Source organism: Orbicella faveolata, unplaced genomic scaffold (genome assembly GCF_042242905.1).
Source record: "Orbicella faveolata isolate gen_17 unplaced genomic scaffold, um_ofav_v1 contig_24, whole genome shotgun sequence".
Classification (NCBI taxonomy): Eukaryota; Metazoa; Cnidaria; class Anthozoa; order Scleractinia; family Merulinidae; genus Orbicella; species Orbicella faveolata.
Genome location: NW_028301552.1, coordinates 30,104,656 through 30,248,834, shown reverse-complemented (window position 1 = coordinate 30,248,834; position 144,179 = coordinate 30,104,656). Strand labels below are relative to the sequence as shown.

Genomic DNA, 144,179 nt, shown 5'->3' with positions numbered 1-144,179 from the left:
CGTAATGCCCACGGCCCGATTACGGGCCTGCAAAGACAGAGCAAACTGCCATATAATAAACATCTTATTAACCACGAACGTTCGGTCTTTACGGACAAATTTCAAACTTCGACCTTGCCATATTGTCCGGTCAATTAGTCTTTGAAAGCCACAGGCGGACGCTGTTGTAACATAATTATTTTAATCATGTAACGTGCGCTGTGATTGGAATACGATCATGACGGCACCACTTTTCATTTTAAAATAGCACTGGAAAAAGGCTACATCGTGTAAACATGGACTGATTCAATTTGTAAAATCCCGCATTCACTGTGCAAACAGGACAGCAACAGGGGTTTGTATACCATTTACCCAAAAATGTCGGATATTTCGTTCAGAATGTAAGTGGCAAGACGTACAATTTTGGCGCGGCCGACCGGAAAGTTTTCGAAATAAACGGAACGTCTTGAAAGGTAGCCCAGGATTTCCAACCGAAAAATGCGAATGGAAATGTGTCTACCATTTGCAATATATTTTTTACAATAACTGTCTAATTTCTCGCGCGCTGATTGGCTCATTTTTATCATCAATAAGAGTACAGACGGATAAAATTTTAATTTATGCAAGCTTTCAAGTTCAAATTTAAGCTGTCAAACTGTCAACTTTTTAACCAATGAGATTCTATGGACTTTTTTTAAGTAGCCAATCAAAAAGCGAGAAAAGCTATTGACAATGTTCGCGTCATTTTGAATAAAATTCACCTATATCTGTTTACGGCATGTTTACGCGTCTTTTCCCCTCATTTATTCCCGGCATTTGACCAGCTTGGGGTTCTGTTATTGTAAAAAACAAATTGACATCAGTTTTTTATGCGTCTGTCCTCTTACTGATGATAAATTTCTTCATAACATTGTCAAAGTTTACTGCGGAACTACTCGCCCGCGGCTCGTGTTCCATAGCCACTTTGACAATGTTATGCCGCAATTTATCATCAATAAGAGGACAGACACATGAAAAACTGACGTCACTTTGCTAACCTCATCACCATCTTGGAATTATGATCAGGTCGAACTCGCCCTATTCTCCTTCGAAAAATTGAACGTTTTTGACTAAATGGTAAATGGACAATCTGAACGGAATTTACTAAAATGGATCTTTGCTTACCATTTGTACAAACAGTTGACGAACCAGGTTCTGCGTGTAAATGGTAAACAACCTAGGGTAAACCTTTAATACCCAGGAGTGATGAAAATTCAATTTCTCGTTACAATACCAACACATTATCAAGCAGGACGGTGGCGAGAATACATAAAATCATCAACTTAAAGATATTGTCTTGATGCACAACGACATTCACAAAACTAAAATTGAAAGAACTGTATGACTATGAGTAAGAAGAATTAACGTTTTAATCTTACGACCGAAAGGCAAACGCTGCAACACGAATACAAAGAAACTAGAAATTGAAAAATTTATTAAATTCTCAACGACAAAATCAGGATTTCTTCCACACCAGCTGCAGAGGAAGTACGCGACATAATATACCCTTTAACAGCTTTTCTTCCACCGCACTGACGATAAAACATTCTTTCTCTCTCCCTTTACGCGGTCTTTCTTAATGTACACATTAAAAATATTCTCACGATTAAAAAAAAAAAAAATTCTGTACAATTTCTTTACACGGAAGCTTCGGCGGCCACATGGACTTACTTCTACATTATATTTGTATTGCTACATCTTGATCTAATAAAAGCTGGAAAAAGAGAAATAAATAATTCACCAGCGAAGCCTCTACGTACACTGTGAACACCCTATTTGCCGGTTTTTCTGTTTGCCGGCTTCACTTTCTATACTAGCTACAAAATGGCAAAGTCTGATACAGAAATGCACTAATACATGTGCCTATAAAGCAATTTCAAAATGGCCATTTGCCTGATTTAAATAGACTGCCAGCAGTCTCGCCTTTTGCTCTAACATCTGCGCGCGGGGCCGGTGGGAGGGGAGAGAACGCCAAAAAAAACAATGATAAATATCAGTGAACGGGCACCAACTACTCGCTGCTCTTGGAAATCGTGCTCGTTCGTTCGGTTTTTACATTCTTCCGTGGATTTTAGAGCAAAAAGAGAGGCTGTGTAGATTCAAGCTGAGGATTGACGAATCAGAATGTGCCCCAGGTTCAGATGGAAAAGCTGCTAAGCAGAACACGTGTCACTATGACCTCATGTAAGCATCACAGACTGGTTAAATTATAAACAATTATTACAACGCGGTGATCACTGGCCGGTACTTTTGCGCAGAACCAAGCTTGGGAAGTGCAAATTTCAGAGAATTTCAATTTAGCAAGGTATTGGCGGGATTGAAAACGTCTAAAAACGATTTTCTAAGTTAATTTCAATCTGAAATACTACATATCTAGAAGACTACTATCTTAAACGTATGTCAACCGTGGGCGTCCCGATATAAACAGACTAGGCGTTTCACCGCGCCTTTCAATAACACGTGCATTCTGTTTAATCAACGATTCCGTGTTTCTCTACCATTGACCATCTCATCGGGCCTCTCAGGGAACAGAAGTTTACTTCTACGGGTTAAAATTTCACGCCAGTGGGATGTGATTGGTAGATTTCGACCCATTTTCGTTGGTTGTCGTCGTAATAATGGAGAGCTTAAGCAACGACGACGACGACGGCTACGACGGCAACGACGACGCCGAGGACGACGCCTAGACAGAAACGAATTTCTATTATACTTTCGAATTGCGCAATTGTCTAGATCTATTTAGTGCGCCTACTCCTAAATATGCAATGACAGCGACCGTCGTCGTTCGCGTTCCTCAGACTTCGCAGAACTTGGTCATTTTATATTCTTGTTTTGCAGAGGACGGCTAAAACATGTACAGACTTTTAACGCACGTGAGAAGCCATTGTTCTTATTAAACCTTTTGTTTGGTGACGTTCTCGTTGGCGTGGTCGTCGTGGTATGCTTAAGCCCACTAATGATTGGCGGCGGCCAAAAACGTAACTTTTAGTAAGGTTTTGAACTTCAGAGTTCGCGTGTCATTAAAAGCCGCAGTAGTATATACACTACAAAACCCACTTTCAAGTAGTAACCATGGTTGTCAAGGAGATGATTATTGTGTAGCGTCACAAGCTGTTGCTGCGCAACGTCATGTATCTTTCAATACGCACCAAGCTAACTCACGCTACTTTAATTTATAACTATAGTGCATCAATTCCCTTTACTTTACGACGACTTTCCATAAAACGACGCCTGTTCATTCGTCTGTAGTATTGACAATCTTTTGACCCCATCAAGGATTAGATCGCCACTTGTCCGCGGCCTCTCGCCGCGCATCGGGTAAGATTTGATTACGGACCCCTCCCAGGACATTGGACGTAGCCTCTGTAGCCAGGATAAGGGGCTGGACCACGGTGGCGGGGACCTGACGCAGGACACCTCCCACAGCCCCTGTCACGCCCTTCTGTTCGTGTTCATCTTTAGCGACTTGAACAATGTTTGTAGCTGTCTGACCCAGTCCCTGAAAAATAAACGTGAAAAGAGTAGGTTGGTAGCTTGGCTGCTGGTTACACAGTTGATGTATTTTATTAGTTGTATATGTATAGGACTTAAGGTCATTCCCCAGTATTGCACTGCGCATCCCTACTGCGCATAATTTCACGCGTGATTAGCGCGCGCGCATTAAAAAAATGATGGCTTTTTCTTTACAGCTGGACCTCGCCATAGAGGTAAATCGTCATTTTCTCGCAAACGAGTATGGTGACCTATCATTTTTTTTTTTCTGTTGTTTTGAATTGAGTAATAAATTTCTCTGTGTAAAATAAATGTGGACCAATTCTCAATGTTGAACAAAAAGCAATCGTCGGAAACGTGAATTTAGCAAGCAATCGTGACTACAATCATAATGCTATTACAAGGATTTATATGGGTGTAAACAGGGTGCTGTTGTTCCTAAACTAACATGGGGACCCTCATTTTTATTTCAAAATTTAAGTTCCTATAATATAAAAAATCAATAGGCAAAGTTTCACAAAAATCTCAGTGCAGGTTCAATTTCAGTGGAATGACCTTAATCAACTGGATAATGTTTTGGACTCTGAATAACTGGGGCGAGGAGGTAGGTATTTAATTTTAGAGCTCCAAGTCGAACAAGGGCCATTTACAAAACATATTTCTACAGTTTTCGATTCTTTTCAGGAATCAAAATTCGAGATTTCTAGTTCGTTTTAAGATTTCTTCAATTCCAGTGAAGCAAACAAGCAAGGTGGCTCTCAATGTCTATCCTTTTTTTTTGGTTGCCCTCCTCTCAAGAGAAAATAAGAGAAAAAAAGAAAAGGAGAAAAAGCAAACAAAGAAACAAGCAGACAAACAGTTAAAAAAAGGCTAGCTGAGGAAGAAAATACCAAAGAAAGCAAAACAAGCTTGTCTGACCTCTCTAAAGACTTGGTACGCATTAGAAACACCTTCACGCAAGTCAAACGGCTGCTGTGCCAAGCGATTCTGACCGCGTTTGACTGGGGAGTCTGGACTCACTACATCATAGGCTGTTTCTGCCGCAGCCTACAGTCAAAACATGAGAGTCAAGTTAGTCAGATACTCACTACACAGCAAACGAGGACAAAAAAGTTATTAACGAAGACATTTACCATGCACCATTAACTAATAGGTCCTTTTCACCACAATCTTCGTTCCTGGGAGACTCGCATCGACAAATTAGCGCAATACAGTATCCACAATGTTTACAAAATCCTTATCGTACAATTCGTAAAGTAATGAGGTAGTTATTTCGTCTTTTAGCAGTCTTATTTATACTGGAAGCACAATGACATCTTATCGCTAACTACCAAATCGTTAACTACCAAAAGTCTAGCTGTCGTGTCATTGGTTACTTCCAAAGGGTATCGTTACCTTTAGGAATTGCCAGAGTTAGGGGGTCCCAAAACTGTCTAACGTTCGCACAGTCGCTACTTGCAGTGCGCACTATGTTCGTTAGGAATTCTGTCACATAACTGAAGCTAAGGCATGCAATGGAGATATCATGCGGATGCACAACCCACGTGACCAGTCATTTCACAACGTGTGGATCGTCGAGGATGTCGAAGGCGTTTTCCATTCGACCAAAACGTTTGGTTTGGATTGCTCGAAATTTTCAGAGGTGAATAAAACAGCATTTTTCGGAACTTGTGAACACAAAGACTACCTCGCGAAGTATACCCAAACTTTCAAAAATTTCATGCCGGGAATTTTCCTTCGATCCGATTTTTCTCGTTGAATTTTCGGAATTTTCGGTTGGATGGCTCGCCCGTCAGAAACATTTCCACCGTTTCGAAAGTTGAGATTTTACGGCCAAATGGAAAGTACAGTGGGCCTTTTTTACGACTATAGGAATTTTATGGTACCACTTGAGTCCCAACATATCGCAAGGAACGCTTAAAATACGCATAAGGTAACAATTTCTAAGTAGTCCAGCGATCGTTAATTCTTTAATTACAATAATGCCACTGAAGAACTAATCTGGCAGTGGTGCATATCAGCAGTTAGCTAGGACATTTCCTACAACTACAAAAATTGGATAAGCAAACTACACAGTTAACTATTACGATAATAAAGACACGAGTAAATGATAAGGTCATACAGATTGTTCCTGTCAGATAACACGAACATTACCTCTTACCTGTATCAACTGTACAACTCTGTTGGTGAGTTCAAGGAAGGCCATGGCCGATGAAGTGGTGAATGAGTTGGCACCCCTCTGGAGCCCCCTCATGACACGCCCATCCCGCCGATACTGGTCTATAGGCAGCCACACTAGGTCCACGAGTCCCTGGAACAACTGTAGAAACGAGTGCACGGGTCCGACCCCTCCTAGTATCCTGGACAGCTGTGTGCCTCTGATGTCCGCCAGCCATTCGGACAGAGCGTAGCTTATGACCCTGTCTATTCCAAGTAAGCCGCTACGACAGCACAGACGCTTTAGACGAAGCTCGGAGCAGTTGAGCTGGGCAAGACCGATTAGTAGACCAGCAAGGGTTCCCTAGAGCAAAGAGATTCCTCATCAACAGGAAAAGAAACGATCATACAGTTGAACCGATAGTAACTGACTGAAGGGCAAATACAAGGGAAATGGTTCGTAATAACAGAGAATTCGAAATGACCGAGTTTTAATTAGCGCGATCCAACTGTACATCCTCTGGTTGGCGCCAATTGAATATAGATATATACCGGTGTTGTAAAGATATTTTTTTTATTATTGTGTGGGATATCTGAGGTATGCCACACTATTGTCATCGGCTTGTGTCCGTTAATGCAAATGAGGTGTCCCACACATGTACCCTATAGGTACCTATTTTTATTAATGGTAACAGCATTAGTCAAAGAATCCCGAGGTTCGGGCTTAAGCCTTGGTTAGGGCAATCATACTGCATTCTTAAATCTGCTATTACTATCCCCATCCAGGAAATGGAAACCAGCGAAAAACTTAAACAACTTGTAAAAACATTCTAGAAGGCATAAACAGCTATAGACTTGCAGCTATAACTAATGAGCGCTGGTATATGGACGCGCTACTTCAGTGTACCTGTCGCTCTCTCTGAATGTTGAGCTGCAGACAACGCACTATTTTACCTGTTCCATGTCGACTCTCTTGCCATGATAGTCCAGCCTAATGGGAACCTCGGGAGCGAATATAAAGGACCTGAAAAACGTGGGCGCTGGTTGAGGAGTATCTGCCTCGGACTCACTGGCCGAGTTCACCAGGGTCTCCTCAGCGTCAGATAACTCTGTTAACCAATCAGAAGCTGGCGGCGGTTTAACGGGACTGGAATCCACTGAGCTTGATCCTAAGAAACAAAATAACACGAAAACAGTAAAACAAATCACTTCTTTTTTTAGGGTCAAAATATAATAAACGGGCGTGGTGACCATTCTCAGAGTAAAGCAAAACATCGCGCAAAATACAGCGCCTGAATGACAATTTCAGCAAAGTTAGTCTTCTGCTACATTAAAAGTCTTTAAATAGAAGCAAAATACTGGCGAAGGATGTGATTTATCATTTTCAAAGAAGTCTAAAGCTGAGGGCAGCTGCATTTTCCATGAACCATGTACCATATATTCGACATTGTATTTCTCGCGGAATTTGACTCGGTCTGCAGGCAGTTGCATATACAATAAGCCTGGGCTGGTGTACCTTTGGGGTTTTTAGCAGCTTCGCCCATGATCTCCGAAAAGAAATTCCTCAAGAAAAACAAGGCATCCTAGAGAGAACAAACAAAAGGAAAGGAAAAAGAAAAGTCATTCAACCACCAAGTACATGGGTAGTAGCAAATTGTCGTAATTCGTCAATTTGACGTATGGAAAAGTTCCTTATTAAGTTTTCGATACTACTAGTGATTGGACTGGATACTACTTGCGCGCTAATTTCAAATTGCAACATTGTTGCGCACAACAAGTTCCACACATTTGGCTTCATCCAAAATCTTGCAACACGATGCAACTGGGTGGCCAAACGTAAGAAACATGTTGTGCACACCAAAGCTGCAATACTCTGCGTCGAAATGTAACATGTGTTTGACCGGGCCTTTATACACGTTCCCATTGCGCGTTTCTGCAACGGCAGTTGAGATCGCTTATTCAATAACAAGACTGATAACAGATAAAGAACTACTGCACCCAAACGTTTTCTCACTCTATTATGATATCGGTGTCAGTAATACGATGATCGGTGGAGAAGAATACCCTGGTAATAATAATAGTGGAAAGATAACCGTAAACCCTAATCACACTAAGGCATGCAAGGGGCTTCGTATCTCAGCACCGATAATGAGCTTGGGGCCTCAGCATGACTGCTGTCCTTCTGGAACAATTCCTTATCTCTAGAATGATTTGTTGAGGGTCCAACATTGGTTTGTCGGGATACGGGATGAGAATGAAAATAGAGCGAGATGTGGCATGGCAGAAATTTTAACTATGTTAATGGCGGGATGCGGGCTAAAAATACTTCGGCGGGACCGGGATTTACTCATTTTGACAGGCAGGATGCGGGATAGTTTTAAAATTGACGGCGGAATGCGGGACGAGAAACAGAAAATCACAGGTATCAGATGTCACGCGGAAAACTGCTACTCTAACAAGGCGAGATCGGGATAAACATTCTGACTGGGGCGGGATGGCGGGTTGATCCAAAAACAGTGGCGGGAAGCGGGATTAAAAAGGCTGATGATGGACCCTCTGTCGTTGATTCGTCTGATAGAGAAGGTGAACATCAATGCGATAAGAGAATCGCCAGACATTACCTGATCAACATTGAGCCTCAGTGGCTGTATGGACACTCTCAGATTACACTCCTGTGCTGTAAGACCAGGATCAGGCCGAATGTACAACATCTTGAGCAGGACCTGATAAAAGATTTTAATTATGTGCAAAGCCCCTTTACCCAAACGTCCTTTTAAGTAACTAGTCACGGAAAGACCGAACGGGGTATGCTGAAAGGACGTCTTGGCAATGGCGAGAAATCGCTAAGAAAAATAGATTTTGTTGTACTCCCCAGCTAAAATTTCTTCGGCAGTTTCACTAAAAAAAAGGTAAATATTGATGACAGAAAATGTACGGTAAAATGCCTGTACAGACGTGAATTTCTATCGTTTACTTGCTCTACGGGAAGAGCCAATTCGTGATTAAAACAAGATCATCTTTTTATAAAAACTCAAACAATGTTGGGAGATAGCCTTCGTTGGAGAAAGACTTTGACCTCAATTAAGATTAAATATGAAACTGAAAAAATATCAACAAGAAAAACGTCTTTGAAAAGAAATGGGTGCTCATTCCGATATAATTAACTATGCCCATCTTATTATTTATAACACTGCTTTTTTATTTTAATATGAATGTATCATTAAAATTGTTGCTCACTGCCATAACATGACTGTAAGTAGCATCAATAATCGTATTTTTTTGTAAGTAGTGTAAGAATTGCATCGTAAGTTAAATAAGTAATCGTATCGTGTTGTTTTGTAGAGTACGTTATGCAAATTGTATTATTATAAGTAGCACCTGTAATTGTATTGCTTAGTAAGTAGTGTAAGCAGTGCGTAAGTAATTAAATTGAAAGTAACTGAATTGTGTAAGTAGACGTATCAGTAGTGTAAGTAGGGTGAATCACAATTAAAGTTATTAAAAAAAAAAAAAAAAACAGACTTTGAGCCAGATCTCATGGCATTTACGTTCTTTTCCCCCAACCTCTTCTCGCCGCTAAATACATACAACTCTACAGAGGGCCCTTACCATGTTAGCATGGGACTGTTTTGGACAGGCTTCGGACGTGTACTGGTACAAGAACTTGTTTATCTGTGAATGTGCTAAGCGGTCCCTTATCTCTATATCCTGTACGAGCACCACCAGCCGCGACGCCTGCTCCGTGTGTTCTGAGTACTGCTCATACTGTAGACGAATCTGAAGAAAGCACGAAAAAATCAAACACTATGTTTTACACTGAATTGAAACTCCCTTTGATTCTCTAGCCTCTGAAACGACGTTTCGCGTGTATGAAGTCCACTTTCTCTAGCTTGACCATGATTCGTCGGCACGGTCTCTGCGATGCTACAATAAAATCCCCTCAGTCACGTATCCTCCCAAAGTAACACGCTAGGCAATCTGAACATCATCAGGTTATGTTTCGTCCGGCAGTTTGCTTGTTGAGAACTATCCTTTCTAAATTGACTTTTAGATAATTTTTCAGAAGAAACTTAACGCTCAGTCTACCCCCGTGGGACCAAAAGCATCCCTCCTACCTGCAGTGACAGCCGTTCTTTGGGAAGTCACGCAACAATTCTCCACACATAACGGTCGTTAGCGGAGAGGACAGTTGCATGACAAACAACGGCTGCGACGCAGGAAATCAAATGCTACTCACCTTGTTCAAGTGAAACTCCATCAGTACATGGTTATTCCTGTTAGGTCCGCCGCTATGTTTTTTCACGGCGTTAGTTGATGTTGCAGTTTTTTTACTGAACAGTACAGTGGGCCTTTTAACAAAAGAACTCTCAACAGGCTCGCCTTTTTCATCCAGTGCAAAGCTTATTCTGCCAAGAACAGAAAAAAAGTGATAGTTATTTTCGCTCATGGAGACTTCATTATTTTCCGTCTCCACACTGTTTACGAACAAACGTTGAAGTTCTACGCGTGAAAATCCTTAACAGACCAATCTCTCTCTAACTTACTTTTTCTTTTGGTCACGTGACGATGAGCCACCAAAATCCTTCCCACCAAACAAGTGCCAGACTACAGACATCTCCTTCAATGTGTAGCAGAACACCGCTGGCGGAAAATGACTAGGGGCGCCAAGTTGATCACTTGGACCAATCTGCGAAGAGAACATATAAACAATGAGTTCTCACTTACACTGAGGACATTTCATGATATCATGTAAGGTATTGGTACATTAGGTCGACAAAATACCGGCAGCAATGCTGGGCGACTTTTACGTTACCGCATCATTGATTCACTGCTGACGTCGCTCATCATTGCCGCGATAATGCATGTTGATCATTAATGCTTCCAGTATTTCTCGAACACATCACTTGCACTTAAGAAAAACATGGCAAAAAATGAAAATGGTTGAAAGTATGACCAAACACTAGTGGACTTAACAGTCGATTCTTCACACATGGCCAACTAACCTTGTGAGCAGGGTCACGACAGTAAGGCTTCAGTAAGGCCGTTGTAAAGAGATTCAACGGTATTTCAAAACATACTGCAGCTAGCTAGCGGATATAAAAACAGGTATACGGGACTGTTTCTTTATTTGTTGAAGAACACATCTCCCCATAAAAAGCAAAAGGAGAGAATGTAGGATGAGGTTTACTCGGAAAACATTGTTTCCCCGTTATAAATTTCTGTAGTTCATGCATGTAATTGTCCTGGCCAACTGTCGTGGGAAGGAAAAAGTGATTAATTCTCAATTTCTCCAATTCCCCATAATTCACTGTCCGCCCCACATTTTGCATAAATTATTGTTGTGAAATGCTCTTGGGAATATGCAGACCTCCAAGAGCATTTTTTTCGGGGCGGGGGGGGGGGGGGGAGGGGGGAAAAAGAGTGAGTTACGGGGAATGGGAAAATAGAGAATAGAGAGGGAAGAAGTATAAGAGGTTTAAGATTACTGTACCAACTTTATAACTACTTACTGGAACGGTAAAATGATTCTCGACAATGTTGACTTGTTCATCTGTGAGGCATTTGATGATTACTTCATGGCTCAAACCCTCGGGTTCTTTATCGGGATGTTCCAGGATACAAAAATCGTCATCACTGTCCTCTTCGTCAGACTCCCCCGGATTTGCCAACTCCACGCCTGTATCTTCAGGGGGGAAATGCTCCTCTACTGGACTAGCCAACTCATCGTCAGGGAACAGGAACAGATCTCTTCTCGGTGATCTGGACAGTTGAGGGTTCAAATCTCCTCTGACGTTCTGTGATTTATTAAAACAACGTTAATCTTTGCAATGGACGTGAAGAAACGTCGTAACGGAGAGCGCGAAACTGAAGAGGACATTACGCTTGTAGCTATTCTTCTATGCAACTCGTCTCGAAACGAAAATTATGGAGATGAGAAACAGAAAGAAAGTGGCTTCAGTTTTCATAATAATGAAGACATCTGTTCCCGTGCGTAAATTTACCTTGCAATTTACTTCGCAAAGGCTTGTTGCACGGTAAATTGCACAAGAAATCGCTCAGCCTAACAGCACATAGTACCTTATCGTGAGAGGGCCCTTCCATAGAGTGCGTATCTACCATGGCCTCTGTCATGATACTGCTCAGCTCACCCTCATCTACGGACCCCTGCTTGAGCGGTGGATCAGCTGGACAGCGGCTAGGAGTCTAAACCGTACACAAGGGACAAAATGAAAGAGAATCGATATATCCCACATTCATAACAAATTAACACTAAGTCACTAAGGTAAACTTTAGGAAGTAGGGGTGAAGTAGAACAGATTGTTTGAAATAAATGAGGGGCACGCAAATCTAACGACTCAAAAAATATCGTTTCTAAGCCTTCAACAGGACTCAACCCTCAAACTCTTCCAGACCCCGTTTGGATGCTATGGCAGACTCCAGCCAGTACTGGCCCTCTCTCATTCACGCGACGTTACGGGAGTGGGTCCCTCTCTGCCGACAGCGTAGCGTTGCGTGAGAGAGACCAGCCAAAACTAGACTATGACAGACTCGAGTAGTGTAACAAGGTCTGTTAACTGCCAAACCAAAGAAATAAAGTGAGAAATGTTATATCAGAACCTATGAGTCTCACAAAGCTCAATAGTCGCAGCTTCCAACCGGTCTCTGAAACGCTGTGGGTTGATCATGACTCCCATTGGGGGCTCAGGAATATTTCTTTTGAAGTAATTCTACTTGTATCCACTTCTTCATTTCTCAGTCAATTTCAGCCAAGTTAACATTCTACTTATCATTATGAACAGATTCTGTGTTGCCAAATTAACGAATTTCTTGAGCACTACTCTTCGTGATGCTGCTTTGCTTAAGATAAGCACAAGGTATTTGGCTCTTTCAGCAAATTCACGTCAAATCTGTTGAATTTTCTGCCCGTACTGATCTGCCTGCCATGTTTGCACTTTTCGTATTTCATAATTACTCTAGAAAGTTCAACAAAATCGCTTTTTTTGGAGGAAGTATTGAGGAAAACTGGTTAGAAATACTCTTTTAACTTCCAAGACTCGACCCAAGCTCCCTAGATGTTGTCTCGGCTGTAGGACCTCACAATCTTACACTCAAAGGAAACGGAAAATATCAATGGTACTTCCCAGACGTAGTAAACATTTTCTCTAGAAAGTCAATTACCTTCATTTAAATACCAAAGTAATGTTAGCTCTGCTAAAAAGTTAATTGTACTGTCTCCAGTTCCTCGATCTCATATGCACTAAACAGTTGAACTGTGAGTTACTTTACTCACCGAGGGTGCTTTTGTGGCAGCTGGTTCTTCCGGTTCGTAGCTAGGCACCAGATCCCCGTCTGCCGCAATGTACTGAATCAGCTGCAGCAGAGCGGAGCACGAGTCCGAACACGTCCTCACATTGACAGTGTTGTTAGACATGCGCAGTTCCACCTGGGGATGACCCTGAACAAAATAACAAACGGCACTATTGAAAAGTTTGGATGATGTGATTTCAAGGCCAAGCACTCTGTTACTTCAAAACCTCAACAAAACAATTTCTTCAATACTTCTGTAAAGAAAGTACACCGCTATCTTACGAAATAGCTATAACGTCAATTTACAAAAACATGCCAACTCTGAACCAACTAAAGAAGTTCAAGGAACCCAAAAAGATTGCTGATATGCATAGGTCGACGAGATTAATTTGAATTCCTATGTTAAAGTACAAACTAGACGTACCAACATAACTGAGATCTTGCAATCCGGTCTACAGCCAGTAGTCCTTTGAATTATGATTGACGGAGGCAAAAAGTGTAACAGTTGGTCCATTTTGTAACTCTAGAATTTCTTTGTTACTTAGAATTGGTCTTGTAACCTGCAGGTTCGTCATTGAAATTGGCGTTTAGACCTAGTTCGGTCCTTGCATTCTTCAAAAGTCTTCCAAAACCTACTTTTCTCTGATAATAACATCTCGTTTAGTCCTGGAAATGTCAATAGCTTAGGTTCGATCTATCCAAATTCTTACAAGACTCCGACCAAAAGTAGAGTTTTTTTTTCTAAGATTCCTCTGCCTTGATATTCCCTTTAAAAAAAACTTGATACAAAAAAAAAAAAAGATCAAAAACATCGAAATTTGGCTGAACGCCTCAATGACAGGTTAGAATCTTTTTTTGCGTTCGTAGAACGCAGTCTTAATGCAGACTTGAGTCGAGTTTCATGGGACGGTGGACCTTCGTCCGAAGTTGCGACACCGATTTGGCCGCCCCGCAGCAGGGGCGAAACAAATGACATCATCGCCAAACCATGTGCTGTACATTTCTTTCGAGTGCGGGTCTTTGTTTCGTTCAAGTGCGGGTTTTTGTGGACATTTACACTGTAATTTGGAAGCTGTAAGTATTCAATTGTGCTCTCAGCGTTGGATTTAGGTGAATTTAAACGCCTCGACGGTGGCATTTATCGAAATCTGATGGAATTGCCCTTGTTTAATTTATTTGTTTTAAAACGAACAAGACTTTGAAGCGCCTTGGCTTTCCGGATGTTCACTGTGGGAAAAGCTATACTTTGATTGCATTAGTTGATTATTTCCAGTCGCGACAGACACGTAGATAGCTCAGTCCTTATCCGGTTGAATATTGCTTGGAATCGGTGGAAAAGTACTCTGAAGGCAAGATCCATAAGAGTGAGCCTGAACCAAGGAACGGCAAATTATTTAAATACTGTCTACCTTACTCATCAGGGGAACATGATACGCGGATTAGTCGCACGAAGTTTGTTTACGCTGACGATAAACGAGCACACGATTGCAAATGTTTGCTTACATTTGTGCTTCCAGTTTAGAATAATGTATGTAAAATTTACTTTTACAAATTAGCTTTTACGTTCAAACATTACCAGTTAATTTTAGAATATTTAGCACGAAATTTGAAGGCTATAAATGTAAATATTTTCGTTCTATTAAACTTGTGAGTCTACGGAAACTTGCGCTGTCACGCAACGTGTCAACAAATGGAGGACTTTAACACTATGATAAATCTGTCTGTATAAAACCTCGGTTGTCGATGAAAAACGTTGATTTTAGCAATAGACAGAGGTTAAAAGTCAGCCAGTGAAATCATTTTATATATTTAATTAAGTGACGGCGTCGGACGCACTCTCATAATAATCTTTGATTACTTCTAGTTTTAATACATAGAAGTTGGGCCATCGTCACTCGTCCCTCATGAACACAAGAAGATTTTCACTGTGTACTATTTCTTCAAAGGACTCATTTACACGAGAAACGTCAACGGATTTCTGTTTTGGTGTTCTTACCTGTTCACTGCCATCACACGTGAAAAGGGACAGCTCAAACATCCCAAGATCTAAAACACATACATAATCTGGAAAGACATCAACACTTAAATCAGTTATCACGAATGAAAATAATTGAGTTGAACCAGCTAATACAACTTACTTCTGATATTTGCAGAACCACTGCATTTGTCCGAGAGATACAACGCCGCATCATCGATGATAAATCTGGCAAAGAACCAACCAAACAAATCAGTTTAGATGAAACTTCGTCAGTGAAATAACTAAAAATGTTTGAAGCAATTCACCTAAAACTAAACCAGCTGTACAGCATGCATCGGCTTGCAAATAAAAAAACAAACAAAAAACAAAAAAGAAAAAAGAAAGAAAGAAAGAAAGAAACTAGGTGTTTGGCAACATGATTCGGGTAGCCATTCAGAGTGGCCGGGTGACACGATCCGAGTGTTATTGTCATAATTATAGGAAAAGACCAGCCGCACAAGATGTTGTGGCTTTAATTGTAAAAGGAAAGTGCTAGTAATTGGCATTCTTGAAGCGAAGTCCCACTAAGAAATCCGAGCCACTCTGGAAAACTAAATATTGCCTTCCATTCCGGCTCAAGTTCTCCATAATGCAATCTACTTTCATTCTCATCATAGCCTCTTGCAGGCAAGTTGGGGCACAGAGCAAAAACGGCGAGAAAGAATAGGGGAAAGAATGCGATACCAGAAAGTCAAAGAACACGTTCCTTCACTCCTCGCATTAAGCCCCTCTTTCTTTACTCTCACCGTTTTTCGGCCGAGCTGCACCCCAATTAACTGAACGCCTGCAAGACGCTATTCTCTTCATCGTTAGTCATTCTCACTTCCTCAGTGTTTGCTGATATTTGCTGAGTACTTTTCTTCAAAATCAAACCATCACTGCTCAAGCCCCTGTGTTATAGGTAACACGTTTTGGCGCTAATACAGTGCACAGTCAGTGTTTATTGAACCTACCTCAGCAAAGAGACATTAGACTCAATCGTGATGTTACTTGACACACTGAACGTTCCCATGGTAACAAGAACACGTAAAGGAAGGTGGATTGGCCTGTGGGCAGAGAGTAACACGTTACTAACATTGACTGCACTGGCTCATGAGCTACAGAATACAGATGCACAAAACCAAATACCAGAATCATAAAATAATTAATGTAATATAAAAATTAAATTCTACTTGTGACCACTTCAGGATAAGTTAAAAGGAAACAGACTTGCCCCCACGCCCTTAATTCCTTCACCGAACGAGAAACGTCTACAGACTCGCCCCCTCCTTCATCCCCTACCCCCCTCGAAATAAAAAAAACACTGATCACGTAGCTCCATAGATCCATGTGGTGTCGCACTTTCGATTCCGGAATTTACGGAAACGAGGGCAACCTCGCAAGATACACACGAATTTTCGAAATTTTATAAACGTGAATTCCAGTTCCATGTGACTTTACTCCCCGAATTGAATGGTTCCATTTCTGAAAGTCAGCAATTCTCAGATTTTTCGGAAACTCTCCTAGAACATTTTCGTTCCATATGCCCTTGAAAGTTTCGGAATTTTTTGTCGAATGGAAAGCACCTCGAGTAACGAAAAAACAAACACGCTAGAAGAGTATCGAGTGTGGAAAAATTCCAATAACAAACCTATAGTCAATGGTTCCTTCCCACACATGTGTGTGGAATACTGTCACGACCGCTGGAGGACTGAAACCAAGAACCGGGTCATCCTTGACGTCAAAGAAATCTCCCACCTGCAAAAATAAATGCTGTTAGTGATGACCGATTTTAAAATAAATAAATAGTCACACGCATTTAACTAAGCGAGGTTTGGCAAAACGTATACTTTTAGTGATCCAGTGAGCACCAACTGCCTTGGAAAAATGCGCTTCTCTGAATGTTTCCCTCAGTCGATTGAGCCAACCACAGTTGAACAACAAGACCTTTCAAGGTACCATACTGGCGAGGCAAATTTTAGTTCCATCCTTGTGAACGGACAAACAAGAACCGCTAAGAGAGGCCTAGAAATTTAGTCATTCTACAAAGACTTGTCTAAAACGGTGTTAAAAACGGCCTCCAAGTTTCACTGAAAAATCACACAGCAAACACAACACTTGACTAAAGAAGCATTATATTGATACCTGAGTAAGCCACATCTGTCTAGAAGCAAGCATCCTGTGGCGAAGAGTGCTTCTGCGAAGTCCCAGCGAAAACAGAATTTCCTAAAAGAAAAATCAGGTAGCACCACATCACCTCAACAAACTGTTTTCGTATTCTCGGTATTGGACTGTCCAGAACTACTAGCTTGCAACTGAGACTAATCCGGGAACCTTCTCAAATGCAAATGACATTACTCTATGATATTCCCCCGCTTTAGCCTCCATTGCAAGCTAGTTCCAGTCAAATACCGAGAATGGCCTACCATTATGTAATTTGACCGCGCGTATTGACTCATATAAGCACATCCATCAGGGTGCAACAAACATTCCTCAAAGTCATGTAGCTACAAAGGCGATAAGACATTTTCTTTATCCTGATTCTGACTAGGGAAAAGCGCTCACTACATGAGCGAAGAGCACGAGAGAAAATGGCCGAGAAACGCTCGACTTATGTAAACTGCAGTACAACTTCACGTTAGTGCTAAGTACAAAGTACTAAGTAGTAATTCTCTGTTCAATTTGCACTTCGTACCTTACTATTTTTCGACGTATCCCCTGAAACTTTAATAGCAAAGGCAAACATCGGTTCACCGGTCTTCCCGTCAACTTGTCTTACACCCGGTTCAGTGTGGTAGAGGGTGGACTGGAGCTCGGCTCCACTGAAGGCGGACTCCATGGACACGTGGGCACCCTGTGGCACCACTGGCGCATGCTGGAAAGCGACTTTTTGAGATTGAAGGCACAGGTAGCTCAGATCCACTTGACTTTTGTAACAAGCTGCTATAAAGAATGTAATGTCATTGAACTCAGCTGCTATTTCTCCTAATACTTCTTCAGAACACGAGCTACAATCCCTGGAACTTCCACTTGGAGAGGAACTCTGAAAGAAAAGAAAACAGTCACCATAAAACCCTTCGAAAAATCTACAAAATTCAAGTTATAATCTTAAAGTATTTGTGAAATACAAATGAAATACGAAGGTGCTTTGATAATTTTGAGTTATCAATTTAAAACTAGTGCTATTCACACCCTGAAAACGCCTAATAGTGTTTCAGAAGCGTCACTAGGAGTTGCCATTGTTCATGTGAAAAACTACCACATAAGAACCTAATACATCCATCAAGGTTTCGTATGAATTCCGGGTACAGCAATTGCGAATGCAATGTTGGGCTGAAATTAGCACTGACACTAGCAACTGAGAAGTGTAGGATTAGCTCTGGATTAGTCTGGAGGGTTAGATTTCCTTTCGAGTATGAAGATAGGCCTTCCAAGGAGATGGGTGACCAAACAAAGAAGAGAAAAATTATTTGACCTCGATGTGATTCGAACCCGCGACCTTCGGATTAGATCGCCGATCGATGCTCTACCGACTGAGCTGCGAGGCCAGACGGACACAGGTCGTGGAGAATTTCAGTAGAAATTCGCGGTAAGGTAGAAAGGTTTGTAAAATATTTGCGCTTTTGCACTGGGTTTATGGTGAATTGCCGAATAACAAGGGAGAGCTTAAAACTAGTAAACGGTAAAAGGGTTCGCTTGCGATTGAGACCAATTCTCTATGGATCACTGGTGGTTCATCAAAGAACAGCTTCCTAGATCTGTCTCACCTCACTCACAGGAAAAACCGCTAGTCTGGCCTTGCCAACATTGAGCGTAAGTGTAAAGGATGTCTGGCCGTTAGGGTTGGACGTTGTTCGTTTGTACTTATTGTCCAATGATGTTAAATTACTGCTGCCTTCATCAGACGAGGATGCATCTACAAACAAAGAAAAGAGGAATGAATTACAACACTTGACAGTACGTTACATATTGGCGAAAAGGACAAAGAGGAACGCGTGTTATCAAAACGTAATGGAAAACACGAGAGAAAGCTTGGTTAAATTCCAACGTTTACGTAGACTGTTGATATTATGGATTTTGTGAAGTACAAAATTGCTGTCAAATAAGTATATACCTCAAAATAACAGTTCACTGAGGCAGAAACTACCGAGGTATATAAAACAAAACCAAAAAGGTACAACGATGGTTAACACTGGGAAAGATTGAGACAGATTACAAACGATAAACTAGAAGTGTTCACTACGGGATGTTGAAGTGTGGTTGATATAAGAAAAACAGAAAACATTTTCCGTGTTTCTATCGAGTTTCAAATGTCGCTCTCCCATTGGCTATCTTTTCTGTTGTTGATAGTGAGTAGCCTGGCAGCCAAGTGTTTCCTCACAAAGGGAATGGCTCGTTTATTTTGATTATCAAAATGTAAATTCTCCTTGCTCGCACCATCATTACGTCAACAGCTCGTGCTTGTATCGTTGTATGTTTCTTTCAGTCATATTTAGCTTTTACTGCATGCTTTCTAGATCTTGCGGGGTGTTCTCAACAAAAATAGTTATTTACCATCATCGTAGCTGCGTAGCCCTGATCTACACATGACAAAGCGATCCGGTCCTTGTGCCTGCATCATCTGACTGGCTAGGTCCAGCCCTGTGCCAATATTAAACCCAGCTGTGTCGGGCCGATCTGCTGGGGAGGGAGCCATAGGTTGCCATAGCAACAGGTCACTGGCCAGCCTGAAAAAAACGAAACGCGAAAACACTGTGTAAGCATTACAATGTATAACTGCATTACCTTAACAGAGTACTGAGTTCCTGATCCTATGCCAAGTCATGAAAAGCAATGGCATGGAAGGGAGGGGGGTGAACAACAGGTAATCAAATTGGTGTTTACACTACGTCCTCCGCTTCCGTTTGTACAGTGCAATTTCATCTCTTGAACCGGCGTATCCATGATAAAATTCTCCAATCTGATACAGTCCTCCGAGCGCCAGTCTGTCAGACAAATGGCGCGCGATTACGTTGTCGTCGCTACTCTTTCTAAAACTAATCAGAAATACTACTGACCATCGCTTAAAAATAATAATATAATAATAATAACAATAATAATAATAACAATAATAATAATAACAATAATAATAATAACAATAATAATAATAATAATTAATAATAAAATAATAATTAATAATAAAATAATAATAATATTTATACAGGGGACGATCTCACATAAAGTGGTTTTCAGAACGGTCCTGTGGAAAATATTATAAAGACGTAAAAGCTATACAAAACAATGCTACTTAAACGTAAAAGATACGATATAAATAAAATATGATAAAATTAAAGCATGCGTCCAAGTTTCTTTTTTATTATGAAAAGACTTACTAATCTCGAAATTAGTTCGTGCTGCGATTAATTAGTAATTGGGCCTTGTACTGTACAGTTGGAGAGTAATCGTGGACATAATTTCAAATCGGCCTCGCGCTACGTTAAAATTACTAGCCAGATTACACCCCGAATTGTTCTCTACTCGGTTCAGGTACTATTACGACCATCTCCGAGCCGGCCTAATAGCTCTATCAGGGCGCATGACAACGATCTGGTCCAGCCATACATGTAAATGTGTTTTGAAATCCACGAAAGACAAATTTCTTTTTTTTTTTTTCTTTTCGCCAGGAGCTGTAATTCCATGTACTTTGTAAAACTTTCATCTCTTCTCGATAGTCTACCCACCTGTTATAAATATTTTCAAAGACATCCTTCGTGTGCAGGTTGACATCTAGTCTTGGAAAGGTGCATTCGACATGTACTTTAGAGGATGCCACTGTGTCTTCTTGAAATTTGGTCATTTCCTCCTGACTTCCAGGCATTAAAAGCTGCAATCAAAAAGCTTATCCATTCAGCTCGATACTTCACTTGTTGCTGTTGTTGTTGTTTTTGATCTAACTGTATTAACATAGCTCAGCAACCCACATTGTAAATTAAGTTTAAATAAATACCATCATTGCCTAGCTTCGCCGATGTGCTCTGCCCATGTACATTGAAAACAAGACTGACTAACCTCTTCTGTCTCAAACATGACAGGTCTAGAGGAGAAAGGTGACGGTTCGGCCTTCATCACAGGGTAGGCATCCAGGGAACTGAGGGGCGAGTTATCTGACGAGGGAACTTCTTCTAAAGCCGAGAGAGGAGCGGATGGCTGCACTGTAATCACAATCCTTTAAACAAATAGCACTTGTTATGACCTATACCGGATAAATGAGGAGGGGCTTGAAACAAACCTTTCGAGAGAACAGTTATAGTTTTCAGTTAACTTTACAACAGCGAGCGGTGTGATATTTTCGCTGCGATGTTATCGCTTCAGGAGAAGTGCCGGTAGTTACAAATTCTAAAAAAAAAAAACAGTTTTCTCAGATCTGCTAGATGGACGTTGAACCGTAAGATTTATCTCCTACCCCTCATATCAAAATCATTTATCAGGTCTTAAAGGATTCGCAGGCGGTTTGAAGAGAGTGGAGGATTTAAATGAATACTGTAGCTACTGGTTTTACTTTTCAGGCCCATTTTCATCAAATTCATTCATTTCACAATATTAGCGAAGAATGAAAAGCGCTATGCTGCAGAGATGCTGATGCTGATGTTTGATGCCACCACTGCATAAAGCAAAAGTCACCTTCAACTACTGAATATAGACAATCATCAGGTCTTTATATTCAATTTCAGGTCATTATCAGGTCTTTATATCAGTTTAAGCATAAGCTCAGCAACTCAGTGTCCCGTGCTAGAAAATAATCAGACAGGCCATTTAAAGTGACACGATAACTGGCTCTTGTCTCAAATGGGTGAATTCAGAATGCCAGTAAGAAACAACCTTTAAAGGAGCTCGTCACGGTTTGTGCGTTTAGCCTAAATATTTCAAGTTCGCTGTTTGTAATCCATGTTAATCTTCACCATCTTTAATCATCCTGGTCCTTTATGGTTTATCATCATCTCTTTGGTGTTTTTCTATCTCACCAAACCATTATTTTCAGGTTTCCTTCAATTTAAAGGTAACTTTGCACTTTGCAGAAATTACTCAAAATACCGTGACTGAGATTTAAAGACGTGAAACACTCAAAGCATCCATATACATTTGTATTGCATGACAAGTTCTAACACCATTACCTTGGCCAGTCGAAGCCACCATTTCCTGTATCGTTCTCAGTTTGACTATGCGTGACATGAATAACAGGCATTTTATCACCGCTGGTATCTTCTTGGAAATAACCTGTAAAAACCATTCAGACTGAAACCTCTCCTTACCGCTAACACATCACTTTTGACGGTTTGTTTTAGTGTTAGCAAAAGGTAACAAAGTGTTACTAAGGCCCGGGTCAAACGCCGTACTTCACATGAGCCGAACCCAATGTGGCTCATGTGAAGTTTGGCGTTTGACCCAGTTAAGTTCGACTGATTTTATTTGGAGCGGCTGAGGCGTTCTTCGCGCCTGGCCAGCCGTAAATAACATGTGAATACCGATTTTGGGTCAAACACCGATCTTCACATGAGTCGAACCAAAACGCATAATCAAAGGTCTAAAGGCTACATTTTGACTTCACCTTGAAAAACCATTGACCAACAAGACCGCTTTTGTTATTTATTTGGTGTAGCAGTTCGGTTCGATTGAATTAAGTTCGACGTTTGACTCAAACAGGCGTTCTTCTGTTATTTGAGTCGACCCAAACTGTCATTAGGTTAGGCTCCTGTGACGTACGTACGGCGATCGACCCAGGCCTTACAACCCTTTAATGCCCTGTTGATACGAACAGACTCAAGATGGTTCCAAAGGGAAATTATTTATCGTGTTGCGCACGATAGTGTTATATTTTGAAAGCTAGCTTTACAGTCGTATTACAAAACCAGTTCTCTCGAACCTATCAACCGTTATAAACAATGATGAAATGTTTTACAATCATCTCTGTTAAAATGTTAAAATAATAGCATTCAGTCTTGAATTAAAATTGCATTTTTAAAACTTCAGGGAGCAACCATAACTGGCCCAAGGCTCATAAAACTGGTCATTTCTCTTGACGCAGCACTACCTGAGCTGGGGCACAGTGGAAGTTTATATTTTAAATATACAACTACTTGGAAAAAAAAAAAAAAGTTTTCGTCCATTCACTAGTTTGCTAATTTTAACGTAATACGAAAGGCATACCGTGAAATGACTGCGATTTCCAAAACTTCTCAGCAATTTCAAGGAACTAAGCCTGCTTGAAATGTGCAGTATCCAAGATACAAGAAATAAAGCACTTGCTTGTTCATTATCATAAATAAAAGACAAGACCAGTATCTTAACTACATTGTAAACTCTAAGTTTTCCATACCATGCAATTCTTTGAAGCCTAAATCGTAACGGCACGGAAGGTCTGATCCAGTAAGGGATGTGTTGAATTCTACAGCTGAAAAGTCAAATATTACGCACTCCTTTCTCAACGACTGTTTCCACCAGGGACGCCGATCCACAGCGGGCCGTAAGTCAGGAGTGGGAAATCTATAATGCCAGTGAAAACCTAAGTCAATTCCACCTCTTAAGAACATAACTTTTTCTGATAGATTTGTGCTGGCATCATGATGTAACTCCAGAGGTCTGTACTTATTTCACAAAAAAATTCGAAGTCAAAGAGGTATTTTCGCAAAATGCAATCATTCTAAAAATTACAAGAAAATTCAGAGAAGAATATTTTGGGGAGTTCCAGGCTTGAGCAAATTTTCACTTTTGAAAGATGGACCTCATTAGAAGACGGTACTTCAAGAACAACTTTCGATAGAGTCGTCTCTCTAACTCTACTAGCAAAACATTGTCATACCACTTCCTCGTTATGTCTGTTTTCTGGCTTGCCTAACCTTTTCAGAAGGACCATAAATTTGCAATAAAAAAGAATTATACGATTGAAAGAGTTGGAATTACCCAGTACTTAGTAATTTGATAGCTACAGGTTGTCTAAACGACCTAGACAAACCATACGGGTTAGGTCAACTGTTTCTCTCCCTCATTTGCGTAAACGTGAAAATATTTAAATTTTAAATATTTTCACGTTGTACGTGAAAAAAAATTAAAAATCCCCTAAATGAGAAGCAAATTTACGGAACCTACGTGTACCTGAAACCACCTAAAGCTGCGATTTGTCCCCTTAGTTCAGGTAAGGCGTCAAAATATCCAAGTCTTCTAAATTAATTAGATGCAATTTTCGAACCGTGTACAAAGCGAAATCAGTCTTCGTACGGTCGGTCAAACTGAGCGGATTGTCAACCGTAACAGTTTATCTATATAGGACTTGATTGTTCACCTTAAGACCAGAGTAAGAGAAGGGCAAGACAGGTGAATGTTAAAAGGCTGTTCCACTGTGGGAGTGTCTTCCATGGCTTGTGTAAACACAGCCTGTTGATTCTGTCAAAAGACAACACATTGTTAGAAGTTTGCAGAGCAGTCAGAGGAAGAAACTTCAGTGTTCAGAGTGAGGCCTGCAATTTTTTACCAGAAAGGTTGTGAATTAAGCAACTTGAAGCATCCTCATGGTACCATGTTGGTGATAACAATGACCTGACCACCAACACAAATCGTGACTATCACAATTCACGAGTTAAAATAACGAAACTAACTTCATTCTATGCAAAAACTGTATGTACTGCAAGACGGTAGCTTTTGATCATGGTTCCGTCAATTTGTAATGAGAATTTCAAAATCTTGACAATGAAAAAATTGTATTTCCCATCGCATTATTTAAACAAAGCTGGGTCTACAAGGATGGTCTAATATTATCATTCGAAAACTGAGCCACAAATGCTTCACCAGTTCCTCTACCCTTTGGTTCTGACCCCAGCACGCCAGAAAAAAAAAAATGAAAACGCAGCTTTCTTTCTACAGTTAGGCCTACCTTCCACATTAATTCGTCACAAAAACAGAGCTTTTTGAAAACGCTTCTCAAACCGGAGGAATTTGAAAACGCCGGCTTTGCGTTTTACACTAGACGGAAAACATTTCTCCGGTGTTAAGTGTGGACAGAAAACACTTAATGCGTTCTCAGAGTGAAAATGTAATTTTTGAATTTCTCCGGCATAGTGTGGACGAGACCTGAGAAATCAGCTGAATCCGTTATAAATCCGGGACATACAGTAACAAGTTTACCAATCTAAGGAAAGTTTAACTGCAGTGCTCTCTGAAGAGCTACAATGAGTTACAAAAGTGCTGAGATACTTCGCAGTAAATTTCTATTTTGGAGCCTCTCGCTAAAATGGTTGCAGTACAAATTGCCCCAAGAGCGTCTGCGTGAGAGGCTATTCATTGCCCGTTAACTCGCCTCTGTTTTATTTTGTACTTGTTTTGACACCTGCAGCGATGGACGTACCAGACTTTTAAACTGTTATTTTCCATGACTTTCCTTGACCAACAAATAAATTTCATGACTTTCCAGACCTTTCCAGGCCTAGAAAACGAAATTCTTGATTTCTATGACTTTCAACGTTTTCAATGACCCGTACGAACTTAGTATAAGATCTACAAATGTTCTAAAAGAGTCTCAACTACTCAGTTTTGTCACACATAGTAAACAACATGATTAATTTATTGCAAAAGTATCAAAAACATAAGAGTTCTAACAACATACCACTAATGATGGAGTGCACGATTTAAACATGCGGGACTGCATGTTTGACGGATGGTTCATAAACACAGGCTGTGGATCCAACAGTGCAGTCAACCTGTCCACTATTGACACATCTATTTCACAAAGCAAGCCACCAAGCTCCACGGACAACTCTGACTTGGGTAACACTACATTGCGACCTTGAACAACCCCCTGGAAAAGGGGAAAAACGTTAGAATTCTAATCTAAAAAAATAAAATAAAATAAAATTACTATTACTACAGGTATGCCTTCCAATACCTTCTGAAAGGTCAAGGGGAGTGGTAGAAGTTAACTCATTTATTTGGATTTCTGTCTACATGTGTATAATAGGGTAAAAGGGTGGCAAAGTCTGTATGCAAACTAAGTGGCCCATAAGGCCAGTGCTTATCCCGGTTTCTGTAGCAATTGAAGCGACTAGGAGTATTTCTACTCCCCCATGGATGGAATGCTAGTCCATCACAGGGTTCGCCCCAGCAATAAATTTCTTGGTACCCATTTACACACCTGCGCGGAGAGCGGTACTGTGAAGGTAGTGTCTTGCCCGAGAACACAACACAATGTCCTCGGTCGGTGCTTTAACAAGGACCAATCCAAAGGAGCACATTTTAACCATGAGGCTAACATAAAATAGGTCTTGCTACAAGGTTTTAAAAATACGGGAGTGAAATGCATTTACTTCAGTTGCATAAAACCAATAAAAAGAGCAAAAGAGGAAGATGATTACAGGAGAAGTTGTTCTTTGAGTGTTCCTGTGCTTGAGTCTGAGGCAAGGAAGGGAAGAGGTTGGATTAAATCCAAAATAAGGTGCTGCTTGACTATCACGTGAAAATAATTTCAGTAACTGAAAAAAAGAAAGAGAGAAAGATGAAATCAATTACTGTATAAGTTCATGTACACCATCAGCTGCACCGTTTTTCCCTCAAAATTCAACTAAAAATTTGGGGGTGCGGCTTTAATCTACGGAAACATCTGAGGTTGGAGTTCTCTAAGGCTTAACTAAGCCTTCATTTTTCTATGTTTTATAAGTTCAATGGCCTCTCCATCCTGTCCTACAGAAAATCCTCTCCTTTCTTATCATGTTTTCATGTCTTTTGTACATCTGATTCAAAATTAACACTGCAAAAAATAAAATATTAAAACGTATGCAAATTCAAACAATCTACCTGAAAACTTTACAAAAGAGTGTCCCAAACTTATAATGTATTTCTAATGTGTTGCCCAGTAAATCTTGAGAAATATTCATTTTTCAGGTCAAACTGCCTTTCTCCTGTTATTTTGATCATCTACTGTACTATGTTTCTACTATGTATTTAAACCCGATGGAATAATCAGCAGAGCTGGTGGGGTTGTGCATTTAGACTAAAAGCTGCATATGTACACGTTCCTGCATTATCATTATAACGACCCATTGTTATTTCAGCCTACTGTCAGAGTGTAAAAACAAAATTGTTCGGTTATGTCCAACATACCACTAATAGTGGAAAAATGTGAAAGGATACATGAAGTTGACAAGTACTGTACCTGAGTTACGGAGCATGGAGTTGGAGTGGGTGAAGAAGTTGATAATCGTTCAAATAAATATTCATTCAGCTCCAGTTTCCCTATTGACAATTCAATGTTTCCAGTCTGGTGTGAACTGCTGACTGTTCTCTCAAATTCAAATGAGATAGGGGCAGCCATACATCTGCAGATTCAAATGTCACAAACTTTAAAGATAAATTGTGAAAATACACGTAATATATACTTGAATCCTTGGGGGTGGGGGGCACCCCCCAAAGTTTTTCATGGGGGGTGTATGGCCCAAACTTTGAAACCCCTATCTTACTAGAGACCAAAATCTGTGATTGTCCATACCCTTTCTCAGACCCAAACCAAAAAATTGATACTCCATTTCAGACCATTAGAATTACCACACATGCATGATCAAAGCTAACGAGGAATGATTTCCATTTACATAAAAATTGGAGAGGAGCTACAAATTTTCCAGTAATGATGCAGAAAAAAATTAGTTGATAAATGTAAACAAGATACCCAGTGCCTGTGAAGCCAAAGTAAAAAATATACCCTATTTCAGCCCAAAGTGGTCAAAATTTACTCCTCTTTTCAGACCAAAACAGCACATGCCTATAGATAAAGATACATGACAGTTATAGGTATTGTAACACCCCCCACCCCACCCCCTCTCAAGGAACTTGAAAAAACCTAGTGCCTTGCCAACACAATGTACAGTAAGGACCAAACTTTTAAGGGCCTGACTCTGACCAAGATTCAAACAAATAACACCAAACCATGTGCATATTTAAACCACTGCACCATCCCCAGGTTCCTTCCATATCCTAGGTCATATTCAGTGCCATGTGCAATACAGCTTGAGTCCTTGTCAGCTACTGCTAGTAGCAGCCTCGATCGTGTTACTGGTGGCTAATTAAGGGACTGCACAAAGACACCTACCTGAGATGATCTGCACAACATGCCAAAGCAAACTTCTCTGCCATCCCTTCAAAGTCTTTTCCTCCAAATCCGTATGTACCAAGGCTAGAAAAGAACTTGTCTGCCATGAGAGACAACGGATGACTGTCACTGGAGTGGAAGTCTTGTATCTCTGATGATGGCGACAACACTGGATCAATGTGAAGCACTGTCATTGCCAAGCTGGTGAGCTTGATACTTATTTTTGTCACATCAGGGCATGGATCATCTAGGGCTGCTATTCCAGCAAGACCAGGATTTGCAGACGAGATACTGTGTCTAGAAACCGTGCTTTGAGGAGCATCTGCATGTATTAGTAGACAAAGGCAAAAGTTATTCAATCTGTGATTTCAAAATGAACAGCATGGTTGTTCTCCTTTACAATCAAGACAACTAAACATGTCATTCAAAAGTGCTTGTCATTTGCAACAAACTATAATAATATAGGAACATTCTATTAGCTAGACATGTCACCTGAATCTGATCATATTCAACTTTGTTAGTTTTCCTTACCAGTTCTCATGTCAGGAACTGATGACATGGATTGCTTTGCACTGACAAACACAGTATTCGCAGCTTCTGCTAGAGAGGTTCCTTGTGAAAAAAAACAAACAAACAAACAAACGAAGTTGTTGCAAGTTTGTTGTTTTTGCTTTGTTTTGATTTTGTTTTTGCATTTGTTTTCCTTGACACAGGGCCAAGGTCCATACAGGTAAAATGTGCAACGTGCCTAGGGCTTAAGGCAGAATATCCTCCCAAACCCAACCCCCAAACCCATCCCAAACCACCCCCACCTCCCCCACGTTTTCCCAAGTTGCCATCAATGATCATATAACTACAAATTTGTTGGTAATAATCCATTAAAAATAGGAGGGTCACAAGATGTAAAGGTTCAATGGGCAGTTCTGGATCTAAAACAGGTCTACAGAAATCAAATCCACCTTCAGTTTATAATAAGTGTTCTCATAATCATTACTTTAAAGCTAACCTGGTATCTGAACTTTCTGGCTCATAAATCGCTTATCACAGCCTATAGTGTTCATCAAGTTGTAGGGGGATGAATGCACACCCGCTAAAGTCCCCAAGGCAGAAAATTCTGGTGACTGCAGCAGATTTCCTGGGGATTTTACTACAAACATGTCAGCTGGTAAAACTGGTTCCTCAAGGGGAGGAAGCACATCATGGCTAGGCGACATGGAATAGAAGGTTTCCTCTCCTTCCTCCCCTAAGATGCTGTAATAATCGACACCTGAGGAGTCGTGGGACAGTGCATCGTTTGTTCCATAAGTAGAGTCAAAGTTGAAGTTCCATGAGTCTACCCGTTGCTGGCCTTGTTGATGTCTCTGGTCCTGCTGCCTGGCAGACATAAGCTGGTTCTGTAAGTCTTGTTCTATCTTTTGAAAGTCTTCTGGTTGCATGGGTTTGTTAACAGAGTGGCCTTTCCCTGTAGTTTGGCCAGAAACATCTAAAAGAGAAAGACAGGTCTACAATTGCTTACACGTGTTATAAAATTTTGTAGTTATTGAACTGGTACTTAACAGTTTGCACAGCAATGAGAGATTAGATGAAATGTTGAGTGTCTCTCAGGCCTACTACATGTATATCTGTCTGTCTGTCTTTCTATCTGTGTGCCTGTACATGTATAATGTACCTCTCTTTGTCTTCATTGTCTAGATCTGTTAGATGCAGTAATTAGTTATAGCTTTATAATATTATTTTGTGTCCTAAACATCTTTTTAAAAGCAAACCTGGTGATGAAAACCCACTGCAGAGTTCTACAAGCAGATGAACTTGTTTAGGTGACAAGAAAACATTTAGTGTTCCAAGAAAGCATTCAACATCCACCTAAAAGACATCAAATAATCATGTCAAGCAATCTAGTAAAAATTGACTATTTATGTGTAAATAAAGCTAATTCCTTATTCTCTGAAAAAAAAAGAAAAAAAAAGAATACGTGAATACATACATTGTACTATACATCTTTCAACCATTCCATAAATTACACTCTAAACCCATTTCAAAACCCAAGCAAGATTCAAACTAAAACGTAATTCCAGACCTTCTATTTGTAGTAGAAATCTCGAGCTCGTACATGTAAAATCTAATTTTTTTTTGCTGAAAAGCATAGGTTTGTACATGCAAGTCTACTTTATTAATGCATAGCTCTGAGAGTGGGAACATATTACACTAAACTCCACATTGTGATTGAATTGAATGCCTGAACAGGCAAAATTGCACTCTCTGGTCTGCCTGAAATTCCCCACTGTTTCCCATAAAAAAATGGTATTCAAGCCATATAAAACCCTTATTGGCCAAGCTTGTTCTGTCAAGATGATTGAGTATCGATCTTGCTATTTTTTTCTGTGTTAGGGAGAAAAAATTCAAAAAAAAAAAAAAGGTTAAAGCCAATATCTGGCCATCTTGACTTCATCTTGATCAAAAATCCAGAGTAATTTATTACATATGTTCACGTATACTGAGTCATTACAAAATAATACATGACAATTATTAAAAAAAAAAAAAACATTCAAAATCCCACCTTAGGTCCAGGAACAGCAACATTTTGTTTCAGCTTCAGTTTGATTTCAGAATGGCCAGCGAATGTTGCAATCTTGATTGGTGGTAAGAGACTTCCTGAGAGGGGGTGGGTGGGCAACTGTTCAGCTGATAATGAAAGCCCCTCAAGAGGACTGTGTGAGTGGTGAAGTGGCGGAGAGCATGAATCGCTACCTGGGGAAGGTGGGGGTGATTGAGGAAAATCTGGAGCTTGAGGCATAGTTCTGGATTCCTCTGGGAATTCGTCCAGGTGAACAGAAACTCCAAAGATTTTTAGGTTCTTGCAGGCACAGGCAGCAGGTTCATAAACACTCTTAGCTTTGTAGTGACTATCCCTCTCACCAAGTTCAGTAGATAAGTCTGAATAATCAATTCTATAAACAACAACAGACTTTATGAGTAAAAAAATCCTGTTTAGATTTGAAGTTTAGATTTGAATGTAGTGTATACTGTGTATGTTATGTTGGTTCACTGATGCCTCTCAAATTAAAGGGTTGCACTGATATTAACCTACATGTACCTTCTAATGTGTATCTGTAGTCCGATTCCTGTTATAGTGTCTTTTGGTAAATGTTCAAATCTAATAACTGTGTCTGTAAAGGAGAGCTTTACTCTTGCCAAAACTGTGAACATAAACAAAACTTTTCAATAAATAAGAATAACAGGATTATTAGCAAATTTGATCCACGAAAATGCCCTTACCCCTCCCATGGAGGGGCTTTTGGTTTGAACTCACCATCCCACTGGAAATTCAGACTTAGTTCATACAAAATGTACTTTCCTTTAAAAATTTTGGCCCCCTCCCCCTTGGAATAGCTGAACATTAACCCGCCTTGGGGTGGGTATGGATATTCTCTGGAATCACACAATCTAAAATTAATTGTTTTCAATTACAGCCAAGTGTTACATGTATGATGAGTTTAATGTGTTAATTGAGTTTGCTTCTGCCAATACTCACCTGATTCTATGGTTTGAGCAAAGGATTCTAGACCTTCAAAGGGCGGGGTAGCTTCTGCTTGTTCCTCTCCGCTGGACGGACCTTCTTTCAAGCATTCTTGAGCCAGTTGCATGCTTGTTGTCATCGCATTCCATATCATGGAATCAGTCATGCTTCCTCCTAAATAACATAAAATATTATGATTGCACTCTGAGATGTGATCAAACTCTGATATTATTATATTATTCATGAATTTCTAAAGGCCGAAATTTCAATCTTTTCTTGTCTAACAAAGAAGCTTGTTATGTTACGTACTCTTTCCACGTGGCTGGTTGTTCAGTCACAACGCTCTCAAAACGAGTCAAGTGAGACAATAACCAGGACAAGTCACAATTATTTGTGACCAGAATGGCACGTGAATGCACAGTTGGGGTTGATCTTAAGAAAATTAGTAGAAACTGAAGGAAAAAATGCATTTAAGTCCATAAAAGGAATTTTTACTTTACGTAGTTTTGAAAGAATCATTATCAAATTGCTTTAAATTATTTAGGGGGAAAAAGGAGCCAACTCCTCGGCCGTCAAAGCTTACAATGTATTGAAAGAACTGTAAATAACTATAGTGATAGTACCTGTGTCTACACGCTGTCTTGGTGTGATAGTAACTTCAAGACCTTGGATATCCAAACAACAGCTTTCGCTGAGAAGAGCTGTCCATGGAACAGACACTGAGATGCTGCCAATAAATCCATCAATGATCTCCACTGGAATGCCAGCATTGTCCAACATCTCATTCACTGACTGAAATCATTCATGGCACTTAAACTTATAAATTATTGTGATCACATAAACTACAGTACGGCAGGGATTTCATTAATGCTTTAATAAAACCCCCGATGTACATGTACAATGTATCGGCAGATTGGGAGGAAGGCCAGGAGACTCATGAACAGGTTGCAGCTGTGTCCCTCACCACCCCAATTACATGTATATATAAAGTTAATACTATCAACTTAAGTTAATTTCTGAGTTGAACATACTCATACTGATTCAAAAATTCACTGCACATCCATTTTCATCCTAATCTAACTCATTTTAATGTCTGTTCAGTTATAACTAATGATTACAGATGAAATCAAGTCTTTTCTTAAAATGTAAATAGTATTAACTCTTAAACTTTTTCATTTTACGGTACATTGTATCTTTTTCCATCACTGTCACCATATGTGGCTTCTATTATTATGTAATATATTTTTATGTAATATATACATATGTTATTATTTAAGGGAACATTACAGGGTTAACCTCATATTTCCTTTTCCAAATACATGTTTGTTTTGTATTTCTATTTTCCTTTCCACATCTAGAACAAACTTTTATTTATGTGGGTAAAATGTGGTAAGAACATCAACAACACAATCGGCTATTGCCTAATGTGTACCACTTGTTTGTTCTACCACATTTTGACATCATCTGTAATCAATTACTGATTTATACTTGTAAATGTCAATGTTACTTATTAGAAATAAGCTAGGCTAATGTTCAAGGCATCTGAGACTTCCTAAAAAATTTTAGTTTGGGACCACAGGAAGCGTCCAAAATTTCATAACATTTAGCAGAAGTTATTTCCATATATTACTTTGTAGTTTGAGCATGGGAAGTAGCTTCTGGCTGTAGTAGTGGGGTATCTACACGGTGAGAATGGACAGTATATGATTTGATCATTCTCCAGATTTATTCCACTCCAGAACTTATAACAGAGTTCTCCGTAAGCTCCGGCGACCGGCGAAATTTGCCGTCTAGTCGTCCTTGGCGTGCCAGCTACTCATAGTAAATAAATCATGAAAAAAAAATTATTTGTAGCAATGTGAGCCTATCCGTCTATAAAATTAAGCATAAACTGAAAACAATATGTCTAATTTTCTCAGCAAATACGTAGCGATTAAAAAAATACAACTCTTGTACAGTAGCTGTAAGATAAAAGAAATCTGAAATCATTCGGGCCTTGAGAATTGCCACCAAAAACGTGACATGGGCATTGAGCCGTGACAGCAGCACTGAAATATTTGACAGCCGGGGTTAAGTTAAAGCTCAGTTTTCCTCTGAAAATGAAGCGAAAAACCCAGCAATCGCTGTTCAGTTCCTGGGATAAATTGAAAAGAAAATAGAAATGGCACAAACGAAGGTCATAAGTGTAATTTAATTAGTTCTTTAAACACAATGACATGCAACCCAGTGCTTGGCTCGCACATGGAGGATTTTCGAGAGCAAATAACTGCAAAGATTTCTTTCAACAAAAGAAACAAACTTTGCAAGATCTTACACAGTCTTTAAACTCAGCAGCTGTAAGATGTTTGTGTAAATATTGAAAGTGAGATATAAAACAGGCGAGCTTATCGAGCAGAGACGCATGAATAAATACATGCACTATTTCAAGGCTTCATTATAAAGTGAAACATTTACAAAATATGCCAAGTTTAAGTTTCATTGTATTAATTTTATCACTTTTGAAAACATGAGCGAAAAACCCAAACTACCGCAAAGGCTCAAAACGTTGATGATGGTCCACACGCTTAATCAGACAAGATTCTGAGCTTAAATCCACGGGAAACTTCACCAAGTATTAGAGGCTTCCACTTGCAACGGTTACCAATCACAAGCTTCATCACGTTCAATGAATTCCATCCCTAGCACTGTGTTAAAGCCACTCAAAACTTGTCTTTTAACAAAATAAATGTCAAACCTCAATCTAGTGCCTTCAATGCCAGCAAAACTCTTTTCTCATTTGGCTTTCTCATCTGTTTTTACACATGTAGTGTAGTAGTGACACATGTCAATAATATTGGACTAGCCTAGCCAATCACGAGCTCTGTTCACTGGCGAATGGAGGTTTTTTAAAATCCAGGGGTTTGTCTGCAAGCGTTTCCTTCCTTCCACCCTCTCAACCCCCTCTTTCTTTTTTTTGGCTCTCGCCCCATTTTCCACGCAGACAAAACACCGAAAATCCCGTTCCTTCGTCTTTCTTTGCTTCCAACCCCACGGAAACGCTTGCTATGCAGGCTAGGTCATTTACAATAGAAGCTGGTGCCCACATGTACAACATCTGCCGTAAGAGATCTACAGTTTTCAGCAACAAATCACAAAAGCTAAAGCTCACGCTCACTCTCACAATCCCTGGAGCATGACTAGAAGAGAGAAACACACCACAGGACCTATACAGTGTTGTCTGAAAGCTAAGGACTACCTGTATCAGAGAAATAAGCTTTTTGTATTATTCTTCCTCCAGTCTGCATTAATTTCCAAACTGTCAGCATTGTACGCAAGACTTCCACTCTTTTTCTTATCATTTATTTCAGTGAGTGAGGATTCATCATTGCAAACTGGTTCTGTATTACATGCAAATTAAAGTGCATTACACTGTTCAACCCCTATTAAACAGCCACCATCGGGGAAATGAATAGTGGCCACTTAAAGGGGTTGGCCATTTAATAGAGGTACATGTAAAAACAATAGAAAAGACCTCATCGGGACTTTGTTTACTGGCTCCCTAATAGGAGTGGCTGTTTAATAGGTGGCCGCTTAATAGGGGTTCGACTGTATAATAGTAAATTACAGGAGTTCCACCCAGCATAATGTTTTGAGCCATAAAAAAATCAATGTTGCTGGTGCAAAATAATGCAAAATCACATGCCATCTAAAACTTAAAACTCGATCACATCACCATATGCATAAACTTATACAAATGTATAAGCTTACATCTAACTGTATAATTTGGAAACCTCAATTTATATGAAAAATATGAAAAATATGAAAAATATGAAAAATATTCAGAATATATGTGCAATGAGTTACACACGGTATATTATTAAAATCTCTCACACGATTCCATGCAGACCTACACAGTTGGAATAAAATTTATACTTAAAATATATCTATATTTTCTAAACAAGACTGACCGATGGTTAGCCACAAAATCCATGTACAATATGCACCACTGTTAACAGGGAGGAATTCGCCATAAACACACAGAAACAGAAATATACTCTGAATTATTGGTTGCTTAACCATATACAAATAAAATGCGATCCCCAAGCGTAATCAAACACTTCTCTGCCTAATAAACGTTCACGGTGTCACAACTGACGAGGGGAAAAGAAGACAATACAAAATTTAAATGCTCAAAAGAAATTAAAAGAAACCCCAAATAATTAAGGGAACCGGTCATTTAAGCGCAAAGAAAGTGTTGATACATTCCCATGGCGCCAAAAAAAAGAAAAAAGCGCTCAAGGCCAACTCTTTGCAATCCTATTTCTCTAGGCTTTGTCGCTACTCACCCAAACATCAAGAGGCACTTTGTCCACTCGTCCCGTTCCATTGTACAGATCGACAGTCAACTGGTCCAAAGTCAGCTTTTCGTGCAGAAAATGGCCAAGATAATGCTGTAATAGATATCTGCAGGCCCTTTTCTTGATGAAGTCCGACCAAGGGAAGAACCAGGGCATTGCTGCTATAAATTCCGTGGTATTCTATAAGTTAAAATCGGGGTTTTCGACGTATGAATGTCGGCAGAACGTCCTCCTCGCGTGTCCGCCATTTTCTCCTCTTGAGGTTGTTGTTGTTTTGGATATTACGTTAGATTCTCCCATCATCCCTTTCGCACGTCATGAACGCTGTTGTCGGTCTTTCGGTCATCGTCGGATTTAGTCGTCGGATAATACGATTTTCAAGCCACGTTTCTTTTTAGGATACTCTTTGTGCAGTTTTTCCTTCTAAAAGGCAAAAGGAAATTAGCACGGATGCTTTTTACGCTCATCCCATTCAAAACTAACTGAACCAAGCATTGAAGAAAGGCTAAGACAAATGTCTGCTAACTGATAATTGACTTTCTTGGCACTACTGTATTTCAATAAACTTTTGAACTAGTTAGTTTGCAGGTATTATACCACTCGAGGTGGGTCAGGGTGGGGGCTGAATATACATACTTCCAGAAAAATTGGGAGGGGTTGGAGGGAAACTTAGCAGGTCTTCAAATTACGGCTTCTAAACTTCTTTTGTCGGATTCGATATCCAGAAATTCGGTGGACAAACATACTCAAACATAAACAAACTCTTTGTGTTTGTTGGAATGGCTGGTCCACCACATACGAGTGGAAACTGAGGAAAATTGTAAGACGATCGCTCGGCGCAAATACGAAAGCTTACAGTGAGGGTCTGGATGGGAGGGGGAGTGCAAATGCCAGTTGTCAGTTAAAATTTTGTCTATATATCAGTTGTCAGTTAAGTGGCTGCTAATAATTAACTAGAGGTCTTCAATGACTGAAACCTCTCCTGGTTGACTCATTTAATAAACAATGCAGTCGAACCCCCTCCCCCCAAAACGATCACCTTGGGGACAGAGGAAAAACGCACTTGTAGAGAAATGGCCGTTATGGGGAGGTAGGGGTGTAAGATGACACCTATTTCATTGGGATGCAACGTTTTTTAAAAAATAAGAGAAAAACTATTTTAACATATAAATACGTCTACGGCACATTCTCAAAATACATCAACAAAACTGAAACCAGGCAGAAACAGAAGTAGACCAAAGAAAGGCGGTACGAATCAAGGTTTTGTATACACCGTTGGTCAGTCCGATTATCGTCATTAACTGGCCGTTGTGGAGGGTTTACTTTGTCAGTTGGGACGCGTTTTAGTGGCCGTTGCCGTTGTGGAGAGGTGGCCATTGTAGAGTGGTTAAAATAAGAGTGAATGCATGTATGGATTGTCTGCCGCGACCAAAACAAGTGGCCGAAGTAGAGAGGCGGCCACTCAGTTAATTCCATCCAGACCCTCTACAGTTGCTAAATTGCCGCAATGGGAGGAGGGGGGTCCCTTTGTCGGTTGACGGTAATTTTTCGGAATGACGTTGATAACACGAAATTAAAGCGCAAATTTGGCTGTAATTTTTTTAAGGATATATATTTGCTCATATTTGAATAATTCATTTTGGTCAAAATGGCTATGAGAAAAGTTCATTGCCCCTTTAATTGTAATAAACAGAATCACATAAATAGTATACACAATAAGTTTATCAAAAATACTTTCACCCAATGGCTACATAAAAATATTCAGCCCAGTAAAGGTGAGGGCACATAAAGGCCAAATAAAAGAACATGAGGACAAAGCGAGGGAAGGAGGTGGGAAAAAGTTTCACACTGAAGAATGACACATAACTCCGCGTCCCCACGTGATCCGCAATGTGCTCTATAGAGGGGTATAAAGAATTGCCCCCAACCACTAACCCTGTCCTGAATTGACAATTACTCATACACTTGCAAAACTCAAATTAATTAACTGATTAACACTCCTTCTACGGTGAGGAGATAAAAATCCTATTTGTAAACAAATATTTCATTTAACACATTTTTTCAAGTGTCTGGCAAATTTAATATCTGTTCCATTTTCTCTGCAGAACTGTCTTAAGGCAGCGACCACACTTCGCCGGAGAAATTTGAAAACGCAGCTTTATTTCTACGGTTAGGCCTACCGTTCACACTAATCCACAATAGTCATTTGATTTTCCTGGCCGAGTTTTCCTGAAACTCAAATCCAAAATGACCTCTTACTGTGGACGGAAAACATTTGGTGCGTTTTTAGAGTAAAGCCTCAGTTTTCAAATTCCTTCCGTGTAGTTTATCTGGAGGGGGCCTGAAACTTTGTTAGCCAGCAGACACAGCATCCGAATTTAAATACACTAAACACATTTAGGGGTTTGGCTCCTGGGCTGGGGAAGGGCGTGGGGGTGGGGAGTTGGGGTGGTTGGATAGTAGGAGAGAAGTTCAGGCAATCAAACCACAAACCAGATCAAACCCATGGGTAACATCCCGATTCAGGTTCAAGTTAGATTAATTTATAATGGTGAGTGACCAGTGGTTCGGCCAGTCAGCATCAAATCGGCTGAGGAACAAATTTTTCAATGAACAGATCCTTTTGCGATTCCCTGCAACATATATTTTCTCATCTTTCCAAATTTCTCAAAACCGCACATTGACTTAAAGTGCCACTGAAACGAAATTTTCGTAAGTGAGATTTTTGCTTAGTAATAAAGTTTCAACCTTACTTGGAAACACTGCGGACTTTTTTTTCGCATACGGTAAGCGAAAACTGCTTTTTCAGCCGTTCGAAGTTGGCTGGTTAAGCCCAAAATTGGCGGCCATCTTGGCGCGGCCAAAACAGCCTAGTGACGTCACTGGTTGTATTACTCTCATGCCGCGCTGAAAATTTAGAGTGATTATGGGAGAAGAGAATACTGTTCGAAGCCCCCAAAAAACATCTTAAGGACATCTCAGAACTGTAAAGCAGATAATCACAGTACCCTTAGACAAGAAGAGGTGGAGAGTCGATCCTGGGGCTTTTCAGTCTATTTAATTGGATATTTGCGGGATATTTTATGTAAGCAAGCAAACGAGTGGGAGTTCTTAGATCGCAAAATGATCGGGACTCTTGGTGAAATGGCCACCACTCAATTAAACAATACCTACACTCATAAAGTAAAAAAGACATGAAAACAAGAGAAAGCGGCTTTTGAAATTATTATCCGGACTGCTGCTGCACGAATCGCAGCAACAACGCTTCGAGTTTCGAGTCGCTTCGCTTCGAGGAAACCGGACGCTTTGTGAGTTTCACCGCGGACGAGTTATCAAATCAGCAACAATTTAAGAAACCCTCTTCTTTTATGTGAGGGAGCGAATTTAAACTATAAAGGTAAACTAAGCTGCCATGACCCTACAGGTATGTTTTCAGGAAACGAGAGAAAGCGTGACAATGTCGACGGCGAAAGGTGATATATGCAAATTAGTTCAAATTCTGTTTAATAAACCTTCGAAAGGAGTGTAAACTAGTGACGTTTTAACGAATTGCTTTGAATTTGGATACCATTAAATGAAGATCATAGACATGAGTATGTGCTAAAGAACTCAAAGTAATCCATCGACCATGAAATATTGCAGTTGGGAGATACGTGTAAAAGAGAAGCGAAATTCGCGCTTGTTTACACTGATACGTATGCGACGATAAAGCAAACCCTGCTGCGGATCACAATTTTCAAAGATACATTTTGTCTACCACAAGAACTCTCACTTATTAGTATCATAAAAAGATGCCCTCTGTGCAAAGAAGTACTCGACTCAAAGCTTGTGGACCGTTAATAACTTCGTGATTGTGCGGATGGCTGATGCGCTTACGGCTTTTACTGCAGTAAAGTTGCCGAGGATATATTCGAACCTTGTGTAATAGACCTTAGATAAACGTGAGAATCCAAATTTCAGAACCAGGTTGAAAACAGACGACGAAATATCGTGTTTAGGCTTTAGGACGTGATATAAAAGTTGCCACACTCGTCTTCGAAATCTCCAATCGAGTACTCAAGATGTTCGAAAAGTAACTGAGCTGTTCTAATCTGTAGCATTTATTTTGGTGAATCTACACTCTTTGGCGCCCTCCAACGTTCATGATATGTATTTCCTGTCAAGACTGGACAGAAATTACAAGGTAGAAAACTAGCAGGTATCGACAATATGAAAAATAGACTTGAATAAATCAAGTGAAAACAAGAGAGAATCTATAGCGCTTCTTGCGTGAATACAACCAGTGACGTCACAAGGTCCTTAAATTCGGTTCCAGAGCCCGGACACAGTTTTGCTCCAAAAAGTCGATTTCAGCAGCTAAAAAAAGCACTTTCCGTTAGGATTTGACAGAAATAAAGTTCACCATTATTTTAAGCACGTTTGAAACTACAAATTGGGCTAATAAAAGAGAGTACGAAAATTTCGTTTCAGTGGCACTTTAACAATGTGTCTTCCACGACAAACTTGTTAAAGTAGTGAAAAGGCCTACATCCAATTCTTTCTGTAAGGCTGAATTTGGGCTTAAGCTGCACATGACTATTTTGACATAAAACTTTATGTAAACTTATTTACGTTTGGGCTCCGAATTTAAGGCAGCTTAAACTTTTACATCTAGCTCTTACTCCTATATATGGCAACGATGTTATTTATTTATTATTATTTTTTTTTTCACTTTTCATTATCAGGTTAGTGTCTTTGCTCCTTTCTGCCTTTCCTACAGCTTGAAATCCACAGATATGCGATTTTTTCAAGAACAAAAACTATCGATTGCAACGAAAAATCTTTGAGAAGTCTCGGTAATTGGACTCTATTGTACTCCAAAAGTACTCTTTGAATGGACTGACCATCGAACAAAAAACTACAAGTTTACAGTACTAACCTTCGGACAAGGAGCTCACGAGAGATCTGTATGCTTTAGTGATTAGCATGATGGACATCTCGCCTGCCAATTAAGAGGGGGTTAAACAGTCCAGTGCCTTTTATATACAGCGGTTTCGTGTTGTAATTAAGGGCTTCCGACGTCCTTGTCCATATGCATATACTCGCAATTGTCTGTTGATTATTTCATTTTCCGTCACTGTTTTCATGACATATGTCTAGATATGCACGCAGTAACGAAAATAACAGACTAGCCGAAATTTTTTGACGATATTTACCGATTTGACCAAATTTGTGAATCTTTGAAGATTTTGTCAATAGTGCAAATTTGACGAAATTTCGCCTAACAAGGTGACAAAATTATACGAGTGAATAGAGATCGCTTGGCTAGAAGGGCCAAAGAATGTTGACGAATGTGATGAAAACGGCGACTTTGGCGAAAGTGACAAATGTGATGAAATTTCGCTAAATTTGTTAACAAAATTATATGAGTGAACAGAGATGACTCAAATAGAAAGGCCCCAAAAGGGTGGAGAATTTAGCGAGAACGACGAATTTGGCGACAGTGACAAATCTGACAAAATATCATATTAGTAAATAGAGGTGACTCAAATCGATGGGCCCCAGAAACTTTGCGTGCATTGTCATGAACTCGCCAGCCGCCAAATGTAAACAGACATGCACACATACACGGCTTTATTTAATCTCGAATTTAGAGTATCTAGACTAGGCTAATATCTCGAGGAAATAAAACAAAAAAATGTCTGTTTAAAATGCTCGTTTGTAGCGTGAGACCTATTTTCAATTGCACAAACTGATCCTAGAAACGTTTCTGAATCAATGTTGATCGATAATGATCGATAATAATGAGATAATGATCGCGGCGCGACAGGTCAAAATTGTTAGGGGGGGTTTGATTAAATAACTTAGGAATTATAAAGGCGATCTTTGGTGTTTTGAGGGGAGTTTCTTTTGTTCGATTTCAAGGTTAGCTTTAGCCAAGCTTGTTCAAATAGAAATTACAATGATGTACTTTAAATAGACTCAGTGTTTGCTTAAGATGAATATGTGTTGTAATCGCGTTAAAAAGTGCTTATTCAAGGCAATCGTAGTTCTCGCTGTTCAAACAAACATTTTACAAAAAGTAAATTTAATCTTTCCGTAGGTAAATTGATGTAAGTTTCCAGTAAACAGCTCTGCAGGCTGAACAAGCTGCCTGTATACAGCTTTCAAGGCTGAAAATACAAATTTAAGCTGCGCTAACACAGCTTTGTAGGCTGAGACTACAAATAGCGGGTGTACATGCGAAACTAGCTCAAGTTGTTAAGGTCGCCATTCGTCTGCTGAATTTATCTAGGCTTCAAACTGGCTTTAATCATCAAGCAGCTCCGCTTATTCAGCCTACTTTCAGCTTTCAAGCTGACTTTATATAGCCTTCTTTCAATTGTACCTAGGATGATGCAAACTTGTTTCTCATTAGTATAAGTACAGTGCTCTTATCATTGTAATACGATTTACATCTACCGTTTACGTCGAAGTTGAAGAAAGAAGAATAAACGCGTGAAATTCGAGTTCTCTGAGTGTCCTTCTTTCCAGTTGTAGCAAATCTAACGGTACTTTGGAACCCGCAGCAAGCGAGTTGCTCTGAGCTAACTCCCGAGTCAAGTTAATTTCCTAGAGTCAAGCACACAAGTTTCCAGCCAGGTAGGCCCCCAACGCCCGTGTTCCCCAGTTTAGAGTTCAGAGCGGAAAAACCTGTTGTCACAAAATGTCAGATGATTAGGTCAAGTGCCTAGTCTTCGAGACGCTCTCAATTCTTTTTTGCTTTGCATTCCCAAGCTAGATTTGCGATAAAAAAATTAGCTTAAGGGAAACTTTTAACCAGAAAAATAGTTTGAGCAGGTAAATCCATGTACCAGATTGACTTTCTGGCCACGAAAATGACCTAAATTAGGACGTGACGCAACATCTTCGAAGCGTATAATTTTGAAATTTTGTTAAAAATTCGGGTTTAAATAACATGCGGATTTGAGAATGCTAAATAACTGCTAAAAGAAAATGTTTTAGCAATATGGGTTGGCTTTCCAGCTACGCTTATCATTTTGGCTTGCTAGCGCTCGTAAAAGGTGTAATTTTAGGGTCGTGTTTTGCTCTTGTCGGGGAAAATACGTAAGGCCGTCTCGACAAGAAAATAAAAATCCAAACAACCTAAAAGTTACAGTTTTGAAACAAGTTAGTATAAGCTTTCTGCCTGACAAAGTTTGAGAAAATCGAATTTTTCTATCCTGCATAGGTATGGGTGACCGTTAGGGCAAGCTGATCTTAAGTATAATTTCTGCTTTTGTTACAAAATTAATATGTCTTTTATCGGCGCATTCGCAAGTTTGAGAATTTGTTTATTTCGCCTCGTGTTTTGTTGGAATCTAGCTAAACTTGTTATTGTAGTACAGTTTTAACACTGCTGTTGTTGACAATGGTCTCCGTGCAGCCATATTTACTGCAGACAAATAGCTCGTTTCCATTGCGTTTGTCTGAGTCACGGGGGAAGTTTCATTTTGGTAAATTTGTCAAAAGTTCGAAGCCAGCTTACAGTCATCTGTTCTCTGATAAAGCACGCTGTTTCAGCCAATCAGAGCGCGCGCTAATGGAAACTTTATTATAAAAATGCTTACTTGTATGTTATGAGGGGTCCCAGTTGGATTGGATGGCTGGATTACTGGATGACTTTATTTAAACGTAAGTTACCGTAGTTCCTCTCAGTAACACGCAAAAATTAGTTCTAAAATAGGAAAATTCGTATCATGGGAACTATCTCGCCCATCAAAATGTTACTTTGCCCCAGTCCCCGTCCCCGATCATGGCTTTTGCTTTATTGTGTCAACTGTAAAGGTTACGTCCTTCTCGACAGTGCTGTTGTGTTGTTTTTCCTTTTGACTCAAACTAGCACTTTAACAAGATCAAACATTTCAGAAAGTGTAAATTAAGTTTGTCAACTTTCACATAATGTCCTGCGAGTATCAAATTTGTTTATTCTTTTGCTTAGAGAAGCCAACTGACGTTGCATCCCAAAATTCACATCGGGTTCCTTTGATTTGATTTACTTCTTTACTTCATTCCTACTTGCTGTTTTAAGTTGTCAGTTCAATCGATACAGTATTTTCTGGACTATACAAAATATTTCAAAACTTTCATGGTTTCAAAACATAACCTCAAGACACCTTTTGGTATTATTTGAAACAATTTCATCAAAACCGTGTTCAATTGTCAGTTCTTTTTTACTATAAGGTACAAAAAGTATGATTTGAAAAGTTTGCGATTTGCTCGAGATCAAACAAACATAATTTCTTTAATTATCTTGTATATAATATTTGCCATACACCATAGTTTAAGGCATTGGTACTAGCTCAGTTTTCATCTCAGTTCTGGTTCCTGCAAAATTCGTGTTTTTGTTTATCGTTTTCCATGGAAATAAAGATTGCCGGCCATAAGAAATCAGTCAATCAATACACTCCAATTACTGGTTTAACTAATTTTGACATCGATCCGATTAAGGAAAAATTAAAGTACTCAAAGCTGAATGAAAATGCTTGGTGTGGTCCAGAAAAAGCTATATCGAGACACCTTAATAAATAATGGATGCAAGAGAAATGTTTTTGAATGATTCAGCCTTTATTTATCCCCTAATTGTTACATTTTCGCTAAGGTTTGAAGAATACCCGCATTTACTCATTACCCGCATTTATTCAGTTACTTCTTTAACCTCTTCTTTTACCAAATAATCATTTTGTTACTAAGTTAAGGCTGTCATTCCATTGATGAAACATCATTGCCGTCATCATTTCCTGGAAAACGAAAAGAGAACTCGTAATTATCTAGGGTTACACACCAGTGTTATGGGAACTACTCTGCCAATAAATTCATGCACTTACGTCTTCTTATGTCACAGCAAAAATGGTAATGTAGTAAAGCTTTAATTGACTCGTAAAATGTTTGTATTATTAACGAGGTATCATATTTAATTATGAGAGCAAAACAATATAGACATAGGGGTGGCGAGGAGGGAGGGTTTCGAAGCAGTTTTCTTGGATACATTGCGAACTTTTGGCGTCGTATTTCTGTTCCCGTAGTAATAATTCCCGTATTTCCGTTCGTGTAATTTTACTGACGGGGTGAAAGTGACATCTACGTCATTGTTACTTTGATATATTCACTAAATTCATACCTGTCCCCTATATTGGGCAGCAGCAAGACGGGAAGTGTGGGTTCAGACAATCGTACTGAGGGCAGTAATAAAAACCGTCTGGGCAGGGCAAAAGAGCGGTACAGAAACCGCCCACGTCAGTGCACAGTACTGTAAACAAGAAAAGGTCGTTCGCTTGTTAGACATCAAGATGTCGATCCCACACACAAACTAAGAATTCTATTTCATTCTAATTGCCATGTCTAAGAGTACGCAGTTAAAAAGAAATTATAAAAACAAACAGTCGTCATCAATGGACCAAAGAAACACTCACAAACTATCCTGGCAAACATTTCCAAGGGGTTCTTCTTCTTGCTTCTTGGGACTGCTCCTTGTACGGTAAGGGTGCCCAAAATAATCAACATCAGGACCAAACAAAGCTTCGCCTCCATAGCTTTCTTTTCTACGAAAAAGGAAAATACAGAAGCACTATTTGATGAGATCAGTCCCGACTTTTTTTGGAAATTGGGTTGACGGAGAATGGGGCCGGCGCTCTGTTTTATTCCTTATAGGCCTCGTGTAATTTATGCGTTTTTGTGCAGCACGCGTCTTTTGCATTATAAATGGCAATACACGCTAAGGCCCCGTCCATACTAAATCGGGTCCTAAGCAATCCTGACTGTTAAGTTACAGTGATTCTTGTGACCTATCAAAGTTAGAACTAAATCTTTCCTTTTTTAGCATCATGTAAGTGAAATGAAAAAAGGTCAAAAATTTACACATTTCAGTCCGTTTCATTGTGACGTTGAGAGTTCTCGGCCCATCCTCCTCGCACCTCCAACACTGTCTAACGAAATGAATTCACGAGACGAATGTTTACAAAAACGAACAGCTTCATCAAATTGCGCATCTCAAATTAAACTTCGGGGATGCAGCAGTTTTCACAACAAAGTAAAATGATGACTGGAATATTCTTCAAATCTGCTATAACGATTTTATTTTTCAGTAATAAATACGTCCTTATAAATTCGTTGCCCTTCATTGGTCTAGAGTTTAAGCACTAACAAAAAGCAAAAAATAAAAAATATAGTAAACATTAAAACCTTTTAACGTAGGTTTCAGATATTTAGTCTGTTAATAAATGGTTTGATTCCTATCTAACCATCTAGAATATTTTAAGCCTCGCGGCTTTCTTTTGTTCTACGAAGAGCAAAAGGAAGAATTTTGAAAAACAAGAAGAACCTATTTCTTCAAGTTGCCTGGGGCTGGTGCATGGAATCACAAGGAAATATCATGATAACATCAAGCTGCTAACGATGTACTGAATAACAAACAACAAAACTTACCACGCTTGAGTCTTCTCTTTAGATATCTTCCTTCGAACGGTCAGTCTTCCGCAATAAGCGAACCTTCCTCACACGCTAGCTCTCTTCGGAGAACTGAATGTTATATGTGACTTTGCCTCCTTTTAAGAAGTCCTGAGCATGGAAGAAATAATTTTGAAACTGACAGCTGTCATTGGAAAAAGAGTATAATTGAAGCTCATGTCACAGCGGCTTGGACTTCCTTGCACATGTAAACCTTGCAAAGAGCGCATGCCCAACTGCATTTGTCTAGGGTGGGTCTCTAAATGTTTACTTAATGAAAAAATTTCGCCGAGGGAGAAAAACTGGAAATTCGTCACGATAGAAGACATTCTAAGAAACGTAAAACCAACCAGAAAGAGTGTCCTGACTAACAAACATTTTTGTCCTTCCAAAGTCAAGTTTAAGGCTAATGCTGAGCAGAAAAATTACGATCAAAGACCACGATTTTAAACAAAAGAAGACAAAAGGGCACCAATTGGGGTCCACTAGGCAAGTTTGTCATGTGTTTCTTAGGAAATATCCCTTCATTCCAGAAATTTCTTAATTAAACTTGATCGACGCAAAATGTTATCGAAATTGCGCTCAATTCTCTGCTATTGTTTAGTGGTAATAACTAATTTTAACCTAACAATCGATTTGTTGATTTAAATAAATTGAAAACTGGCGTGAACAAATTGGTCTTCAGGTAAAAGACATCGCTTGGCAGTAAGTTTCGTTCCATGAATAACAACGTATCTTCCACCAAGGTGTTTAATTAGTTTTGTTTGCAGATTCTGACGTTAGAAAGATATCAGTTTGAGCTGTTAGCCTGTGTGTCCCTCCAATGCTTAATAATTGAATATTTCTCACATGAAATGATAAACTATCACTGATATAACTGGTTACCTAAAATAACCATACTCAGCTATTTTGTTTCTTGGGAGCAAAATGGTTGTTTCTTAACCTTTCCTAATTCGAACTATTTGTTGTGCTGTGTTTCATACCCAGACCCTACCCAACTTCAAATGGCTTTTTTTCATTAACCACCTCAAAACTATCTCAATCTTTACATCTTTACAATCTTTCATCGTTTTTGGCTCACATACGTACGATCTCGAGTTCTTCAAGAATGTTCAAATAGTTTTCAATAACAGCTGAAATTAACAAGATCCTTTATTTATACTCATTTGAATACATTTTCGCTCCATCCGAAGACATTGTAGCAAATTAACCGGCGTTATGTCGCATGATCAGGAGCAATGTTTGCGTATTAAATTAGTGTTTTCGAAAGGTTTTCATATCATATTTGTTTTTCGAATAGTAAACGAAACCTACGTTCTACAACTAGGCGAATAAGATTGTCGAGGCTTCGAACTTGTACGTAGCTAGCTACGTATTTGTAGATTTTAATAAAAACACACGCAGTATTCCGGAAGTCGTAATCCGGCCGTTTCTCACTGACCATTCCGAATACAGAATAGTTTTGTTCTTTGAGCTTCGTCTTTGAGGAACGAAATATATCTAAATCACAGACTTAGAATGGATCAAGCACTCATAAATATGTGAGGAAAGTCAAACAAACGATTAAGATTCGACTCTGTAGTTACCGAAGGAGATTGTCGTGCTGAAAGAAGAATGCGCTTGTCAGTCAATTGAAACGCAAACTATTAAGTCGAGGAGACCCAGGTTATTAACATACGTAAAATGAACATTTCATTGAAAATAGCAGCGAAGTAGTAATGTATTTATTTAACTGATACTACACTGAACCTCTTTTCAAGATCTTGTCGAAGTATTTTCCATGATTTACTAGTACGAAATGTGCAAATTTGTGCAGCTTGTGTTCGTACACAGTAATTGACTATGCATATACTACGGTCGGTCAACAATACAGAAACGAAAAGTCACCTCACCTTTAAATATTGTTTGCCGACATCTCTGGTTATGTCTTATGTTAAAACTGTCGAAGGATTTTCCATGATTTACTAGCAGGAAATGCGCAAATCTGCGTACCTTGTGTTCGTACACAGTAATTGACTATGCATATACTACGGTCGGTCGACAATAACGAAGCGAAAAGTTACTTCACTCTCGGATATTTGCCGACATCTCTGCTTATCTCTTATGTTTAAACTATTTTCAATCATTGATCTGAAGAAGTAGGCAGTAGTGGGCTATGACTGCATCGCATTTTAACCTGTATTTAGGGGGAAATTAATGTTTGAATCTAAAAATGTTTTGACACTCCGAAATCTGCACGTTCCGTAAAGTCAAATTGCCAACTCTTCGTGTTCGTTGACATCTTTATAACTCTTTAAGAGCTGTAAGCTAACTCTTCAGTCATTATTTTTCCCTTTTAACCCAAATAGACTGGCAAATTGTCGATTCCGGCCTAAATATAATATACAACGCAGCAATGACGACTGCATGACGACCCGCACTTCGAAATCAGTGGAAAAAATAGGTGCTTGATGAATCCACGGCCTTAGGGTAAGTGGATTCGGAATCTCTGCAGGACCTGGGTTTAATTCAATGTCTCCAAATAACAAAAGCTTCTTTTCTGACAAGAGGTAGTTCTTATTACCAAACTGAACTCGGACACAGATTCTGGATAACACTTATAATTCCTACCAGAAGACCAACACTTTTCTTGTTCAAATTTTGTTTAAAAAATCGAGCAAAAAAAGACTCTTCTTGATGAGCAAGCTTGACAATCCATAGTTTACAACTGGTAGCCACAGCAAATAAAACAGATGAATCGGGAACACTTTTCTTCAAGAAATGTTTAATTTTGCCTCTTACTTTTCTGCGTTTAACCGATTTTAAAACTTCACGTGGTAATCTAGACTGTTCTGTCTGTTTTCCTACATGCAGCAACTGATAAGTATACTGATTGAAGATTACAGATTTACTCTTACATGTACCTTGCTTAAGTGTAACCACTGGAGAGATTGTCTTCACTCCGAGTATTTGCAGAAAAAATACTAGTTACCTAACGACCAAGCATAGCCTCTGTGGATGTGTTTTCCATGGTCATGATTTCGTCAACTGAACCTTTTTGTTTGCACTCTACTGCGAGAGTCATATCTCCTTAAGAGGAACTCTCATGTAATCGCGGTGGAATTGACTGCGTTATGCTCTGACTGCATAATCCTTCGAAAGGGATGCGTACTCCCTCGAAAGGGTTGGATTATCCCTTAAAAGGTATGAATAATCTCTCGAAAGGGCTGAATAATCCTCCGAAAGGGTTAAATAATCCCTCGAAAGGGATTCGAGTTTCCTTGAGAGGAATGAATTACCGCGAACACTGAATTCGTGATTTCTGTGCCATTTGAGTCGCCCGGTGATGTAACCGGCCTGATTGCAGATTCTGTTTTACAATGCGAAATATTGTTTTAAAATTTGAGTTCGTGGCATTGATGTCCTCTGCATCACAAGCAACATTAGGGACCTTTACACGATGCAAGGACGGGAAGGCCAAGACGGGAACGGCAGTGGACGCGGGAAACTTTCGCGTGCCGTGTCGCCAACGACAAAATGCTTTAAGTTGTGTAATTTTCGTATAGGACGGCGACGTCAATTTAGCTTCATAAAAGCCTTTCATAAAACCAATGACATCCCTTTGACATCTTCATCCGTTCGAACGGCTGATGTTATCCGTTCGAAAAAAATCGTCATCCGTTCGAACGGCAGCGGTCATCCGTTAGAATAAAATCTTCATTCTTTTGAAAAAAAAAATGGTTATCCGTTCGAAAAAATAGTTATCCGTTCAAACGGCCGAGGTAATCCGTTCGGGAAAAAAAATGCAGCCGTTCGAACGGCTGATGTTATCCGTTTGAAAGGAACTGCGGTGGCCTGAACAGCTAATGTCACCCGTTCGGGAAAATAGTATTCAGCTGTTCGAATGGCTGCTGCTATTCGTTCACACAAAACTATTCAGTCCTTCGATCGGCCAACGGTATCTTCTGGGATTCAGGTTTTCGAACGGCTGGGATTATCTGTTTAGAAGGAACTTTATACAGCCGCCCGAATGGCTGTGTTCGTTTAAAACAAACATTCAACCTTTCCGACTCAAACGGCCACGTTTGTCCGTTCTGAAAGAAAAAATGTATTTAAATCATGGTTCAAGAAATAAATACTTTGAACAGATGTCATAACGGCTCATGTTATGCTGTGTTACGATTGTTTCGAGCGGATTGTCAAGGAAACTTTAAACGATAGCAATTAAACCCACACAACGCCCGCTTACAATTTTCACCTTAGCAGTGAAAAAAGTTATTTTGAAAAAGAGACGAAATGTGTTCTTTCCGAATTTACGTTTGATGGGACTACCAATGTTGACAAAGGAAATTATGCAACAACCACTGTGACAGGTAACGCAACACGTTAACAACAGCCAATCTATATCAGTCGCTAGGACAGCACGTCGCGTTGTCGTGGCAACTACACAATAATTTTTTCGCGTATTACTTCCATAAGGTTCTAACTAACTGAACTAAACAAACTTAAAACTCAGACTCTAAAGGGCCATTGGAAGAGACGTTCTTTCTTTCTCTTAGCCTGCAGAGCAGGCGAGATTTTTTCGAGCGAGCGCTCACATCGTAAAAAGTTTAGCCGCCATCTTGAATTTTTCATGCAGTGGAAGACTGGGGAGAGAAAGAAAGTTTTACCAAGGGGGTGAATGATAGGCAAAAGGAAGGATAGGGGAGGGGTGGAGCGAAGAAAATCTCATTTTTCCCCTCCCCTATCCCCCACCGTCTAACATGGCGGTCTAACATGGCGGTCTAACATGGCGGTCTAAAAAGGCGGTCGCAAGGTTGTAACGCTAACTCGTCCCAATAAGACGCCTGCACTGCAGGCTATCTTTCTCTTTGGAAAACTCAAGTCCAGAATATTACAATGAATCAAATCGATTGACAAGGTATTACCAAAAGACAGACAGGACGTAATATTAAAGTAAACTTAGTGCTCTACTCTGAGGAGAGATGTTGAAACAAGAAAATGTTATCAACCCTCCAAGTTAACTTTTTTCCTTAGTGGCCATTTGGCCACTGACTGTTCAGGTTTGGTCGCCAGTGAAAAATTTTAGTCGCCAAAATATATGCGTAAATTAATAATTAATTAATAATAAATAATAATCTTATTATTATCTAACTGTATTATTAATAACATTTTCCTTGAACCACCAAGTAAATTGAAGTCCCGTTCAGTAAAAGAACTACCTAATGTTTATTCAAATATGCTTCTATTGGAATGATTGATGATCAAATGAAATAGTTTCTGATCACAATGAAAAAGTACTATATTATTGCAACAGTGTTGTGAGTTGATCACAGTTCTCATTCAGTCATTTTAAATTGATTGGCTTTCACTTTCAATAAATCTTTTACAATGGTTATAATAATGCAAATGTACATGCCTTCAAATAGCTCCATCGATTTACAAGTGATTCGAAGTACGTTAAAAATACAGATATTTGACCGTTCGTCGTCAAATTTCAATTTACGGGTTAGACACATATTTTAGCACGCGCCACATGCCTTGAGCTATATTAAGTTGAAATAAATCGACACAGAGCTGATGATTTCGAAATGTTCTAACCTAATTTGCTGTAAAAGGCAGGTCCAAAAGCCAATTTGACGTGTTTCTGCCACCATTCGTCGCATATAAAGCAGAAGTTTGCTTTTGTTTACACAACGTCCGATGTACATCGCCAACTGTCAACTTATTTAATGGTCGAATACCATACATCTATGACTGTCACGTTCCACAACCGATGGACCTGGATTATTGCAATGAACGGATACGACACACGAATCAAATCCAGAAGTCCGCCATGCTGCTTCAATAATCAACTTCCCAACTTACATTGCGCGCTTAAGTATATTATGTATGATGCACCGAAATGTACCTTACAAACACTACATCCCTTCCTTTTTCGGTATAGCCACTATTAGTCCAGCTGTTAAGGGACAAAATTGTTCGTTTTTTGATAAAAGCATCAAACTTGGCAGGGTTACTTACCGCTATAAGACAAATATTTCCCGATATGGAGTCATGCGAAATTTGCTTCCAGAACCATGGAATGTGCATGTCAAAAATATGGCATACAAGGTCCTTACATGGAAACGAGGCTGACGCAAAATACCAATTTTTTTTTTTTTTTGGCCCTCTGGGACTACTATGCCTAGTGTATTGCTTTTTTTAAATACAACAACAAATTAACCAGTGCCTTTGAGTCTTAAATTATATCACGTGATAGTCACGTGACCATTATTTTCAATTACCAGCAAACAATGGGTACTCATGAATCATTTACAATTTTTACTTGCCAATTTTATCATTTGCAATGTAGATTCTATTATCTAGACTAGGAAATTCAAACCTTAAATGTACGTTTGGGATGTGCCAAAAACGTAATGTCAGAACTATACATCAAATCGAGGCCGAGATACAGAGTCAATTTATAGGTTGCATTGATATGATTTTCTTGAGTTACTTGCTTACTGTGATTGAGACACCTATTTCGCGTTTGAAACTTTCAAATATGCCGGAATAGATCAGGTATGTTACAATAAACACTTGCTGGACTTTTTGGTCTGAAGGAAACGTTCTGGAAAACAGCTTTCACTGGCTACAACGTTCCTATGCCTGTTTTTAAAAACGCTGGCTGAATAAAGGTTCTTTTAGTTGTAATTTCCACCACAATTGCACAAACCGGTACAGTCAAGATTAGCCTTCAAGCATATGTTAATTTCGTAATCACTTACAACAATATTCTACTTACAAACCTGATTTCCGCGAATGCCGTGTGTTTAAAAATTACGATAGAGAAAGCGTTTAAATTGATTTAATGAACCAAACTCTCTAATGTTACAGGGTAAACTGTTGCAAAGGGTTGCGCCGTTGTGACTAAAACTATTTTTCATGTAGTTAGTTCTCGGAAAGGGAACAACAAGTTTGTTAACCGAGTCCCTCAGAGCATAATTTAATTCATTTCGCGTTACAAATTTAGAAGTTAGATATTCGGGAACCAGAACGTTTAAAGACCTGAAATTAGGGCTTTCTGAATTTGATGTTGAAATTGTAAGTCTTTCCAGTTTAGTTTGTGAAACAAGGAATCGACATCAGCATCATAGCCCGATGAAGTTATTACTCGGGCAGCACAGTTTTGTAGTTTTTGTACCTTGTTAAATAATGTTTTGCCAAAATTACCCCAGACTAGGCTGCAGTAATCAAAGTGAGGTTGAACTAGTGAGTTGTATATGCAGAGTATGGTAGATTGAGGCACAAATGGCTTAACTCGCTTTACGGCTCCAATTGTAGTTCTAAGCGATCTTTTTACACAGTTTATCAATGTGGGAATGCCACGTTAGATTTTCATTGATATATGCTCCAAGTGATTTCACAGAGGAAACTTGTTCAATCGGAACATTATCAATGGAGAGTTCGAGTGTATCACATAGAGTACTTAATCTTTGCCTGGAGCCGATCAACATAAATTCCATTTTTGCAGCTCTCAAGATAAGGCACAAGCCATTTGCTTAGCTTTTCAAGGTCGTGAGATAGACTAGATTGAATCAGATGCAAATCAGAACCAGCACAAGTAATGTGGGTGTCATCAGCATACATTCTAGGTAAGCTAAACGATAGAGAGTTAGGCAAATCGTTAATGTAAATTAGAAATGTAAGAGGACCAAAGATCGTTCCCTGTGGCACACCACATTTAACAGCGGTGAAGTCAGAGAGACAGTTACTAACGGAGCACCGTTGTGTGCGATTAGTCAAATACGATTTAGACCAATCAAGAGTTTTCCCATGAATTCCGCACCGAAATTAGGTATATCCCGTTAAGTCAGACTTGAGGAAGTTCGTGCGAAAATTTTCCAACATTGATTTTTTTCTGAGACTTTTACCACTTTCAGATGATGAGTTAGTTATGCCAGAAATTTAAAAAGAATGGGGGGTTACCGACCTTCTTTTGGGTAGAACATGCCCGAAAAAACACCCTAAATCGAAAAAATCGGGCCTCGCTAGCAAATGAGGCCACAGTGTCTGTAAGCCCAAAGCATTTCCAAGTAGATCTTTCAAGTGAAATGTTCTCTGCCAAATATTGTTTAAGTGGACCTATTAAGTGAATTTAGTAAACTGGTGAGGTTCCTTGAAAACCAAGTTCACATTTAGCGATCATAGTTTCACGCGCCTTGCAGCCGCAAGATGGCAGGATCCGATGTCCCATGGACAGAAATCTTGAAATTTTTTTAACTTCTCACGTTGATTTTTCGTTCATTTTTGGACGATGTGGAGATAATGGTAAATAAAATCTGTTTCTGGAAAGAAAAGTAGGGGTCACCGAACGTCCAAGATCGTTAAGTCCGGGCAAAGCTATAGCAACTGCCATCTGCCCCATCATTGCTTATTTTATTACTTAGCGCGCACTCTCATGCATGACGTGGTGTGTGAATTTGCGTGCGCAGTAAGGATGCGCAGAAACAATTAGTACGAACGTCCTTTAGGTAGCTCCCCAGAGTATTTATGAACACCCTCCCTATAGAGTTAGAAAAGGAAACTTAGTTAATTTCCTGTAGAGATTTACCAGTGTGGGTACTGTTAAAATAAGGCTTATTTTTTGGTTGTCAAGTTTTGGATTATGGCCGTTACCATGGCAACATCTCATCTAATGACAGGCAGATATATTCTTCATTTTGGCCTAAACTCCTTCATATTTATACTTTCCTTCGGTTAAATTTTTTAATACTTTGCCACATCATGGAAATGATATTGCATGACATTTTGAATTCATAAAATGTCAATGTTGTTTAAACGGTTTTTCCAATATTCTGTGATTTGTCATTTTCCTAAATATATTAAGTTAGCTCTGACAGGTTTTAACAAAAATAGGATATTTTATAAGAATTGTATGTAATGTTCAAAATGATTACTTCTTTTTATTTGCGAGGAAAAACGAGAAAGAAGAGAAAGAAAAATTATTGATCGTATCAATGCAATATTCGGTATTATTTGATTGTTTATTGAAAATGATGGTCACCTGACTTATCACGTGACAAATTTTAAGACTCCCGGATACTTTATAAGTTGCTGTTATATTAAAAAGCAAGAAATCTAGGCAAAGAACTCCGGAGAAGGCAATAGAAATAAGCATTTGAACTCAGCCTCGTTCCCATGTAGGGGCCTAATATGTCATTTTTTGACATGCGCGTAGCGTGGTTCTGGGTGTAAATTTGGGATGGCTCCATATCAGAAAATGTTTGCCTTGTGGAGGTTAGTAATTCTGGGAAGTTTCATGCCTTTATCACAAAATGAACAATTCTGGTTATTTTTGGCTCTTAGCAGCAGGACTATATGATCTTAGGGAAATGTCAACACAATTGAAAGTCAACTAAAAACCTAGTACGACTTAAACTCATAAAACGGCTGGCCATAAAATTATTAATTCTCCTCTTTTGAACCGTAACAGTCAATATTGACATCAAGTCATAACAAAGTCTCTAACAATAGCACTCAAGTCAAAACAGAGTCCTTAACAATGACACTCAGGTCATTACAAAGTCTTTAAATCTTTCCGGCAGTTTCCTGGCCCTTGTTGGTCTCGTCATAACCGGGCTGCTCAGTTTTTCTCGTTCTGCTTCCGGTTCTTCAGGATCAGCAACATCAAGCAATGGAGTTGTTTCCTCAGGATTCTGTGATGCCTCCTCATACGTCTTTACATGGGTTGTGTTTCGCATAAGTTGAACGCCTTCTGGTGATTGAACGACAACACTGTTCCCAGTTTTGGTTACAACATCATAAGGCTCAGAAGCAAATGGTGTTGACAACTTGTTTTTGCGCTCTTGCTTTACTAAGACTTTGTCACCTGGAGCTAGGTCTGACTCCAGGGCACTCCTCTTCTTGTCTACATAGTGTTTAGCTTTGGCTTTCATTTCGCCATCTCGGTCTCGCATCTCACTCTCTATGCTCTCCTCTCTCAATTCAGGTAGTTTAGTACGCATCTTCCTGCCAAACAAGAGTTCTGCTGAACTCACACCTGTGGTAGCATGAGGGGTTGACCTATATGCTACCAAATACTTGCGAACTTCCTTCTTCCATTCTTTTCCCTCAGCTTGAGCTATTTTCATTCTCTTGAGGAGGGACTTGTTTTGTCTTTCCACCTCGCCATTCGCTTGTGGCCACAATGGTGTGGTCTTCCTGTGTTCTATGCCGTTATCTTCCAAAAACCGCTCAAACACTTCTGATCTGAACTGTGGACCATTGTCGCTTCGAAGTGATTGAGGTAGTCCATGTGTGGTGAATATTTTCTCCAAACACTCTATGACTTTCTCTGATGTTGTCGAACGCATGACTTCCACTTCATAGTACCTGCTGAAGTAATCAACGATGACTAAGACAGATTCTCCTGATGGTAATGGGCCTAATAGGTCTATGGCCAAATCTTGCCATGGGCTACTTGGTAATGGGGTTGACTTGATTGGCTCTGGGTTTGCTGGACTGCTTACAAGCTGACAGCCATGACAGGTTTTGCAAAACTTCTCGGCTTCCCTGTCGATCCCAGGCCACCATACCTTTGATCGCAATCTCTGCTTCATACTGACAATTCCTGGATGTCCTTCATGGGCAAGGCTCAGTACTCGAGGTCTCAACTTGCTCGGAATGACAATCTTGGTACCTCGAAGAATTAACTTGCCAATAACACACAGTTCGCCACATACTGGTATGTACTGCTTGTGCTGATCACCTTTCCAGTTTCCATCTTTAATGTGCTGACGCAATTCCACGAACTCTCTGTCCTTCGACGAGGCTTCTTAAATTTCACGTGTTGTCATAGCTTGAGGAGTGGCAGTTACTGCGACAAACCTGACAAATTCATCTGACACCTTGTGCGCTGATGAAGATTCTGCTTGCTCGTTCGCATGCAGTAAGCGTGACAACGGATCGGCAATATTCTGCTCTCCAGGTAGGTATTTGACTTGGAACTTGTATGGCTGTAATCGCAAGATCCATCTTTCGATTCGTGCACACGGCTTTGATCTGCTTGAGTAGATTGTGACCAACGGTTTGTGATCAGTGTACAGTTCAAATTCAAAGCCGTAAAGGTACACATGGAATCGTTCACATGCCCATACAACAGCCAAGGCTTCTTTTTCTGTTTGCGAATAACGCTTTTCCACATCGCTTAGACTCTTGCTTGCGTAACTAATGACTCTTTTCCTGCCTTGCTGCTCCTGGACAAGGATCGCACCGAGGCCTACCGGGCTAGCGTCTGCTATGATTAGTGTCTTGGCATTTTTATCAAAGTAACCAAGAGTTTCTGCACTTGATAGCCTCCTCTTAAGCTCACTGAATGCGTTCTTCTGCTCTTCTCCAAACTCGAAACGGACACCCTTTTTGGTTAATCTGCGCAATGGCTCTTCGACCGTAGCAAAGTCCGGGATGAAACGAGCATTGTAGTTTGCCAGTCCCAGAAAGCTTCTGACTTCTGATGCACTCTGCGGTTCTCTTGCATCAACGATCGCTTTTACCTTGTCTTCCGCAGGGCCAATACCATTGTCGCTAAACACCAGTCCCATGAACACCATCTGGGTCATGTGGAACCTGCACTTCTCTGCATTCAGCGTGAGATTCTTCTCTTTCAGCCTCTCCAAAACTCGCTGCAATCTTCTGTCATGTTCTTCAGTGTTCTTCCCATAAATAATGATATCATCTGAGATCTTGGCAACACCTTCGCAGCCTTGTACTGATTGCTGAATGACATGCTGGTACACTTCTGGAGCTGAGCTTATCCTAAACATAAGGCGCTTGTACTGGTATAGACCACAATTTGTAGTGAACGTTGTGATACTCCTGGAATCTGGATGGAGTTCTAATTGGTGATAATCCCATTTTAAATCCAGTTTAATGAACACTGTGCTTTGGTTGAGGTTTTGGAGCACTTCGTCCACTGTGGGTATGGGATAACGTTCTCTGATAATGGCTTCATTAGCCCTTCGCATGTCTACACAAAGGCGTATTTCGTCATTCTGCTTGGGGACTACTACAACTGGACTAACCCGCGGGGTCAGGCCCTCTACCGGTTCAATTATGTCCATGGCTACCAGTTCTTCAATCTTTCCCTAAACCTTGTCTCGAAGGCTAAATGGGGTGCGCCTGACTGGTTGCGCCACAGGAGGTACATCTGAATTCACATGCAGCTTAACTTGGTAATTCTTTAACTTTCCCACACTTTCAAAGATTTCTTTGTAATCGGACATGATTGTCTCATTAGATGTCACAGTGCAGATCCGGGTTCCTAATTTCAACACGCCTAGCTGTATGGCAGTTTCTCTTCCAAGCATTGCCGCTCCTTCACCATTAATAACGACAAATTCGGCTTCGACTTCTTTCCCCTCTACTCTTGCCAGTGCTGAGAATGTTCCTAGAACGTTCAGCGGCTGTTTACTGCCGTACGCATAAAGCTTCTTATCACTCTTTCTCGACACACACTTAATCTTGTCTTGCTTTGACTTTGACCACAGATTTTTGTCAATCACATCGGTGCTCGCACCCGAATCGATCAGCATTGCAACTACAAATCCGCCCACAGTCACATCTATTTTCTCAGGAGATGTAGCGGAATTCACAGTAAATGCATACTCATCTTCATCTCTTTCACTTCCCACATACCTGACTGACTTCTTCTTTTTCTTTCCTTTTGTCTTCTCTTCCCGTCTAGGTTTGGGAGGTTTGGCTGTTTTCGTTCTACACTGCGAACCAAAATGGTCAGCTCCTCCACACTTATAGCAAGTTTCTCCTTTCGCAGGGTATTCAGAGTCTCGTCCAAAATGTCCTACTTTTCCACATCTGTAGCATGCTCGCTTTACAGAATCCTTCTCTTTGTCTTCCTGCTTGTCGCGGACCAAATTCACATCCTTTCTGCCTTCCATATTCTCCAGCTGTGATTGAACTCGCTCGTGATTTGCTGCCGTCGAAAGTAACAGCTCTAAGGTTAGTTTCTCACCTTTTCCCAGTAGTTTCTTCCTTAATTCATGTGATTGACATCTCTGCACGACTTGATCACGAATCTGGTTTTCGGCTTGTTCGCCGTAGTCACAGTCCTTGACCACTTGCCTCAATCGCGTTACGAACTGAGCCACAGTTTCGCCGTCCTGTTGTTCCATGTTGCGGAACAGGTGATTTTGGTAAGTCGAATTTACCTTTGGAATGAAATAATCGTTCAAAGCCTTCACCGCGTTTTCGTAATCTTTCGCCTCGCCTGTGTCAGCCAACGTTTCGAAAATTTCTCGAACAGCTTCGCCTGCAGAATGAAGAAGTAAAGCTCTCCTCTGGATTTTATTATCCGCTTTATCCGCTTCGATGAGCAAGCCTTTGCTGTCGGCATACATCGAGAAACTTTTCGACCAACGCTGCCATCGCCTTCCCACGCCTGAAGGTTCACCATGTAGGTCGAAGGGTTTTACACTCGTTAAATCGTCTATATTTATTGACGCCATGGTCTGGGTAGTTGCAACTTCAATCCTTGTCGCCAGATGTCACGTTCCACAACCGATGGAACTGGATTATTGCAATGAACGGATACGACACACGAATCAAATCCAGAAGTCCGCCATGCTGGTTTAATAATCAACTTCCCAACCTACATTGCGCGCTTAAGTATACTATGTATGATGCACCGAAATGTACCTTACAAACACTACAATGACCCTCTTTCGACACATATGATCACCATTACAACAAAGTCAGAAACGGCTAAGTGATTTGTAGATAGTTGCTTGCTTTGCACTACACCAAACTATTACGTTTGATCATCGTTTGATCTATTGCTGCGTGAATCCTTGCTGGCAACGGTTCCTTGTTTGAAAACCGCTCTCTCACTTTACAAAAAAGGGGCTTCAGTGGCAGTAGGATTAAATTGAAACTATTTACCACTTGTGAACACTTGCATTGACCTTCGATTGTAGTACAATAAATCACCTTGAAACATCGCAGAAAGCTTTAGACCCTTCTTTTCACATCACAAGGATAGACAGCAACAGAGCTGTCCCATGAAGTCACATACACCCAAAAAATCGATTCTGTTTTAATAATTGTGCACTCTTAAAACTAAGTAATAATTATTATTCATTCACAACTTTTTTAGAGAATGCACTAGCAGTTTTATGTTTAAAAATATGCATCTCAAGAAGACAACATCCATTACAGCTGAGGATTATCAGCTTTTAAAACCAAAAATAATAGATTTGATTCCTATTAATAAAGTAAAACTACACATCATCATAGCCTCTTGACTGTCTGTGTGGAGTTGGGTAGCGTGCTCTTATATTGTCATAGATGCAAGCTGGGAGTGGTCTTCTGTTTTCCCATCCCATGTAAGAAAACAGCCAGCGAATGATCCAGCGAAATGCAACTGCCCGGATGAATCTGTAAAATAAAATGACTATCAATTTTTTTCATTCCTTTACTTGCTTACATTTCACTTAGTTAGATGTTATAAAATAATACATTATTTTTGTCATTTATCAGGTCCCCCGGGGGGGGGGGGGGGTACTCTGGATTTCAAAGGAATGAAGCATTTTTAGGGTTTTGGTAGGAAAAATGGCAAGTATTTTGTGGAGAGTCTCGCCTACATAAAGTTTAAGTTGTAGCAAATGTGTTTTGCAGATGGTTTTATGGTTTTCAATGGTTTTCAGTTTCTGATGTTTTTCTTTGTGATAAAAAATTCAAGGGTCAGAAATTTGGGATGTGATTTTTTGAGCCAACAAAATATACATATAATATGTTGGATCGGCAAAAATAAGTTATTACATAGAAATTCTACGAAAATTGTGGACTCCCGTACGAATAGCAAACTGATATCCGCGTTCGGGTGCCGTACGAATAGCCACTCCGAAAAATCTAATTATGGCAGAATTGAACTCACTCATTCTCTGGTACTCCGGTTCGACGGCGGTACGTTCGCCCATCCTTGTCCCTCAGTAGTGGAGCGACTTGAAGAAGCGCTGTTCTGTCGTGTTGTGTTATACAGGAGATGCGACAGCGTTCAATCGATCCATCGAAGGTCATTTTACCAGACGCATTGGCGACTTCCCTACAGCAACGAAACTCGCGCGCACCGACTAAGTTTTCGTCATTGTATAGTTCACATAGGCACCTGAAAGACAAGTGGAAGTCATACGATAGAAGTGAGCTTAACACAAAAAAGAGAAATCGAGAGATTCATGCCGAAAGATCCTTTACTTTCGGATGCAGAAAGAAAGCGGGAAGTGTAAGTTAAAAGTTCGATCTTCTATGATGTAAATATTGACGTGCCTAATACAGCAAGTCGGGTTTGTCTTCATGATTTCGCAACTTAAAGTTGGGTATTACAGCGTAAAAGTCTACGATAAAAAATACTGTATACCGACCACGAGTTAACCGGAACTTCTCTTTCGTATCTCGCTTCCAGCGCCGCTGGTGTAAGGCCATCTTCATCGACTTCATTTTCTTCTGTGTTTTCTTCGGCGTCTTCTGCTAGAGGTTCGTCTTAGTAGGGCCTAATTTGGCTGTATATTACCTCGACGTCTTCTTCCGCTCCCTCACTGGTTTCTTCGTCTTCGGGGCTGCTAGATATTTCTGAAATTTCGCTCGTTTCTGTATCGCTCGACACCTTTTCGTACTGAAAATAGTCATTGGATACAAGAAATTCTGACTGTGAAAACAAATGTGAGGCACCAAAGTGACGTCACGGCCTGGTATTTTTGGATTAAACTCGACCCATTCCCCTGACCATTTTTGAGGGTAAAATAGCACAACTTTGAGCGCTTGTAAAATCGTTAGTTTTTAAGTTAGACGTTTCAAACTTTGGAATCTTGTTTTTTATAAGGTAAATATTATAACTAAACAAAAACAATTTTCACTTCATAGGCACTTTAAGTACGAATAATCTTTTGTTACAGCTTTTCGTTAACGGACACGCTCGATGACATAGAATCTATGGCCCTCCGGCCGTAGATTCAAAAATATATGTACATCGCAGCCTTCCAAAGCGTAGCTAGACTCCGAATTGTAATGCTAAATGACACAGTTCTTTCAGTTAAAAATCTTGTCCAGTTTTGATAAAATATGAATCACAAAATGAAAAAAAAGATCTTTTAGATCTTACAACCGCGCTTTTAAAATTTAAATTTTTTCTCAGCACTACAGTCGAAATGCAGTGCACATTCCAAAGCAGTCCTTGATGATTCATTAGGCACCTTAAGCAACAGACGTTTTCGTTGACGACGGCGACGTGACGACCGATAAGAAACTGGGGCTAGAACGGCTTCAGGTTGCGGTCACGACAGCAAGTTACCATCAAGGATTTCTCGGGCTAACATCACATCTTTTTGTTCTGTCCACTCCATCTACGAGTTGAAGATAAACTGTAGTTGAAAAATAACTCGATGGAATTAAACCTTATACTTACTTATATTCAACCTTATATTCATGTTTTACTAAGAGATGTAAAATTATTGCGAAAAATAACGAAACAATTTAAGTTTATAAACTTTGCCTACTTTGAAATGTCAAATGTACAGAGCAAAAATTATTTTACTTGTAAAACGTGTATTGCTAAAGCAATTAATTGCGATTTTTAACCGAAGTTTGTATCACCGCTCACTGAGAAAAAGACAGGTGTATTTTTAGACTGCCAAGATTACACACACATCTTGTTGTGCTAAACATAGATTTCATTGCTAAACATAGATTTTGAACAACATCTCAGCTCACCGCGTTTTCCATTCGACATATTGATCGGCCGCTCAAATACAGGGGTTTTGCTAGCTCTTTTGATAAAGAATCGTAAACAGCATGCTGCGAAGGATGCAATAATCTTGTATGTACAAGAAATAAATCCAGGCGAGACAATTTGGTAGCGAGAAGTTTGTCAGCTCTTGTAAACATTAAAAAAATACATGTGCACACTGTTCGAATACAAAATTCATCGAGTCGATTAAAAAGCCTCTATGTTGAACGAAATACCAAGACGAGGGGATTGCCAAAATAAAATCAATGTTATTTCAAGCTATAGCAATCTACCGATTATACGTTGAGAAAATCTGAAAAAACTAATTATACTAAGCGGCATTACGCTGGATGAAAGCAACCTCTTCGCTGAAGGCTAGTTTGACATGCGAAGAACAATTTTTCAGTTAAGAAAAAATGAGTTCAGGAATACTTCCAGAACATTGTTTTAAGCATAAAGGCAATCATTATGCAACTTTACCTTAGTTCGGCACCAAAATAGCACAAAAGCAAGCTAAAAGAGATAAAACAAAAGATTAAGTACTCACATTTCAGTCGCGACTGGGCAACGCCATTCTCGTCCCCAGTGCTACTCGTCTTAAAATGTCGTTGACGAGTAGCTCTGGACGCACCAAAAACTTCGAATTTTTTCATTGGCTGACAAAAAATGAATGCGCAGCAGAAATGAAAATTACAAAGCTGTAAATTGCCAAAATGAGTCAAAGGTCCGTGTTATAATACTCTGCTACGTACCTGGATGATGTAGCAAATGGTCTGAACATGAAGTTTGGTTTGTTTCTTCCACATATTGTTATGTATGTATCTTTTACTATCTGTTAAGAAGCTTCTGCTGTTATAGATATACATAATATCTGTTTTTTATCTCCCCTCTCTTTATTATTGAGACCTCCCCTATAGTCTCCCCCCAAAAAACACGAACAAACCTTTTGTGGTCAGACAAGATTTTAGTTTGCTTTAGAGCCTTCACCCAAATTTATTTATTTATTTTTTCATAATTGACTAGTGGAAATGATGTGTAAAGGAAAATAACCATAGATAACCATAGCTGAAATTTGAGGCCCTTTCCTCGAGTCCCCACTTTAGTTAGGAAGCAACTGCAACTAGCAAAACTTTATTCCGTCACAGTAACATTAATCAGTAAATAACAATAATTTATCATCCATGCAAACAACTGTGAACAAATATAAGAGACAATTGTTTATACATGTATCACTGATAACGAATCATCAGGACTAGTGGGTTTCCAACCGTAATGTCGGAATTATCTCTACCAAAAACAAATCAAACGTTAAAGGTGTACAGAGTTACATTAATATCCCCATAAGAAAAACATCACAATCTTTTTGTTAACCTTTGAAAGATAATTTATTTCCTGCCATTATTTACCATTCTTTGTTAATTTTCAGACCATAATAGTGTTACATAAATTCCTCAAAGGGTGACCATATATGGATAATTCAAATAGCAATGTTGCTCTTGCAGTTCAATAAATAATACTGAAAAAAAAGGAGATGGAGAAAGAACCATTGTTGATAGTAAAGCTATGTGGCTGATGTTCTGATCAACCACAAGACGTAGAAAGTATACGTTTGAGATTTGTTGTTGTACATGGTTGTATAACAGGCTGAAGAGCCTTACTCTAAAAAAAAAACAAATTCCTTGATGTACATTGAGGCACACCAATATGAATCACTCTCTTCACATCAGGAACCTCTACATGTATATCAATGCCAAATACTAATGTTACAGGTACATCATTTTAGCTGTATTATATTTTTGGTAACACAATGTACTCATATGGGAAAACTGAAATAAATTGGTGTAGTTGTTGATGTCGAAAGCACCCAAAAGATTAAGCTTTATATAAGCTGGTTGAAAGGTATAAAATGAGCAAAAACAATTACATCGACAAAAGCAGTGGGTGGTGGGGGACAAAATGGTGGAATAGCCCTATATCTAGTTTTGTAATGCCTGCAGGCTTTTCTCAAGCCTGAATGTGCAAAAATCATCATTACATGTTCCAGATAAGCTAATTAAAATTGCTGCAGAGCCATTATGGAAGCCCCCAGCACACATACATAACCACTCGATAACAACTAGCATAGGACTTTTATTTTTTTCTTGGCGTTTTTCTTAACATGGTAGTAACCACTTCAAAAGGTCAATTTCTTCCCTATACCCCGGTTACCACACACATATTTTTTTTATTCTTTCCATAGCCATATGCAAAATAGATTTCTCTTCTCATATTTATTTAATTATAATACTGATGTAAATTAATTCTGTAAATAATGCACAATAAAAGTCGATCGATTGATTTAATTTGATAGTTTAATGATCTGTTGATTGTGTAAGACCCTTTTTTGTAAAAAAAAAAAAAAAATAGAACAGAATGGGGTCACTTGAAAAAATGAGGACATAAAAGTGAGCACCTTTATTACATTCCTTGCAAGGAAACATGAGCAAAATTCTAATAAAACAAAACTTTCCTGAGTTCAACAGATTTTTATTCTGCTGCAGCTTACAAACCTATGTAAATAACCAGGAGGTAAATAGTTCTTACCATTAAAAAATTTTCCCTTCATCTATCAGCACGGCTTATATTTAAATCCTCTGGTCAGTGATGCAATTTCCACGGCTGATTTCCACAAACGCTTCCGTGTGTCCATAAACAAATTTTACCGTGTCATCGATAAACGTAATACATGCCGTATCCTGATTACTTTGCTTGAAAGCTTTCACAACTGCACCTCGCTCTTTAAACTTCTCCTTTTTATCGAATATGAAGACAAGAAACAACAAGAACACAGCTATCGATTCCTGAATTTTTCTAGACGGTCCACCACAAAATCCACCGCGAAACCCGTTGGTAAAATATTACGCAAGCTGGCAATCGTGTTTGAAGCGGCGACGGCATTTAAGGCCGCTTTCTACTCTCTTTTTAACTCTAAATCACCTAACTGCAGCGAAGTGAAAACACATGTCAGCGTTCCGATCTGTTTACATCTGAAGAATACTCTCTATTCCTCTCTCCCCTCGCTCAGGATTAGTTTCTGAGCATGAGCAGATAAGCAGGCCAAAATTACGCACGCGTTACCGGATTTTCGTGATTTACGGACATCCGGTAATGGCTGCTACCAGAGCCCTCCGTTTCTCCGACCACGTGACCAAAAGAAACGGAGGCTCCTGGGACGAGAATGGGGCAACGCCAGGACACAACGTGTTGTACATGTGCAGTGACGTCTTCAAAGAAATGTCCCGTTTCCCGTTGCCGTCGTCAGGCCAGCGACTAAGGTGCCTATCGATTACTGTAGACACCACATCATTTGATCAGCACAAACTGTATTATTGCACCATCAGTCGTAGCCGTTGTGAAATCTCCGATGACGTAATAGTTTTAATCTGGGACTTTCTTCGGGATATGTATGGCCATAAAGATACGAACACTATTAACAACAGCTTTCTGTCTGAAAAGTCACGAATTAAATTTAATTGTTTTTTTCCTTGCGTAAAGGGCTAGCAAAGAAGTAGCACGAGTCAAATAATTCAACAATTACGTTATCCACGGCTATCTTTAGTACGGTGGTTATTTCCCTACCAACTTGACGTAATCCTTGCACGTTCTGACACGTTCTTTGCTTGGTTGGCAAATAGTTACATGAAATTTTCCTTCCGATCTCTGAACTCTTTTCAATAAAACAGCACGACAAGTCACTTCTCTTGTCTAAAAATACGAAAAATTCTCGGAAAATTATAGTTAGATTAACGTTTATCGCTTCTGGCGAAATAAAAGTTTAAAACAAACACGATCTTAATCAACATGCTGCCCAAGAGAAAGTTGCAACGTCGACACATTTCATGAATGACGTAATTACTTTTTTATGTACTCAATACTCGCTTCAAAGCAAGCACTTCAATAACACAAAAAGGCGATTATTCTTTACTAAATAGAGAGTAGAATATTCATAGAATTTGCAGCACAGTAATGGTTTAACAGCTTTTGGCGAACAAACATCATAAGTTGCGTGATTGGCCGAGCGGAGGTCTGCCTCTGGTCACCAACAAAACAAAAAGGGTGTTTCTACCTCACGGGCGTAGATTGAGGGTGACTTCCTCTCGGGTTCCTAAACGAAGAAACACTATGTCAACTAAATATGACTTAAAATTTCAAGTCTTGAAACTATTTTATGAGGAAAATGAACTATGCAATTTTGCACTCACTGGTAGTCGAACCCGGGCCCCTGTGCCCTTTCTTACCACTGTACCACCGTGCTGCTAGCTGTCGGAAAACTCAAAATTTAAACTACATATAATGAACAGTAATATAAATTAATATAGAGTTACCCTAACATACAAATGAAAGCTAACCGCAAGCAAAATGGAGTGACACTAACCGCAAGCAAACCTAACCGTGTTAACCGTAAGCAAGCAAGGTAAACATGTACAGCGGTTTATTAACACGTCTACCCTGTATAAGCAACATCCAGGCGTGCAAACCCCATACTCCGCCCGGGCGTTATATTTTTTCCAAACAAAAAACTAGTGAGACAATCTCAGATAGTGCAGAGTGTAATTTACGGCTCTGATGCAGTAGTCACACAGGTCCTCCTCACCCCTGCTGTTCTCTCCCTTGGTAGTCAACTAGGCCTTTTCCCCTTTGCAGAATATGAGCGGACAAAAACGTGATAAGACATAATCTTAGCCGTGTGTGTGTTTCATGTTTGTGTTTTGCCCAAAAATAACTTACAATTACCGTTTGTCAAGACGGTTTTAAATTTATTGTGGTATTTTATGAGTTTTGTTCATTTTGTAGCATTACTTTTCACGCCGACGTTTGTAATTTGATACTTTTGTTTTCCTCGCCAATGTATGCAACAAGATACCTTTGTTTCCACGAAAATATAAGAAAGATGTTTATTTTTGGCATCACAACTACAACACAACGACGTAAAAATACTGCCAAGAGTTGCATTTTCACGTCGGGTTAGAAGCACCCGAAAATTGCTAGTTTTTGCAAACAAAAATGAAAAACCAAACATAAATGTAAAAGATCATTTTAATAGACCGAGCCGTCTTTCTCTGAGACTAATGTGAATATGTCCAATTTTTCGGCTGAGTTTATTGCGGCCGCAGCGCGAAAACCGCAATTCTCCTTTTGGTTGGATTTCTCAATATATCAAAAACTCTCTGGCAAGTTTTAGTCGTATTTTCGAAAATAGTTCACCAAAGGGTTTCTCCTGGCAAAATATGAAAAAATCCGTGATTTCAGTTTTGAAAATCAATTCTCGATATTTACAGTCCCCTGGTCTTAAATATCTGCTGAAAAGTCGAAGAGGAACGATTTTGCTTGATTCAAAACGTAAATTTTCATTTCACTGATAAACAAGAATTAATCTAATTATCTAGATTAATTCTTGTGGAATTACGGAATAGTGCGTTCTAATTCTGTTGCCAGCCGAGTTGGTGTAAACAATAAAGCCACATCAAAGTTATGCACCTATCAATGTTGAGCCGCTGGAGCCGGAGGGGTGGGGGGGGGGGGGGGTGTGGAAAGGCCGGGCAAAGGCGGGGGATTTGAACTCCGATCATCTTTTCAGTTCAAATGCCCGACCTCAGGGAAATTAACCTTGGTCAAAAGAGTGCAAATTCCCTATCCCAGGGATATTAGTGTTGTTCAAAAAAAATGCAAATTCTCCACCTCTACCTAGAAAAAAGTATAGGATTGTCAAAAAAAGAATTAAACTTCAAAAAGTTGTAAATAAAAGGCTACAAAGCGACAACTTCAAAATGCAACGTCTGTTTAATATAGAAATGCCATCTAATTTATATTAAAATTGTGACGATTGCCTAAACTTATATCACTAAACAAGACTGAAAACATGGAAATTCTTAAAACGGGTAATGTCTTACACCATCGTGACATTTTAATTACTTACATTTTAAACAGAAACGATGGAAATAAAATGTTAACCTCTATCTGTAGTAGAGAAATATGAAAAAAGCCCCATAAGAGGACTCAAGATCTTAGATGTATTCACTAAATCATAATAATACACTGCACATGGTAGGCTCATAAAGATGAAGTTCAATAATTCAATTTCGTTTTAGTACTAAAATTATGACCATGCTTAGAAACAACATGCATTACAAATAGAATGTGTGAAGGTGAATATCCTGTAAAATGTTTCATAATTTCAATTCACTTGAGCTTAAATTAAAAACAGTCTTACGTTATGTAGGATTCGGAAATTTGTTTCCATACACAACTTTCAAAATACAAATCAATGATGTTTAGCAATGGAGTTAACCTTTAACTAAGGGAAAACTAAGATCTGTAACAAAGGCCTTGTTTACAGAATGTCTGCAACAATGTTCAGTTCCACACCAAACTTCTGAGCATCTCATGCACGGCTAGCGATCTGGAATATTGTTTTGTTCCAATTCTGTACAGTTTGTTTCCAGTCATTCTCGGTCATCCAAGATGGCGGATATTGCGGATATGCAAGATGGCGTCGGTAGGGCTCAGTCTACTAACGGTTGAAGTCAAAAGTTCCGACCCCCGGGGCTCGACGAATGATCAAAAGTTCCAACCACGGGCAGACTTGTTACGTCAAAACCCCCGCCTATGCCCCCCCCCCACCCCCCAGCGGCTTAACATTGATAGGTGCATAATACACAATGCTATCGAGTAATACAACTGAGGAGCGTTTCAATGAGAAGTATTGAAGGTAGAGATCTTTACTTGACCAAAATTATATCCTGCATCGGTGAGCGAGTCGCCTCATCGACTGATGAAATTAATTGGAGGTTTCAGGAAGTACTACTAGCTTTACATGTAACTAACGCGGGAAAGTTTCGGCTGAATGTGATCTTTGGGCTCCCTTTCATAGAAGAGGAAACAAACAAGCTGCTAAGGAGAAGCAATGTGTTCCGATTCTCTCTTTCAACCCTGGCAAACACACAATAGTTATAAAACAGCACACGACATTTCTTGAATCGAGCTAGGGAAGATTCCAGGAGATACGCAGTCACAGTAACGTTCTTTGCACTAAAAAAGGAGAACTGACGTTACCTGAAATACAACTGCCTCCTCAGCCAAAACGAGAGTGTGATATCCCTCATTACAAAAAATTAAAAAAACCGTACATCTGAACTCGAGAACGGAGTTTATCACAGTAGCAATGCTAGAACGCATGCGTCTTATATGTTATGAAATGTATCTGTCACCTAACATATAGTCGACTTTGACGCTAACTAATCTGCGCATGCGTTTGGAGCAAATTGCTTTTGTTCTTGAGAGAATGGCACCGCAAGAATAGCATGAGATTTGCAAAACCATATATGCATTTTTGTCATGTTATCAAAGAAGGCAACGTAAGTATGAAACGTTTTGCGTAATGTACTCGGGTACCTACCGCACCAGTCCCCCTTCCCGCGAGGCTAATTGATTGAAATTAGTTAATTAAACAAACATTAAAGTTTACACCTTATGGCGTTAGTGCTTTTGTGTCTAAGCGAACAGCAGCCCCCTAAACCATCCCAATAATGTACTCTGCACTAATAAACCTCGGGTAGAACATGAACCGCGCTCGGCCCATGGCCGCGCAGTTAATAAACCACGGGTAGAACGTGAACCGGTTAAAAAATAAATAAACCACGGGTAGAACATGAACCGCGCTCGGCCCATGGCCGCGCGGTTAAAAAAGATGATAAACCACGGGTAAAACATGAACCGCGCTCGGCCCATGGCCTCGCGGTTAAAAAAAAAAAAAAAACCAAGATAGCACTTCTGGAAGGCATTTCTGCGCACTTTTCGAAATATGTATTGCACCAGCCTGAAGGAAATGAGGGGACGTGCGATATTTAACCTTCCTGGGTAGACGTCACAATAGCCGCTGGACCCATTCATTCTAACAGGGAGTTTAAGCAACGACGACGACGATGCCTAGGACGACGCCTAGTAAAAAATGATTTTATATTTTACAAGCGAAATTCGCGATTGTCGGGGGAGGCGCGGTGGCCTCATGGTTAGTGCGCTTGACTCCGGAGCGAGCGGTCTGGGTTCGAGCCCTGGGCAAGACACTTAACTTTCACGGTGCCTCTCTCCACTCAGGTGTATAAATGGGTACCGGCGAATTTAATGCTGGAGGTAACCCTGTGATGGACTAGCATCCCATCCAGGGGGGAGTAGAAATACTCCTAGTCGCTTCATGCTACTGAAACCGGGATAAGCTCCTGCTTGATGAGCCACTTGGCTCGTATGCAGACTTTACCTAGATCTGTTCGGTACGCCAATGGCTCTGAAAACGTCCTTAAGCCAAATGCACAACGACGACGTTCAATTCCAAATGAAAGTACGAAAAATTAGCTGTCTTCGCCTACGTTCCGTAGACGACACAGAACTTGATCATTTCACGTTCTTGTTTTGCGGAGGACGGTAAAGAAATGTACAAAGATCTATAACGCACGTGCACAGCTATTGTTTTGCTTATTAAACCTTTTGTTTAGTGATGTTCTCGTTGCCGTCGTCGTCGTGGTTTGCTTGAGCTCCCTAATAAACTTGTATCTATCCATCTATTTGCACCACATGCGGTCAGCGGTAACACTATTTTAATCCATGGTAAACTTATTTCTACGATATAGCGATACGTTGACTCGTGAACATTACTTGTAGGTGCCGCGGGTCCTGGGTGCTTGTTTACAGGTGTCTCGTGAAAGGTTGCAAAGCAAAAACGTTCCCGACAATGCCGAAAGATTGTGCTATATTGCCGCTTGTTGACCGAACCTTTCTATTTTTTCTCCTTTCGTGCTGAAACACTGGCATTGTCGAGTGTGCTTCTATGTTTCTGTAGGAAAAACGTTCACGAAACAGTTCTATATGTATTAGTTGGTCTGCTCGATAAGAACAGTTTGTCCTTTTGAGTAAGATGTAATACCGTATATTATACAGAAGAGACCGTATTCCACCACATTTACAACACGACTATTTTATTTCAGATAGCAAAAAAAAAGTGGAGCACCCTCAGAGCCAACAGAAATGTGCCAGACTGCCCTCTTACCCCCTTTAACAAGCTAATATCAATTCGATAATGAAAATGGAAGTCACCAGAGTCATTTTTGGTTTTTTGGCAATTAAAACTAAATTTGGTATGCTTCAAAGTATTACATCGTTACGTTGATTAACAATGGCTTTACTCAGCCCGTGTTTTCACGAGAAAATTTTTACCTTGGTTTTGTTTTAAGTTTACTGAGGTGAAATTTTTAATCGTGTAAACACAGTAGCAAACCTCGGTAAATGGCGGCAAGATCAAAAGTAAGCCAATCTATGTTTGTCGACAGTTGAACGCCTCATCAGGCATGGTCTAACTCAGTAACCGACAGTAACCGAGGAAAAGCAGACGTTGTCGCGATATCTTGGCAGCAAGTGTTCGCGCGTGCAGCGCGTAAAGAAGAGAAAAATACAGGGGCACCCAACGAATTGTTTCGGTAAATTATCTGTTCGGAAGGCCTTTAATCCCCTCTGATTTTCTTAAGAGACTTGTCACCTCGAACTTTCCTGATGTGAGAAATTTAATGACTGTTGTTTTCGGACTGTTAAAAATGTCGTTTTGGGTACTGAAAAATGGTCAGCTATCATTTTCGGAAAGGCGATAAGACCTAAGGTTTTCGGGAAATGGACAAAAAAGCCCTAATAAATTCGGGAATACTCAAGTTCCCCTAGAATTACCGAACGGATATAACTTTTTTAGCGCTACCTAAAGTTTTAAAAGTACTCCAGATAGCCTAAAACAGCGTTTAAAAGCATTCGAGAGAAAACGGTCGTTGGGTGCCACTGAAAATAGACAAAAATTCCTCCTAATGTAAGTAGGTTTCAAATCAACGGGCAAAAATGCTAAATAAACTGATGTTTAGGCAAAGAAATCCCGGACTGCTGTTTCCCTTTCATCGTCAGGTGCCTTAAGCGTTTCGTTTCTGTTAGCAGCTCAGTAGCTTAGTAGCAGTGTACAGGCAGGCGCAACTAGAAGAAGACCTACCGCAAATAGAGAGAAAAAAAAAAATCGTAATTGAGGTCTATGGAGAAGAAAAGTAAATATTAGAATTTAAAGCCGCCCCGAATAAGAAAAAGTACCGGTAAACATTTACGTAGCCCGGGCTCCGTGGTAGATGCCGTTTCAGGTTTTTTGAGGGAGGAGGCTCAGCGACATATCAAAATGTTCTTTCTACTATTTATCTTCAAAGCTTTACATTTAAGGAGAGTTTAGCTCGACATCACCGCAAGCAAATTGACAACGACCTGCGTTCGGCATTGGAGTAGAGTCAAATTTTATAATTTCCCAATAGTTTCTTAGGAACATTGCAGCACTTGCTTTCCGAGAAAACCTCAAACCGTCCGTTGTATATACGGCCTACTTTAGTTAATTAGTTTCGTGTAAACAGCTTCTCTAATAACTGCGGTTTGGTTACGAAACCTCGGTAAGCAGTAACCGTAGTAAACCTCTCTCGTGAAAACACGGCATCAGTCTTGATTAGGTCGTAATTTACTAACAATTTAACAACGGGACATAGAAGTTTAGCAAGATACCGTGTGGCACAAAGTTTTTGCGGGAGTTTATTAATTTTGCAGATGGGCGAATTTTTTTGCATTCTGCCAGAACAGGAGCCATAATCGGGGACGGAGACCGTAAGCGCGCTATTTCTAGTATTGGGGCTGACCCTATGATATGGGATAATTTTTCTATTTTTAGAACAAATTGCGCCATCATGTGCGGCACACGCGCGTACACGCTGGGAGGATTTTTGCGGATGAAGCGCGGGGAAATGGCGTCCGAAATTTTCGAACTGTTTGATGCTTTTGGCCCAGAGCTCAATACGTTCATGTCTGTCGGAATATTAATTCAGTATTTTCGTCGAAAACTGCCCCAGTTTGAGTGAAGTAAGACAATGGTTAGTTATGTCCCGCTTAATATCATTGACAAAGTTATGTTCCGCTGCTTCTTTTACAAGAGCTCCACTTTACCCCACTCTAAGTTTCATATATGTTGAAGATTAACAGTTTTTCCATAACACAGCAAAAAACTAGTTGGATATATCTGGATACAGCAGCGTCTCAGGACTTCAAAGTTTCCGTCCTCTTACCACACGCTTGCGAGGATTTCGCCAGAGTCTGTCGCGACCGAAAAGTAAAAAAAATTAATTGCAAGTATGAGTTTCGCCCGAATTGTAAGCAACGCTTAATGTTTCATCAAGGCCCAATGAGTGACAATAAGTTAATGTCTGTAGATGCTGCTCAGTTTTGTTTGTGTAAAACTCGAACAAATTTTCTGTCGTCGATGAATAAGAGCGCCCGCCGATGTGCATGTGCTTTGTATAGTCAGTAAAACATTGGACTCCCGCACTTTCGTGTGAAAACGTACATCGAACTCAGATAATATCTCTAGTTTTGAAATATGTTTAAGGTTGATAAATGTTTGAGAACATATTAAAAGCTTAGCTGAAAATATGTGAATACAGCAGAAATAATCGGCAAAGTTACGATGAAGCCGAACAACGATTTAGATTTTGTTGGTTGAGATATCAAAACTCCTTGTCTATTTCATTTTCGTTGTAAAATTTCACTGTGTTAAAGAAACACACATGATGTAAGTAGCCTTTTGGCGTTGGTGAAAATTGTTGCAGCATCTCAGCGCAAAAGACAACGAAAGAAATCTTTGTCAAGATTTGTTGACAGTTGAAAACACCGACTCGGACTTGAAAGTGCACGCGCTGCCTGCACTATGCAAATGAGCTACTCAAAAACTTTCGCAAACTCGCCAAACAAACAGAAACAATAAGAAACTATCAAAAACAGGTTTTGGTTATGATTAAGCATTGTTTGGAAAACTCTCAAATTAACTCGATACCAGAGTTTTCTTTCATAACTTTTCTTCACAGAAAAAACGCAAAAGCTTACGCGTTCAACTAGCGCGAGCAGATATTATTCATTCACAGCACGAAGTCTTGTTTTCGACTTTGAAAAACTCACCTTTTCCATTAGCTCAGAGGATAAAACTACATACAAGAGCCCTGGATCTTATTCCTTGCCTTATTCCCTGCCATCTCTGTGAAAAATCTGCAAGAGAATCTCGCAACTCTCACAATTTGATCACGCAACGTGACAACATCCACGCGAGAACCCCCGACATGTGCGTGGATCCGCGCGGATATATGACTTCAGGATGGCGCGATTTGTTCTAAAAATAGAAAAATTGTCCCATATCATAGGTGCGCACGGATCCCAAGACTTACGGTCTCCGTCCCTGATTATGGCTCCCGATATTACCGAACACGGTAATCAGTTACCCCATTACCATTACATCTTGTTCCTTTTCTGTAAACATTTTAACAGCTACATCTGTGGTGAACCATGGGCAATTTCATCATTTTTTTAGTTTAAGATACGTTTTAAATCAATGGCATCGACAACATTCTACATGTGAGGTTTGTATGTATAATTTCGCCGGTGGTGTAAATTTTTGCGAGGAAAAAATTTGCGGGAACGTTATTTTTGTGGGAACATTTTTTTGCGGATCGTGGAAAAACCGCAAAAACTAGAAAGAGCGAAAATTTCGTGCTACACGGTAATCCCATCGAGTTCTCAGCTAATGTTTATTGTCCAGTGTCGTAGTACGCCTGCAGTTTAAGTATGACGTCCTTCTATTGCAAGAGGCTACACATCTGTAAAAAAGATTTAAACAACGTTTTGAAACTTACATCTGACAAAAGTACATTTGAGAACCAAAGTGGATTAGTACTGATTACATCATCAGATGGTGCATTACATTGTTAAACGAGTGAAAACATTCAAGGAAATCCCTCTGGCTAAAATTTTTGCTTGTTCGGTTCAGTGTTGGGGTCAACAGCTTCAATACTTTAAAACTGACGTTCAGGTCATTTTCTTTCATGTCATTATAGACTACCTTAATGACCACTTAGTTGAATAAAACCTACTAAACTAAGGATGAAGAAACAGCGGTATTCATTTTATTTGTTATTTTTATACCGTTTCCTCCCCTCCTAGAGGGAAACAACAAATCGATAAAAACAAAAACAAAAAACAAAAAAGCACAAATCACAAACGGAAATAACTGAGCGTGTCTTGTTTGTGCGGTTGCCGGGTTAAATAAATAAACAAATTAATAAATAAATAAATTTAACTTCCTCGAGAAGTGTAGAGCTCCATCCTCATGGAGATATGATTCTGCCATAATGTTGGCTTTATCCGTATGAAGCGTGCCGTGATTGGTGGATTTAGGTGGTGATAGACAACGGTGTTGCGATTGCTATTACCATCGAAAACCTAAAAAAAACAAAACAAAACAAAACAACAACAATAAGCAAACAAAACGAGGTTTTCGTGTTTAAGTTCAGTTTATTTTGTTCATGTTTGGTTGGTTGGTTGGTTCAATTTATTTTGTTTCAAATTTTTTGTGGACTCACTGGGCTGCACCTCGTGATTCCACAACATTTTGACCACTGTGATGACGCATATCGTTGTCGATAAGAGTAAAGACAACGCTAAATAAACCACATTCGATTTGTTAAATAGAGGTTTGACTGATTGCGCTCTGTAGGGACAAAGTTTGAATTATTCGGTGAACAAGTTGGTTTCTTGCATTCTTTACTGCTACGATTAAAACTGTTGCAGCCCATGTTGCTTTTTACTACACGCGAAAGGTTCCTTTATGGTGGTTTTCGATGGAAACGACGAATATCAGATAATTACGGTTGATCGGAATTACAGGTTTTCGACTTGAGCAAAACTGGTCACGGTAAACGTTTTCGTGAGTTAGGAAAAAAAAAAAGCGATTTGAGAGAGAGAGAAAAAAAAACATTATTTATCGGCTTAGGGTGGGTCCGGATACCGAAAAGCTATAACTGAGGTCACAGGTTTTTCACTATACGGACCTCTCTGCCGGCAAATAGCATATATAACTTGAATGAATATCATGCAAATGTCCGCGGAAAAATATCGTAACATATTTTCGCGCCAAAAGGAGGCTATTGTTTATATAATATTTCTATTTACCGCGTCCAAAGATTCTCCTTGTCTCTTGTAAAACAAGAATGATGCTCCATCGTCGCTGAACTGCAACTTGTACTTCCTTACCCACTGATCCAAGGTATCTCTTCCCTGTGTAGCCACATGTGTCACCGGCGTTATCTTACCAAGATCAACTTGAAGCCATTGGTTCGCATCCTTCGCCAGACTTGACCAGGCGCCCCACGAATAGCTATCAGTCTCTTTAATATACAATCTCGCTCGTTTGGGACTGCTGTAGACGTTCTTTTCCGAAGAAGCAGTTATTTGGGAGTCTACAATGGCACCGCTTTCCATACCAATAGCTTGCATATCGTCTACGAAATGAAAACGACATCCGATACATATGTATAGGTAATCATACGTTTTTTCTCGTTCAATTTGGAGTTAATTTGCACCGTATGAGTTTTTCAAAAAGCTGAAATCGCACGGGCCGCTTCGGTGAGTGCAATTTCGGCTTTTTGAAAACCTCGCAAGTGTAAATAATTCCAAATTGAACGAGAAAAACCGTGTGATTACTTATTTTCTTGAGAGACGCAAGTTCCACTTTCACCGGACTATCACACATGATACAGTACGAAAGAAATTTACCTTTTGCGTTTTAAACCGACAAACTGTCAACGAGGCCAGCATGGCTTATATCTGACTACTGATAGCCATTTTTTCTCCTTCGAAAAGACTTTTTTCAAAGTTACCGCACAAAATTTTCGTCATCATTTTACGTGATATCACTGACTTAGAAAACGTCCTATTGTCTTTGAGCCAATCATAATCCAGAATTACGATGTGTAATTTACACTGATGTTACACTTTTTGCATTGGTGTTACACTTGAACTGCACTGGTCTCCGCAGCCAATCAGAATCGAGTAATTTTTTCATGTATACTATTAACACAGTTACAAGTCGCGTTGCCATTTTAAAGTTATAATTAATGACGTCATTCATAGAAGGGAGGCTTTTTAACATAATTTAAAGCGTTACTTCCACGTTTTTTTAGCACGCTCTACATTTTTTTTTTTATTTTTTTTTTTAATGGCAATCAGAGTGCAATTGATAGCTCTGGCACGGTAGTCACACAGGTCCCAGAACCCCTGCCCGGTTCACTCCCGGTTTGTATTTTCCCCTTGCAGAAAATGAACGGAAGGAAACCCTGATAAGATATACTCTTAGTAATGTGCTTGCTTCATGTGTGTTATTTTCATTCAGGGTCCAAAAATAACTTACAATTAATGTTTGTCATGAGAGCCTTCAAATTTACTCTGGCCAGTGATTTACGTTTACTTTCGTTCATTTTAAATTCAATAATAAATTGAAGCAGCAATCGTTACAATTTTACTTTTTACACCAACTTTGTAACTTGATACTTTTGTTTTTCCTGCAAAGGTATGTAACATAGAACCCTTGTTTTCTCCGAAACACAGGGAAGAGGTTTTTTCACACCGCTGGAGATAAAGGGGAGAAAGTTAAATATCTGATAAAGAAATGGAAATGAAACGATTTTGTTGTAACCGAAAACGCACTTCAATGATAAACTCGCTTTTTTCCACGCATGAATTGAGAAGTCAATTAAATCGACTTGTAATGGTTTCCTTTTCGTCTGTTGTTGAGATCACTTAGTGTGTATAAACTAAAACAATTATTCCTTTCATTCTCAGTGAATAGCTACAGAATATTTTGCCACCATTCACCTCGATTTAATTGTTAATTACCCTCAGCCTTCGGCTTCGGCCGATAGCGCTTACCGAAACCTTGATTACTCAGAGCTAGAATAGATCAAGGCACCATGATCTTCTCTTAAAAAAAAAAACGAACGAACGAACAAACAAACAAACAAACAAACAAACAAACAAAAAAAGAAACGAATAAGGTCACAAGAAAAACTTTGCTATAAATTTCCGGTTCGCTCGTTTTTACATCATTTTTTAATTTCCTTACTCGTGACCAGTCTCCCACATCTCGCACACGCTGATGTAATAATCTAGAGCCTATTCTCCTGGGATGAAGATACCATTGTAGTCAGCGTTCAATGCGCTACATGTACTTTAATTACGAAGCCACGAAATGTACAATTTAAACGATATAGTGCGGAGAGAGCGATGTATGATGTTGTATGACAAGGAACACGATGAAGGGACAGTGGTGGAGACTGTAAAACTAGATGACTGTCACGCACACGATGGAAATGCACAAATGTACTGTAAAACTTGTACAAAAAAGGGACTGAAACAAAACGAATTATGCGGAAAAACCTAACAGAATACTGACGACGTGCCAGTGAGATAAACGGAAGGAATGCGCGTACAAACGGAAAACATAACAAAAATCGCGGCGACGGTAACAGGTACAACCAAGTAAAAATTAGTTATCGTTGAGTTTGAGGGTTTGACTTAAGCGTCAATTACCAAAACATCCGTAGAGTTCCATCCTCATAGAGATGTGGTGATTCCATGCCGTGGGTATCAGTCTGATGTATCGTGCCTTGATTGGTGGAGTTAAGTGATGTTTTACCACGGTGTCAGAATCACTGTTTCCCACAAACACCTGTAGGAACACGAATATAAACAAACGTATGTACATATTACTTATGTAATGCTTCAGACTCACAAGAAGTTGTCGAACCACATTTTGACATCAGGGAATCGTACATTGATTCTATCCACCGCTAACGATCTAGATTTGCAAAGATTGCGAGAGACGCTTGGAGCCTTCCCAAACATATTAATTTTTCAGTTCACCGAGGCGTGCGTGTTGAATACTGCGCATCAGTTCTTAATATACAATGACTTGCCAGCTTTCTGATTGACTCTATTCTTCATTCATGTGATAAAAACAATAAACTATAGTAAAATAGTACAAAAAAAGTGCAAATTAATTAATAAATACCTTTTTAGATTATAATGTAAATTATCATGCGGTCAGCCAGGGTGAAAAAACAGTTCTTGGGAAATCGGCTCATTCCAATAGTGGAACATTTGTTCCAAAATGATTATGGAAGGCCAAATTTTGGAATATTTGTTTCATTATTATGTTTACTTTTGAAAAGTTAATCAATTTCTTGGCATGTTAGCTTTGCCAATCATTTCTTTTCTAGAGATGCACCGGAATTACCAACAATATAGAGTATTTTATACTACAATACTTAATGAAAAGTGTGGATAGGTATCAGAAACAATAGGATACCAATTGAAGTTTTTCGATTTTAAGTAAATTGCCACCTCAAATATCACATGCCTAATTAACAATAAAAAATGTTAAATAACAAGGTGGCTATCGTAAATTAGGTCTATTTCATTGCTTTGTTCTGCTTTGGCTCTTCTCAATTAAACCTAAACGATTCGAGGATTTCTAGAAGAAGGATGCTTTTTATTCAATCAAGTAAGTTGTTTTGTGATGTTTCTAGACGTTGTCAGTACATCTGGTTTGTCTGACACCAGCTGATTTCCCGCTGGCTTTTTATGTTCGATTTTTTTCTCGTCTTCTAAAGGATATCTTCTAACCTCATCTAAGTTCTCTCCTTGGCGCTTAAAGACCTGAAATGTATTTCCATCGTTGCTGTACTGTAACTTGTATTGGGTCACCCGTTGGCTGGTATTATGTCTTCCTTGAGTTGCCACATAAGTGACTTTTGTCTCAATTCCAAAATCGATTTGAAACCACTGATGCAGATCACTCACCCCTGCTGCCCATGCGCTGTTATTACCCTTGTCGTGTAGTCTTCCGTAGTATGGGGCATGGTCTGAATCATTTTGAGAGGAAGCTGATATCTGTGCGTTTGTTATTATTAAGTTTTCCATTCCCAAAGGTGCCAGGCACTCTAAACAGTAAAATAAATGGCAAATGATCGTTAATATACAGTTAATATAACTTCATTTCATAAAAACAAGAAAATATCAAACCTCAAGAAGAGAAAATGCCTGCCAAAGTACGGCTGCCATGGAAAAATTATGTTCCAAGCATATTGTCCTAAAACAACAAATTTTTCCCACATAATTTTCAGATATTGACACAAACTTGCCATTTGGTGTTCCGGGAGACCAACATGTCGAAACAGTGTAGTCAGTTGGAAATTTTCTGCACTGGGGCTCCTTGCTCGTTCGTTAACTTTCGTGCAGATTTACAGATCATAAGTTACATTTTATTTCACAAATAAAGAAGCCCCGACTGTGCGTGCTCTGTTCTGTTCTGTTAAGGCACGCACGAAGCGGTAGAACACGAGAGAGGTGTCGGGGATCATTCGTCGGGTGAGCGTTGTAATTGTTAGGTTTCACTTCGCTGAGACGACCGGAGATTGCTATTTCCCGAAAGAGCGTTTTTACAAAAATAAAGCTTCTCCTCGTAAACAGAGACAGTTCAAGTGGTGTTTTCTGTCCTTGTTTTACTTCTGAAGTAACACATATGTCTTTTATCGAAGCATTCGCTAGATTGAGAATTTGCTTATTTCGTTACGTGAGTAAGCGAATATAGCAAAACTTGATATTGTAGTAAAGTTTTAACAATTCTGTTGTTCTGTTTCTAACAATAGCCTCCATCGAAACTATGTTTCTGCAGACAAATAGCTAGTTTCCATTGCGTCTGTCTGAGTCACATGGGAAGTTTTGTTTTAGTCAGATTTGTCAAAGTTCCGAGGCAAAAATTTGAAAGTCAACCTAGTGTGGATCTCTTCTCTGATGAAGGAGCTGTTTCAGCCAACCAGAGCGTGCTTTAGATGGAAACTTCATTATAAATGAATTCACAAAAGACGAATAACAATTTGTAGCTTTTGTAATGATCATTTCGGCTCGATGCGTACAAAAAAATAAATTTATAACCAACTATTCCAGTAGCATGAAGACTTTAATTATAGAAAGTAATTATTATTTTAAATGTTAACCAATTCTTACCATAAAATAGGATGGCTTATACCCCCCCCCCCCCCCCTAGCCTCTCCCATCCTACCTGGATAGCAAAGAACTGAATGACCTACCCATTACCAAGGGCTCAAAGACTGATGATCAACCCCCTCTCTGCTCTGGCCCATCCACCCCACCAATACTTTTGACCCGTCCCTAAATACCGTAAACGTTATGGATAATCAAAGTCAGCACAGGGACTTCCCCATCCCGGTTTAAATAGAGCCAAGTGATACCAAAAGCATACGCTTGCTGCGTCCGCACTACAAGCAGCCATCAAACCTGTACTGTCTTACCGAAGCAATACGATGGAATTCTTTATCTACGGTCAAAAAAATCGAAGGCGCACATTTTGGCACTTGCATCATGGGGTGGATACAGAAATTTAGGAATTTAATTATTGTTGAGGATTAAGCACTTTCGCAGGAACATTTTCCAACATTGATTTTTTTCTGAGACTTTTACCACTGTAAGATGATGAGTTAGTTATGTCAGAAATGTAAAAAAAAATGGGGGGTCACCGACTCCGTTTTGCAGAGAACATGCCCGGAAGAACACCCTAAATCCGAAAAAATCGGGCTTCGTTGACAAATAAGATCACAGTGTCTGTAAGCCCAAAAATATTGCAATTAGATCTTTGAAGTGAAATGTTCTGTGCCAAATATTGTTTAAGTGGACGTATTAAGTGAAGTTAGTCAACTGGTGAGGTTCCTTAAAGAACAAGTTCGCAATTAGCGACCATAGCTTCACGCGCCTTGCAGCCGCCAGATGGCAGGAATTTTTTTTAACTTCTCACATTTATTTTTTGTTCATTTTTGGACACTGTGGAGATAATTTTAAATAAAATCTGTTCCGGAAAGAAAAATAGGGGTCACCGAGCGTCCAAGATCGTTAAATCCATGCAAAGCTATAGCATTGCCATCTGTCCTATCATTGTTCATTTTATTACTTAGCGCGCACCCTCATGCATGACGTGGTGTGTAAATTTGCGTGCGTAGTAAGGATGCGCAGAAACAATTGGCGCGAACGTCCTTAAAGAGAGGCTAATTACCAAAACATCCATAGAGTTCCATCCTCATGGAGATGTGACTGTTCCATGCTGTGGGTATCAGTCTGATGTATCGTGCTTCGATCGGAGGAATCAAAGGATGTTTCACGACGGTGTCTTGATCACTGTTTCCAGCAAACACCTAGTGATAAATAAAATAAACTTAGATACACACTACTTTTGCAATAACTTCGTGTATGGAGTCTATATTATACACAAAAAGACTGTTCCTGATTGAAATGACTAATTTTGTTTCCCTAGGGATTCTCGACGAGCGACCAAGATTTGAAGACATCAAAGGAATTTACGAGCGACGGCCTCGTCTCGTCAAGTTTGCGGGTAGCCATGCACTGTTACCCTGTGACGTCGCAGATTTTGCAATATTGCCCTCTCAGAGTCTTTTGGCCGGACATAGTTTTATTCATTTGTTAAATGTCATCTGATATCGAAGTAGCCAATCAGAGAAAGCGCTGTTGGGGAAAAACGTTCCTGTTATAAAAAAATGATCTCGTGTTTCGACCCGACGCTGGCTAAGATACTATTTATGGTCTACGCGACCTAGTGTTTGAAGATCGTCGGGGCGAAATTTCGTTTTTACAGAATTCAAAACACTACGAGATAAAAAAAAATATATAAAATAATCAGCATTTCTTATAATTCATCAAATACTTTCGTTCGAGCGCGATTGGTTTAAACGCGTCACATGACTGAATATCCCCCAGCTAAAACTGGCGAATATCCAAGTGATATTCCCCAATTTTAAAAACTGCGCGTGTTGCGAAAAATATTTCAAGAATAAAAAAACAATAGCCTCCATTCTGGCGCGAAAATATGCACGGATATTTGTCCTGGGACATTATCTGTTCCTCAAAGCACAAGGTTTTCCTCGAGCTACGCTCTCGAAAAACTGTCTGCCTCTCGGAACAGATAATGTCCGCGGACAAATATCTGAGTCTATTTTCACGCAAAATGGAGGCTGTTGCTTATATATCTGCCTAGGGTCTCTCCGTGAAGGTAAAAAGGGAAAATTAGTTGCTTTTTATTGGACTTTTGCCACCCTATATATGATAGTTATTGAAACTCACTTTTAATTGTTTTAAGAGAAAGTCTCCTTATAGAATGTTATAAATCCGTGTGAGATAAGTACTTTGCAAAGACAATAAATTGAACAAACTCTTTTTCAATGCCGATTTCTCAATCTCTCCGATGGCGATGGCGATGGCGATGGCGATGGCGATGGCGATGGCGATGGCGATGGCGATGGCGATGGCGATGGCGATGGCGATGGCGATGGCGATGGCGATGGCGATGGCGATGGCGATGGCGATGGCGACGGCGATGGCGATGGCGACGGCGATGGCGATGGCGACGGCGATGGCGATGGCGACGGCGATGGCGATGGCGACGGCGATGGCGATGGCGACGGCGATGGCGATGGCGACGGCGATGGCGATGGCGACGGCGATGGCGATGGCGACGGCGATGGCGATGGCGACGGCGATGGCGATGGCGACGGCGATGGCGATGGCGACGGCGATGGCGATGGCGACGGCGATGGCGATCGCGTTGGCGATGGCGGTGGCAATGACAATGGTAATGGTATAGGCAATGATAACGGTATAGGCAGTAATGATGGTAATGGTAATGGGAATGGTAATGGCAATGGCAATGGCAATGGCAATGGCAATGGCAATGGCAATGGCAATGGCAATGGCAATGGCAATGGCAATGGCAATGGCAGTGGCAGTGGCAGTGGCAGAGGCAATGGTAATGGTAACGGCTATGGCAATGGTAATGGTAATGGCAATGGCAATAGCAACGGTAATGGCAATGGTAATGGAAATGGCAATGGCAATGGTAATGGCAATGGTAATGACAATGGCAATGGTAATGGTAATGGCAAGGGCAAGGGCAATGGCAATGGCGATGGTAATGGCAATGGTAATGGCAATGGCAATGGTAATGGTAATGGTAATGGCAATGGCAATGGCAATAGCAATGGCAATGGCAATGGTAATGGTAATGGTAATAGCAAAGGTTTTTATGAAGCAAATGCAAGTTCAACATAAGTTTTCAAGTGCGCGTCAAAAAATGATAAAAAACATTAAAATAAAACTGAAGTGATAACTAAAGAAATAGTTTATTATACAATCAATTAACCAATAGAAAGCCAATCTGAGAGGTATTACAAATGAAATAAGTGACTCAATCCAGAGTTTTGGTGCTGCCCCTTAAATGTCCTATCTCCAAGAGTAGCAATAGTCTGGGACGAGTCTCTAAACAGAAGCGGTTTTTTTTTTTTCAAATAGAATATACGCGGTGACTATTTGATTCTTAAACTGAGGATGTAACATTTTTCTGAAAACCACCCCAATCCTCACCTTGTATGAGTTATCTCCAGCTTGCTTATAAACCTGAAAGGAAAGTCCATCCTTGCTGTATTGTAACTTGTACTCGGTCACTCGTTGGTCGGGGTTCCAGTATCTCCCTTGGGTTGCCACAAAAGTAACATTTGCCTCAACACGAAGATCGATTTGAATCCACTCATGTACATTTGCATCAATCCCCCCTGCTGCCCATGCGCCGCCAATACCCTTGTAATGTAGTCTTCCGTGGCGTGGGGCAAAATTTCCATCAGCTTGAGAAGACGCTGAGATCTGTGCCGCAGTTATTTTATGGTTTTCCATTCCTAAGGGAGCTAGACATTCTAGAAGTGACAAAGATAGAAGTTAAAGAACGATCTTAGATTTTACTCAAGCTAAATAGATTCGAGGCTAATACAATTCTTTCAAGTGTGATGTCTCTACCGCGGAAGCATAAAAGCTAAAGTGAACAGATTTACTATCGACAAAACCAATTGTTTTCCGCGAAAGCAGATGCAATTTTACGTATTTTTCATACGAACAAAACAACCACCTCCATAGATCAGTTTATCGCGCCAAATAAGTAAATATTCGTAGTCTCATAAAAACAGATTGCAAAACTCATGAAAGATATGGGACCCAGGGGGCACGCGTCGTCCCTGGCATAAAGAAAAGAACCGTGGTAGAATACCCTGCCACTCGGGTTCATTCATTCGTACGCATTCCTCGTTCTTTTAAAAAAGTACTATGTGTACAAGTAGAGTCGAGAAAAATGGTGGCAGGCCGGGTATTCTTCAGGGGCTCCAAGAAATTCGGAAAAGCGTACGTAACATCGGTTAATAGGTCTATTGATATCTCGCGAAACACTGATAGTTTTTTTTTTTTTTTTTTTTTTTTTCAAAAAAAAAAAAAAACCTCAACAACAACAACTCTTTCTTTCATGAATATAGTAAGAGCTGAACTAAATAATTAAGTAAGACAATAATAAAAACAAACACAATCTCTTTATAATTTTTCTAATAAAAATGACTCATACTTGATAAAATTCAAAAAGGCGATTACTAAACAACAGCATGACTGTAAATGAACATACTAGTTTTATTCACCTCTCGTGCAATGAAGGCCTATATAGCCCGCCGGGCAAACACAATGATATTGATCGTCTTCGTAATTTGGGATGCAGCTGCGGTTGTTTTTGCAAGGATTCCTTGAGCAAGGTGTCTACAGTAAAAAAATAAAATAAAATAATAATAATAATAAAATAATAATAACCTTGAAAAAATACATTGTTGTTGTAACAAGTATGTACGAGAAAATCAGAGAAAGTATCAAAATTGGTTTCATAAAGGTCTCTAGCGACAAAACATCACGCGAAATTATTACTTCTAATCAGCATCCCGCTTTTATTTACTTTTCGCAGCATTTTTGCGTTGGCTAAATTATCAATTATAATTACCATCTTTTGAAAATTTAAGTAGGAACCAATGTTTAACTTGAGGTCCTGAAGTATGGGCTCATGTATCACCTGTTTCTAAAAATTGAGATCATTGGTGAAATAATTTCTTTTTTTTTCTTTCTTTCGATAGCAGAAAAAGATATTTTTCGTTCTGTACTTGGTAAGGCCAAAGAAACTGATTTGCATTTACAATTCGCTTTCCTAAACATTACCCATTTCAATTAATCTGGGCAAAACTCAATGTGCATATGTTGTTCTATCTCCTATGTTGCTTTAAAAGATTTAAAACGATTTATGGCATAAATGCAATTTTCTTTCCTCGAAATAGCTCCCGCGAGAATGGTCTCCTGCAAATGACCCCACTAATTAATTATTTTATTTATCCATTTTGATTTTTCTCCTTTTCTTTACAACGAGAATGTTCCTCTCAATGCACATCATTGCTGGTAAAACCAATCTCCGTAATAATGGCTAAATGTTGAATTGAGCTGGATTTCAAATCACCACTTACCTTTATGCTATAATGGTGAAATTGTTGTGAAACGGTTAGTTTTTCAGGACTTCTGAACATGTCTTCACTTAGCAGCTCGCAGCGAAGCGTTCCATTTTCGTTTGGCGACGAAGCAACGTTGAACGAAATACAGGGCGCATTATCAACACAGGCAAAAGCGCACTCTTCGTCCTGAACAACTTCACAAGAATAGTCCAAAAGCGATCCTTGAAGATGGTGAAACTTGTGAGCTACAAAATTGGCGTATGATAATCCCTGTTGATTACTAGATTGTTTTAAACCACGATTACCTTGGATCAGGCGTTGATGCTGGCCTGTAACACACGGAAAACGGAGCAGAACAACTGCAAATAGAAAATAAAACATTTCTGTTTAGCAGAAATATCGTGTCACCGCGAAATATGTTCTTCGATTGCATTTATATTATGCAGAATTATTCTCTTTAAGGTAAAGTCAAAACGCCGAAAGAGCGAATCGATCAACCAATGAATGACACTCTAGTCAAATTTGGTCGGTCAAACAAATGTTTGCGTTGGACAAACAGAGAATATTACATGGCAGCATTGAGATCGAAAAAAAAACAATTTCTCGCTGATAGTATTTTGAAGGGTAAGCCCAGAGTAGATGAAATTCGTGTAACTATGATGTAATGTTATGTTGATTATGTGGAGGTCGTAGGGAGGGTTTGGATGGATTCCTGGAATCTCAATCATCAGTCAAAGCTTTAGTGATTCCTCAGCTATATCAGCTAAAATTTCGGCTTATTCCTCTGTCAGCTGTCAGTTAAAAGACCGGTCATTTCTTAGCTGACAGTTAAGACTTTGTTGAATTCCCGGCGGGTACTCTACAAAGCTCTATACGGGGAGACTTCGCCCCAAGGTTTAACCCCCTACCCTTTTGTGCACCAATTTAAATAGAAAAGGAACCCCTTTTGTATACCTTTAGTTGAAAAAAGGTTCCCCTTTCACATACTGTCATGACTGGTCCGTATTGTGAATGAATCGCCAAACAAATAAGTCTTCTTGTCATTTTCATGTAGTGCCTAAAAATGAAATGATGCAGCTATAATGTACTTCTGTTCTGTTAATTTTAGGCACTTTAAATAGCCAAATGAAAGATTTCCCTATCCTTTTAGATTATCATACCTCAACTTGCAAAATCCCTACCATGTCATATACCTGAAGCCTCAAAAAAGGTACTCCTTTAGGCGGAGCCTCCCGGTAAAGGGCATTATATAGGGAGTAGAGCTCCCTCCCCCTTCCCGGTTGAATTCTCAGCTGTCAGTTTAATTACATGCAGGCCCTTTATTTAGATAATGATAGAAGCTTCACAGTTTATCCATTTTTTAGTTAAAAACGCAAAAGTGGTCACCTTCAATACAACAGAGGCTGAGTTCGTGATAAATTTCATAACGCTTGACTCATGAAAGTTCCATTATTCCAAGAAAAAGTCAACTTAGGATCGTTCACAATAAAATTAAATTGATTTTATTTTATGCGTAATACCTGTAAACTAGCAGGTGAGCTCAGGCAGATCTTGACACTTCATAAGACGACTCTTGTAACTAAGTGTATTGACATAATAAACTTGTATCAATCTATTTTCACCGCATGTGGTTAGCAGAAACACTGTTTTAGTGATTAACTCATGTCTTCAATAGAAAGATACGTAAACGTTGACGTCGGTTTTGTTCCTTTTGTGCTTATTTACAGCGCTGGCTGTTTCACGAAAGGTAGCCTGCGAAGTAAACGCTATCTACTGCATGTTACAGGTAATTTCCGTCTGCGAAGCAGACATTGCCGAAAGGTAGATTAGCGCTGGCTGATCGAAGCTCGTTATGTTTTAGCGCCAATTCAAGGACGTGAAACTGCTAATACATTGAAACTTTTCTTTCTCTTATCGTGTTGACACACTTTTGTCATATTTGTCACCGCAGTGTACCTTTCATTAAGGCTCAAGACAAAAAGAGGAAGGCCAAAAAGGGTGGGCAAACTTGGAGAAAAGCGGAACAGATTGCATTGGGTTAAACTTGAAAAACAGCTGATAAATCACTGTTTCTTTAATAGGCAATTTTAAAAAGTTTGGAACTCATAGTAGCCATAGCTAACCAACACTTGAATTAAAACTATTTAATTAATTAATTCCGTGAATTATAAAACGTTCACGAACATTGATTTTTTTTTTTTACAAAACCGTGACTGGCACTACTTGGAAAATGACACTAGTTAGCCCCTAATGCAGGATTATCACTTGCAAGAATTACAAACTGACCTTGACATTAGGTACAAAAATACTGTCAAACATTAGTCACAAAATTATCATTAGCACTAATGTTAAAATTGCCGCGAATTTCATGTACATTTCAGAATAATTATTATTTACAACAATAATTACAGAATTATTATAGGAGTGGATTTTGCTTGAGTATCGATATCAGAAGTAATTCGCATTTCTTTTGGTTACAGTCCTCGTAACAAAAAAAATAATAATAAACAAAATATCTTGAATCTGAACAGTGTGGTTACTTACACAGTAATGTAGCGATCGCCAATATACACTTCGTGTCCACGTGGCTTTGGTCAAGTGTTTGCGCAAAACACGCCCCACTGAAAACCAAACGTACACGTTCCACCAAATCACCATGGGTAACGACAGTTCTAAAAATAAAATGAATTTCAGAGACAGGCTTAAGAAAAAGCTATCAGAAACTCAAATCATGTCCAATTGGAACGAATTTCGGAAGGCAAAAAATCAAGTAAATCAGAAAATAAAGGCTGCCAAAATGGCTTATTACAACAACACCGCCTTTTACAAATATGCTGGTGACCTTTTGAGACATAGACGTAATATAATCGTGCTTCCGAGTTCCAGTGAGAAGCCGGGCGACTGCATGCTGGACATACCGTAGTCTCTGAATCTGTTTTTTCGGAAGGCCTGACGAAAGGGAATTATAATAATCAAGCTTAGAGGCTATAAATGCATGGATAGGAATCTTACAATGTTTGAATAATATAAATTTCCTTATCTTGGCATTATTATGTATATGATAAAAGGCTGACTTGCACATAGAGGTACTTTATTTATTCCATTAACGTAATTCCCCTGAAATAAAACTGCACATGGATTTTTGTTCAAACTTTGTCCGATGAATATTTATCATATGAGAACTTTAATTATAAAATAAAAAAGGGGGTGCCCATGCTCGTTAAGGAGCAGTGAGGCATTGAAAATGTCCCATTTTAGCGTTATTTATTAGCTCTTATTAACCGAGCAGGAGGTCTGTATGAGAGAATCTTGACCGAGGTCGTGAGCACAGACCGAACGCAGTGAGGTCTGTACACACGACCAAGGTCAAGATTCTCCCATACAGACCGATTTAGCTCGGTTAACAAGATGTTTATTATATGGCAAAAAAGAAAACTTTAATTCGTTTAATCTAACTGGTTTGCTGACATTTCGCTCGCAAACGGAGATGAACTTAACTTAAACCTGCCGAAATTTGCTCGTCCTCTTTACTTTTTTTTGGTCATCAGGCTTTTTGGAACTTCCATAAATGATTGAGAAGAAAATAAAAGAAAACGGTGAACATTTTTGTATTGAATTTGCTACTTTTTCAACGCAAAATGAAACCGGTCTAGATGGGAAAATCTAGACCGTGGTGAATATCGATTTCAGCCAATCAAATTCGTGAATTCGGTAGTTTCCAGTCCTTGTGAGACACAGCCATATAATAAATGTTTATTACAAGAACGCATTCCAAGTTATTAAAAACTCTTTGTGAGCCCAGACTCATGAAAACACGCCTCAAACTACAGTCAATACTTGTTTCAGACACAAATAAACTTTTTAAGTTTGATTTTGACAGATAGCTGAATCCTTGTTAAAATATTGGAACCAAATTGTTTGCCACGGCTATCAAACTGCAAAATAGAAAAGACTACAGTGCAGCTGCTATTTTCCTTAGTTAGTCAACTTTCAACAATAGAAATCAGACCAGTCTTTTCTCACGTAAAGCTAATGATTAATTAGTAAAAAATTTGGGGTGCCCGAGCTCGTTAGTGAGCTATAGCCATTTTTCAACTGACAGAACTCAATATCAAGGCAAATCCGCCATGTTTTCAATGTGCGCGTGCACGAACGCGCGCTAATGACGCCATAAATTATGCGCAGTAAGGATGCGCAATGCAGTACTGGGGAATGACCTTAAGCGCCCAACCTCGAACTAGCGCCCATCTCGAAATATTAGCGCTCACCTCGAATAAGCGCCCATCCTAAAGGCAGTAAAAGTCAAAAAGCGCCCAGCCTCGAATAACGCCCTCCCCCACCTCACTCCCTACCACTCCCATTCAAACTCGAATAAGCGCTCACCCTTACTCCACCCCCCCCCCCCCCTTCCCTCTGAACTTGAATGAGTGCTAATAAGTAATCCCCGAAGACGGAGTTTTCTCCGAGTATTTTACAGAAACCTTGCTCTGTTACATCCTCGCGTTTTGTCATTACTATTTATTGTTTTGTTGCAGAATAAACACGCTACACCTGCTGAAAATGGTAAAAATTTAATTAGCGCCCAGCTTCGAATAAGTGCCCGCTCTCAAGGTCCAAATATTTAATAAGCGCCCAGGGTGGTTAATCGAATAAATGCGGTAACTTGTTTGTCTATGGAGACTAAATTATCTGAGCAAACGCCATCGTTCTTCGCAGACTTCGATAAATTCAGTACCATGACATCAATCGAATTTTTTTTAAAAGATTATTTTAGAACTCGCTCTTTCATATTATAAATATTATAAATTTTGAGGACAAATGAGTTTGACAAGCGATATTAACTGACCAATTGAGATGAAACAGCTGATTGCATATACGTCAGTCAGTGAGTTACTGATCACATTAAAACCAAGAAGGAAAATGTCACTAGCCTTTATCTATGTGTGCATGCTGTCTATTAACCATGTCATATGTTTTGCGAAAACCTAAAAAACTCTCTTCAATTTCGGATTTCTTGGACGTGGTAAATGAGATATCGCTACGAATACAACGGAAAAAAGATCCTTACCTATACATACTAAGGATGTTGGTCGAAAACAAGTTAGTACCTGCATACAAGAAATTTCACGACTAAAGTCGTTTAATATTTTCAAAGGAAAAAAAGGGAAGGACAATGTGTTCAGAAAGTTGATCGATGGTAAACCTGCAAACTGCTGCCAGTGTCATGTACTGCGCATGTGGCGTGCTCCCGAAACGCGTTTCCTGTAGGAGCAGATTGTTTTAGGGAATCAATACCGTATGATGTGAAACTTCTACTAACTATAAGACCGAGGATAAAAAGCTTTTGCAGTAATCAAAATGATATTAATAGCCACAACAAATCTAACTCAAGTTAGAATATCTCGATGTTTATTGACATTATAATCAATTAAAAATTACAATCTTAAGGGTGCCTCCATATATAGGAAAACTTTAGAGACAACTGATAAACCAAAAAGCTAAAACCAACAACAAATTACATCGATGTTCCCTAACCATGTACCAACAAATGTGAAAGGGAGACCATTTTAAAGCAGTTCTTTGGATGGTTTTAAACTGCTACTTATGGAAAGTGATGTGCAATTTCTACATTTCCCCCGGCAGAATGTTAATGATAGCCTACTGAATGTTGTTGTGTCATCTTAAAACAGTAAATTACTGGATTGAACACTGATAAAAAACACTGAAGGTGGTTGGCCTTAAGATTAGCGTGTTCCGCGATTTCTGAACCATGGCATGTTCCGCAATAAGTCCATGATAGCGTGTCGAATGTGTCTCATCTTCCAGCAATAAATTAGTGGGTTCAACGATGAGTTAAGAAATAAGAGAGTCCATGAGAAAAGGGAAAATCTCTTTAAGGAAATACTGGAGCCGTTGATTGCAACGGCTGCCACACTGATAAAGAAAGGCAAATAACAAACCAAAAACACGAGATATACGTAGAAAACACCGACTGCAGATTTAACAAGGCTAGCAAAATTTGTCATTTCGCCATTCTCTGCTCCTCCCTGTGCTTGCAGGGTCTGAATCTGATTCTTGTGACGTCTTGCGGCAAAATAAATTCTGATGTAAACCACGGTCGTAAGAAGAAAACCAATAACGTCAAGAAATAACCTAATAAGTGAGTAGATATCGAGCGAAATCCAGGACGGCGTCAAAGAAAGGAACACACTAAGCAGCCATATGGAGATCACCACAGCAACAACACGCTTGTGAGTCACAAGTTCCTGATATCTGAGATGAAGATGAGTCGCTAAGAACCTGTCTACACTTATGGTCACAACACCGAAGAAAGAGGCGAACAAAAACACAGTTACAATGAATCCAAAAACCAAATAGATATGACAGCCAGGGTTTTGTTTTTGTAACAATTTTGCCAGAACAGAGGTGTATAAAGGCTGACCTAACAAACCAACACCAAGATCAGAAACAGCAAGACTCAGGAGCAATGTTTTTTAAGTCTTTGGCACCGACGAAGCTTTTCTTATCGCATGGATTGTCACAATGTTCAACATGATGGCGGTATAGGACAGAAAATTGTTGAAGACACAATTAGCGATGTGAGCAGAACGAAGATCTGCAAATTCAGTGACTTTGGGGCTGACGTCCAGCAAATATTCACAAGGTGATTCCTTCATATCTACAGAAGTTTCTTCAAGTCACCGAGCCGTAGACTACGAAAGCTAAGAAAGTTTTTTCTGCCTCGACACCACAAACTAATTGGTTCACCTCGGCTGAAAAGATTCCTGTTCTGAATTCGAAGTCAACCCGCCGCTTCAGATATTATGTTGTCATAAAATAAGTAAATACTGGTTCCTCTTAATTGACTCATAACATTAAGTAAATGAAGTAGTTCCAGAGCAAGTCAATTCAGATGTTCTGTTGTCATAAAATACAGTTAAAACTGACAGTAAGTGAATCGCAATGAAGCATTTATACGTGGGTCTTGAACTTTCTAATAACTGATTAGAATAAAACCAAGTCATAAACGTCACTGGCCTGACAGCCCTGTTTATTAAACAAGCCGTATGTTTCCTAAAATAGACGCAGTAAATTATTTATTGTTAAGGATGTTACCAAACGATGATCCTCAGGTGATGGTAGCATGCTTAAACGAAAATAGGTTAGTGCATGGGCATGTAAATTTACCATACTTAATTAATATTGCCATGAGAGTAAAAAAAAAAAAAAGAAAAAAAACCACGGAAATGGCGTTAAAAAGTCGTTTAGTTTGCTAATCAGTGGTACGCCTGTTAACGGCTTATACAGTTTCATGTGACGCATACATATATACATACATTACTTTATTTACCCTCGAATTTCAGAGTAGCTTACGCAGATAATATTTCCAAGGATTTAACTATCAGAACGTGCACGCAAAGAACGTTCGCCACGAAGTGTAGCTGATACCTCTACCAACAAGAACGCATTGTTCCAGGGAACCTGCACTATATGAAGAAAGACCCTTCATAAAAAGATTGTAGTAGCCTCTAGCACCAAGTTTGTGTTGTCATAACGACCAGAAAGTCATCAATTAAACAACCTACCTTTTGACCTATGGTCATTTCCGGTTTATCGATCACACTTATGGTGACTAATAAACCTTAAAAAATGTTGGATCTGACCTAAAACTGATGCTATTAAAGTATAAAACTAAATTTTCGACAGCTTTCTGTTTATCTTCGTCAAAGTAAAATGACTAATGGAATAATTAAATTTAATTTGATCCTTTAGGGACGCAATAAAAGGCAAATAGGCCCCAGGGAGGGGCTGGTGCTCATCTACAGCATCGGTATTTACGGTGGAATGCCAAGATTCTAAGAGTAAGCGTTCTTGTCGATTGCTAACGCCACGCTCTAGTATTTCCACACATCTGGGATGGATATCATGTCCAGCCGTTTCCGCGTGCTCTTTAATTGCCAATTCATTGTTTCATCTTGTGCCAGGCTTGAGCTTTGCCCCCCGAGAGTTCCAAGATCTTTTGCTTTCGCCAATGTATGCAAACCAACACGATCTACACTCGACTTTGTAAAAATTCCAGTCACTAGATTCTCGCTTGGGCACTCTTTAGGTTTCTTGAACACATCACCAAGTGTTTTGATCGGCCGAAAAGCAGTCCTAACATCGTCTTGGCCCAGGATACACCTCTTTTTTTTCTGACTCCTTTAATATACGGGATTGAGGCGAAAGCTGTTGTTTCACCCAAGACTTCTGATCTCGTTTCTCTCTCTTTCTCTTCGTGTAGTGTATTGATTACCATAGCAACATCGTTATGCTATTATGCCGATCACTCGTTATTGTAATATTGTGAAACTACTGCATGATGTAAAAGTACTAGTCCTGTGTGAAAGTAGAATTGTACTGGATATAGAGAATGATCATGATGAATAAAGTAGAATAGATATGTGACATGAAAGGGAGTACTTCTCTGTCTCAGTAAGATAATATGTCCTAAATGACTACACAACACTTCGCATCCCCTCTCTTTGAATTTTGCCGGATATTCATTGGCTTTCAGGTCGCTGACAGCACGTTGTTCTTCACTGCTTCGCTGATTGGTGCTCGATGGTAGGCACCTGGCTCGGTCCATGAAAGTTTTCACCACTGTTCTCTTGCTCTGTGTTGAGCTATGCGAGTCAAATGATAGGTACTTGGCCTTACGGTATACACCCACTCCTACTCGACCTTCGGGGAGACTGTGGTATTAGTGTCCAGAAAAGCAACTGTTGGTTGACCTGTGGAAGTTGACGGCATCTCTAAGGTGAATCGAATGTGGGGGTTTATAAATTTGAGGTTCGAATGGAAGGGATCGACGTCATCCTTCTTTAGGCAGGCGTTGGAGTCGTCGACGTATCGTCGCCAGCATCTGGACTTGACTGGTGACTAGGCTAAGTCCTCGTCCTCCGCTTGCTACATTGTTACCACTGCGATGACAGCACCGACGGGTGACATCCAAAAACTTGATGATATTACGTTCCTTCAAACGTGACAAAGCTGTTTTTAACAGCCCTTTCATTTTTTTTTTTTTTCAAAAAAAAAAAAAAACACATCTTTTTCACGTTTGAAGGAACGCAGTATCATCAAGTGTTCGGATGTGCCGTAGGCTCACTCTTCAGTGTCTGGCATACGATCCACATTAACATCTCCTAACAGGAAAAATTCCCAGTTTCCCGCGTCGATTTTGTTAACCAGTTCCTCAAATTTGTTAAATAGGCTCATATGGGAATCGGAGGTCAACTATACCAGGTACTGGCTAGAAATGGTCTTGCCTGTGGCTTGGTAGTATCCTGATGCTTGTGTTTAATAAATTCTAACAAATTACGAGCTAGTCGTTATGTTGCGATTTTATCTAGGTGAAGGCCACTACGATTAAGATGTTGTTCAGCGATGATGTTGAAGTGAGCAATCATCTTCCATTGGTTCTGACGGCCAAATTTCTTCAGTGTTGAGTTAACTTCCAACAACGGTTGGCTAGTTGGTCATCGTCAGAGCGGGCTATTAAGATTGATAAGACTGCACTTTTGGTCCAATTTATCAGGTCGATAATTTCATCAGCACAGACAATTGGACTTTCGCTATCCCGTGTTAGTGCCGACACGAATGATGAGCTGCTCGGGTCTTTTCCTTAAAGGAGCTCAGTCGTGGTTTGCGCATATTGGAAAGTTTAGCCTCAATTTTTCAAATTCGTCTTTTGTAATCCGTGTCAATCTTCTCCATCCTTACCCATCCTTGTTCCTTTATGGTTTATCATTATCTCTTTGGTGTTTTTCTATCTTATTAATCTGTTATTTTAAGGTTTCCTACCATTTAAAGGTAATTTTTATGTGGCCAAAATAATTCAACATACCGTTACCGAGCTCCTTTAAGATTGGCTTGATATGATCGTGCATATCTTTAGTGGTGCAGCCAGGGAAGGTGGAAACTTTAACTTTGTTGCTATCCTTGGACATTTTATGGGCCTTAAGGTGTTTCAGTATGAAGTCACCAGCTATGATGGTTGTACCCGAGGGATTAACATGTTCGTCATCTGCGGAGTTATTGTTAGGCTCGATTTCCGTCGCTTTCTCGAGTCCGGTCCACTTTCCTCCCCGAGAAGAGACGGCTGGACGCGTGAGTGGCAAAGCATGTCTGTGACGTAACTTCATAATGTAATTCTTGCGGCGCTTCAGGTGACCGCAAATGTCATCTGATGACAATCATAGGCAGGCACACATGACGCCTACGGCTCGTAAAATTTGTGGCGTTTTCGCCACTACTTTTAACTTTGGCCCTCCAATCTATTTTATTTCACATTATTGTTGCGGAAGGGCTTTACATGCTGTGTTCTATAGAAGAGTTTTTTTTTTTAAAGTAGAGCAGAGCTGTTTGACTGTGTTGTAGCAACTGTCATGTCAAAGGTCACACATATGTTGGTGTAAATGGTGTTGACACCATGTTTATGTTCTGCTTGTTCGGTTTGCTTTGGCTCATTTAAAAATTTAACTTTGTCTGGCTTCGCCAGAGACTGGTGTTGCTTCTCTTCAAGAAGACTAAGGTACACATCAATTTGACTGGGTGTTTTGTTTCTGGAAATCGTTGTTTGCGTTTATCACTCCCTTTGTTTACTTTGTTCGTTATCTCATATTCTGGTACCACATGATTCAAATATAGATTCTAACGTATAAGTCTGTTGACTATTTTGCGTGTTGTATATGCTACTATGGTTTAGATCAGGCGAGATTTCATCAGTTGACGGTATTTGGTTAAATATCCCACTAATGCGATCGCACTTCATATCGAACAACTCCTTTGCTCCTGCGAGAAAGCTATTTTTAAAGCTATTATGCAGCCTGCTCGATTCAGGCAGGCAGATTTCTTATTGGTTGGAATTAACAATGCCAAGTCCACGAGTCCAGCCGTGAGTTCGGGGGAGGAGCGCGGGCTCTTTTCCCGAACAGCGGCTGGTAATCGAGCCTAAGTTATTGTCCTCTCTTGTTGTCACTACTGTATTTTCAAGGGGTTTAAATCTGTTTTGACCGAACAAGCTTGGTCATTAAAGGATTTATTATATGGAAAAAGAACACTATTTACTGGTGGGACACAGTGGGTATTCCCGAGCGGGCGAGATAACGCCATCTTGCCCGATTGGGTAGCCAATCATAGCGCAGGATTTGGTTCATCTCGCGCATGCCCATTCTCGGAGCTAGCCGTATAATAAATGATGTTACATTATGTTCATTTTATAATGACAGTAGAGTGTTTGCCCTTAGGAGACTGGGAAGGAATAGAAACATAATGAATCGGGTTATACTCAACACTTCAGCATGTATGTACTTACTCTTCACTCCCTATACCTTTTCTTTCTACGTTTTTAATGTCATAAGTAGTCTAGCAGTGCTGCACATGCCTCAGTAATGTCAACAAACGGCTATTGTACGACAAAATGGCTGTCCAACTTAATCATGGCAGTTGAAATGCACGAAATGTTTTGGACGTCGAGAACTTGTCACGCTCCTCGTCTATCCGAATGTGAAAGTCAGCATTTCTATAAACTATCTTATTATATCTAATTACCGAAGGAAAAAGAGACAGTTTTTGATGTAACACGAAAGTACTACTGCAGTGCTGACAACTGTCAAGTTAAAGCAGGGTAAAAGATTAAAGAAGGTTAATATATGCGAGCAGTGAACGAAGTTATATTCAATGTGAGTCACACAAGCTGTATCTTCGAAAACCGCAGGTTCAAGCCTTGTTCATTTCTCTAAATCTACTGTGAGCTGATAATAATTACTGTTGTAATAAAGATGGGTTATTTTTACCCTCCATTTATACTGACGAGGTCCAACATATTTACAATGGATTCTCAGTGTTGTACTGTATTCTTTTCGTGTTCCAATTGATAGAGCGCCGCATGCATCACTTGGGACCATGATGTTCTTGTAGCCGTTGAAAAAGAAAGATCGATTTATAGCTTCATTATGGTTAAACGAGCAGTAATGACAAATACACAGATTGAACTGAAAAGAGTACCTCTTTACGAAACGATGAATTGTTTACAAAGTCGATAATTTGCATATGCTCGACTAGGACCAGACCAAAATTTTATCGACCCCGAAAAATCTAGTTGGAATTTTAAAGCAAACGAAAATCATTTAGTGATAGACAATATATAAACTTCTATTTGACAGCTTAAAATAGGAACTACCTTTACGACGAAAATCGATGGGACTTTTTTATGAAGATATCCTCTAAGCAAATGGGCAGGATGGTATCTTCGAGGAAGTTCTGCAGCGTCAAAAAGAAACGAAACCTACTCTTAAGTTATATATTTTTTTCGAAAGGCTTCATGGCAGTTTTCAATTTATTTCAATCAGTCAATCAATCAATCAATCGATCGATCGATCGATCGATCAATCAATCAATCAATCAATCAATCAATCGGTCAGTCAGCCAGTCGGTCAGTCAGTCAGTCAGTCAGTCAATCAATCAATCAGTCAGTCAGTCAGTCAGTCAGTCAGTCAGTCAATCAATCGATCAATCAATCGATTGTTAGTTTAAAATTGGTTATTCCCTTTAAACAATGGAGGACAATTGAGCGAAATTTCGATAACATTGTACGTCTCGAGTTTAATTAAGAAAATGTCTGAACTGAAGGGATAACTCCCTTAGAAACACACGACAAATTTGCCCAGCCGACCCCAATTGGTAACCTTCTGTACTCTTTCGTTTAAAATCGTGGTCTTTTGTGCCCACAATTTGCCTTAAGCTTGACTTGGGAGTGCAAGAATGTTTGTTGGTCAGGACACTCTTTCTGGTTGGTCTTACGTTTCTTAAAATTTCTATGATCATGACGAATTTCCAGTGTTTCTCCCTCGACGAAAATGTTTCATTAAGTAAACATTTAGAGGCCCACCCTAGACAAATGCAGTTGGGCATGCGCTCTTTCCATGCCTTACAAGTGAAAGCAAGTCTGAGCAGTTTTGACATGAGCTTCAACAAAACTGTTTTTCCAATTGACAGTTGTCAGTTTCAAATTTATTTGTTTCATGTTTAGGGCTTCTTAAAAGAAGCCAAAGTCACAGAAACCTAGCCTGTAAGAAAGGTTCCGCTTATTCTGCAAGACTGACCGTTCAAAGGAAGCTAACATATCTAAAAAGAAGACTCCAGCGCGGTAAGTTTTTTTTTTGTTATTCAGTACATTGTTAGCGACGAGGTGTTTATCATGATATTTTCCCGTTATTCCATGCACCGGCCCCAGGCAACTTGGGGAAATAGGTTCTTTTTTCTTTCCGTAGAGAAAAAAAGGCCTCCAGGCTTAAGACATTTTGTATGGTTAGATAGGAATCAAACCATTTTAATACTGGCAAACTCTATCTAAAAACTTCGTTATAGAATTTTAAATGTTGATATTTTTTCACGCTTTGTTGTTTGTTAGTGGTAAAGTTCAAGACCAGTAAAGTGCAATGATTTTATACGGACTTGAGGCAAATCCGTATATATAACTGAAAAAATAAATCACTATAGCAGATGAGAAAAGTATTCCATTCCTTTTTTTTGCGTCGTTGTGAAAACTCCGTCATTGCCGTAGATTAATTTAAGATGCGCAATTTGATGTAGCTGTTCGTTTTCTTGCCGATCGATCTTTTGTAAACATTCGTCTCGTGAATTAGTTTCGTTAGGCCGAGAACTCTCAACTTGAAAATGCAGCGTATATTTTAGACTAGCACTTGCTGGATTTTGAAAGAAAAGAGAAGGAGTGAAACGTGTAAACGTCTGACCTTTTTGGGATGTCAGGTACATGATGCTAAAAAAGGAAAGATTCATTTTTAACAATGATTTAATCACACGAATCGGTAAATAGATACATCGTTGCTCGAAAGAATTCACTCAGCGGAAGGAAACCGAATGTACGAGATAAGGCGTGCTGAAAAACAAAATGCATGTAAGGAGTATCCCATTACAAATAGCGCAAAAAAGGGGGGATCCATTGGAGACACAACAGACTGATCTACAGGAATCTCACCCAGGATGGAAAAGGCTACGCATTTTGGATTCATATCGGAACGCCCGAGGAAATGCGCAGGCAAAAGTTGTGTAACCAACAAGAAAACAAGAAGTTAAAATATCAAATTAAATGAGGGTGGAATGCACAGAAGCCAGGGTGCTTTCCATTAAACCAAAAATGTCAATCGGTTCGATCAGACCGGAATACTGGGGACCACCTTGCCGTTTCATTTTCACAAACCGGCTCGCTGTCCTACTACGCTGCAGTAGATTTTCACCTATGGTTTAGTTTGGGAAAACGAACATAAAATGGTAAGAGCCATTTCCTTCAGTTGGCCAGGTTTGAGCGAAAAATGGCGTTCTATTTTCCTTGGCTAACCCCCACAGTCTCTGACCGGTTGGTCTGACATAATGGAAAGCCCCCAAGCGAACTCACGGTTAAGCGAACCAGAGAATAATAATTGTGAAAGGCAACTTGAATTTACGACGAAATGCGAGAAGACAAGTACACTCTCGCGGTTTGCTCTACAGCCTACAAGGTAAGCACGCAGATATGTCTAGAAGTACGTGCAGTACCGAAATTGACAAATTTGACGTTGACGATATTGACAGATTTGACGAAATTTGTCAATTTATGGAAATTTTGTCAATAGTGCAAATCTGACGAAATTTCGCCAAACCTGTTGACAAAATTATTTGAGTGAACAGAGATCACTCGGCTAGAGATGCCCCAGAAATTAAGTTGACGAATGTAGAGAAGACGGCAAATGTAGCAAAAGTGACAAATCTGACGGAATTTGGACAAGGGTGTTGACACAATTATGCAAGCGAATAAAGATGGCTTGAATAGAAGCGCCCCAAAGAGTTAACGAATTTGGTGAGAGTGGCAAATCCGACGTAATGTTGCCAAGTTTGTGGACATAATTATACAAGTGAATAGAGATGACTTGGCTAGAAGGGCCCCAAAAAGCTGAAGAATTTGGCGAGAACGACGAGTTTGGCGAAAGTGACAAATCTGACGAAACTATTTCGCCGAGCCTTTTGAATAGACATGAATTGACTAAAAGGTGCCACAAAGTTAACGAATATGGCGAGATCAACGAAAACAATGGGTTCGGTGAAAGTGGCAAAATAGACAAAATTTGGCCAAGCCTGCAGACAAAATTCTACGATTGAATAAGCATTATTGGGCTAGAAAAAGTTGACGAATGTTGCAAAAAATACAAATGTGTCGAAAGTGACAAATGTGACGAAATTTCGCCTAGACTGTTGGCAAAATTATACGAGTGAGTAGACATTTTTTGGCTAGAAGGGCCCCAGAAAAGCTTACCAAAACGACGAATTTGGCAAAAGTGGCACATCTGATGAATTTTTACTGAGCCTTTTCCCAAAATTCACTCATGTTCAGTACACCCATCCAATTAAGGTGCCGGTGTTGGCTTGTCGAGTTAGCTTTAGACAGGGCCTGTTGACAACTTTGGCGGATTGCATCATGGAGACCTGACAAAGGTTAAGTTGATTCGACGATCTGTTAGTCAGGAGGAGATAATGTTATGTCGTCATATGACGTAAAATGACGTCATTTGATTTGTCATCTTGGATTCGCCATCTTGGATTTTATTGTTTTCTTAAAGAGACAAGAAACAACGGAAATTCATATAAAATGAAGCCAGAATGCCTATGGAATGTCAACATTCAAGAATTTCTGCAATTTGACGAAGAAAACTAGGAAAAATAGAAAATTACATCAAAAAAGTTGATATTTGGCCAGACCTACATAAAGTTTGCGGTTTCCAGAACAACGTCAAAACACATGGACACACTATTCGCATATCAAAATGTTTGCGAAGGATGAATGAACAACTACTGAAAGATTCAACCTCTTCTCGAAAAACGTCTTTTTCAAAACTTGGAAAAATACCTTATGGGAGGATGGCATTTACCCCCCCCCCTCCCCCCCGGCCCTCCAAGCCCCTTGTACGTACGCGGGTTACTTGCCATAAACTTGGCAGTAATCAGCGAAAGTAGTAACTGACTTATCATTTGGAAATGAAGCTATGTATTACAATCATTTCCCCGAGAACTGTACGTTCTTTATCATGGATGACGTGGGTTTTGCAAGGCAAATGAAAAACTTATATATATTTAGATGAGTGTACGAACTTATACATAAAACATTTTCCATCATTATTTCATCCACGTAAAACGCTTCTAAAGTAGGACGTTGTTAGAAACGAATATTCATTCGAGGGTGACTAACAGTATTACGCGATTGTTTACATTCCAACTGCCGATTTTGGGCAAAATCGGCGAGAAATACGGGCTAAAGCGATCTACTCAGTTAAAACCATTTTCTTAGAGATATTTTCTGATATCCTAACAGTTGGGTGTATATTTAACCCATAGAGAGTGTTTGTATGTCATTTAAAGTTATAGGCTATAGAAAAATATGGCGATATCATTGTTTTAGTGCAATAATTCGCTTGCGTCTCTGCTCGATCTCGTTTCTGGCTCAAAACTAACCTCGATTTATTTTATTTTTTGTACAGTCATACCATGAAGGCCTGAGCTGAATATAAAAATAATTGACAGATTAACAATTGCAAGTAGCTGCTGTGTGGTGCGCAATGCGATCAAATATTCAGAAAATTCAGCATGACCGGCAAGAGATTTGAGAACAATCGGGGCAAAATCGTTTTTTTTTTTCTTTCGCAAATTTTTAGCTGCATTAGAACAAACTAACTACGGCCTGTTTTCAATAATTTTCACTGGGCCCTATCTATGGCCAAAATACGAGTGAAATCGATTTTTCGACTTGTGACACCGAAAGTCGATTTTGGTCGATTTTTATAGACAATTATATCCAACAAGAGGAACCATTTCTTTACAATCGCAAAAAAAATAAAGAAAAGAAAAAAAAAAAAAGAAAAAAAAAAGAAAGTGAAAGCTATCAGAGTGGTAAACGTTTGATCTATGTGTATTCGTGCGACTTCAAAATCTATCACTGTTAATAATGGAATCCAACATGTATGTGGGAAATTTCGGGCAATTTTGTAGTTTACGTTTCTACCTAAAATCGTTTCCCATTCACGTTGGATTACATTGTAAACATGATCTTTTACGATTTTGGTTTTATCGATTTACCTACATTTGTGCTATTATTTGTACATACATTTAGCATACATACACAAACTTCATTTCAACTCAAATTTAAGAGTAGCCATACATCCAGGGGTCCTCCGAGTATTAATACACCTTATTCCAAAATGGCCGCAATTTTAGTATTCTTTTGTTTACTTGCAAATTAGCCCTTGTTGCCTCGTTTAAGGGAAAATATTCTTTTGAATTTCGAGTTTAAGAACGTTAGTTTAAGGGCTAATTTGCAAGTAAACAAAAGAATGCTAAAATGGCGGCCATTTTGGAATAAGGTGTATAGGCCCTTTGTCACATAGTCCGGAATTAATTATACTGGGACACAAGTTACACGGTGGGACTTCCAAAACAAAGGAACTCGTACCGTGATTTGTGGCACGGTTCCGATATATATAGATAAATGTTACCAAGGGACCATGATCATCTAGGCGGTATGCGTACCTACAAAAATGACCCGGCAGTGATAAATTCGTTGTGTAGTTAAGTTGAGTTTATTATTATATCAAGACCTCACAATAAATATATTCACAAACATCAAATACAAACTTTTTATATAAGAATATATTTTATAAGAATATCGAGGCTGAAATTTGCCAAATTTTAAGAATGTTTTAAAATTTAATAAGCCCAAGGCTAAGAATATAATATAATTAATTATAAGAATATAATTATAATTATAAGAATATAATTTTTTGTGTTGAAAATTTCCTAATACAATACAATTGTCTCTTTTGAACTAAATCGTATAAAATTCTTCCTTTCTCGATACGGCAAAACTAGCTAAAACATCAAAAAGCACAGCGCTAGCTATATGTATGTTCGTGGTAATGCCATTTCTGCAAGAAGTTCTGTGGGTCATATCAAGTTTTATTACCTGCAGTCTGGCTACAATTGCAAATTTTCTTCAATACGATGAAACCCGATAAAACGGAAATGCCATACGCTATATTCTAATAGCCTGTTCGCAGGCTCCCGGCGAGGACGGAAAAAAAATTTCGGCGAGCACGAAACAGAAGAATTCGGAGAGCTCACCGGGAGCCTGTTCGCGGGCTAATATTCTAATAATGTTCATAAGAATTTTTTCAGCAATGAAATCGGCAGAGAAATGAGAATATTCAGCCAGAGCCAAAAAAGTAATATAAAAGAACGGCGTATATATAACACAAGAAAGCCCAGGGAAGTCAATAAGGCTTATTTCTGTAAAGGAGTACTTTTTGAGATATCTTAGGCTGAACAGTAAATTTCAATACTGTCATCGAATTTCAATACTATCATCATAAATTATATAGATTGATTTATCTTTTGTGACACACGAAAATGATCATTATTTCGGATAAAAATAAATTTGATCTAGCGAATATAATGGTAAACTTCCATTCATATTTAAAAATTTACAGTAAACCAGACAGTGACTAATGGCGTATTCATATTCAAAACATTTTTTATCGTAATGCTTCGCACTTGACGTAAATGAGGTAATTTCTAAGGTAATTATCTCAACAACCAATAGGATTAATTTTTTCTTTGCATAATTGTCACCCAGGGAAGTTTTTTAGCATTGTCGGAATAAACAGCTTCGACAGACAGCACGCAAAGGGCTTCATCAGTTGTAAGTACCTCAGTCAAAATATATATACATATTTCTTTTAATTTGAGGCTGATTTACACGACAGAAAATGTTTGGCACGGTTCCTTTGTAAATGGTAGGCTTACAAACAAAAACGGGTCGACAAGGATTTTGTTATGTGAGCGACTTTTTCTCATGCATGCCGAGCCAAAATTTCACACTTGTTTGGTCGGACCTGCTGAACACGTAATCCGAGCACAGAGGAAATTTCAGTACGGCACAAATCAGGGAAGGTCATTTAATTTAAGCAGCAAAAATCGAACCGTTTTTTTACATGTGGTAAGCGTGCCATTTTCACCTCGCTGAGCCCGAGAATGACGGAACGAACCCGCCTGTCTCACCCGCGGAAATTCTGTCACAATCACCGTGGTTTGCAACAAGCGCGCACAACTGACAAGAGAATTATAAATGTCAGTGTTTTTAAACAACGCTTTCTTCACTACCATGCGAGATTTCGTGCTGGAACTTGGTCGCATTATTAATTTTGAGGTACTCTTTCCATTCGCATCGAATATTTTTCAATAAAGTAAAAATTAAAAAAAAATCAAACGATTGTATCGTGTATTGTTTAAATTACGCAGTGTCTATAATCCCGGCAGCTGGGAACACAATTTTCGACAGAAATCGTTCCTAAGGCTGCTTGATGGTATTCTGTTTCTTTGAAAATGCTAAGCGATTCATTTAGTTTTCTATAGTTGACGAATTCATTTTCGGAACATTTAGTATAAACTGTGCCGAAGTTCAATATTTTCGCTTTAATCAATGTTTTGCTGCTTTTCTTAGCCTGGTTTGCTATGACATAGGGGTTTTACAATTATTAATTGTCTGGCTTTTGCAGAAGAAGAAGGAGACAAACAAGTCCATGTCGAAAAAAATAAATCTCAATGTAGGCGGCCACCACTTCACTACAAGCGTTCAAACGCTGACCAAAGATTCAAACTCGATGTTGGCGGCCATGTTTTCTGGAAGGTTTGAACTAAAGCCTTGTGAGGACGGCGCGTTCTTCATTGACCGAGATGGAACTCCCTTCCGGTATATACTCAATTATCTTCGCACTGGAAAATTGACTTTGCCAGAAGACGCAACGTTTCTGAAGGAACTGCAAGAAGAAGCTGAATTTTATCAGATTCAAGGAATAATAGACGAGCTGGTGCCCTCTGAATCTAAACTTTCAGCATCTAAACCTAGCGAGGCATTTGTAGAGTCAGAAATTTTGACTAACGAAGAGCACCAGAGAGTATTGAAAGTTTGGCTGTCTCCTCTGGAAGGAAAATGGCGCCTTCTGTTCCGGGCTTCTCGAGATGGCTTTGCAGCTGAAATCTTTCACTCCAAATGTGATGCCCAAGGTCCCACAGTCACCATTGTAAAAAGTGGAAACTACATTTTTGGAGGTTTTACCGATGTGTCATGGACAAGAAGTAAGTTTGCAAGAATATGTTTCATAGCCACACATGCATTATTGCGCACTCGTTCTAACAACAATTTTATCGATTAAGAAATAACTTTTTTTCGTTTATAAATGTAATATCATCTTTCCAAGAAACGTTTTTAGTATATGGCTAGCTCCGTGAGTTAGCAAAATAAACCGAGTCCAAGATGGCGCTAACTTGCCAGCTCGGGATTACCCGCTGTGTCCCGCAAAAAAAAAAAAAGCAGTGTACTTTTTCCATATAATAGATCATTTTATGGCCAAGCTTGTTCGACCAGGATGGCTGGATATTGGCCTCGTTCCTTTTCGCGTGTTTATGGCATATATATGCCAAAAAAAGAGAACTTAGCCAATATCCAGCCTTATTATATGGCAAGCTCCACAAGCGGGCAAGATGAATCAAATCCTGCGCTGTGATTGGCTACCCGAGCGGGCAAGATGGAGCTATCTTGCCCGCTCGGGACTACCCGCCGTGTCCCGCAAGAAAAATTTCCCCGAAAGCCATATAATAAATCCTTTATTGACCAAGCTTGTTCGGTCAAGATGGCTGGATATTGGCCTCGACTCCGTCTCGGTCCATAAACTCGCAAAAAAAGAACTTGGCCAATATCCAGCCATCTCGACCTCACACTTGGTCAATAACCCATATATCTTGAGCTCGCGCTTGGTCAATAACCATTATATTTCAGTTTAATTTTATATCGAGTGGGCCTACGCACCCGAGAAAATCACTACAGTAGCCGGGAATAAAGCACTTGTAAAATATCAGCCCAGCCCAGTTTCTAGGAGAGGATGAAGAGTAGGAGAGTCAATCCCCATGTAGGTCTCATTCCTAGTTTAAGTAATCCCTCTAAAGTTATTTTTAGATCGCTCCCAAATAAGGGTCTAGAAATAGCCAATCGTATGACGTGGATTTTACTCACGTGGGTAGTCCACAGGGCTTTACACGTAGTTTCATCCTCCACGAAAACAACCGCGCAACACGCGCGAGAACATCGTCCGCGAGAGAACTGGATACCATATCTAAAAATAACTTGACAGGGATAACTTTAAGATTTAAGTCTATTGGTGAATGAACTCTCTAACTCTACATGTTCTCTTGGTAACTGGGGACATGTCTCTTGTTGATGTTGTTAAACGTTTCTGTTCATTGATATGCTGAAAACGATTTGATTTAAGTGACAATAAGAGGTTTGCATTGCCATTTACAGGCCGAATCATGTGGATAACTTGCACACAGGCGTTCCTATTTAGCATGGTCAACCACCAGCATGGCCTGAGACCAACTAAAATATCAATTAATAAGAGCAAGTTGAAAGGCTTTTTCTGCGATAGCACCCTGGGACCAACGTTTGGAGGAAATCGCGACCTACAAATAATATCGGGGGAAAAGAGAGGCTATAGTGAGCTTGGGTTTTTGTTTGACGTTCCCCCAGGCCAGCAAACGACGTACTTAGCAGGGGTAAACAAATTCACTGTGACCGATTACGAAGTGTTTGGATTATACGCGTAACTTAAGAGATTACTGGCGCTACCTTAACTCACAGGCTCCACGGCCCAGTTTTGATCGAAGACAAACCGCGGACGACTGGTACTGAGCGTTCCATCTGGGGAGACATTTAATTATGAAGTTGCTACAGGGTCCCATGAAAATGCACGAATCATGCAGTTATTCAGAGAGAGGACTAAGGGCTAATTGTGCTAGAACTTCTCTTTGGAGATTAAACGACAGGGACAAATGTGATATGACTTTTCAAGTTACCGTAGAATTCCGAAAGTAATGCCTCCCCCCCCCCCCCGAAAATAACGGCTCCCCGAAAATAACGTTAATTTTCTATTTTCCTATTGAGCCCCGAAAGAAACGATCCCTCTGAAAGTAGCGGCCCTTTGAAGAAGTCACTAAAAGAGAAACTCTCTGGTCTCAAGCGAAATGCAGATGGAGCACTCTGACTGCAGGACTAAACAACTTGAAGAGTTATTTGTGATTCATTTCGAACTTAACTGAATTTTTGTTGAAATATTTATGAGCTGTATTTGTCTGGCGCAGAGTCAAATGATGCACTGCAGTGCAATTACTTGCATCGCGATATAATGTTTCACCCTACAGTACCAACATTAAGGACCTTTTTTGTTTATACAGCCTGCTTTGTTTATGTGGGTAGTTAGGAACACACATAAATGTGTTATGCGTCCGCTTTGTCTAAACGACTGTTACCGTAGAAACGGTTTTTAGCCATCCGAAGGTGACGGCTACCCAAAAGTGGCGGTCCCTTTTGCCTGCTAAATCCAAAAGTAACTGGGGCCGTTACTTTTGGAATTCTACGATATTTATCGGTAGAAGTAAACGAGTTATCGCCATTCTTTAAACGCCTCTTAAAGGGTTTAACTAGGATTTTTTTTCTTTGCGGATTGTAATATTTTTTTTGTTTACAATTTCTTTAAAATTACTGTTTACTGAAAGTAGAATTACGAATTCTCTGTTATCAAATACCACGACTTATTGGAAAGAGGTTTCTGGGATAAGCCGTGACATTTTAAATGCCATTAATGATAGAACGCAAGATGATTACAAGATTCGAATAACGTGATGGCATTATCGGTAACTTGATGTCTACAATCGCAGACGAAACCTGTTGAGACAAAGTCATATCAAAGCCGTTCTCCTCAAACTGCGATGCGCACGCGCAGTGCGAGTGTCGTACGGATATACGTACGTCTGGACGGATGGACGTACACACGGACAATCACGTGACAAGCAATTTCTTTTTAGCTCAATGGATTACCAAATTTTTTAAGGCACGGGACTCCACTATGGCGCCTTTGGCGCGCAGGAGACCAAGAACGCAAGCGTGCAAACTTGAAGGGGGCCTAGGGAAAAGCACTGCACTAACTTGGCATTGGTAAGGCAAAGCACGCCTGGAACGATAAACAGTTCTGCAACTTCACCGTAAAAGCATATAAATGCTTAAAGGGCGTAGGGGAAGAAAAAACCACGCACAAAAGCCAGGGAACGAAACAAGGGACAACACCTGCGCAAATACAAGCTAGCAGACGACGTAATGAACGACTAAAAGCACCAAACCGTGACCACAAGAAAAAGTGTAGTTGTACCAGTAAGATTGCCGTATTTGGGTCTCCATAAACTTGACCTGCTGTACGCGGTTAGTCCGGTTGAAGGAGAAAGGAACTATGCAAGCCGCGCATGTAAAGTACAGTTAGCAAAGGCAGGATTCTTACGTGAACTGGGCTGAAATTAGATGCAGAGCTCTTATTTATACTCCATTAGTAAAAGACTGGTGCGAATAGCCGTTGCACTTGTTGTCGATGCCGTTGCCATTGCCGTTGTGGCTTGCCAAACTCCATAAAACTGAATGAACGGCAGAGGAATCAAAAGTTAAACGAGCACAGAGCAAAATCCAGCAGAACAAAAAAGACAGCTGAGAGAACCAAAAAAAATTCTGAGCTGGAAAACATATTTCGATGGTCAACGTGCTATAAAAATCGAAACTTATAAAAAAAATTTTTCCCACATTCCCGCCATTTCATCTCAGTTAGTTTGGAGAAAGTTGCCTGGGTTGTCCACGCATAGCGCTAGTAAACTCTGTGGAAGAGCTGGGCACCATGTCTAAAAATAACTAAAGAGAGATTTCCTTGGATATAAGGCCTATATGGGGGATTCACTCTCTCACCTAAATCTTCTCTTGGTGATGGAGGCAAAATAAATTAAGGTTTGAATCATTATATTCAGCCTTTGTTTGTCCCCATGTTACATATACTGTTTTTTTTTTTTTTTTCCCATCCTCGGTCCTCAATTTACCAATTAATCATTTTGTTACTAAGTTAAGAAGACATGATTGATCATCGCAGCTATGCACACAACTTAAGCAGTTGTGAAATTAAAGCCTGAAAAAAATCAGACCTCTAATAATATGTACAAGACAAAAAGTTAATAACAAACAGATGAGTCTGCGGGAGAGAAAAAAAAATTACCATAATAATAATAACAATACAAAATGTTAGTAAAGAAAAAGTTTTTCACTGCCAACGTTTTCATTCAAGGCTGGCTTTAAATCACGAATTAACAATGTTTCCTTAATTTTACAATGTATATCTGACCTACCAGTTGCTAAGATATCAAAATTGTCCCATTTAATATTATGACCCGTGGAAGTAACGTGATCCGCAATGGCTGAGGTGTGACCGCTTTTAGCAAGGGCCTTGCAATGTTCAGTTTTTCTATCGTGTAGTCGACGCTTTGTTTTTCCTATATAAAAATCATCGCAGTCCCAGCAGCTTGCCTTGTAAACCATCCTAGACATCTGAGAACGGCTGAACCTGTCCTTGTACTGGAAAAAAGACTTAATTCAGCGGGTGTTTCGGAAAATTATTTTAACTTTAAAACAACCATAAAACTTAGATACAAGATTTAAGTTGCTGAGTAATTACTTTACTTTGGAACCCTAAAAATGGTAAAACAATGAAGATTTCTCTCTTGGGAACTGTAGTGATAGGGTCTTTAGGTTTGTTTTGATGTCTATTCACTACATCGTTCATGTTGTACGTGATGATACCACGGGGATAACCATTGCATGACAATAGCTTCCTGAGATCATCCACGGCAGACTGTAATGATGAAGACGATGAACAGATGCGAAGACAACGATAAGTAAGGGTGCGGATGAGGTTTATCTTGTACTAGCGTCGACTACACGATAGAAAAACTAAACATTTTAAGGCCCTTGCTAAAAGCGGTCACACCTCAGCCATTGCGGATCACGTTACTTCCACGGGTCATAATATTAAATGGGACAATTTTGATATCTTAGCAACTGGTAGGTCAGATATACATTGTAAAATTAAGGAAACATTGTTAATTCGTGATTTAAAGCCAGCCTTGAATGAAAACGTTGGCAGTGAAAAACTTTTTCTTTACTAACATTTTGTATTGTTATTATTATTATGGTAATTTTTTTTTCTCTCCCGCAGACTCATCTGTTTGTTATTAACTATTAGTCTTGTACCTATTATTAGATACCAGTCTTTTTCTTTTTCTTCGCGTTTATATTTCGATTAAAATCAGGCCTGAACGGGAATCAAACCCATAACCTCTGCGATAACGGTGCAGTGCTCTACCAACTGAGCTATCAAGCTAACTGGGAGCTGGTCACATTGTGAGTTCGTTATATGTCCGTAGATGGTGAAGAATGGTTGGTGAATAGATTGTGAAGGGCCTAGTACATATTATAAGTTACACCTCCAAACAGATCAGACGTTATTTAATTCCCGCGTGCCTATTTTAAGCCTCAAGAATATCCTTGCGTATTCTATAAACCGAAATATTAATCTAACAAAGATTTGACTTGGGATAAAGAGGTAAAGAGATGTCCCCGAAAAAAAAATATAACAGTGTTTATTGATTGGATTGTTAATAACCTTCTTATCGATGTTTTCAAAACGTGTTAAGAAATTTCCCGACATTTTAAAATTAGAAGTTGATAGGTTTTCGAAATAAATATGTAATTATTTTAATAGAGGGTTGAAAATATTTTTAGATCATTAGTTGTCGCTCATTCATCTCTTTAGCACCGGTTGTCGTAAAGCCCGCGCCCCGGGCAAACGATCGCAACATTTCCACACAACCGATATCTCAACATTGTTGACCCGGCAGCATTTGCAAGCTCTGGCCAAACGATCGCAGCATTTGAACGCAACATATCGGAACATTGTTGGGCGAAATATTTGTCGCGCGTTTGGCCACCCTGTTGCGACGTGTACTTGTTTATTTCTTCGGTGATGTGACCCATTCAAAACTTAAGGCTAGTTTTCCCCAGCGCATACGCATAAGCCGAAACACGCAGACGGAGTGAGATGTTGATAATTAGCGCCTTTTGTTGGAAATTTCCAAAACAAAAGACGCTAATTCTCAACACATTAATGCGTCTGCGTATGTCGGCTTATGCTTATGCTATGAGCTAGTGAAAAACAGCTTTTAGCACTGAGGAAGAGTAATTTAAAAACTCGCAAAATTACAAGGATTTGTATGGAAAACCATTGGAGTGTGACTGGAGGACAAAGCGTCTTCTTCCCATACAAATCCTCCTAATTTGTCACGTCCATAAAAACTTCCTCTTAAAGTATACAAACCTGAAAATGTGTATGTAAGCTTATTTTGAAAATGGTCTTTCAATTTCTGATAAAACCATGCATTAGCAATGACTAAATCAGCACGTCACTTTACCAACCGTTGCAAAAGGCCAGGCTCGTTGGCACTTTTTTTTTTTTTTCTTGTAGCGTAGAGGTGTTTTTTGGACGCAATGTTTTTAAGTGTTATATATATTTGGTATGAAATTGAAAAAAGGTCTGTTTTTGCAGCAAACTGTCCGGTGGTTATTTTCTTAAGTTTTTTTCTCATTTTTAGAAAGTAGTAATTAAAAATGAAAATGAAATAGTTTTTGGTCTGTCGCACTGTGTCTTTCATTCTTACGAAGCATTGACTAAGTGTTTAATTTTAATCCTCTTCGATCGTTTTTGAAGAGGATCGTCGGCTATAAAAGGAGGGTTTCAGCTGACCGATTATCAGTTCATAACGTTTTCAACAAGTTACAAGCAAGATAGAAGAAAAGACAAATATCAAGAGAAGAAGTTCAAGACTAAATGATGCCTCTCGTTAATCGATTTCCGACCTTTGATCCTTTCAGGTAAATTTTAAAATCAGTTTTTGTGGGTCTGGGCTTATCTTTAAATGTCCAATTTCTGCATCTTAATTGGAACAGATGAGGAAGATTTTGATTTTGCTGCTATTTATGCTGGAGAATTGCATAGTTTGTATCTGAAACTGAAGACAACAGAATTCAAGCAATTCAAGAACTGTAGAACTATTCTTGAGAATACAAATTCACAAACGTCAAATAATTATCAGTTTAAGATTAAAGATTACAATATTTTACTCTGTTTGGCATTCAGCTGCTTCCTTTTGCTATTGCAGTCACTACAATCAAGTTCCCAGGGGCTCTGACGTTTTTTTCAATTTATGGAATCTGGCTACCGCATACGAACAGCAAATAACAAACCCCCGACAAGCCATGGAAAAGCCTTACCAGGGAACAATAAAGATCGCTTGTGTGCTGCTTGGGCATTACCACCCTGAAGAAATCTCGCTTGAAGTAGATAGCGAAAAGGTACTCGTACTTGGCCAGCATGAGGTCCATCGAGAAGATGGAAGCGAGAAATACGAGTTCAAGAGAGTCTTCAAACTTCCTCAAGGTGTCGATGCTACAACTGTGACGTCACGCATTACACAAGATGGCCGCGTTCTCGTAATCGAGGGTACAAAACACAGGGAAGGGAAAGCAAACGACGGCAAATTCCAGCGCAAGTTGGATTTTAGAGGTTTCAAACCAGAAGAGATCAAGTTGCAACTCCGAGGAAATAAGTTGATTATCACTGGCTTGCAGGTGTGTGAACGTCATCAGTCACGTAGGTCAGCCAATCGTTGCATTCTGCTACCCGATGACGTAGATCCCAGTTCGGTGACGTCATTCTTGTCAAAAGAAGGCCTGCTGACGATAGAAGCGTCACGCGTTTTGCCGCGTAAGTGTAACTTTGACGTCACCGGGGAAACAGATGACGTAGACTAGGAACCAGAATAGAAGGCGAGCGCCAATGCGGGAGAGAGAGCCGACGAACCACCTAATTAAAAAATATGCTACTGAAGCGAATATTTAGTTTTTATGCTTTTGTCCAATTGAATTTTTCTCAGTTGTGTCGTATGTGTTTGATCTTTTTTTATCTATTTTTTTTTTATTTTTTTAATGAAAGAAGACATTTACTTAAGTCCAATATAAAAGATGTGTTCTCTGATCCATATCGATACAACTTTACGTAATAGCTCTAGACCCTTTTCATAAATGGCTGCCAATTATAAATTCGTTTGTAAGTGTTGAAATTAGTCCGACTAACCTCGTTTAAAAGTTGAAAATTCAACGGGGTTAGGGAGGTTAATGTAAATTCATGCAAAAAAATTAAAATTGGCACCCATTCATGAAAGGTTCTATAGAAATTTATGATTATTACGATTCTCATTGAAACTGAAAAGAAAGAAGTTCGTATTCCAAATTTTTTATTGTACACCGATAATTTTAAATAGAGAAATTATGGCTAGTGCATGGTTGAGGTTATTTTGCATTGATTTTTGTACAGTTTCACTTCTTTAGTTGTTTTATTGCCTACTTCAGTATTCATTGTGTAATAATATCAAAAACATTGTGAATCTATCAAATAAATGTTTAGTATTGTAATTTCTATCTTCCTTTCTGTTCTATTTCGGAACGTTTTTCACGCAAACAAGCATTTATTTGTGACTTATCACAATGCCATTCAAACGGGACAATATCTGTTCAAAGAAGAGTTTGCTCCAACACAAATAAACACTGGATTGTTTTAAACGACAGAATTCATGATAAAACTGAGAAATATCATATAAATGCGAATACAATTCAGTTAAGGATTTACACTACGAAAGTGATATTTGAAAATTCTCTCAAAATCCCACGAACCTTTAGGTGAGGGCAATTTGAAAGAATTTTCAAATACTAGTCCTCAATCGGACCGTTTGCGATATTTCATTTCAGCTTGGCAGTGAGGCTTAGAGGACGCAAAGGAAATTGAATGACCGTGTTTATTCATCTCTTTCGTTTGTGTCCTCTAGGCCTCACCGTTCAAGCTGAATTTTAATATATCGAAAGTAGCCTATTGCCAAAGCTTTTGTGCGGTTACTCATACATCACTGACATAATTAGGAATGCTAGTGCACTGAATTGAATGCAAATGAAGGCCGCTTTGACACTACACTACTTACACTACGCCGGATGAAATTAAAAACGGCTTTTCACTCTGAAAACGCATTAAATGTTTTCCTTCCACACCAAGCAGGAGAAATTTAAATACGCAAAAGTCACCGGGTCATTCTGGGTTTGTGCTTGAGGAAATAAAACTCGGGCGGTGAAATCACATGATTATCGTAACGTCATATGCATCGTTTTCGAAAACCGTCGTTCTCACACTAAACCGCAAAGCCGGCGTATACAAATTCCTCCGGTTTGAAGATTGATTTCGAATAGCTCACGGTTTTCATGACAGATTAGTTTGGACGGTAGGCCTAACCGTAGAAATTAAGCTTTGTTTTCAAATTTCTCCGGTGTAATGTTGACGTGGCCTAAAAACTAATAGTATAAATAATATAATAATATAAATCATATAAATTTGTCATGCATTAACAGTGAATCAGTAAATGAGGTGAGCTCAAATCTAGGAAAATGGCTGTCGTAGTTAGCATCTTTCAACAATCAAACATCTTAGTATGTTGGAATAACTGAAAGATTTTTTTCTTACACACTGGTACAGTAAATCTGTACGACTTCCTTTAAAGCCATCAGAGATTATTATTTGACTTACATAACAATACCACTTTAGTAAAATAAAAGTGAGAACAAAGTTAAAAAAAGGTGTACTAGACGATATTCTAAAAATAAAAAAGTGACATTCTTCAGGGTAAATTACTTCAAATAACGTTAAAATGGGAAAGAGTGAGTCTTGCATGCTTTTGATTTCTACGTACTTTATTACTGCTACTTGAAAATCCCTTCTAATTCACTAATGTATATCACTAAAATCCAACTTCATGGAAACCCAAAGGCTTATTTTGTCGAGAAGCTAAATTTGATCATTAACTAAACATTACTTGACTGTTTTTTCTTTTATTTTGGCTCATGCTTTTTTGTCGTGTGTTTGATCTTGTGATCATCCAGGGTTTTTCCCAAAGACAAGGTCAGCTCACAAATATTTTTCCTGGTCATAGATTTTTTTTGTTTTGCTTTGTCTAGGTAGTCTTGTCGGGGTTGATACCTAGCTTCACAGAAAGTCGATTCAATTTCGTTTACGAATTATTCCAGTTTCATCATTTTCACTGGTAAATCATATTTATTTATTTTAATCTCCTTTACACGAGCTGGCCTTCACTTGAATTATCCAACCGTTTCATCGGTGTACTGAACCATTTTCATTTCATGTCGATCGGTCGCCGATGTTTTCCTTTCATTTTGACGCATATATATAGGAAATGGTTTTCTTGCGGCGAAAAGGGTAGTTTGTAGCACAATCCTTTCTTTCATTTCATTTCTTTCTTTCCTTTTTTTAGCTCGAAAACTTACTCATGTTTCCGTAAAATGTTTAACTAAAAAAAAAAAAAATGTCTATTCACAGTCTCAGGATAAATACTTAGTCATGACTCCAGAAAATGTGAACTGAACTAAAATATTTTATTGTCTAGTCACATTGTCTCAAGATAAACCCTTGCTCGTCACTCGTCAAAAATGAATTTATTTTCGCCACTGCCTAGATCTGTTCAGTCCATCAATGGCTCTAAAAAAACTTGCTCAGGCTAAATATGCAATGACAGCGTTCGATTCAAAATGGAAACACGAAAAATTAGTAGTCGTCGTTCGCGTTCCTCAAACTAAGCAAAACTTTGTTGTTTCACGTTGTTGTTTTGCAGCCGGGACGGCAAAGAAATGTACAGAGATTTATAATGCACACAGCTATTGTTTTGCTCATTAAACCTTTTGTTCGGTCAAGTTCTCGTTGCCGTCGTCGTCGTGGTTTCCTCAAGTTCCCTATTATTGAGCCAACGGGCCGGGAAGTAGGGAAATGGGGAAATGTTGATCGAGTTCAAATTTTGAGAGTCTAAACACTTAAAATTGTAAAAATGACACAAATTTTAATTTTCCCCAATATGGACCAAACGGACAAACTAAATTTACAGCTGATCCATGTGTTGAAACGTGCCTGTTTCAAAACATAACTCACCCATCGTGATTCGGCTTTTGATTGTTTGGCCAGTTTTTTTTTTTTTTTTTTTTTTTTTTTTTCCGTTTCTTTTCTTTTCTTTTTTTTTTTTTTTCCTATACCCGTGTGTTTCGTTATTCCCCGGTGGACTTGGTTTGTCTCGTTGCAAAGCACGTGAGCAAAAAAGACAGCAAAAAAAGGGGTGCGATCGCCTTATAACGTAAGAAAGCGGTCAAGCTCGTTATATGTTTTATAAGTATAAAAGTTTACATTTGTGGAGAAATGGGATTTAAGTAAGGTTGATTCATAGGCCTCAAGAGTACACGCGCAATATAGAGGTATAAAAGGTCTACGGATCGCATGTGATTGGGATCACTTTTAGAAACTTTCTTTTTATAGAATGTCTGAATTTGTTCAAAAATATACCTCTGTAATTAAAGTCGTCTTGTTACATCACTTTGGGAGACCAGTGCAGTATTAATCGTTGCATTTCTCTTTTTTTATTCGAACCTATGAAAAAAGGAGTTCAGTAACTATCTAATTTACAGGAAGTTAAACGCGCACAGAAAACGTCTGTCGATGGGGTGACTGTGCGAACGGTGCGTATTGGAGAATAGCTGACGTGATCGAATGTAAAGTTTAGTTATATAAGCACGCTTTTTTCAGCACGCGGATACTTATTTAAGTAGACCCAACAATGGTTATATAACTCAACAGAACACGAGGAAAAAGTTTACTATTTTCAAGCTCGTGACCTGGACCACGTACGTGACTCGATAAAGCGCGCGCGTGGCATTGGGGCGTGACTGCTTTATGAAGCCTGCGTGGAATTTCCTGAAAATGTGAAAAAAAAAAAAAACCTCTCAGAAAGCACGCTGTTTAAGCAAATCAGAGTAGTCGTCAGATATTTATTATAAATCCTGACACTATAAAATACCTTCACGCAACTTTGAACCATGATCTGCTTGATAAAATGAATTTGCCATCAGGGGATAAAGTGATATTCTTGTGTTTTGCGAAGCAAAGATCAATTTAATTGTCTAATACTAAGCCTCTCATACTGAATAGCTATACTTTCAAATAACCGATTTACGAAGCCTTCTCGTACCTTGAGATTAATACACAAATATTATTACACCGGTGACATACTCATTGACCCAAGATAAAAGAATTGTTATACAATAATGAGGAGTGTGCTTTGGAAAGTAGCCTTTGAAATATAAAGGTAATAAGGGCTGCTAGCAGGAGCTTTAACGCAACGAGTAACGAAATTAACTGGCAGAGATGCCAACCGAAAAAAGTCGAAATCTGGCAGATAGCCCTTCTTGGCCCTAAAATTTTTTTTTTTTTTTAAGTGGAGCACCGCTAATTCAACCACAAAAATGTCAAACATCCAAGCATTTTTCCCAAGAAACGTCAAAAGTCGGCCAACTATATGCTGAAAAATTATTTTATACGCATTAACTCCTTCGTAAATGTGCGAGATTTGGTCACCCGTACGGAACAGCCGGTAGATACGTATATATACTGTCTGTATCCCAAAAGAATCCGGGAGAGTTGGCACAGATGCTAACAGCTTAGAAAAAATGCACCCGTGCAAGTTGACCTTGAATACAGATCACAAGATCGTCACCAGATACACTAAAATTAACCACTTAGTAATGAGGGGATTGAGTTTCACAACATAAGGAAATTGTTAGGTCACCTTAAAACAGTTCGCCAAGGAAGTTACCAGCAGACTACAACAAGACGATCAAACTATCAAGAGATGTTCGATACAATGGCTCTCTGGGCAATCGCTTTTAAAGGACTTTCAACGCACAATCCATTCCGGTAAATGTTAACGTTATTTATCATTATTATTATTTTATTTAAATTTGTGGTTTGAATTCTTTCAGTATGTTCTTTAGGTAACTTTTCTATTGAAATGATTGAGGAATATCTCAGCACAGAATTTGTTTTAAGGCTATTTATGAGAAATGGGTAATTTGTGATTACAACTGAACTCTTGACAACTCAAGAGCACGAGATCAGAGGCCAAGAGAGTTCGGGTATGAAAGGTCCCGCGAAATTTTCGTCGAATATCACAGGTCTCGACGTTACGCGTTTTTTAGCGATTATGTACGTCTCGCAGTCTCGATTTTTTCACAGAGTCGGCAGCTCGATGGCGTTTGACCGTCTTAGAGTCTTCATGTCTCCCACTCACACTTAAAACACTTTGAAGTCTAGGTCTCGCAATTTGACAAGTCAAAATGTTTGGGTCTCGCAAAGAGTAACACTACCCTCGCCTTCTGGAAAAGTCTCACATATGCCATTTAACATCTCTTAAACACTATTCGACAGGTGAAATCTACAAATGAAAAGAAAAGTGCGCGAGGCTTGACTCTGAAACTGCGTTATTTATCTGCAAATTTCAGAAAAAAAATTTCTGTTCTCACATTTTCTCACGAGTTAACGTGGTGCAAAATCAATCAGAACACTTCTTTCAGTGATAAATTTTAGTTGGTATTCAACTTTTTTAACATGATTTTTCCTTCTGCTCCCAGAGGTTATGACTTTCGTCTCGATCAGTGGAGCGAGGTTCCTGTCCCTCAGGAATCTGGAGGTTCTGCAGGACAAAAAACTAAGGTTCAGGAATCAATAAAGATCGCCTCTGTGCTGCTGAGGCACTATAAACCAGAAGAAATCTCGCTTGAGGTTGACAACGAAAAGGTCATCGTACATGGCCAGCATCGACTTGGAAAGAAAGATGGATCCGAGAAAAGCGAACTCAAGAGAGTCTTCAAACTCCCTCACGATGTCGATCCAACAACTGTGACGTCAAGCATTGCCCAAAATGGGGGCGCGCTCATAATCCAGGGCATGAAACGAGTGGAAAAAAAAGCAAACAACAACAAATTTGAGGCCAAGTTGGATTTCAGAGGTTGTAGACCAGAAGAGATCAAGATCCAACTGCGAAGAAATGAGTTGACCGTCAGTGGGAAACACATCTCCGGACATCAACTGTCACGTGATTACAGCCGTCGCATTCTGTTGCCTGATGACGTAGATCTCGGCTCAGTGACGTCACACTTGACAAAAGACGGTCTCCTGACGATAAAAGCGACACGTGATCTACAGAGAACCTTCGATATCACCGTGGAAACTGGAGAACCGGGCGAGAAAACCAACCAAACGACAAACGCGGATGCAACTGCAAACTACGTGGTTTGATACTGACAAAAGAGCGAATTAGTCATTTGATTGTCATTTAATATATTAATTTAATTCAATTTCAAGTCAGGTTTAACCGTGTTATTTTAAGAGATTAATTATGGGCGATGGAAAATTCTGTTTTTATGTCGCACCGTACAATGATGTGAGATATTTGGTGATTACCTCGATGGATTCTTTTTGGAAAGATAAATCGCGAATCAACTTGTTTGATTACACTGTTTCTTAGTATCCACCAAGAAAAGCTGACGTCACCATGGCTACAGGTGAGCTTGGCGAGAATTCAAAACAAACGACGAACGCTTAATAAGCGGCAAAAACTTACCAAACTAAGTCGATGGAGACTTACAAAAGAGCGAATAAGTTATTTACCTTTTAATTTGAGAAATTTATTTTAACTTAAAGCTAATGTGCTTGTGTCAATGATTTGTTGTATTCAGATTGTAAATTATGTCCGAAGTATATATGAGTTCGTCTATTTTATGCCTAGCACTATAATGTTCAGAAATGAGGATGACTATAAAACTTCCGTCAAAGTTTGCTGGTTTAATTTTCGGAAGATTGCTGGAATTAAGTGTACCTTATACTTTTCTAAAGACATAACTTTTCGTGTAATTTTGATAACGTTGTAAATAATTTAGATCAGCTTATTCTTTGCTGTTTGCATGTTTATTAAATACTTCACAAAATTGGCAGCTTCTGACTTTTCAATGGGTGAAAGGTAGAAGTAAAGTCTGCATAAGAGCCAAGTGGCCCATCAGGCCAGCGCTAATGTCCGGTTTCTGTAGCATGAAGCGACTAGGAGAATTTCTACTCCCCCCTGGATGGGATACTGGTTCATCATAGGGTTACCACAACATGCAAACTTCAATTTTGAAAACCCAAATTGGATGTCAGTCGGTGTGCCATGTCAGACCAAAATGTTGTTGAAAAAACGGAATTCGAAAGAAAATACGAAAAACAAGAACTTTACAGAAGCTGCACGATCGAACATGATTTAGAACCGGAAGTGAGAGAGGTGTTTGGCGAGGTTAACCTCGCTTAAAGGTTCGTGCAATTTTATTATGAACTTCCAAAGCATCCCTCTCGGTTATCAATCACGAAATGCTTTCGGCGAGTCCACTCGGCTTCATACGATTTCCAACACTCACTGTAACCATGATGATAAGCTCGTGTTCATCTCGTGATCGAGATCAATGGCTGTCCACCAGCCAAGGTCAGCAAACGGCATATATCTTTCCCTGGTACTATGGTCCCATCCCTTAACTCTGCCTTCACCAGCCGGCCGCCCTCAGTAATAGGACCTGAACCCAGGCGGGAGAAGAGAGCTCCAAGATAACTTGTTGCGCATGCTCAGAACGCCGCCATTTCCGCCAAAAATCAGGGGGAAAACATACTTTACATCCTCGAATTAGCGCCTCCCCTCAAATAAGGGCTCCCTGGCTTTAAATAAGCGCCCCTCCTACCGGCCAAAATTTGAAATATGCGCATCGCCTCGAAAAAGCGCACCCTCCCCTCCCCCTAGTTTATAGAAGAGTGCTGAGACAACAAAGATTGCATAGTTTTGGTCGTGTTCAATCACAAGCAAGTGATTATCGACTCATTCAAGCACTGCACATTGACTGTCGCGACGGATGGTAGTGAAGGTCTGCTGATTCATCGCCTAAAGCCCAACCAACCTTAAGCAGGTTAACCTACACCGGTTAAAGGGGTTATATTACGTAGTTCTTCAAGAGAGACAGGATCCTTCGGAGACTTCTGAGGGACTGACACATACATATATTAAAAAACAAACAAACAAAAAAAAACGACCACATCTGACAAAGATTTGGGAAGAAATTAAATAAGCGCCCCCCCCCCCCCCACCCCCTCGATTGAGCGCTTCCTCCCTGCCTCCCCCCTCCCAACCCGATAAGCGCCTCCCTGGAATAAGAGCCCCGTGTCGTTTTCTAAATTTGAAATAAGCGCCCCGGGCGTTAATTCGAGGATTTACGGCATGGATTTACGGTATATGGCAGAACTTTTGGAAGCCTAACCCTACTTTTATCTGCTAAGTAATGACCAAGACTAGGGAGCTTAAGCAACGACGACGACGGCGCCGAGGACGACGACTAGTAAAAACTGAATTGATATTTTACAAACGAAATTCGCGATTGTCTAGATCTGTTGGGTACGCCAATGGCTCTAAAAACGTGCTTAAGCTAAATATGCAACGACGGCGTTCAATTCCAACTGGAAATACGAAAAATTAGCCGTCGTCGTCCACGTTCCGTAGTCGAGGCAGAACTTGGTCATTTCACGTTGTTGTTTTGCGGAGGACGGCAAAGAAATGTACAACGATTTATGACGCACGTGCACAGCTATTGTTTTGCTTATTAAACCTTTTGTTTTGTGACGTTCACGTTGCCGTCGTCGCCGTGGTATATATCCTAAACCGCTACCTGCAGATTGTGAAATTCTTGATGAAAAACTAGTCGCTAAAGTTCAAAGCACTCGCGCGCGCTCAAATGACTAATATTTCACGAACAAACTACGTCATTTATAGTAAGCAGTTGACAGTAAATTTTGTTCTTTTGTTTAGTCATGAGCAATGATTAGGGTTAACTTTTTAATATTAAGAGCGTCTCGATTTTGTTAGCCATGGAGTTATTTGAATCAGTTAAACACTCGTTTATATGCTATGCTTTCGAGTGATATATAATGGCAAATTCCACCTACATCAGATTTTTTTTTTTTTGGCAAAACACACGAGCCCTAATTAGGCCAGTGTGTATATCAAGAATATACAAGTGGCAAGTGGGATCTATTTCACGGTATACTATGAGAAAATGTTGCATAATTATTTTATAACATGCCATAGAAAATACAGTATTCTGATTGGCTTCATTTTCTATGGCATGGTAAAAAGGTACAAATTTTTGTCTAACGCGATTGACTCGTAATAACAATTTGACCGAGTGAGGTATACGACTTCAGCGAGTAATCGGGTCAGAGTAATTTCAAACCGGAGCATATGATTGCTCTCTAAATTTTACGACACGAAGACCTTTTACTAATTTATCGTATCCATAACAAATTTTGAGATTAAGCAGTCTTTAAGCACTTATTTTGAGCGAAAAAGTAGGTAGCATTTTTAATTTCCATAAGTTTCACAAGCAGGAGGAAACATTAAGAAAGCCATTTTAAGCACACGTAATTGAAATTCGAATGGCAAGTGTTTAATTACAGGTACCCAATTACATGACGTTGTAATTAGATACCTGTAATTAGACACCTACCTCATTCGCACGGCTCATTCACACGTCGATTACGTGATTAATAGGCGCGCGGAGAACCAATCAGAACGGAGAATGTTGTTAGACGTACGATTTACAATGTAATATAGACATTGCAATTGACAGACGACAACGCATGTTTAAACACAAGGGTACCTGTATAAACAGGATTGTTTACACTGTGTAACAATTAAGAAAGTCCTTAATGAAATGCGGTTGTAATTCAAATTCAGCGAATGTCAATCTAGGAATAATTCAGTTTGAGAAGGCGACAGGCAATTCAAAATAGCTATTGCTAGCTCGTTTCTTCAGTTAAAGCTCAGATCTGATTAGGGACTGAATATCGAAAACCTTGTTGTTTACCGTGCATCGAGGATATTAAAAAAACATGTATATTCACAGCCTCCTTCAAAGCTGTCTAAGCCAATTAAAACTGGCAAAACATTACCATAACAAAATGTACAGAACGACTAAATTTAATTAGGTGACGCAAGACAGAGTTTTAAATAATGCAAAGTGCGCGACTACAATTACATCTGTTCAGTTGCCGGTTGAGGTGTACTTGAAACTTAGCGATTCAAAGTGAATTATCTCAGACCTGGCGTCGGTTTTCGAGTGATACTTTAAAATTTCGCTGCCATGGGAAAAACGGAGTCTTGGTTTTGGTATTTTGCGTGGTTTATTACCGCCGTAGCAGTTGTTGGAAATGCCCTGGTAATCTTCTTGATAACAACGAAACATCACCTCCAAAAGAAACCAAACTGGTTTATTTTGTCGCTTGCAATTGCCGATCTTTTTGTTGGGTTCACGTTCATACCTCCTTTTTACGCTTGCTGGAAATGGTTTCCTTGTAGCAAAGACGTTTGGTTTGTGCGTCAAACAATCAAGTGGACCTTTCTTTACGTGTCTGTAAGCAACCTTTTTACTTTGACTTTGGATCGTTACATCGCCCTGACCTCACCACTGAGACATAAATGGCTTGTGACACCAACGCGTATTGCCCTTTCGGTCATTACCGCTTGGATTGTACCGGTAATAAGTCGAGTGTGCATCTTTGCTCCGGTGCATTTCAGTAGCGAAGCAACGGCCTCCAAATATCTTGTCCCGGTTTTTCTGGTGATGTTTGAGTTGGTTCCATGCATTCTACTTTCTTGCTTCACATTTCACATGGTGTATATTGTTCGAAAAAGACGACAGTCATCTAGAACTATTGAAGATTCGTCTAGAGAACTAAGATCACTAAATTTACGAATCCATATCCGAGACGATGGACGCGCAAACTACAACATCAGAATTGTAGTGTCTGTTGTGGGATTGTTCATTCTGTGTTATTCACTGGACATATACATCTGTTTTTGTGATATTTTCAGTTTGTCTAAAATATCCCGGCAGTTATGGCATGTTCGGCATCTTTTATTGGTCACAAATTCTGCCCTGAACCCAATAGCTTATGCTTTATTTAAGAGAGACATTAGACAAGCGATTTTAGCACTTGGACGCGTCCACTCAAACACTAGAGTTACCCCTTCTACTGAAAACAGAGAGCTACATTTTATTTAATTAAGGTTTTGACAGTTTTCTGTTCTGCGTTGGGTAGTAGGGTTCTTCAAAAATTGCTACACTCTTTTTCTTGTTTCTATGAAAATATTCTTTTTCCTGCCGAGGCTGAATATTCTTATTTCTCTACTGATTTTAGGCTGAAAATAATCTTGTGAATATTCCTCGATTATGGCGTATGACATTTCTGTCTTCGAATGCTTGGTGGCTGAATGCTGTTTAAGTAATTTTGGAGCCAGCCTGCAGGCATCGAAGTCTGATATGATGTACAGAACTTCTTGCAGAAATGTTATTACATGTAGAATCGAACATACGGCTAATGCTGTTTTTGTTGGTTTTTGGCTAGTTTTGCCGTTTAGAGAAAGGAAGAATTTTAAACAGTTTCGTAAAAAAAGATATTATTGTACTTGTATTTACAAATTTTCAACACACAAAATTATATTCTTTTCAAAGTTTCAGCCTCGGGTTCATTCTTAAAATATTTTCAAAATTTCGTAAATTTCAGCCTCGATATTCTCATATAACATATTCTTATAAAAAAGAAACAGTGTTATTAAAGGAAACGTCCCTCTAAGCTGTAATTGCTTGTCTAGAACACACTGTCAGTAGGCAGATGACAGAAATCATCGCAAAGTATGGAAGACTAATACCAACGAATCAAAGCTAAACGAATGGAATAAGAAAAGATATTTACACGAGTCGAATTCCGGTGAAATTTTGACGTCAAACTTCTGGAAACGAGAAGAATCACCGCCAAGTAAAAGGAAGCTTTCCGGGGCGGGCAACGTTTTCCAATGGATTGAGACGTTCATTTGCGCTAGAATTTGAAGCTCGAAGCACGAGGCTTGTGCTACTGGTGACGTAATCGACCGTGGTAGGATTCGGGCTATTTACCACCCCCGTAAACAACAACAACAACAACAACAACAACAACAACAAATACCTTACATTGGAAGTGGGGTTGGATGGCGGAAAAGTTAATGTAATGTTGTAATTTTTTGTTATTACTTGGAACCGTAGGCTTGATTTCAATGACTATTATATGTGACGAAGGAGGGGGAGGTTTTCTCAAGCAGTGGACAACATCGATCAGTGCAAATAAAATTTGGAATGATAGGTCATCAATGATAACAAATAATTCATTTTATTTTCCTGTCAACAGTATTAACTGTACATTGCTAATCCCCCTCTCACAAAGCTATCAGAAGCTGAAGCATCTGATCACAACGGACGACAGTTCGGAGAAGGGAGGCCAATGGAAAATGCGAAATCGCGCACTACAATTTAAATTACTTTGGTAATCATTTCTGCAAATCAAAAATTCCTATCTTTCAACAAAACATCGGAAAAGTTTAGGGCATAATTTTTAATACGAATAGAAAGATCACACAAAAAGCCGTGAGAAACTACGCCTTAATCCAAGCCGAACACGAACAAGTAAATGCAGTCTCGTCGACACTAACGCTAACCCTAATCCTGACCCTAACCCTTCTCGTTAGATCAGTAAACATAACTGAAAATTTCCTCCTAATCTCCAGAAAATGCTATTCTTCGCATTATATTACTATTATTCGTGTTAAAAGGCTACAGTCTGGTTAGTTAAATCGCAAAGGCCTATTTTTTTTAAAAACATTCAATTTTCTTGTCATCTTGATAACATCACCTCCCTATATAGTACTTTTTTTTAATTTTCGCAATCGAACGAATCGTAGTCTAACAAGTTACTTGTGTCGCCATTTGCCCTAACCTAGTGACTGACCACTTTAAAAAATCTCAATTTGATTGGATGTTCACAATGGCGCTTTTTCCTTCGTAAGAGACGAACATTGCGTCCATGACGCATCAAGAAAACCGCGAGAAAAAAATGGCCGCGTTTGCGCGGCCACTTTTTTCTCGCGGCTTTCTTTCGTGTCGCACACGACGGACTAAGCGAAAGAGGGACTAATCGTAGTCTACTGAGACGTAAAATGCGACTGTTTTATGTGTCTTCCAGACGTATCAAATTTTTAAGTTTGTCTGACGTGTGATTTGTCTTATTTTCAGTGTTTATCTCATCGCATAATATATCTAAAACCAAATATTCGTATGAGACGTATTTGTCTCCTAGTCGATTTTAGTACTGTGTTGTAAATTGTAAGCTTTTTTAATGGAAGTATTCTGTAATTGTAATGTAATATATGCAGTTTAATTAAAAAAAGAAGTATTCGTCTACCTAGGTAAACAAGGCCAGTTAATAGGTCAGCCCAGGGTTATGCTAAGACCGCCTGCAAGCGTTTCTTTTCATTCGACGCTCCGCTCACTCACTTTCAGCCGACTGAAATCAAGAGATTGCAGTTTAATTATCATGACCCACTGATCGACTATCAGGGTTCCCAGGACCCCGTCCCTCCCAGCCCCAAGTGAAGGAAAGGGCCCTGGAAACGAAGTTGCGACAACCAGGTAAACACGAAACATGATTGACTGAACGGAAGCTGTCTATCGATCTATAAACGGAACCGGGAGTGTTTTCGCGAAATTTCTCACGTAAAATAATTTTCTCTTCGATAGATCGGTCAGTTAGTTATGATAAAAGAATTCGCCGGTTCGTTCTCCGTTTCTATCGACTCACTCGTACCTTCGCCCCAAGCCAATCACCAGGTACTAGAGACATCGAGCTTGCAGTCAAATTACTTGATAATGATTAATTTCCTCAAATCTAGGAGACTAGACGGGACAAATAGTACTTGATTTCTTAGACAAATTTCGCTGAGAATGAAATTCTTACATGTATAAATAACTATACATTCTCCAGGCTATGCCTAATCACACGGTAAGTAAGGGTTTATAGTTGTTTACTGTTTCGCGCTAAGAGCGGGTAAAGTAAACCTGCACCTTAGTTTGATTACTTCTTTAAAATCTTCCCCACCAGTTCAAACTGAATTGTCTTTCGCTCTAATTCTATCATTAATCCGCCATCATCGAGTGTAATAAACACGATAATATAATGTCTTTGATCTAAAGAGTGAATATGAGTTGTCAAACTTGAGTAGATACACACCACGGCCAGGATACATGTGGCTACCAACAATCACTTCCTCGTTACAAGGCCTCCGAACCACTGGGAGAACCTCGTCTATTCTTGGCTTGGGGGGACTGGACTCGTTTTCAGTCGCTTTATCGTCTTCTGCGAACTCGTCGTCGTCCGATTCGTTGACGGCGACCGTGATATTCTTGGTTTGCGGTTGCGACCATTCAAAGGAGACTCCAAAGCCAAGGTCGTAGTACTCAGTGGCAAACTCCCAGAACAAACACGTTCCTAGTTGGGGAGGGAGGGTCAAAGAGAAATAGATAAGCAGAATTCAAGGACTTACCTTCCCGTGCAAGCTGACTTAAATAAAAATAAATAAATCAAGTGCATTTAGCACTGCTGTGCTAATCGGGGACACTGTAAATAATTAAGCAAATATTGCAAATAGAACATCAATTACTAAGAATCACAACTGGTGAGAGGCTGACCAGCTGGTTATTTGCACAACGTAGTGGAGGAGTTGAACTCGCGACTACCGAGAACAAATCCAGATAGGGGCAGGGAGGAGGATTTGGAACAGGGACCTCCAGGCCCTAAACCACTTGAACACGTCGCCTCCCCTTGAGTTTATAGTACATTAACTTTGTCACAATAAATTGTAGCTGCCATGGACGTTAGTAGAAATGGTAGCCATTTTGGACGGCTATATGATGTTTTTAATAGAATTCAACTTCAAACAAGAAGATCTGTTAGATCTTATAACCGCGCTTTTAAAATTTAACTGTTTTCTTAGTACTACAGTCGCAACGCAGTGCATATTCCAAAGCAATCTTTGATGATTCATTGATTACTGTAGACATCACAGCACTTGATCAACATAAACTCTATTATCGCACCATCAGTCGTAGCCGTTGTGACATCTCCGATGACGTAATAGTCTTAATCTGGAAGTTTCTTCAGGATATGTATGGGCATGAAGATACGAACACTATTACAAACCGCTTTCTTTCTTTAAAGTCACGATTAAATTTAATTGTTTTTTTCCCTTGAGTTAAGGGTTAGCAAAGAAGTCACACGAGTCACATAATTCAAGAATTGCGTTATCTACGGCTATCTTTAGTACGGTGGTTATTTCCCTATCATTGACGTAATCTTTGCACGTTCTGACACGTTCTTTGCTTGGCTTGCAAATATTTAATTTTCTTTCCGATCTATGAACTCGCTGCGATGAAACAGTCAAAGGATTTACTTCATTTGCCTAAAACCGCAAGAAATACTCGCAAAATTACAAATAAATTAATCACCGTCGCTTCTGCCGAAATAAACTTGCAAAGTAAACACGATCTTATTTGTCACGTAGCGAAAGTGAAAGCTGCAACGTCAGCGCATTCCATGGCTGACGTAATACCTTTTTTCAGCGTATTTATTATTCCCTTTAAATCCAACGCTTTGATAAAGCGAAAAGAAAATATATTTTACCCACAAAAAAGAAAACAATATCCGTAAAATTGTCCGTGTGTTTATGTTTTAACAGCTTCTGGCGGAAAAACATCACACGTTGCGTGACTCAAAGTTTGGCCGAGCGGAGGTCTGCGTCTGGTCACCGACAAAAAAAAAAATAATAATAATAATAAACCACGGGTAAACCTAGAACCGCGCTCGGCCCATGGCCGCGCGGTTAATAATGGCGTAGGAACGGATGATTTGAAGAATTATGGGGGAAAACAAAACAAAACAAAACAAAACAAAAAAACACTCGCGAAAGAAAAAATCGCGGCAACAAATTTCATGTGCAGCAAGAATAGATGGGTAGATAAGACATCACTGAATAGACATACCCAAGGGAGAATAACTCGAGGTGACTGAGAAAAAGGTTCAACTGTATTTTGTCTACCCTGAACTTGACTCCACGTCATTGTTTGTTTGAATGCAGGAAAGGGTATCAATTATAAATTCCTCGTATAATTGGTGTAGGGTCATACATTGTCGGTTCAATTCCTGTGAAACTCGAAAACGTCTTTCCCAAGTACATGTGGCTTGTCTTTATCTGATTAAATTCTTTCTTATCTTTAATCTTAAGTTATAGAACTGCACACGTACCATCACTTCTTTCTGCATAATACATGAACTACGTCACGGTTTGCGCATCGGTTTAGCCTAAATTTTTCAAGTTCGTCGTTTGTAATCTGTGTTAATCTTCTCCATCCTTAACCATCCTTGTTTCTTTATGGTTTATTACTATCCCTTTGGTGTTTTTCTATCTTAGTAAACTACTATTTTCAGGCTTCCTTCAATTTGAAGGCGAGTTTGTCCTTGGCCGAAACAACTCAAAATGCTGAGCTCCTTTAAGGCCGCCGCACACTAGCCGATTATTTTGTCGGCCGACAAAAGAAAATCTTCACTTGTCGGCTAGTGTGCGGTGAATTCAGACAAGTCTCCGACAAAATCGAGGCTTTTCGGGCGATATCCGACAGTGCTAGATCTCAAAACGTCTTGTTGGGCCTTGTCCGCTACTGTGCGGTGGACCAAGACAATTTGTCGGGGCACGCGCGCCTCAACCAATTAGGAAATGTCATGAGAGTCACGTCAGTGAAATAGGCGCCATCTTGTTTTTGGATGATTCGGCCCCAAGCCTCAATGCGGTTAGTCGCGAGAAAAAATCGGCTGGTGTGCGGCAAGCTGATGGCCCGACAAATTTTAAACCAATTTGACCAAGACAAAAAATATGCAGTTCTGAAACAAAAAATCGGCTAGTGTGCGACAGGCTGATGGTTCGACAAATTTTAACCCGATTTGACCCCGACAAAAAAATCTGCAGTTCGGCTAGTGTGCGGCAGCCTTTACAAGTAGGTTCAGGATCTCATAAGTACACAGCAGCATAATCACTCACCTCCTTCATGTGTAGGCACACGGACTGTCATTGTCTCACCGCGTCCAACAACTAACACAGAACTTGGGTCAGACTTGACATGTTGAATAAACTCCTGGACCTTTGGACGAGTCCATAACGAAGCGGGTGCTATCCTAGGTGTGCCATTCACGGCTAATGTCTTGGGCTGGATCAATGAAACAAAAAAAAAAGCGCATGAGTCGAGAGAGTTGTGAAAGTCACAGTCTGCGTCAGACCAAGAGGTCAATAGAGTGGAGCTTATCCTTGTTTTCTTTAGCAATATTTTTATTTCCCCCGAATGAGGGGAAAAAAAAGATGAAAAAAAGAAATACAAAAAGTAATAATATGTTACAATAGTAGAATTACATGAATGTGTATGTTTCAAGTGTTCCCCTTTAGAAAATGAAAGCTCTCTACAGGTTATTTTATCTTCTCTACAGTTACCGACTATTTATTAAATGATTACGCTGTCGAGTTTGAACCTGGCAAGACAACTTTACCATTAGTGCAAGAGAGTTATAAATATTTCAAATAATCCATCAAAGGTCCGGGCCCTGCTCCCACCAAATTATTTTTGTCAGGGTGGGTGGAGAAGGGAACTGCGATACAAGACAAAAATAAACAATATAATGTCCCATTTTGATTAGCACCTGGATTTTTGACCCAGTGTCATGCGCTAACCATCAAAACACTGTGCATGTATCAACAACAAACGATTGAGGATCATAACATCTTGAGGCATGTGAATTCAATTTGTTTCATATTATTTGTTCCATGATGACAGACCAGTGTTGGTATACCTGTGGCTCTGGTGTTTGATGTTGGTGGTGCTGTTGTTGGAGACGTTCCTGTTGCTGTAAAAATTGCTCTTCTTGTTGTTGCTGTGTTATTATTTCTTGTTTTCTTCTGAAAAGTGATAAAAGGACAGTAAAAAAAAATGCATTCTACAATAAATTAAAGATCTGTTGTTTCAGTAACAAAGCCTTAGCGAAATCTCAAAATTTACTACACCCAAAAAGGTGTCTTAAGTAGGGTTTGGTTTTTTTCTCAAACTCGTTTTTTCCCCCCATAATTTTGTCAATCAGGAAAAACATTACCTTTGCTTTGCTCTAGTTTCCATGATGGTAACTAGAGCAAAGCCAACGTCCAACAAAAAAAATATGGTAACGAGCCTCCCTTTAAAATGTGTTGTGAGACTGGCAGGTTTTCCTTTATCTAAACCTTTATAATTTTTTGGCATCAACCTCCTTTATATGGCCTACACAGGAAGCATTCGTGCACAAGCAAAGAGATCCTCACCAGTCAATCAAACAAAAATTGGGACATGAGCAAAGGTCTCTCATTCATACAGGATCGCTTGTCAAACATGCAGGCTAGCCAGGAACTTCACGAAACACACATGTAACAACAGGGTTGCAAGAGGTTAATCATTTCCTTGTAAGCTAACTGCTTGTAATTTTTCCAAAATATACACTTCACTGGTTCTCATGAGACGAGACTCTCGTCTCTGAAGACATGACTCTATTTCACAAGAAATGAGATGAGAGGTGGTAACTTACATGTACATGTACTTCAAATTGCCTAGTACTGTGCACTGTACAAAAATTCCTGACATAAATTAGACAATACCATGTACAATGTACATGTACACTGTACCCCATGGCTTTGCAAACCTCCTGGTAAAATCACTGCACTACATCAAGAGTTAAACATTTATAAAATATAATTAAAAATATTTCAGTAGTACATGTACATGTTATGGGCAATGGTGTCGAAGTGATGCATAATAAAATGGCTATTAAGTAAAATTACCTTTCTTCTTCTTCAGCTTTTCTCCTCATTTCTTCTGCTAGCAGTCTTTGTCTTTCTTGTTCAGCGACCTCCTCAGCTTCTCTTCGTAATCTTTCCTCCTCTTCCTTTCTCAGTCTCTCTTTCTCTTCTTTCTCCTTCTGCTGTGCTTCCATCCAAGGACCTAGCTCAGGGGAACATGTGCCAAGTAATGAACAGAACTTCTTCATGGCTTCTCTGGGCTGCATGCTGCCAAGGCTTTCCCATGCTCTCCTGATTCAGAGATACATGCAATAAAGTTATCGCCAAACAAAACATTTAATTACTGTAGGACTGCCACCTTATGACACATCTTCCTGTGATACTTATGTACAGTGTCTACATTACATACCCCGATACACTCAACACAACAAATTGTTATTAATTGTATATTGTATTGTGTACAATTATTATTCAGTACACATTACAATATACTAAAAAAAGACATCTAGCAGAGGACAGGCAAAATACTTGTAATTTGATGTCCAGCTGTTTTTGCTATTTTGATTGAGAACACACACTGTTGTACAGCTTAAAACCACAGCATGTGGCAGCCATCTGTTTTACATTTATAAGTTTCTTTTCCTTTGTTTTTGTCATAAATTGCTACGTAATGGATCAAATGTTGGGTTTTGGTGAAGACTTGTTAAAGTTATTAAAGACAGGAAATTTCTACACTTACTGACAAATCACCACTTTTTTTTTGTAAAGCAATATCACACTTATCACAATTATCTTTACTATGAATACATGTATTCATATCATGACAAAAAATATTGTGGTGCATCAGTGTCTCACTGTGCACAGCCCTACATAATATATGCAGGTTAACTATATGTAGGGTACAGCTGTATGTAGTCACAGTAATATAGACACTGGCTTGATATAATCACTGTATCATACTACATGTGCACGCACATGTACATGTATACAAACACGTGTAAATACTGTACAATGTAAATGTGATTAGCCACCATGCACTTCAGCGAAATAAAGCCATGTCCTGTATCCAGTATATTGTACAGAGAGTTGCTAAGTACCTTGGGCAAAATTTAATTTCGTCTAATGGGCAGAATTTTATATTTCAAATAGATTTTAACATGGATTTCATTTGCTTCAGTTGCCGATAGGAAAAATCAAATTGTGTGGTTATGTCATCACATGATATAAAATACTACAAGGTGCTATGCAGAATAACAGGAAATGCTGAGTGATACCTCCAAATTAATGTAGAAATGTTTATGTTGTGGTTCAATATTACATGTACCTGTGATACAATTTGGTATTTTTCTTTGTTTCAAATACATTAATTTTCTTATAACAAACATTGTAATTACTGTACACCAGAACAAAGGAAACTATCAAATTCTATTATATGGCAAGGTACATGTAGGACTTCTCGAGACAAATGTGAGCATTCTGATTAGTTCTTTCATGGTTGGGATGTTGCCATACAGACTATTTCCATGGAAATGGTCATAAGCTTCTGTTTTCAAAAGCTGGCGAGATACCAAGTGCCATAACAAACTACTTACTAACCTAGCTTGCTCAAGCCGTACTGGGAAATTTTTGCCCTTGGTCATTTTTGTACAGCCTCACTACACTCAGCCTGTACTGACATGACCTTGCCCAATATTTCCCTTGCACTCAGTTAGCAAGAGGTTAGTACCAAGGGTATAAATGAACCACAACATCTATACTGTACCATCTACACTGTACAGTGTACAATACGGCACAGTCAAGAAAAATCAAAGTCCTTGAATGCCCAAGATTTTCCTGAAATGAAATGAGGTTGAAAGACTAGCAGAACCCGAAATTGAGAAATACATTGCAAAGCATTTTTATTACCTCCTGTCATTACCAATGACATCAAAATACCCTACATCTGGGTATTTTTCAGGATCATAAGCTCCACTAGAAATCTGCTTCCAAAAGGCTGTCAGTTGAACTTTATCATCATATGTCAGCTTTATTATTTGCTTTTCTGCAAGCAAACAAAAAAAAAGTTACAGCCTGAAGTAAAAAGCCAATCAGTGCAGATTAAGATTTTTATTCACTTTAATTATTTTCATGTTTTGAGAATTTGGTGACTCATCAAAGCAACATTAGCACAAAGTTAACAAGGTTGAGAATACATTATACCACAGTTCGTGAATGTTACCTTGTTGTAACGTAAAAAGTTATCAGAACTTATACAGTTGGACCTGTGCAAATGGACATCCTGTAGGCATGTAGAGGCCTCCCATAAGCAGCCCATCAAGGTGCTTTCAGAATGTTATCCCAAAGAAAATGCACATGCTTATTGGTTTGAAATATTATAATTGTGTTTCTAGAGCGGTGTTCAATTGAGTATTGTAAAACCAAAGCCAAACCAATTACTTACTAATTAGACTACGCAGCCAATCTCAAACCATAGTAAAGCCAAAACCCAAGTAATTGCCTCATTACTTTTGACACTCAACTGAAAACCACTCTATTAAACAATTAGATTATCAACAATTAGATTATGACCTCGAGATTTCTATGAGGTGATAGTTGATGATGTTGAAGGCCAAACCACTCAACTATCGCCTCGCAGAAATCAAGAGCAAATAATCTAGTAATTGTTTTAGTGGAATTCTAACTGAAATTTGCCTCAAATAACAATTCCAATTATTTCTGGTCTGAGTAATAAACTTCACACTTAATTAGAAAATTTGCACGGACTGAATTGTCAATTTGACATTAATTTACAGTTGTGTATGCATGCTTATAAATCTTTTTTTTTTTTTTTTAAATTGTGTTTTTTTTTTAAATTCAAGAAACCATGAATCTCCTTCTTTCAGTCTTCCCTGGAATTTGATTATCCATTTGTTTCTAAATGTTCTTTTAAAACTTCGGGGGAAACAAGGAAACGTTGCAATTTTGTCAACCACACCAAGCCACCGCACACTAATGGCTGATAGTGTGAAATGGCTCAGCCAATCAGATTACAGCATTTGCATTAGTATACTACAAGAATTCTACAGAAACTTGATAGAAACACAGAACTAGCACGAGTTTGTTACATAATGATCGTTCGAGCAAACAGAATTTCCATTTTGATGATCAAAGTAAACAAGTTGCTTTCTTTTTTTCATCACAAAGTTTTCTAAAAGAAATAGAAAACAAGTCCTCTGTGTTTCTATAGAGCTTTAGTATGAATCTACTAGTATACTATCATGAATGATGCCCTCTGATTGGCTACGCTACTCACTATCTATTCTGTTATAGATAGTGAATAGCATAGCAGTGTGCTCTTGTTAAAGTGCACCTAACCCCCAAATTTTTTTTTCACTAAAACGAATCTAGATGTTATTTGAAATACTTCTGTGAAAAATTTTTTGGATTCGGTTAAATCCTCGATTTTCTGTTCCCCGACGAAATCTCCAAAATAGCCCCAAAACACCGCCATTTTGTTTCCCGACCAAGTTTGAGGAGAATGGGTACAGCGGCTGTTGTGACGTCTACCCAGGAAGATCGAATATCTCACGTCCTCTCATTTCCTTCAGGATGGTGCAATACACATTCGAAAAGTGCGCAGAAATGCCTTCCAGAAGTACTATCGGCTGTTGCAGTAATATCCCAGATCTAAAAAAAGATATACTGTACAATTTACTAGCGATGATCGGTCAATGGTACAATAAAGACATAACGATGGTTGACTTTGTCGAACCGAAACAAGCGAACTGAGTCTGTGAGAACCATTGAAGAACTCTCACTGGAATTTGTTCCGCAGACTTTCAAACACTATTTCAAAATTTTCTGCTTAAAACCAACCAGCAATTTGTCGAAATACTACCGACAACCTATATCTTCCAGTCCCACAGTATTTATAACATAGCCGGCAAAGTTGCGTGATGAATCAAGAAGCGTTACAACCAAATATACTGATGTGAAAATAGGTCGCAACTGTACGCCGCAAACCAGCACTTATTTCTCTTTCGATTTAGATTAAAGTCGAAGATTAATCCTTTAGAATTACATGATAACAAAATTGTTACACTCACAGAGTTTTTCGAAGGTTTGGAAATCAGTAGTCCGACAAACATTCTATACATTAGTGTCGAAAATATGACCGCGTAACATTATCTGCGGACCGCTTAGGGAACACATCCTTTTCACTTATCCGACGAATTTCACTGCAAACTTTGAAAAAAATTTGCACTGGTTATTTGGAATTACGACTTAAAACGTGTGGCAATGTGAAATCGGTAATTGTATGAAATGTTTCCTTCCACCTTGCTTCCCGTAGCTTCAAAAATACAGGTCCAAACAATTCTACGATTTTCAATCAATCGAAGCCAGTGTTTTGGAGATCATCAAGTCTCGAAAACTACAACACTTACGTCACTCTTATAAACATGAAGCATTCCAGAAAGCAAAAAAACACAAACTGGATTTAATAGAACCACCATACCTCGACAAAATACATTCTCGCTATGGACAAATGTAAACAGGTTTTAAACACATGTGGGAGTCTTGTGCTTAGGTGATGAAATTACCATCCAAAGCAGTCCTTGAGTTTTCTTTCCTGCTTTTTGTTTGCCTGCTCCTTCGTATCTAGCTTTCCATTCCTAATATACAAACAGCTCGTCCGCAAAGAAGTCTTCCCCATCGTCGCTTGAAATATTGCAAATTGTTCTCAAAGCTCTGAGCAGTGAGTTCACACAGAAGCATATCACCTAGTTGTCGAACGTGCTTGATCGAAGTTTATTTCGGTGTCTTCCGAATCGAAACCTAACTCTGACTCCAGTGACGAAAAACAAATGATTCTGAAACAAAACTTGGATGTTTTAGTACCAAAATATATTGGAACGATTAGTTTTGTTTTCCATTTTCTCGAGCAAATACAGAGAGCTGACTGAGGTGCCATTGTGTTTGATTCCTGGGTAGACGACATCAGCAACCGCCGCCCCAGACTCCCTGAAACGCGGTCGTGTAACACTTCAGGCGCGACTTTGAAAGGGCATAGAAAATCGAGGATTTAACCATATTCAAAATTTTTTTCGCCCAAATGCTTCAAATAACAAGTGGATTCGTTTTAGCGAAAAAAAAATTGGGGGGTTAGGTGCACTTTAACAAAATGAAGGTCACTTCTTTAAATTTTTGAGGTTTCTGTAAAAAGGATTAAGATAAAGTTTTTAACGACTGCGCCCTGGTCAACTATCATGTAATAGACATCTCGAGCTCATAACCAATTGTTTAATAGAAACACTCATGAAAGTTTGGGACAACTGGAAAAAGTGGAGGAAACACTCACCTTTCGGCTTGCGTTCTCACAGCATTGTTTATTCCCCTAAACTTTCACTCGCGTTACTATTAAACAATTAGAGCTCGAGATTTCTATCGCGTGATAGTTACAAGGGCGCAGCCCGAGTCAACTATTGCTTGATTGAAATCAAGAGCAAATAATGTAATTGTTTCAGTATAAATCTACATGTACTAGTCGTTCTAAACTCAATGTAAGTCCTCTTCACAGACACTTTGAAAACACCAAGAAGTGACCTTCATTTTGTTAGCAAGGGCACACTGCTACGCAACTCACTATCTATCACAGAATAGATAGTGAGTAGTGTGGCCAATCAGAGAACGGCATTCGTGATAGAACACTAGTAGATTTATACTAATAAACAAATAGATTATGAGCTCCAGATTTCTATCATGCATAGAAATTGAGAGTCAATAATATATACTTCCTCTTCACAGACACCTTGAAAATGCAAAGAAAGGCCATCACTTTGTTCACAACTGAACACTGCTGCACTACTTTCTGTCTACAACAGAATAGATAGAGAGTTGCATAGCCAATCGGAGAACGGCATTGGTGATAGAACGTTAGAAGATTTATACTAGAACTCAAGAGAAACACGGAACATGTTTTCTATTTCTTAATCAAAATCCAGCTCAGAGAAACATGAACAAGGCTTCCATATGACAAGAGAAAAATCCCAATCAAGATTAACTGGACTATTTGTAGCCCCTTGTAACCCAAGCACTGCTATAATTTGAACTGTCGCTAGAGTACTGCACTTGAATCCACGTACATGTATATGTAATCGCTTCCTTATATTAAATTAAAAGCGCATTTCAAAAGTTTATCTACACCGCTTCCAAGATAGCTAGGTTTTTTGTCTAAAGAATAGAACATTGGGAAATCGCTTCGTTATAAATCTTAGCATAAGACACAACGTATCGTAAAGCTATCCGAATCAGAATTATTCAATCAAACTGAAACTTGTGATGTGTCACAATGTTGCTTGAAGTTCCCGGTAAACGACTTACCTCTATGATAATACTGCAGGCAAAGTTTGTAATATTCCGGTAAAGAAAATCCATAATTGTACGGTTCTTCTTTGGCTCCTTTTTCTTGAGCTCCTCCGGTTTCGATAGAGGTGTTCTGGTCCTCAGTAATTGTTAAATCTTGTGGATTTTCGGCAATCTCAAGATTGGGTTCACCGTCCGCCATATTGCCACGAGTACGAACCAATAACACACGAACGCGCATGCACATATTTTCACTGTAACCGGAACCGGAAACGAATGGATCCAGACGAATAAAGGGGACAAATAAAGGATAAATGAAGAAAACTAGACCAAATGCGTTATTTTTCTATGATTATTATTTTTAATTATTATTATAGAGATTCGTTTAGTCAGTAATTTACTTCCCCAATATTTAAACCCAAGAGGTTTTCTTTCAATTTCGATCAATCCCGTCACCCCCGGGGGAGCGGGAGGGGGGAGTGAGAACGGGGAGGCTCCGCCCGAAAGGGGAATTTTTTTCAGGTTTGAGGAATACTAGGGGCCGCCCCTGGCCCCGCCCCTGAGGAATACAAAAGGGCAGGGATTTTGCAAGTTTAGTCATGTGAAAGGGTAGGGAAACCTGTCCTGCCTTTAATCAAATATTTCGAGCAGACGTACCTTGTGGTTGTAGACATGCAGCACTACATGAAAATAAAAAAGAGACTTCTCCCATTTTTTGGCGACTTATTCACAATACAGGCTAGTTATTTAACTATGTGGAAGGGGAACCTTTTTTATTCAATTAAAGCTATACGAAAGTGGTACCTGTTCTGTCAAAATGGTGTACAAAATGGTCAGGGATTAGACCTCGAGGCGGAGCCTCCTCGTATAAAAGTTTGTAGAGTACCTCCTACCCCACCCCCTCCCCCTCACTCGCTCCACGGGTCCCGACACCCTTCCACCCTTCTTGCGCCGAAAACATGCTGGGACCTGGATGTGTTAAAAATTAAAGAACATAAAAGATCCTAAAAGAGAAGAGAGACTAGACTGACGATTCTGGCAAGATCGTCATGGTCCTCATGATCACGTGATATTTACAGAGCTTTTACAAAACTAACAATATTAATGTTTGCAAAATAGTCTGGTCGCTAAAACTGACTGTACTCTAATAACATTTTTTTTTTTCGCGTGAGGATTCTGTGGTCACGATACCGACATCTTGTTTGAAGCCTTTCTGCCAAGTAACCTGATTTTAAACAAAGCACTTATAACCATTACTTATTTTTTGATCGAGAAATGTATATTCGTAGTTGTGCGCAGCTGGATCGCATGTGGACCTGACTGTCACGCTCGCTGTAGTACAATAGGGGTCAAAATAACAAGACGGTGTTGGATATACACCTTATTAGATGACAGCCCTGGCAAATATCACGCAAGCCGGCTTTCTCCTGCAAGCAGCTGCACTTATTAGCAGTCAAAATGGATGCGTTCGAGAGCATATTTTGCCTTCTGCTCTTTATTCTTGTCATGAACCCAAATCATGCAACAGCCGAGAAGTCTGCGTGTCGCAGCGAGATTTTCTGTCGGGGTGATCTGCTACGCAAAGTTCAAATGGCCCGCATTTTCAACGATTCCAAGGCGTTTGTGGACATGAGACTGCAGAAGGACGAAACGGATGTTCTCCGATCTTTCAAAGCTTTGCCAGATAACCCTTCCGAAGATCAAGTGTTCAGGTTTGTGAAGGATAACTTTCTTCCAGCAGGGCATGATTTGGAGGAGTGGTCGCCACCAGACTGGAGAGAAAACCCCGAGTTTATTAAACGTATCAAGGACGCTAACCTCAGGGACTTCGCTTCAAAGCTCAATGAATTGTGGAAGAAACTAGGAAGAAAGATCAGCGACGAAGCCCGACAAAACCCTGCCCGATCTTCCCTGATTTTGGTCAAGAATCCATTTATTGTTCCCGGTGGAAGATTTCGTGAATATTACTATTGGGATTCCTACTGGCTTGTAGACGGATTGCTCGTTTGCGGCATGAAGGATACCGTCAAAGGAATGATTGACAACTTTGTCCAGTTGGTGAAGACCTATGGGTTTGTCCCAAATGGTGGTCGCATTTACTACACGAACCGAAGCCAGCCCCCTTTTTTGATCCCCATTGTGGAACTTTACCTTAACAACACTGGCGACGAAGACTACGCCAAGTCAATTCTAGATGACTTGGAGAAAGAATACACTTTCTGGAGGGAAAATCGCAACGTTGAAGTTGAAGTGTCCTCAGGAAAATATAACCTGTCGATTTATTCCGCTAACATGGACACCCCACGACCAGAATCTTACTACGAAGACTTTCATACAGCTCAAGCAATACCTGAAAATGCCAGACCAGCTTTGTACCAAGACATAGCCTCCGCTGCCGAGAGTGGGTGGGACTTTTCCACCCGGTGGTTTAGCCGCACGAGGTCAGAGCAGGGATCCCTTAGTGGCACCCGAACACGGCAGATTGTCCCCACGGATTTGAACAGTGTCCTGTATCTCAACGAAAAACTTCTAGAGAAGTTCTTTCGCATGGCCGGGAACACAGCTAAAGCAGATCAATACAAAGAGTTTTCAGAAGCCCGTCTAGCTGCTATCGAAGCTGTGTTGTGCGACAATAAAACGGGTTTGTGGCTCGATTATGATCGGCAGTTGAAAAAGAAGAGGCATTATTTTTACGCTGCTAGCATTGTACCACTGTGGGCTGGAGTTCACCGGGGCAACCCGGCAAAAGAAAGCCTTGTTCTCCGCGCGCTCAAGCGACTTAAACTTCTCGATTACCCAGGGGGATTTCCCACTTCCCTATCGACATCCGGCCAGCAATGGGATTTCCCAAACGCCTGGCCCCCTCTGCAGCATATGTTCATAGAAGGCCTCGCACAGTCTAGCAGTAAAGAACTCCAGGACGAAGCCTTGAAATTCGCGCAGAAGTGGATCACTACGAACTACAAGGCTTGGCGCTCCACAGGTCACATGTTTGAAAAGTTCAACGTGAGTGTGCAAGGCGCTCCAGGGGGAGGGGGTGAGTATAAAATTCAGATCGGGTTTGGCTGGACCAATGGCGTTGTATTGGATATGTTACGCCGATATCCTGACAAGTTAGTGAGTGGAGAAAATCCCACAACACGATCCGCCCGGCCGGTAGTGAAAGCCGAAGGATATATAGTGCTAATGACCTTCACCGTCTTGTTTTGCAGTATTGTTTTGAGTGTTTTTGTATTCGCAGTCTAAAGTTTATTTCCGCGAAAATTTGCCAACATTGTGGCTTGCGTGACGTATTTTAATGTGTCTCAAATGACTGCTGTCACGCAAGCGTCAGTGTAATACTTATTCTTAATAGTGAAGACATGACAGAATGTAGCAGTGTAGATCTTATGCGAGTTGTTTGCAATAACGAAGCAACTGTTTAGGCTGAGAGAAACATGTTAACTTAAAAAAATAATATTTTTTTTCTTATTTCCCTATAATATCAGAAAACGAGGTCCAGCCTAACAAAAATCAGCTGTAAACCCTCATTTGAAAACCACGAAGTCGAAT

General features: G+C 39.5%; 9 protein-coding genes, 1 long non-coding RNA gene and 2 pseudogenes across 12 annotated transcripts in view; 5 read left to right on the top strand and 7 right to left on the bottom strand.

Annotated features, from left to right (window-relative positions):
* Window positions 1–1,436: 1,436 nt before the first annotated feature.
* LOC110051978 (autophagy-related protein 2 homolog A-like) lies at window positions 1,437–36,211 on the bottom strand. The gene is made up of 37 exons (XM_020758099.2): window positions 35,919–36,211; window positions 32,217–32,385; window positions 31,609–31,767; window positions 31,171–31,273; window positions 30,634–31,024; window positions 29,843–29,939; window positions 29,083–29,559; window positions 28,608–28,688; window positions 28,077–28,398; window positions 27,147–27,309; window positions 26,350–26,466; window positions 25,605–25,796; window positions 24,288–24,388; window positions 23,325–23,491; window positions 22,123–22,225; window positions 21,020–21,176; window positions 20,692–20,834; window positions 19,526–19,698; window positions 18,739–18,887; window positions 17,667–18,014; window positions 17,117–17,197; window positions 16,623–16,729; window positions 15,946–16,038; window positions 15,114–15,178; window positions 14,972–15,039; window positions 12,959–13,123; window positions 11,746–11,871; window positions 11,178–11,462; window positions 10,212–10,354; window positions 9,905–10,073; window positions 9,277–9,444; window positions 8,289–8,390; window positions 7,184–7,250; window positions 6,622–6,836; window positions 5,672–6,031; window positions 4,429–4,557; window positions 1,437–3,517 (listed from the first exon to the last, which is right to left on the bottom strand). The coding sequence occupies exons 1-37, from the start codon at window positions 36,084–36,086 to the stop codon at window positions 3,290–3,292; spliced, it is 6,351 nt and encodes a 2,116-aa protein (XP_020613758.2). The 5' UTR covers window positions 36,087–36,211; the 3' UTR covers window positions 1,437–3,289.
* An 8,284-nt stretch (window positions 36,212–44,495) lies between these two features.
* LOC110052049 (uncharacterized) lies at window positions 44,496–46,494 on the bottom strand. The gene is made up of 4 exons (XR_016208050.1): window positions 46,374–46,494; window positions 45,362–45,490; window positions 45,070–45,198; window positions 44,496–44,689 (listed from the first exon to the last, which is right to left on the bottom strand). It is a non-coding gene; the product is annotated as an uncharacterized LOC110052049 (long non-coding RNA).
* Window positions 46,495–58,501: 12,007 nt separating this feature from the next.
* LOC149111271 (uncharacterized) lies at window positions 58,502–59,791 on the bottom strand. The gene has a single exon (XM_089292424.1). The coding sequence runs from the start codon at window positions 59,768–59,770 to the stop codon at window positions 58,502–58,504; it is 1,269 nt and encodes a 422-aa protein (XP_089148550.1). The 5' UTR covers window positions 59,771–59,791.
* A 577-nt stretch (window positions 59,792–60,368) lies between these two features.
* Window positions 60,369–62,100, bottom strand: LOC149111270 (uncharacterized; annotated as a pseudogene). Its single transcript, XR_016208084.1, has 3 exons — window positions 61,790–62,100; window positions 61,306–61,536; window positions 60,369–60,806 (listed from the first exon to the last, which is right to left on the bottom strand). The product of XR_016208084.1 is annotated as an uncharacterized LOC149111270 (transcript).
* A 14,068-nt stretch (window positions 62,101–76,168) lies between these two features.
* Window positions 76,169–88,093, bottom strand: LOC110051863 (lactadherin-like). The gene is made up of 8 exons (XM_089292653.1): window positions 87,516–88,093; window positions 86,655–86,769; window positions 85,567–85,892; window positions 83,189–83,327; window positions 80,746–81,062; window positions 79,651–79,789; window positions 77,236–77,564; window positions 76,169–76,506 (listed from the first exon to the last, which is right to left on the bottom strand). Exons 1-8 carry the CDS (start codon window positions 87,879–87,881, stop codon window positions 76,360–76,362), a joined length of 1,878 nt encoding a protein of 625 aa, XP_089148779.1. The 5' UTR covers window positions 87,882–88,093; the 3' UTR covers window positions 76,169–76,359.
* Window positions 88,094–92,836: 4,743 nt separating this feature from the next.
* On the bottom strand, window positions 92,837–94,770 carry LOC110051856 (adenosine receptor A3-like; annotated as a pseudogene).
* An 11,452-nt stretch (window positions 94,771–106,222) lies between these two features.
* Window positions 106,223–109,470, top strand: LOC110051909 (BTB/POZ domain-containing protein KCTD21-like). Its single transcript, XM_020758000.2, has 3 exons — window positions 106,223–106,284; window positions 107,141–107,720; window positions 108,943–109,470. The coding sequence occupies exons 2-3, from the start codon at window positions 107,165–107,167 to the stop codon at window positions 109,242–109,244; spliced, it is 858 nt and encodes a 285-aa protein (XP_020613659.2). The 5' UTR covers window positions 106,223–106,284; window positions 107,141–107,164; the 3' UTR covers window positions 109,245–109,470.
* Window positions 109,471–114,000: 4,530 nt separating this feature from the next.
* Window positions 114,001–116,028, top strand: LOC110051894 (uncharacterized). The gene is made up of 2 exons (XM_020757981.2): window positions 114,001–114,429; window positions 114,717–116,028. Exons 1-2 carry the CDS (start codon window positions 114,386–114,388, stop codon window positions 115,366–115,368), a joined length of 696 nt encoding a protein of 231 aa, XP_020613640.1. The 5' UTR covers window positions 114,001–114,385; the 3' UTR covers window positions 115,369–116,028.
* A 3,888-nt stretch (window positions 116,029–119,916) lies between these two features.
* LOC110051933 (uncharacterized) lies at window positions 119,917–122,481 on the top strand. Its single transcript, XM_020758046.2, has 2 exons — window positions 119,917–120,406; window positions 121,120–122,481. Exons 1-2 carry the CDS (start codon window positions 120,342–120,344, stop codon window positions 121,784–121,786), a joined length of 732 nt encoding a protein of 243 aa, XP_020613705.2. The 5' UTR covers window positions 119,917–120,341; the 3' UTR covers window positions 121,787–122,481.
* A 3,124-nt stretch (window positions 122,482–125,605) lies between these two features.
* Window positions 125,606–127,192, top strand: LOC110052121 (histamine H2 receptor-like). Its single transcript, XM_020758253.2, has one exon. The coding sequence runs from the start codon at window positions 125,701–125,703 to the stop codon at window positions 126,619–126,621; it is 921 nt and encodes a 306-aa protein (XP_020613912.2). The 5' UTR covers window positions 125,606–125,700; the 3' UTR covers window positions 126,622–127,192.
* Window positions 127,193–127,739: 547 nt separating this feature from the next.
* LOC110052005 (Golgi resident protein GCP60-like) lies at window positions 127,740–140,864 on the bottom strand. 2 transcript variants are annotated; one of them, XM_089291651.1, is made up of 6 exons: window positions 140,646–140,864; window positions 136,191–136,326; window positions 134,328–134,576; window positions 133,316–133,421; window positions 132,516–132,681; window positions 127,740–129,913 (listed from the first exon to the last, which is right to left on the bottom strand). In XM_089291651.1, exons 1-6 carry the CDS (start codon window positions 140,827–140,829, stop codon window positions 129,573–129,575), a joined length of 1,182 nt encoding a protein of 393 aa, XP_089147777.1. In that variant the 5' UTR covers window positions 140,830–140,864; the 3' UTR covers window positions 127,740–129,572. The 2 variants fall into 2 exon arrangements, with proteins under 2 accessions (XP_089147777.1, XP_089147778.1); XM_089291652.1 differs by having other exon boundaries at window positions 133,316–133,418.
* Window positions 140,865–141,801: 937 nt separating this feature from the next.
* The window catches only part of LOC110052082 (trehalase-like), a 3,020-nt gene continuing 642 nt past the window's right edge, over window positions 141,802–144,179 (top strand). The window contains exon 1 of the mRNA XM_089292149.1: window positions 141,802–144,179. This exon is cut by the window's right edge and continues 642 nt beyond it. Within this exon, the coding sequence (XP_089148275.1) occupies window positions 142,086–143,873 (1,788 nt within the window). The 5' untranslated portion in view covers window positions 141,802–142,085 and the 3' untranslated portion in view covers window positions 143,874–144,179.

What these genes read in the sequence shown, in the direction of transcription:
- LOC110051894 (XM_020757981.2), top strand. Translation starts at nt 114,386, where the DNA reads ATGATGCCTCTCGTTAATCGATTTCCGACCTTTGATCCTTTCAG. An exon ending in CCGACCTTTGATCCTTTCAG is followed by an intron (nt 114,430 to 114,716) that starts GTAAATTTTAAA and finishes TTGCTATTGCAG; the next exon opens with TCACTACAATCAAGTTCCCA.
- LOC110052005 (XM_089291651.1), bottom strand. Translation starts at nt 140,829, where the DNA reads ATGGCGGACGGTGAACCCAATCTTGAGATTGCCGAAAATCCACAAGAT. An exon ending in GTCATTGGTAATGACAGGAG is followed by an intron (nt 134,577 to 136,190) that starts GTAATAAAAATG and finishes TCTCTGAATCAG; the next exon opens with GAGAGCATGGGAAAGCCTTG. An exon ending in AAAGCTGAAGAAGAAGAAAG is followed by an intron (nt 133,422 to 134,327) that starts GTAATTTTACTT and finishes ATCACTTTTCAG; the next exon opens with AAGAAAACAAGAAATAATAA.
- LOC149111271 (XM_089292424.1), bottom strand. Translation starts at nt 59,770, where the DNA reads ATGTATGCCGACAGCAAAGGCTTGCTCATCGAAGCGGATAAAGCGGAT.
- LOC110051909 (XM_020758000.2), top strand. Translation starts at nt 107,165, where the DNA reads ATGTCGAAAAAAATAAATCTCAATGTAGGCGGCCACCACTTCACTACA. An exon ending in CGATGTGTCATGGACAAGAA is followed by an intron (nt 107,721 to 108,942) that starts GTAAGTTTGCAA and finishes TGCCATTTACAG; the next exon opens with GCCGAATCATGTGGATAACT.
- LOC110051978 (XM_020758099.2), bottom strand. Translation starts at nt 36,086, where the DNA reads ATGCCCTGGTTCTTCCCTTGGTCGGACTTCATCAAGAAAAGGGCCTGC. An exon ending in CTACAGATACACATTAGAAG is followed by an intron (nt 31,025 to 31,170) that starts GTACATGTAGGT and finishes TGTTGTTTATAG; the next exon opens with AATTGATTATTCAGACTTAT. An exon ending in CTGCCACAAAAGCACCCTCG is followed by an intron (nt 11,872 to 12,958) that starts GTGAGTAAAGTA and finishes TGTACGGTTTAG; the next exon opens with ACTCCTAGCCGCTGTCCAGC.
- LOC110051863 (XM_089292653.1), bottom strand. Translation starts at nt 87,881, where the DNA reads ATGTTTTATTTTCTATTTGCAGTTGTTCTGCTCCGTTTTCCGTGTGTT. An exon ending in CTGGAGATAACTCATACAAG is followed by an intron (nt 83,328 to 85,566) that starts GTGAGGATTGGG and finishes ATTTATCACTAG; the next exon opens with GTGTTTGCTGGAAACAGTGA. An exon ending in GGAACTCTACGGATGTTTTG is followed by an intron (nt 77,565 to 79,650) that starts GTAATTGACGCT and finishes TTCATTTCGTAG; the next exon opens with ACGATATGCAAGCTATTGGT.
- LOC110052121 (XM_020758253.2), top strand. Translation starts at nt 125,701, where the DNA reads ATGGGAAAAACGGAGTCTTGGTTTTGGTATTTTGCGTGGTTTATTACC.
- LOC110051933 (XM_020758046.2), top strand. Translation starts at nt 120,342, where the DNA reads ATGTTCGATACAATGGCTCTCTGGGCAATCGCTTTTAAAGGACTTTCA. An exon ending in TCAACGCACAATCCATTCCG is followed by an intron (nt 120,407 to 121,119) that starts GTAAATGTTAAC and finishes TTCTGCTCCCAG; the next exon opens with AGGTTATGACTTTCGTCTCG.